This window comes from Cloeon dipterum, chromosome 4 (assembly GCF_949628265.1).
Source record: "Cloeon dipterum chromosome 4, ieCloDipt1.1, whole genome shotgun sequence".
Lineage (NCBI taxonomy): Eukaryota > Metazoa > Arthropoda > Insecta > Ephemeroptera > Baetidae > Cloeon > Cloeon dipterum.
In genome coordinates this window covers 33669888-33814066 of record NC_088789.1, presented here as the reverse complement: position 1 = coordinate 33814066, position 144179 = coordinate 33669888, and the positions used below count along the sequence as shown (strand labels likewise).

Here is a 144179-nt window from a genome sequence, read left to right as displayed (position 1 = left end):
AACGTCTTTGATGCAGAGCTCTGGGCAGTCGACGGAATACTGGCAGATGAAGGGCAGGGCGTCGTCACACTTTCTGTGCACCAGGCCCTGTTTCGAGGATACCGTGGAAATAGAAACAGCCAAACATCGTTCCGTGGGAGAAATGCTGGTGTTGTTGGTTGGCAACCACAGTTTTTGCGAATTGATCACGTTTCCCGACATGTTAAATCCCGTCGAGCACCAAGCGTACTTTTTTTCCACATTGCAATTTTCATCTTCGTTTGAACCACTCGTCCAGAAAGTGTTTGCTTAATTTAGAGTATTAACATAGATTATGTAGCCAGTGTGAGTTAAAACCTCCAAAATTGTTCAGGCATTCCGTCCCCTCGAGAGAGGTCACGGCCAATAGGATCATATTTAGCGCCTTGCATCGCAGTGCTGCTTCGTTTCTCGTTGCCTAATTTTTTATTTAAATGTTTACCAGAAATAAAATTGAAAAAATCTCACAGTAGAGGTAGAAACAAAATACTCCATGCCACAATTTGATTTTTTCTTCGTTCCATTGGCTGATTTTATCAAAAATTATATATCGTTTGTAATTTCGTAAATTTCAAACCTACTTTGCAGTGTTCCTGAGGTTGGATTATTCTACATCGAACAAATAAATTAAGTTAGGATTTTTATGGTGGAGGTTCTGAATAATTTGGTAAGGAAGCCGGTTCAATCGGGACGAAATTTCAACTTTAACATTCCAAAAAATACGCGGGAATGTAATTGCAGTTTATTTTTTATCTTCAACTAGCGTAATTAACACCACTCGCGCAATCTTGTTCTTTGATTGGCAATGGCAGCGCAATGTTGCCAGCCTTGTCACTTAATAATAATTAAACTATATGAATATCGCTTTGTCGCAATGCCATCTCCACACTTTGTCGGGGTAAAATCTGCTATCGATTTTTTATGTTTCGTAATAACAATAAGTAAATTGGCCACTTAACATTATTTTCGATCCTCAGGATTCGATTGTTGATGGCATAAAACACGAATTTAGAATATTCATACCGCTAGAAAACTGTTGTACTCTGCACAAGATAAACTGCACGGAAGTGTCTGTAATTTTTTATACTTAAATTTGCATAGAATTTTAATAAATTTATAAACGGACTGTGGTGGTGGTGGTTGTTGTTGTAGACGTTGTGGTTGTCGTAGTTGTTGTTACCGTAGGCTTACTTGTTGTAGATGTTGATGTTATTGTAGGAGTTCCAACTTTTGATGAAATCGCATCGATTGCAGTTGTCGTGTCTTGGACAACCTGCGTGGATGGATCGGTCGAAGGAGACGGCGATTCGGTGCCATCTTGCACCGTTTCGGTCGCTTTGGTCGTGACGTCAGTTTTAAGGTCAGTTATGACCTCAGTTGGAACAACTGTCACATCGAGGGGGCGTGGACTGGAATCGTGACCTGATTTTTCGTGCGCTGAGCATCGATTTTTATTCGAATTTTTATTTTACTCGGTATAGTGCTGGCTTCCGTTGGTGCTGCTGATGATGATTCACCAGCAGCGCTTCCTGTCATCATGGCTGCCGTCGTGTCCGGTGGCAACGAGGACGGTCGTGCTGTTAGAATGCTATTGGTCTGCTTTAAAACATATTAACTTTGATTTCGAAATTTCCTTTGATGCCTATACCGTGCTGGTTGGAGCAGTCTTTTTTGCCGTGGCATTTGCAGTTGCCAGACATTTTTTAAAGCCGCAGCACAAAATTATATGTTTTCTTCGCACGTTGTTTTGCACACGAATTTTGGGGATTTGTAACGGACCTGATTGAAATTAAATTTTCACTTACATTTTTAATCAAAAACCTACCAGATATCTGTTTGGTTATTGTGATTTTGATGGATTTAATTTTGTTTCCCTGTAAGTCATTTTTGAGTAAAAATGTCACCACAGAAACTTATGTAAGAATGTACTTACTTGATTTTGTGCATTCCCAATTGTCTGAAGACTAACACTCACAAGCAAAGTCCAGAAGCCGAAATTCATTGCTATCCGCAATGATGGCTTTTGCTGGACTAGAATGCGAATAATATTGTGGCTGAGCAGTGTGCGATCATACCTATCCGCATCAGCTCGAGTGACGTCCTTTCCTGTTTCCTCTTTCCAATAAATAATATTTCGCTCTCTAACTCTTCATATTTGAAAATGTTGATTTTTCGATTTTCAGCGCAGTGCGTCGTCAACTTTTTCAGCACTGCCATTAAATATTGTGCAGTTTGCGCATATTATTTCGTACTTGAAACAGTTTTTGAGTAAAGCATCTTTATAAATTGCTATCATCTTTGCAGAGCTAAAATGCGGTTCCGTTTGCCATTTCGCTCTACTTCCGGGTTGTCTGCCAGTGGGAAATGGTGGTTTTCGAGCTGCCGCAGCGCGACAAAGCCTCCCCAAACTCACCCCTTGTGCCCACGAGCATCAACGTGGACGAAAAAAGGGTGTTCGTGGGCCTCGTGAACGCCGGAAGAGTCTATATAGATATACAATTTTTAAGGCTCTCTACTCTGCCACCAAAATAACTTTACACTAACATAAAAATTGTTTTGTACTTTTTATTAATTTATTTGTTCAAAATGAAGTGACTACAACGTAGATTAACTTTTTGAAAGATTAAAATATGGCAATTTGAATAGCCAAAATGAAATACTGCAATCTAAAACTCACTGCATTCACAAAAAGAATAACAATCTAAATTGATCAACCAAAAAGAAAGAAAATTGTGCTCATCTTGACCATTTGTTAGATTCCATTTTTGCTAAAGTAACTCGCAGACATAACGCTCTGTATCCACTTCCACTTTAGAAGCTACAGGGTACACGTCTCCTTCGACAGGAACGATGCTATATTGTTTGGGATCAAATATATACAGTCGTGCGATATAAATTGAATAAAGATAGAATCTGACGTAGGTCGGACCGCATTGGTATCTGGTACTCGCATCATAAAAGGCTTCCATTAAAAGGGTGCGGCTGCGACACCACACCTCGTGTGTCTGGTTGATGAATTCTGTGTCGCCCCCCATCATTGCAGAATAGTCACCTGCACAAATTTAAATAAGTTTAGATTCCTTATCAGCATCGTGCGTGCGTTATTTTCATTTTTGAAATAAAATATATTTTATTATATTTGTGTTGATCTTCCTGGACTGATAAGTTTAAAATTATACGTAAAAACGAGATTATTTGTCAACGCTAATTTAAAGACCGTCTTATATGCGAAGTTTCTAAGCAAACCAATCGATTCTTGAGCTAAAACAGACGTTTTTCAGTCCAAAAAGTGCAGCGCGACGTGCGGAATGTTTCTCCCGAAAAAACACTAAATTAATGCGAGACGTGCGCATGCGTCAGAACTGGCTGGATCTGACATTTTCGTTCAGGTGGTCTCTCTGCAAGGGGTCAAACCACAGCTCTAACGCGTGCGCACTTCTCGCGCATTCAAATTGTTTTGGCGGGAAAAAAAGTTCGCAGGTCGCGCAAGACTGTTTGGCCTGCAAAAATATCCCCTTTACCTGATTCGAGCCTCAAGAATGGATTGGTGCAATCAGAAACTTCGTTGAAGGTGGTTTTTAATTTAATTTTAAAGGAAATAACAATGAATATCGCATACCAAAGTTATCGTAAAGTAATTGATAATCAGCAACCGTCTGAGGTTCTACGAGACGCATTCCAAGTTCGCAGCAACGAGTGTAGGCTTGATACGGAGTCTTAAATTGCATGACCGTATATTTCAATTCCTAAATATGGCGAAAATATTTACCGGTTTTATGCCTCCATCAGATACATAAAATGTCCTGTTGCGTACAATCTTAAAGAATCCCGATTGGTCTATATTGTTGATTTGTAAAATGAGAATTATTTCATAAGATTAATTTGCCACTAAAAACTCATTTTTTGTGTACCAAACGATTCCTAAGGACCAAAATAGGGGCATTAAGAATTCTCCCGGTCAAAAAATTTGTTGTGACTACGAGCAGAGATGCAAAGAAAAATTCACTTTGTCTTTTGCACGCACAATCAATTTTTTTTATCGGAAAAGATAATATTTATGCCATCTATTTTGACCACAAGGAAACGAAATTTTAATTTAAGTGGATTTTAAAAGGATAAATTACATTTCACTGTGTAATTCTTGGTCAAGTCGATTGCGGTTTGCTACAATTTACGGAAAATCTTGAATGATATGTCCACAAACAAACGGTTAAATTTACGTTTTTTACGCAAGGAACAGTGTTTGAAAGCCAACAAGTTCGGGGCACCGGAACACAAGGAATTGGTGGTATCAGCTTTTAGGAGCAATAATTAAAATCCTTCGATAAACCAATTTAAATCAAACCATTGTCTTGTTATCGAAGTTGTTGGTGATGATTTTTGAGACCAAATCAGGCGCTTTTTGCTGGCCGCACTTGTAAGTTTCGTAGGCAATCACACACTCGTCGTCAGATTCTGTTTTACAAATGAATTTCTGGCAATTATTTAAAATTAAGAAAATTAAATATACTGATGTCACTGCATTGATCATAAGCCACAAATCCCGTCTCCAATTTCGCGGGTTCCTCCTGAGACACGAGTTCTATCTGTCGCAGAGTTGCTATGGCGTCCAATCCACCTATGCCAAACTTAAGAAAAATAATTCTTTAGAATAAGTTTTATTCATAGGCGATCGGTGGATTTGGATACACCTCAAGTGGCAGTGGCCCATATCGTGGAAAAAACCATATAAACCGTAAATGGTATACAACAACCTCCCAACCAAATTGTAAAGCCAAAGTACATAGTATATTACAATTTAACTATTTTAGTTTTGTTAATATTTTATAAGGTAAAAGTTATTTCTTTATTCCAGATCCAAAAATAGATAGTATAAGAGCGCACAAATTTTATTATTGGAGATCTACTTTTAGACTTAAATAGTAAAATATTCACTTTGTAACTCACTCACTTTTATAAAATAATAGCTCAGCAAATAAAATCAAATTTAATTTTTGTCACAATTAATTAATCAATTGGAGAGCAAAAATTTGGGTGTTTGTCGAGCGCGGTGCGCATTTTAAACTCGATGACCACGGCAATTTCCCTAACCAAAATGTCTTTGTGCACCATATTTTTATAATATTCAATTCAGCATTTTGACAGACGTGCTTGTTTTGTTTATTCTCAATCAGCAATCAGCTTTTCCAATCAACGATTGTACCAAAACAAGTAAAAAATTGAAGTCGCTGTCACATTCACGTGCTCTCCCACCACTTTTAAGTGACTTTGGCTACCACTTGCTGCTTATGGGATTTTACGTGTTAAATTTGGAGGTCGCTGATTGGTCCCAATTTCCCATTTGATTTAACCCGTGGATTCGTGTGGCACTAGCCTAGCACACGGGTCGCTAGTACGCATGCGCTCGTGTGCTTGCGCTCTAGAGTGAGCAGGCGGCAAGCCTGCAGACTGAAATATATAGCAAACAAAGAGAAATTTGGCCAGGAAAATTGAAATTTAGGAATTTTTCCTTCCTGCCTCCTTTAGACACCTCAAGTGACCCTTGACCCACTTACATGCACCGATCGCCTATGGTTTTATTTTGAACGAAAATTCAACAATTCAGTGCATTGAAAAATATGTGAGATTTTCTGTTCAGTACGATTACCATTCCAATTTCCACACCGACGCATTTCAAGAAGCACTAAAAGTACGAGATCAATTGTAGAATCAAATGGTAGAAATATAGATTCCCGACCAACCTTCAAATTAAGCGATACAGTTGCCGTGAGAAAAGCGCTCACTTGCATTAACAGATCGATTTGGTCTGCATGAAATTTTCTTTCCATTTAGACACTCACAAAGGAATGATTTGCGGGCGTTTACCAATTGTGATGTCCCAAGTTTCTGCACATTCGGTCTGCATGGCCCTTCCGAAGGTACCCTTCTTTCTCACTTCGCAGAGGAAACTCTTGTTTTGGGCGCAGTCATCGGTGGCCAGCAGCACGGATTCTTTCTTTACTTCGAGATAAACGCAGTCCAGACCGGGTTTCGGGTGTCCCTCCTTCCAAGTGAGCTCAGGGTGGACGAAGTCCCGGCTCAGGGTGCACCAACGGAAGTTTGAATCACACCCCAGATCAGTGCCGGAGACCCAGAAGTCACCATAGGTCGCCGGAGAATATTCTTGAGTTGTTTAGTAAATATTAAACTTTATTTCGTCACTCTTTAAATTTTAATTAGTACTTGAGACTATTCTGGAAAAGCAACTCGACTTCCCCGCCGATTCCATTGAGGCCAGAGTCAAACCAATGTCACAGCAACTGTCACGGGCTGCTGTCCAGTTTGACTATATTAATCAATTTTTTTGTAGAACCTTTTGTATAAGTCAGTGAAAATTAATTTTATGTCTCACCAATTTTGAGGTGTAAGTCAGGAAATTGCGGCCACATCCGTCGTACCAGTTTCCATAAGAGAAAAAGTCTGGACAATAGTACATACCATTAAAATCTATTTTAACATAAAAACTATTTGCAAACCCCGTAAAGATTTCTTGTTTGTTTCAAAGAGTTTGTTCTAGAATTCATATATTAATTAATGCATCATTTATTTATTCATCATTAACATAAGATTTTACATTTATTTCACAGCTCTTTGTTGGGCAGGATGCAACGCAAGGTTTTGGGGTGGTTTGCAATGCACTCTGAAATTTAATATCCGTATTATTGGTTCCTCAAGAAATTTCATGCTCTACCTTGCACGCGAATATATATTTATTTGCGCAGTTGCGGTCCGTCATAATTGTTCCCGTGGAATTCAAAGTAAAGCGGAAATGCACGCAGCTCTCGTTCCCTCCTTTATTGTCAGGCTGGAGGTTTTCCCAAACAAGACCCTTCGCGAAAACTGTGGGTCCTTCGGGCTCGCACCACAACCATTGTTTTACAGGCGCCCCCTTCCACGTGCCACTGGTCCAGTAGTTAAAATTCGCGGTCCAGTTGTCTGAAATTTAAAAATGGAACTTGAGACTGTTTCTTAATTCATGAGCAAACAACCTTTGTTTGCCTTGGCCAGGGTAGTGAGGCCCAATTGCTCGGCTGCGTTGTCGATATTCAGCGCCTCCATTCCCAATGCACAGCACTGGTGGTAATTGTTTAACCACGTCATCTGTCAAGCAAAAATATCAGACTTTGGAGCTATGCAAGACTCGGATACAAACTGGTTTGTTGCCCAAGAGATAGGTGTAGGTGCCGATGTCAAACCAAATTCCGTAGGATTTTTTATCTTCATATGTATAATGAGAGATTCAAGTTATGAATGAATGAATTTATTATTAAACGCATATATGCGTGCGACACTAATCCTATACAATCAATTCTTACAAGTCTTCGCTGCTGTTCTTAAACTAATTCTTTTTACTACACATTTCAAAATATGGTATTTTTCACACTGTTCTCCACAAAATCTACATTTACAAATCTCCTGAGGTTCATAATGGTACATCTGAGTTGCACAGAACAAATAGTGATATCCATGGCATGCAAATCGAGTAAATACATGTCTATCTTCAAAATTCGGCACCCTCCAATTCCCATTCATCATTGTTTGAGTTTCATAAAATGCATCACAAATCAAGCGTCTATTTATAATCTTTATGTTAACAAACTTCTTATAATTATCAGTTTCAGGGAGATCATATTTCATTTTAAGATCTGTAGCAAAAAAGTTTAAGTCTTTGGCCACTAGTTCATAGACGTATCGCGATCTATTGTATTTAGAGATCCCCAGCACTTTCTTTAGGTAACGGGTTTTGACTCGCTCTAATGTTTCAAAATCATTAATTGTAAGATAAGGCCAAATAACTTCTATGCCATAAGAGGCAGTAGGAGAAACTTTTAGGTCAAAAAGTTTAACTGCCGTTTCAATGGAAGGTTTATGCAAGTTTTTAATACTATAAGTTGCCATAAGGGCTGCCCTTGCTCGCTTCTCCACATGCCTACCAAAGGATAATCCTGATACTTGAAACATAACACCCAAATAACATAACTCTGGGACGAACTCCACATTCACACCTTTTCATTATATTTTCTCATTCAGTGCATAACGACCTCGTCCCTTATTTCTAAATTTCATTCAAGTTATGAGATAACATTTTATAAATTTCCTAAATACCTTTCAAAAGTCCTGAGGAGTCAAATAGCGAGTCCTGAAATGGGATTAATATAAACTAAATGAATTTGTATGTTTTCTAGAACGAACGTTTCGGTTGCAGATCTTCGGGCAGTCGACGGAATACTGGCAGATGAAGGGCAGGGCGTCGTCGCATTTTCTGTGCACCAGGCCCTGTTTCGAGGAATTTGTGGAAATAGAAACGGCCAAACAACGCTCCGTGGCAGAAGGGATCGTGTTGTTGGTCGACAACCAGATTTTTTTCGATTCGATCAGATTTCCCGAAATATTGAAGCCAGTCGAGCACCAAGCGTACTTTTTTTCCACATTGCAATTTTCATCTTCGTTTGAACCACTCGTCCAGAAAGTGTTTGCTTAATTTAGAGTATTAATATGGATTATGTAGCCCGTATGAGAGTTAAAACCTCCAAAATTGTTCATGCATTCCAATCCCTCGAGAGAGGTCACGGCCAATAGGATCATATTTAGCGCCTTGCAACGCAGTGCTGCTTCGTTTCTCGTTGCCTAATTTTTTATTTAAATGTTTACCAGAAATAAAATTGAAAAAATCTCACAGTAGAGGTAGAAACAAAATACTCCATGCCACAATTTGATTTTTTCTTCGTTCCATTGGCTGATTTTATCAAAAATTAGATATCGTTTGTAATATCGTAAATTTCAAGCCTACTTTGCAGAGTTCCTGAGGTTGGATTATTCTAAATCGAACAAATAAATTAAGTTAGGATTTTTATGGTGGAGGTTCTGAATAATTTGGTAAGGAAGCCGGTTCAATCGGGACGAAATTTCGAAAAAATATGCGGGAATGTAATTGCAGTTTATTTTTTATCTTCAACTAGCGTAATTAACACCACTCGCGCAATCGTGTTCTTTGATTGGCAATTGCAGCGCAATGTTGCCAGCCTTGTCACTTAATAATAATTAAACTATATGAATATCGCTGTGTGTCGTAATGCCATCTAGAGGTAAGATCTGCTATCGATTTTTTATGTTTCGTCGTCATACCAATAAGTAAATTGGCCACTTTACATTATTTTCGATCCTCAGGAGTCGATTGTTCATGGCAAAAAATATGAATTAAGAATAAAACATACCGCAAGAATGCTGTTGTAAGCTGCACAAGATAAACTGCACGGAACCGGCTGTAATTTTCTTCTACTTAAATTTGCATAGAATTTTAATAAATTTATAAACGGACTGTGGTGGTGGTGGTTGTTGTTGTAGACGTTGTGGTTGTCGTACTTGTCGTAGTTGTTGTTACCGTAGGCTTACTTGTTGTAGATGTTGATGTTATTGTAGGAGTTCCAACTTTTGATGAAATCACATCGATTGCAGTTGTCGTGTCTTGGACAACCTGCGTGGATGGATCGGTCGAAGGAGACGGCGATTCGGTGCCATCTTGCACCGTTTCGGTCGCTTTGGTCGTGACGTCAGTTTTAAGGTCAGTTATGACCTCAGTTGGAACAACTGTCACATCAAGGGGGCGTGGACTGGAATCGTGACCTAAATTTTCGTCCGCTTGAGTATCGAATTTTATTCGAATTTTTGTTTTACTCGCTACAGTGTTGGCCTCAGTTGGTGCTGCTGATGATGATTCACCAGCAGCGCTTCCTGTCATCATGGCTGCCGTCGTGTCCGGTGGCAACGTTGACGGTGCTGTTAGAATGCTATTGGTCTGCTTTAAAACATATTAACTTTGATTTCGAAATTTCCTTTGATGCCTATACCGTGCTGGTTGGAGCATTCTTTTTTGCCGTGGCATTTGAAGTTGCTAGACATTTTTTAAAGCCGCAGCATAAAATTATATGTTTTCTTCGCACGTTGTTTTGCACACGAATTTTGGGGATTTGTAACGGACCTGATCGAAAGTAAATTTTCGCTTTCAATTTTAATCAAAAACCTACCAGATATCTGTTTGGTTATTGTGATTTTGATGGATTTAATTTTGTTTCCCTGTAAGTCATTTTTGAGTCAAAATGTTAGCTCGGAAATTAATATAAGAATGTACTTACTTGATTTTGTGCATTCCCAATTGTCTGAAGACTAACACTCACAAGCAGAGTCCAGAAACCGAAATTCATTGCTATCCGCAATGATGGCTTTTGCTGGACTAGAATGTGTATAATATTGTGGCTCAGCAGTGTGCGATCATGCCTCGCTGAACCAGTTTTTCAGTGACGTCCTTTCCTGCTTCCTGTTTCAAATAAATAACATCTATCCACTTCGCTCTCTAACTCTTCATATTTGAAAATGTGATGGTTGATTTTTTCGATTTTCAGCGCAGTGTTTCATCAACTTTTTCAGCACTGCCTTTAAATGTTGTGCAGTTTGTGCATATTATTTCGTGCTTTAAATAATTTTATAGTAAAGCATCTTTATAAATTGTTAACTTCTTATAAGAATAAGAAGAAAATTGCACGCAAATAATATTGTCTTCTTTCTTGACGTATAGTCTCAATTCTCATCCTGTTATTATATTAAATTTAGGCATATTTTTTGATAACAGTGAAAATTCTAGCTCTCTCTTTGCTACTGACATCCGTTGCCGAGGAACCGTCCCCGTGAGCAGTGCAGTGCTTTCCAGGCCGTTGGATTTACCGGAAAAAACAAAGGCCTCACTGGCGTATATTATTCCCGGAAAATTGTTTAGTTGCGGTTTGACGTCCTTAATGTAGTTTTCGTGTATTTTGGTGAAGAGGCACTTTTTCCAAATACACGCGCAGATCTTTCGAATTTTCTTTTACTATCCTCGCAAAATGTATAGAAATATAAATTAAATTAATGAAATGTCTGAATAAAACCTGAATTGTTTTACTGTGGTGTTTTATTTCTTGAAAAGCGATTCACAATTTCTGGATATTTAAGTTTAAAATATATAAAATATTTCCCAATTACCGCAATTTTGATAACAAGCGACTACCGTTCCTGGCACCGTGCTCACTGTTGCATTTCGAAAGCTATGCATGGTGACTTAAGGGTGGAGGGCAAACACCCCTCAACCCTTCGGTAACTCAGAAAAATTAAAAATGATTCAGTTTGCATATGTCAAAGTACTGCGCCACACAGATAAAACCGAATATTGCTTGTAATTCGATTAAAATTTTAAAAAGTGGTTAATTTTTATCACTCTTCAGACAGTCGTCACTCAGTCAAAACTGCTGCGCTTTTAACCCTCTCTAAACCTAAATACATTTTTCTGGATGATTAATCCGATTTCCCTGCTGTTTTGCGCGGTGCTAATGCGGTTCCGTTTGCCATTTCGCTCAGCTTCCGGGTCGTCTGCAAGTGGGAAGGGGTGGTTTTCGAGCTGCCGCAGCGCGACAAAGCCTCCCCAAACTCACCCCTTGTGCCCACGAGCATCGCTGTGCACGGAAAAAGGGTGTTCGTGGGCCTCGAGAACGCCGGCATGACACGCTGCCAGCCACCCTGGTCTCCTTCAACCTTCCCTCCGACCACGACGCAACCCCCACCTCGCCGCTGAACTTCAACCCCGTCCATCAACATCAAATATTTATACAAAATTAATGCTTTTTTATGAGATGTTTATGGAAAGATTAATTTATAACCTCACTATTTATGCAGTCCAACATGATTAGTGCGGAGCTGATAAGTATAAATTTTTATAAATATCATCACCATCCATTCTATTAAATGCGTGAAATAAGCCTAATTTAAAATCACGAGAGAGAGAGAAAAAAAGGAAAAGTTTCCTACTGACGCAATTAATTCATCAGAATACGACTGGAATTCTAGCTGTAACATAATCTGAGCAGATTTTAATGAAAATCACTTACGTAACTTTGCACCCTTTTCTCAAGGATAAAACACAGGAACGTAAAGAATTTTCAATAAATTTTGACTTGCTTAAGTCTTGCGAAAACTTTGGAAGTCTCTAGATATACAAGGCTGCCAAGAAATTTAACTATACTAAAATAAAAATGACATTAAAATACTTTTTTATTACTTTATTTGTTCAACCTATATCAACTCTTTGACAGCATAAAATCATAAAATATGGGATTTTTAAATCACCAAAATTAAATTAAACTCCCTGCATTCAAATCTCAAAAGTGGTGCCCAAAAAGAAAAACTTTAAAGAAAAAACAAAGTGCGAATCTTGAGTAATTTGTTAGATTCCATATTTGCTAAAGTTTCTCGCAGACATACCGCTGCACATTCACATCCACTTTGGAAGCGTCAGGGTACACTTCTCCAGTGCATTCTACTGGCATATTGGTCTTCGGATCTCTTATATACAGTTTTTCGGTGTAAAATAATCTATTGTGCAATCTGACGTACGACGGACCGCATAGGTATCTTGTATTCGCTTGATAATAAGCATCCGGCAAAAGCATTCGGGTGCGACACCAAACCTCGTGCGTCTGGTTGATGAATTCTGTATCGCCCACCAACATAACGCCATAGGAACCTATATACATCAAATACATGAATTTAAATTCATTTTATCAGCATTGTGCGTGCGTTATTTTTCTTTGTGAAATAAAATGTGGTTTATTATATTTGTGTTGATCTTCCTGGACTGATAAATTTACAGTTATGTGTACAAACGAGATTATTTGTCAAAGCTTATAATTTAAAGACCGTCTTATTTGGCGAAGTTTCTAAGCAAACCAATCGATTCCTGAGCTAAAACGGACGTTTTTCAGTCCAAAAATTGCAGCGCGACGTGCGAAATGTTTTTCCCGCTAAAACAATATTAATGCGAGACGTGCGCATGCGTCAGAACTGGCTGGATCTGACATTTTCGTCTCTCTGCAAGGGGTCAAACCGGCTCTCACGCATTCAAATTGTTTTCGCAGGTCGCGATGGACTTTTTGGTCGGAAAAAATGTCCACGTTACCTAATTCAAGCCTCAAAAATCGATTGGTGCAATCAGAACTTCGTTGATGGTTTTTTAATTTAATTTTAAAGGAAATAGCAATGAATATCGCATACCAAAGTTTTCGTAAAGTAATTGATAATCAGCAAGAGACTGAGGTTCTGCGAGACGCATTCCAAGTTCGCAGCAACGAGTGTAGGCTTGATACGGAGTCTAAATTTGCAAGAGAGTAAATTTCAATTGCCAAATTTGGCGAATATATTAACCGCATAGACGCCTCCATCAGATACATAAAATGTCCTGTTTTTAACTGTCAGAAAGCCTCCCGATTTGTCTATATTGTTGATATGTAAAATTTAAATTAATTCAGAAGAATAAGTTCCCACTGAAACCACATTTTTTATATTCCAATCAATTCTTGGTGTTTAAAATGGATGGGATAAAGAATTTTCCGAATTGATAAATTTGTTATGATGCACGAAGAAGGTGCAAAGCAAAATGCACTTTTTTGACGAAGTAACGCATATTTTGATCGGTAAATCTATTTAACCCATCTATATTTACCCTCAGGAACAGGGTTCACAAATTTTGCAATGCGCTAAAAACCAGTTGGAAATAAAAAAAATAAGAAATTTTTGAAAGTTACTGTTGATGTTACAATTTTTTGGTCTTTTTGTGGAACCAATTGCTTTTATACTGATATGTTTCAATCCCTATTTTTGGTCAACCATCATGAGAATTTTTTAATTGAAATAGAAAATGCATGCGCTTTGGAAAAATGCGCAAAACTGAAGAAAAACCCGTGCAAAATTGCCGAACTGGAGTGGATCTTCCCGAAAAAAATGCGGGCATTTCGTGAACCCTGCCATCAGGAATTGATTGGAATAATTGAAATTGTGGTTGCATTGAAATTTTAGAGGATAAATTACAATTGGCAGTATAATTTTTAGTCAAATCGATCGCTGATTGCTGCAATTTAGAGAAAATCTTTAATGATATGTCCTGAAAACCAACAATTATATAATATGTACAATTTTTACGCAAGGAATAGTGTTCGAAAGCCAACAAGTTCGGCGCACCGGAACACAAGGAGTTGGTGGTATCAGCTTTTCAGAGCAAAAATTAAAATCCTTCAATATAATATATGTTTAAATCAGACAATGGTCTGGTTATCGAAGTTGTTCGTGATGATTTTTGAGACCAAACCAGGTGCTTTTTGCTGGCCGCACTTGTAAGTTTCGTAGGCAATCACACACTCGTCGTCAGATTCTGTTTTACAAATGAAATTCTGGCAATTATTTAAAATTAAACATACTTATTCCGTTGCATTGATCATAAGCCACAAATCCCGTCTCCAATTTCGCGGGTTCCTCCTGAGACACGAGTTCTATCTGTCGCAGAGTTGCTATGGCGTCCAATCCACCTATGCCAAACTTAAGAAAAATAATTCTTTAGAACAAGTTTTATTATGAATGAAAATTCAACAATTGAGTGCATTAAAAAACATGTGAGATATGTTCAATTCAGTTTAATGATTACCATTCCAATTTCCACTCCGACGCATTTCAAAAAGCACTAAAAAGTACGAATTTTTTTTAATCAATTGGTAGAAATATAGATGCCTGACTAACCTTCAAATTTAGCGATATAGTTGCCGTGAGAAAAGCGCTCACGTTCATTAGAAGATCGATTTGTTCTGCATGGAATTTTCTTTCCATTAAGACACTCACAAAGGAATGAATTTGCGGGCGTTTACCAATTGTGATGTCCCAGGTTTCTGCACATTCGGTCTGCATGGCCCTTCCGAAGGTTCCCTTCTTCCTTACTTCGCAGAGAAAATTCTTGTTTTGGGCACAGTCATCGGTGGCCAGCAACAAGGATCCATTTCTCACTTCGAGATAAACGCAGTCCAGACCAGGCTTAGGGTGTCCCTCCTTCCAAGTGAGCTCAGGGTGGACGAAGTCTCGGCTCAGGGTGCACCAGTGGAAGTTTGAATCGCACCCCAGATCAGTCCCAGATAGCCAGTAGTCACCATAAGTTACCGGAGCATATTCTTGAGATGTTTAGTAAATATTAAACTTTATTTCGTCTTCTTTTAATTTTTATTAGTACTTGAGACTATTCTGGAAAAGCAACTTGACTTTCCTGCTGATTCCATTGAGGCCAGGGTCAGACCAATAGCACAGCAACGGTCACGGGCGACTGTCCAGCTCGACTTTTGATAATAATTATAGTAAAAATCAGTGACAAAAAGTTTGATTTCTTACCAATTTAGAGGTGTAAGTAAGAAAGTTCCGACCACACCCATCGTACCAGTTTCCATAAGAGAAATAATCTGGATAACGAAAAGTATAGTGTTCAAAAGTATTTTTCTAACCTAAATTATCAATACTCCGTAAAGTTTTCTCATTCGTATTCGAATTAAGTTCAAAGAGGGAGTTCTAAAGTTTAAATTAATGACACATTGATCGATTCATCTTTAACATAAGAATTTACATTCTTTACGCAGCTCGCTGTTGGGCAAGAAGCAACGCAAGGTTTTGGGGTGGTCTTCAATGCACTCTGGAATTTCAAATCAGCTAGTATTCGGGCCTAGATAAATTTTAGACAATACCTTGCACGCGTATATGTATTTATTCGTGCAGTTGCGGTCGGTTAAGATGGTGCCCGTGGAATTCAAAGTAAAGCGGAAATGCACGCATGTCTCGTTCCCTCCTTTGTTGTCGGGCTGGGAGGGTTCCCAAACAAGACCCTTTGCGAAAACTGTTGGTCCATTGGGCTCGCACCACGACCATTGGTTTACAGGCGCCCCCTTCCACGTGCCACTGGTCCAGTAATTGAAATTCGCAGTCCAGTTTGCTGAAATTTCAAAATGGAACTAAAGACTGCGTTTCTTAATTCATGAGCAAACAACCTTTGTTTGCCTTGGCCAGGGTAGTAAGGCCCAATTGCTCAGCTGCGTTGTCGATATTCAGCGCCTCCATTCCCAATGCACAGCACTGGTGGTAACTGTTTAGCCACGCCATCTGTCAAGCCAAAAGTTAGAATTTGGATTCATACGAGTGTCGGATACAAACTGGCTTGTTGCCCAAAAGATAGGTGTAGTGTCCGATGTCAACCCAAATTCCATACGATTTTTTATCTATAAAATACGATGTTAAGATTTGAACATCCTTCCAATATCCTATATATACCTTTCAAATTTCCTGAGGTGTCGAACAAGGAGTCCTAAAATGTGTTCAACTTAGTTTAATGATATGATTATTTTGTAATTCGAACGTCTCGGATGCAGATCTTTGGGCAGTCGACGGAATACTGGCAGATGAAGGGCAGGGCGTCGTCGCACTTTCTGTGCACCAGGCCCTGTTTCGAGGAATTTGTGGAAATAGAAACGGCCAAACATCGCTCCGTGGCAGAAGGGATCGCGTTTTTGGGCGGCAACCAAAGTTTTTGCGATTCGATTAGTTCTTTCGACATGTTGAAGCCCGTCGAGCACCAAGCGTACTTGTGTTCCAAATTGCAATTTTCATCTTCGTTCGAGCCACTCGTCCAGAAAGTTTTGGCTTAATCAAAATGATTAAAGTGGATCACGTAACAAAAGCGAGTTAAAACCTTCAAAATTGTTCATGCATTCCATTCCCTCGGGAGAGGTCACGGTCACAAGGGTCATGTTTAGCGCCTTGCATCGAAATGCTGCTTCATTTCTCGTTGCCTTCATCATTGAATGATTTAATTTTTTTCGGAATAAGGATAAGCAGAATAAACTTACATTAGAGCTAGAAACAAAATACTCCATGCCACAGGTTGATTTCTTCTTCATCCCTTTGGCTGAATTGAACACGAGAAATATACAAACTTAATTATTTGTAATTTCTTAATTAAAAAAACTCCTACTTTCTTGGGATCCTGAAGCTGGGTTATTCTAAATTAAAAAGTATTAACTTTGATTATGATCTGTTGGAGATATAATTTTTTTAAGCAGCCTGCTTATCTACGAAACTTCGATTTAACGTTACGAAAATACGCAGAAACGTAAAAACGGATCCTTTTTGGACTGAAATGAACGTGTTGTGCACTGATTGGCTCTCTAAATAACGGAATAATTATGTTAGTGAACCATGCAGCAGATAGCCTTTTCCATTAATTGCTCAGTCTATCGCTGTGTCTATTTGCTATATCGATTTAGCACCGCTTTTGATAGATGTTTTTATATCAAAATAAACTAGTGAATATTTTTAAAATCCGCTTGTCGAGTAATTCTGCAAAACCTAACCTAATTCTATCCTCAGCAGGAGTTATTGATGGCACAGGCACAAACATAACAATAAATCATACCGCAAGAAAACTGTTGTACTCTGCACAAGATAAACTGCACGGCATAGGCTGTAATTTTCATCAAGTTAACTCTGTTGGTTTTTACTTAAATTCATATACGGACTGTGGTTGTTGTTGTTTTTGTTGTTGTTGTCGTCGTCCTTGGCGTAGTTGTTGTAATCCTGGGCGTAGTTGTTGTCGTCTTAGGCTTAATTGTGGTAGATGTTGGTGTTGTTGAAGTAATTACAACATTTGATGAGACCACATCGATTGCAGTTGTTGTCGTGTCTTGGACAACCTGCGTGGATGGATCGGTCGAAGGAGATGGCGATTCGGTGCCATCTTGCACCGTTTCAGTCACTTTGACCGTGACGTCAGTTCTAAGGTCAGTAATGGCCTCCCGCGGAACGTCAGTTGGAACTTCTGTCCCATCAAGGGGGCTTGTACTGGAAACCTGACCTGATTTTTCGCCCGCTGAGCATCGATTTTTATTCGCAATATTATTAATTTTACTCGGTATAGTGATGGCATCCGTTGGAGCTGCTGATGATGACTCACCAGCAGAGCTTCCTGTCATCATGGCTGCCGTCGTTGCCGTTTGCAACCCTGACGTAGTTGTTAGGAGGCTAGTGGTCTGTTTTAAAACGTATTTGAATATGATTCCAAATTTTTCTAAAATTTATATACCATGCTGGTTGGAGTAGTCTTTTTTACCGTTACATTTGCGGGTGGCAGACACTTTTGAAATCCGCAACACTTGATGATATGGTTTCTCCGCACATTGTTTTGCACACGAATTTTGGGGATTTTGATCAGACCTGTGATATAACTTAAAATTGTTTCTCTTATTTCTCGAACAAGACTTACCAGGATTTTGGTTGTTAATTGTGATTTTGATGGATTTAATTTTTTTTCCCTGTAAGTCATTTTAATCAAATCTTGAGTATCGTCAATTTATATAAAAATACTCAATAGGGTGCTGTGAAAATAAGTCGATTATTTTAAAATTGTTATTTGGTGCAAAATAGTCGTGCAAAGAGACACAATTTTCCCCAATTTTGGATCTTTTCAATGTTATGGCCTAAATGTTATATTATTCGTGTCATTTTCAGGACGAGCAGGATGCTCCAAAAGCAAAAAAAAAATAAGAAGAAAATTATAGCGACTCGAAATAGACAGTTAATGTTGTGCTAAATTATTCCGTGGGACTCGAACGCGGTTTTTTACTGTCGTGACACTTCTTCATTAACTTGCATGATTCGTGATTCCCCCTCTTATTATGGACGGTCCCGCAACGATTGCAAGCTCAGAAAAAACAGTCGATCGCCTCATTTTCACAGCCCTCAAAATCATTTTCTCTACCTACTTGATTTTGTGCCTGCCCTAATGTCTGAAGAACGACAATCACGAGCAATGCCCAGTAACCGAAATTCATTTTGCTTCTATCTGCATTGGTGCTTTTTCCGAACTGAAATCAATATAATATTTTAGCTCGGCAGTGAGTGCGTCCATGCCTTTCGAAATCAGTTGCAGTGACGTCCCATCCTGTTTCCTCCTTTTAATTAATATTTTCATCATTTTCGTTCTATAACTCCTCATATTTGAAAACGAGAGATGGTTGATTTTTCGATATTCAGCGCAGTAACATTTTTCTGCACTAAATTGCCCGTTTTAAAGCGTCTACATATGTAACGTCTCATCCTTTCAATAAATCTAAAAAAATGCATCTTTCTCGATATATTTTTAACATCTTTTATCAATAGTATTAACATTAACACCTAAACATTGCATTTTAATTTTACATGGCTTTAGTTTACAACCTGCGATTTACAATTAAAAATTGGGCATAATTTTCATTATAATTATACTGAATATTCTGCTAGCTTGCTCTTTCTCTCTGGTGCTGACATCCGTTGCCGAAGAGAACCGTCCCCGTCAGCTGCGCGCAGTGCTTTCAGGGCCGTGTTGGTTATACCGGAAAAAACAAAGGCCTCTCGCTGACGTTTACAACTCTCGGAAAATTTTATAGTTGCTGTTTGACGTCGTCCTGCGACGGGTTTCGCATTTTTGGTCTTCATTTGTTTCCAAATATGAACGTGGTTCTTTCAAATTCTCATTTTTAAATTGGTAAGAATGTAAAACTCCCAATAAAACCTAAATAGTAGTTTTTCTCTAACCGTGACAGTGGTAATTTATTCGGACACTAAATTAAAATCCATACAGTGCATCAGGTTGGATCGATTTAGCGTTACTCACATCTTAATTTACCTGAATGTTTTTTTTCCAACAGTAAAATCAGAAAATGTGCACATATATATAAGCGTTTTATTAATTCTGATGAAAAGTGTTTGTAACGAGAGGCATTGGGTATGCAAGTGGTCCGACTCTAATGAAGCGCAGGTTGCATAGTCTAGCTTTATTAAACCACAAACCAGGCCCAAACAGAAACAGAGCTAAACGTTTCGAATAAAATAAGCAGAGTAAATAATATTTACAAATTTGAAGCCTCCACCACCAAATTTACCATTTTATTCTCATCATATTGATACATATTGGTTCAAAAATGAAATTCCTACATTGAGAAACAGAAAAAACATAGAATTATGAATTTAATTTGGTAAGATGATGATTGAAATATTTTCAAACGAAGCAAATTGCATTTTTAAACAATGAAAACTCGCACGAAATTAAAAATTAAGTGGTCGCACCCAAAACGAAAAACATTTCAACGTGCTCGCATCTTGATTGCTTTTTTAGAATCAACATTTGCTAAGGTTTCTCGCAGATATATTGTAAATACGTAATCAGTCCTGAAGGGCCAGGGTACTCATCTCCAGTGACTAATAAATTATGCAATCATCTACTTACAGTTCACCGACCAAAAGTGTGCATGGACTTAAATCTGACAAGGCGAGGTACGTCGGAATGCATCTTGATGTACTCTTATCGAACATGTCATCTGCCAAAACGGTGCGGCTGCATGCGATACCAAACCTCGTGCGTCTGGTTGATGGATTCTGTGTCGCCCGCCAACATTCTTTTTGTTAGAATCCGATATTTGGAGGTGCAAAAAACCATACAAGTCAAAATATGTCATTTTTATAGTTTTCGCAGAAAATTTCCTGAAATATAAAAATAGCTCCACTTGAGATGATCAGCTTTTTTGCCGCGGGTACACTTTTACATTGTCCACTAACAGCTGTTAATTAATGAAGCATCTTTTGTTTTGTCTTCCTTGAAGACTGGGCGATGTTGTAGTGTTCCCATGCAAATTAATGTTGTTTATCAGCGGGGCCAGATTCGTGCGACGCGCAGACACGGCGTCCGGTGGAGTGTGGCGCGAAAAAACGGTCAAGTGGAAAAGCAAGTTTTCGTCAATAGTGTGACGTAAAATTTGCATTACTTGTACTAATGGTGTCTTTTGGATCGTAAAATCAAACTCTTGACACTCGTACGGCAATCCAAAGAGAGCTTTTTATTTCCCACATTCAAGATGCCATCTTGAATCTGCGCAGTGGGAACCAATTTCCATCGCTCATCTAGCCCCCGCTGTTATTTATTAATGCTAATTTTATGTTTTTCTTGTGGAAAAATGAAATAGGAGGTATACCATAAAGGTATATTTCTTTTTTAAAAAAATGCTGCTTATTTGCGCATTGTAAATTTTGCTGTTCGAGATTTGCGTTTTTTCGCGATTCCTCCACAACCGAATAGTGCTCACCAGTGCATGCAGGTGAATTTTCCAACTCTAAAAATGAATTATCCCGCCTTAATAATTGCATTATGCCAGAGCCCAGCCCGCTGCCTGTCCGCACAACTCTTTATTTTTATACGTTTCTAACTTTTCCGCTAATATGCTACGAGTCCAACAGTGTTTAATTTTTTTAAATTCTTATGGCTAGAATCCAAGGTTTGGAGGGACAAATTTAACGAAATGTGAAAAATGTGCTACTTTCCGAGTTTTTTATGTATTGATTTAACCGCCAAATCTCGGAACAAAACCACTCACCTAAGCAAATTTCCAAAACTACCCACCGCTATAGAGGCTTGTCTCGGTCTCCACTTTTGAAGCCGAATACCTGACCAGTGAGTTTAATTAACTTGACTTAATCTTCATTCGTTTATTTGCGTCAATTTTATTCACGAGGAAAAAACTTTCGTCTGATTAATTTTGACTTGCTGCCAGCAAAATTGACGGATATCAACGTATAAAAAGTCTAAAGAAGGTTTGGAAAAATAAATCAATAAAACATAAATAGCAATTTCAAGCCTACACCATGAATTCAACTATTTATTCTCATCATATTATTGATACATATATATCAGTGTTCAAAAACGATGTTTGTTAAATGTGAAAACTCTTTGACAGGGCAAAATAAAGCATATATGAAATATGCTGTCAAATAAATTGATGCTTTCATGTTACAAACCAAACAGATTGCATTCAAAAAAAGCAAAATCAATCAAAAGTAATCAAACATTTGAAGAAAAAACAACGTGTGCATCTTGATTGCATCTTAGATTCAATTTTTGCTAAGGTTTCTCGCAGATATACCGCGCAACCGTCCCAATAATATCTGTAAAAGCAGGGTACACTCCTCCAGTGGCTGCTACTAGTTGATTGGTCATCGGATCAGTTACGTAGATTCCTGTGGGTTCCAAATAATACGCATTTGGATTTGGAACAACATTGATGTGTGATGGATAGCATTGGTATCTATTTGTGCCCGTGTGGTACATGTCATCTGTCAAAAGAGTGCGGCTGCGACACCAAACCTCGTGCGTCTGGTTGATGAATTCGGTATCGCCCACCATTATAACCGACCAGCGAACTGCACAAACCAAAGGTAGTTCATATGAGTATTTGTGTTAAACTTTATAACGAAATTTTAAGAAAAAATTGATACAATTAAGTACAGATAATATTTTTGTGTCATATAATTTTTTAGTATTTTTAAGGTAATATCATACAAACCATACCAGTATTCTGTACTATGAAGATAATATCAGCCATGCTCTGAGGTTCCATGAGATACATTCCAATTTCGCAGCAGTGGGTATAGGCATCATGTGGAAGCTAAAATTACATAAGCGTAAATTTCAATTATTGGCAAACATGGCGAATATTTACTGTATTAACGTCTTTATTGGTTACATAGATTGTCCTGTTTTCAGCTTGCACAATGCATCCGTAAATATCTATATTTAATGTTGATTTATTTGTAAATTATATTTTTTCTAAAGCTTAAAGAAACATATTGAATCCCATTTTTATTTAAGATCCAATCGATTCCTGAGGATCGAAATAATTGGGGTAAACAAATCCACTATTTCGACCCTCAGGAATTTAAAAAATGGGATATTTCAGTGAGATATAAGACAATTAATTACCGCAGCCATCATCATATAGTAAGTCGATAGCGGTTTGCTACAATTAATTTAAAATCTTTAATTAAATGTCCTACCATCCAATGACTGGATTTACATTTTTTACGCAAGGAAGATTATTCGAAAGCCAACAAGATCGGCGGAAATAAACACAAGGAGTTGGTGGGTACAGCTTTAAGAAGGAAAATTTAAACCTTAAATAAAAAGATTTTAAATCTGACCATTGAATTGTTATCGTAATTGTTGGTGATGATTTGTGAGACCAAATCAGGTGCTTTTTCCTGGCCGCACTTGAAGGTTTCGTGGGCAATCACACACTCATCGTCTGATTCTACTTAAAAAATTTATTTTTTGCTGCAAATTAAAAATAAAATACTGATGCCGCTGCATTGATCGTAAGCCACAAATCCCGTCTCCAATTTCGCGGGTTCCTCCTGGGACACAAGTTCTATCTGTCGCAGCGATGCTATGGCGTCCAATCCCCCAACACCAAACTAAAGAACAATAATGATTTAAAGTCAGTTTTATACCAATTAAAATCCAACAAGGGAGTGCTTTAAAAAAAAACATAAAAGACATTCAACTCTGTTTGGTTACCATTCCGATTTCTACTCCGACGCATTTCAAGAAGCACTAAAAATGCGTATATTTGTTAATGAAATGGAAGGCAATTTAAATTCTTGACCGACCTTCAAATTTAGCGATATGGTTGCCGTGAGAAAAGCGCTCACGTTCATAAGCAGATCAATTTGGTCTGAAAGACATAGACTTTCCGATTAGCAACTCTAACCAGAATTATTGGCGGGCGTTTACCAACGGTGATGTCCCATATTTCCGCACATTCGGTCTGCATTGCCCTTTGGGAGGTGCCCTTCTTTCTCACTTCGCAGAGAAAACTCTTGTTTTGGGCGCAGTCATCGGTGGCCAGCAACAAGGAACCATTCCTCACTTCGAGATAAACGCAGTCCAGGCCGGGTTTAGGGTGTCCCACCTTCCACTTGACCTCAGGGTCGACGAAGTCCCGGCTCAGGGTGCACCAGCGGAAGTTTGAATCACACCCAAGATCAGTGCCGGAGAGCCAGTAGTCTCCAAAGGTCGCCGGAGCGAATTCTTGAGTTGTTCGTATATTTTAAGTCTTTGTTTCGTCGGTATCAAATTTTATTCGTACTCGAGACTATTCTGGAAAAGCAACTCGACTTCCCAACTGATTCCATGGAGGCCAGGGTCAGACCAATATCACAGCAACTCTTACGGGCGACTGTCCAGTTTGACTGTTGGGCGTTTTTAGGTTTCTTTGGTACTCAATGATTTTTTTATGTATTACTAATATTGAGGTGTAAGTCAAAAAATTGCGGCCACATCCATCGTACCAGTTTCCATAAGAGAAAAAGTCTGGACAACAGTACAGAATATTAAAATCTATTTTTACATAAAAACTATTTACAAACCCCGTAAAGTTTTCTCGTTAGTATTCCAGTTTGTATCAAAGAGAGAGTTCTAGAATTTAAATTAATTTGACATATATCGATTCTTGTTTAACTTATGATTATACATCTTTTTCACAGCTCTCTGCTGTGCAGGATGCAACGCAAGGTTTTGGGGTGGTTTGCAATGCACTCTGAAATATAATAACCATAGTTGTCTCCTCAAGAAATGTCAAGCTATACCTTGCACGCGAAAATATATTTGTTTGCGCAGTTGCGGTCTGTCATGATGGTGCCCGTGGAATTCAAAGTAAAGCGGAAATGAACGCAGCTCTCGTTGCCTCCGTTATTGTCAGGCTGAGGGTATTCCCAAACAAGTCCGTTTGCGAAAACTGTAGGTCCATTTGGCTCGCACCACGACCACTGCTTCTTCGGCGCCCCTTTCCACGTGCCACTGGTCCAGTAGTTGAAATTCGCAGTCCAGTTGGCTGAAATTTCAAAATATTACTTTCAGACTGTTTTAAATTCATTACCAAATAATAACCTTTATTTGAATCGGCCAGGGTAGTTAGCCCCAATTGCTCTGCTTCACTGTCAATGTTGAGAGCATCCATTCCCAAAGCGCAACACTGCCGGTAACTGTTTATCCACGTCATCTGTTAAGCCGAAAAATTAGACTCTGGTGTCTTGCTAGTCTCGGATACAAACCGGCTTGTTGCCCAAGAGATAGGTGTAAGAACCGACTTCAAACCAAACACCGTAGGATTTTTTATCTTCATATGTAATTAGTTTTAACTATTGATCATTCTTTCTATTTCTTATTACCTTTCAAAAGTCCGGAGGAGTCAAATAAGGAGTCCTGAGATGGGATAGACATAATTCAATGAATATTAATGGATTAAAAATCGAACATTTCGGTTGCAGAGCTTCGGGCAGTCGACGGAATACTGGCAGATGAAAGGCAGTGCGTCGTCGCATTTTCTGTGCACCAGACCCTGTTTCGAGGGAACTGTGGAAATAGAAACGGCCAAACATCGTTCCGTGGCAGAAGGGATCGCGTTTTTGGGTGGCAACCACAGTTCCTTCGATTCGATAACTTCTTTCGACATATTGAAACCCGTGGAGCACCAAGCGTACTTTTTTTCCACATTGCAATTATCATCTTCGTTCGAGCCGCTCGTCCAGAACGTTTTGGCTTTAATTAGAGTATTAATACGGATAAGGAGGCACGATTGAGCTAAAACCTTCAAAATTGTTCATGCATTCCAATCCGTTGAGAGAGGTCACCGTCAAAAGGGTCATGTTCAGCGCCTTGCATCGCAAACCTGCTTCGTTCCTCGTTGCCTGATATCACAATTATAAAATATTTCCAGAATTCGAATTACTAGTTCTTACTGTAGAGGTGGAAACAAAATACTCCAGGCTACAATTTGATGTTTTCTTCGTGCCTTTGGCTGAGTTGATTTTAAAATTTTTAGTGTTTGCAATTAAAAAAACCTACTTTGCACTGCTCCGAGGATTGGGTTACTCTAAATTTTATACAATAAATATAAATTAAAATAGCATATATGTTACTGGAGGCTCAAATTTTGTAGGGCAGCCGATTGAAACCAGAAGAAATTTTACCTTCCTCACAGAAAATCCGCGGAATTTAAATGACAGTTACTTTTTGATCTGAATAAAATAGTGAATTTAACCCCAGTGACGCAATCAGAGGTTACGTGGTTTTGCTAGGTTTAGACCAAAATGCACTATGTATAACAGTTTTCATCTTTCGGCATGTCGATTAAATCGGCGTCCTAACTTAATTCGAACCTTAGGAGTCGATGGTTAATGAAATAAATCATACCGCAAGAAAACTGTTGTAAGCTGCACAAGATAAACTGCACGGAATGGGCTGTAATTTGCTGAGAGTTAAATATCCACATGGTTTTAAAAAATTTAAACAGACTGTGGTTGTTGTTGTGGTCGTGGATGTAGTTGTTTTCGTCGTAGTGGGTGTAGTAATTGTTGTCACCGCGGGCATAGTTGTTGTCATCCTGGGCGTTGTTGTTGTAGTTATAGCGGCAGTATTTGTTTCCGACATCGTGGATGTAGTTATAGCCATTATAGAGGGCGTGGTTGTTAAAATTTTGGGTGTTGTTATCGTCCTCATCGTGGGCGTGGTTGTTGCCATCGCTTGCGAAGTTATTGATGATAGTGAAGAAGTTCCAACTTTAGAGGAAATGGCGTCGATTGCAGTTGTCTTCTGGAAAACCTGCGTTGATGGAAAGGCCGCCTCGGTCGTAGGATTTGGTAACTTGGGGCCATCTTGCACCGTTAATATCACTTTGTTCGTGACGTCAGTTTTAAGGTCAGTAATGGCCTCATTTGGAACGTCAGTTGGAACAACTGTCACATCAAGGGAGAAAGGACTGGAATCGTGACCTGATTTTTGGACCGCTATGGGCATGAATTTTTATTCGAATTTTTGTTTTACTCGCTGCAGTGTTTTCCTCAGTTGGTTCTGATGCTGATGATTCACCAGCGGAGCTTCCTGTCATGGCTGCCGTTTTTAACGAGGACGGTGCTGTTAGCATGCTAGTGGTCTTTGTAAAACGCAATAAAATTACAATTCCCAGTTTTCAATTTAAAGCGTATTTTACCTTATTACTGGTTGGAGTAGTCTTTTTTACCGTTGCATTCGCAGTTGCCTGACATTTTTTAAATCCGCAGCACGTGATGATGTATTTTCTTCGGAATTTGTTTTGCAGAAGATATTTTGGGATTTTAATAGGACCTGATTGAAATTAAAGGTAATTTTTTTCTTTTGCAAACCAAAACCTACCAGGATTCTGTTTGTTAAATGTGATTTTGAAGGTTTTAATTTTGTTTCCCTGTAATAAGACATTTTAATCAAAACTTGAAGCAGGCAGTTAATTTAAGAATGTAAACTTACTTGTTTTTTTGCATGCCCGATGTTCTGAAGAGCAACAATCACAAGCAACGTCCAGAAACCGAAATTCATTTGCCTTTCTGCGATGATAGTTTTTACCTAACTAAAATATATTTAATATTTTAGCACAGCAGTGTGCGACCATATGCCTCTCCGAACCAGTTCCAGTGACGTCCTATCCTGTTTCCTGTTTCAAATAAACAAAATTTCATCATTTTCGCTCTATAATGCTTCATATTTGAAAATGTGATGGTAGATTTTTCTGATTTATGCGCAGTTATTCTGCCTTTGAATTTATTATGCAGTTTCTTTTAAATTTTAAATTCTACTTCCTCCAGTTAATATTAAATGAATGCATTTTTGATTGATAATTGTTAACATCATTTAAAATTATGCACTCAATCAGCCATTTCTACTTTATTGCCATGGCTTCAGTTCTCTAGCTGCGACTTACAATACCGATTAGGCATGGTTTTCTAACTATACAGAAAGTTGTAGCTGTTTCTCTGTTGGTGACTTCCGTTCGCGAAGAACCGTCCCCGCGGCAGCAGTGCAGTGCAGCTCTGGGTCCCGGTCCGAAATATGGTTACACCGGAAAAAACAAATGCCTCGCTCGCGTATATTATTATTCTCGGAAAATTGTTTGGATGCGGTTTGACGTCATCCTCGTAGCGTTCGCGTTTTGGGCAAAAGGGAGCTCTCGTGAATTTGTTTCCAAAGGCATGCGTGGTTCTATCGATTTTTCTCTTTATTACCTCCCCTGGGGGCTGGGTTTCGATCTGTGTTGGTTCCCGCCGGTCAGAAGGCAATATCTTGTCGAAATTTATAACTGTTTGAATATTCACCCATTTCGAAGCTGCGCAGTAAACTTGTGCGCATCTCAAGCATGCGCAGTATATTTAGATCGCTTGTTAAATTCACAGGGAGGCTGAAACTAATTACTGCGCATGCGTGACGTAAATCAAAACCTTCTGCGCAGACGTAATTCCCAACGGGATCCAGGTTGCGATCTGCTTTTGGTTCCCGCCGGTCAGAAGTTAATAATGGTGGCCAATCAGGATACAGTCCAGCGGCCAATCAGAAGCGTCGAAAAAGAGGCGTGCCGTCCTAATAATTTCATTTCCGCGTATTGTGTTAAATTTCCATCACCCTGATGTGCCATGTAACGGTCTAATCGCCAATTACTGGGCTAATCGGATGTTTGAAAAAAAATTACAACAAAAATATAGTTTCCTGAACCGCTACATAATAGGTTTCCTCTACTGACTCTACCCCCTTAAAAAATCTGGAAACGTTAACACACTCTTCTGCTAATACGCAGTAATCTGAGCAGACATTAATGAAAAGAGCTTACGACGTATCATGTCCACCCTTTTCTCAATGATAGAACAGAACATGAAGTAATTTCAACAAAGTCAATTAGTTTAGACTTGTCAAAGAGTGGGAAAACAAATATGCAAAGTCTCAAAAAATTTAGAAGGCTACATATACAAGTTTTAAACCTTTTTCTGCCAGGAAATTTACTAAAGGAAAATGAAACTAATATGAATTAGTTTATTGTATTATTTTATTTGTTCAAAATCAAGTTTCCATGATGAAGATCAACACGTATAATATTTTAAATATCCAGTTAAATAAAACCCAGTGCATTCACAACAAGTAAACTCCAAAGTGGTCACCCAAAAATGAAAAATTAATAAACAACGTTTTCATCTTGAATATTTTTGGATTCCATTTTTGCTAAAGTTTCTCGCAGACATACCGGAGTACATTGGTAGAAGCTTTAGAAGGGTCAGGGTACACAGGTCCAGTGAGAGGAACCGTGCTATTCTTTACATGAAGTGGTTCGCCGAAAATTTTTCTATTATAGATTTTGAGGAACGACGGACCGCATTGGTATCTGGTACTCGCATCATACAATTCCTCCATTAAAAGGGTGCGGCTGCGACACCAAACCTCGTGTGTCTGGTTGATGAATTCTGTCTCGCCCACCATCATAGGAGTCCAGTCATCTGCACAAATTACATGAATCCTTATCAGCATCGTGTGCAAAAAAGATGGTTTGTATTTTTTGCACTGATAATCTTCCTGGACAGTTTAGTTTGAAATATTTGAATCATATATGTGTACAAATTGGTATACTTGCAAAGGTAAATAACAATAAATATCGCATACCAAAGTTTTCATGAATCAATGTAAAATCATAAAGATTCTGAGGTTCTACGAGATACATCCCAAGTTCGCAGCAACGAATGTAGGCTTGTAACGGAGTCTAAATTTGCAAGAGCGTAAATTTCAATTTTATAGACAAACCACGGTGAAAATATTTACCGCATATATGTTTGCAGCATTAGTTACATAAAATGTTTTGCCGTTCGAAATCCGAAAATATCCAATATCGTCTATATTGTAGATTTGTAAAATTAGAATTATTCATAAGAGTCTATAACCACAAATTTTATGTTCCAATCTTTCCACCTAAGGGTCAAAATAGGTCGACCTAAGTACTTTCCAAATCGAAAAACATGTTGCAAAGAAAAATGCACGTTTCTTCGGCACGCATAACGTATTTTATGAATGGAAAAGTTAATTTATCAACTTTATTTTGACCATCAGGATTCAGGAATGGATTAGAACCATCGAAATTGTGGTTTAGGTGGATTTTCAAAGGATTAATTACATCCAACCGAATTGGCAAGCTGGTTGATTAAAGTTTGCTACAATTGAAAGAAAATCTTTATTAATATGTCCTAAAAATCAACGATTAAATTTACGTTTTTTACGCAAGGAACATTGTTCGAAAGCCAACAAGTTCGGCGCACCGGAACACAAGGAGTTGGTGGGTACAGCTTTAAGAAGGAAAATTAAAAACTTAAATATTAACGTTTTTAAATGAGACCATGGTCTGGTTATCGAAGTTGTTCGTGATGATTTTTGAGACCAAATCAGGCGCTTTTTCCTGGCCACACTTGTAGGTTTCGTAGGCAATCACACACTCATCATCCGATTCTAATTTAAAATTGAATATCTGAAAAGTAGTTAATAAAAACACAAACTAATGCCGCTGCATTGATCGTAAGCAACAAATCCCGTCTCCAATTTCGCGGGTTCCTCCTGAGACACGAGTTCTATTTGTCTCAGCGATGCTATGGCGTCCAATCCCCCAATGCCAAGCTAAAGAAAAATAATTATTTTGCATATTTTTTATATAGAATAAAATCCAACGGGAGTTGGCATTAAAAATTAACATGTGTAATTTTCAATTCTGTTTTGATTACCATTCCAATTTCCATTCCGACGCATTTCAAGAAGCACTATACATGCGCATGTTTATTAATGAATTTAAATTATTAGAAATACCAGAACAACCTTCAAATTAAGTGAAACAGTCGCCGTGAGAAAAGCGCTGACGTTCATTAGAAGATCGATTTGTTCTGCAAGAAATGGACTTTTCGTTAATTCACTCTGAAAGGAATTTTTCCAAGCCTTACCAATGGTGATGTCCCAGATATCTGCACATTCGGTCTGCATTGCCCTTTGGTAGGTAGCCTTCTTCCTCACTTCACAGAGAAAAGTCTTGTTTTGGGCGCAATCATCGGTGGCCAGCAACACGGATCCATTCCTCACTTCGAGATAAACGCAGTCCAGGCCGGGTTTCGGGTGTCCCACCTTCCACTTCACCTCAGGGTCGACGAAGTCCCGGCTCAGGGTGCACCAGCGGAAGTTAGCATCACACCCTAGATCAGTGCCGGATAGCCAGTAGTCTCCATAGGTCTCCGGAGCAAATTCTTGAGTAGTTTTTACATAATTACACTCTCTTTCGGATATGTCAAGGTTTATTTTGATACTTGAAACTATTTTGGAAAAACAACTCGACTTCCCCGCTGATTCCATTGAGGCGAGAGTCAGGCCAATCGCACAGCAACTGTTACGGGCGGCTTTCCAGTTTAACTGGTCATTTTTTAAGTATAATTTGTTAATCTCAATGGAAAATCTTCTTACCAGTTTTGAGGTGTAGGCCAAAAAGTTCCTTCCACATCCATCGTACCAGTTCCCATAGGAGAAATAGCCTGGACAATAGTATTGAAGGTCAAAATGTATTTTAACATAAAAGCCATTTTACACACCCCGTAAAGATTTCTCATTAGTATTCGACGTATCAAAGAGGGCGTCCTATAAGTCATGTTAATGGCACACATTCATCGATTCATCTTTAACATAAATAATTACATTTTTTTCACAGCTTTCTGTTGGGCAGGATGCAACGCAAGGTTTTGGGGTGGTTTGCAATGCACTCTGAAATGTAATATCCGTATAGTTCGTTTCTTAAGAAATATCATGCTCTACCTTGCATGCGAATATATATTTATTGGCGCAGTTTCGGTCCGTCATAATTGTTCCCGTCGAATTCAAAGTAAAGCGGTAATGCACGCAGTTCTCGTTCCCTCCTTTATTATCGGGTTGGAGGTTTTCCCAAACAAGACCCTTCGCGAAAACTGTGGGTCCATTTGGCTCGCACCACGACCACTGCTTCTCAGGTGCACCTTTCCACGTGCCACTGGTCCAGTAGTTAAAATTCGCGGTCCAGTTGTCTGAAATTTAAAAATGGAACTAAAGATAAAGACTGTTTCTTAATTCATGAGCAAACAACCTTTGTTTGCCTTGGCCAGGGTAGTAAGGCCCAACTGCTCCGCTGCGTTGTCAATGTTGAGCGCCTCCATTCCCAATGAACAACACAGCCGGTAACTGTCCAGCCACGCCATCTATGAAGACAAGAATTAGACTTTGCAGCCATGTGAGTCTGGATACAAACCGGCTTGTTGCCCAAGAGATAGGTGTAGGCACCGACGTCAAACCAAATTCCGAAGGATTTTTTATCTTTATTGAAAAATGAAACTTCCAATCATGTCTTTCAATTTTTTCCATACCTTTCAAAAGTCCCGAGGAGTCGAATAAGGAGTCCTGAAATGAGATAGACTGTACGTCTCATGAATAGTTGTATTAATAAATCAAACGTTTCGGATGCAGATCTTTGGGCAGTCGACGGAATACTGGCAGATGAAGGGCAGGGCGTCGTCGCATTTTTTGTGCACCAGGCCCTGTTTCGAGGATTCTGAGGATAAAGAAACGGCCAAGCAACGTTCCGTGGCAGAAGGGATTGTGTTTTTGGGCGGCAACCAGATTTTTTCCGATTCGATTAGTTCTTTCGACATGTTGAAGCCCGTCGAGCACCAAGCGTACTTTTTTTCTAAATTGCAATTTTCATCTTCGTTCGAGCCGCTCGTCCAGTATGTTTTGGCTTAATTAAGAGAATTATAGTGGATCACGTTACAAAATCAAAAGCTACAACCTTCAAAATTGTTCATGCATTCCAATCCCTCGAGAGAGGTCACGGTCAAAAGGATCATGTTTAATGCCTTGCATTGTAGAGCTGCTTCGTTTCTCGTTGCCTTATGATTATATAACATTTTAATTTTTTCCTGATATAGAGTTAAAAAATCCTACTGTAGAGGTAGAAACAAAATACTCCAGGCTACAATTTGATGTTATCTTCGTGCCTTTGTCTGAGTTGAATTTAAAATTATATAACTTTTTAAATTTTGTAATAAATCCTACTTTGCAGTGCTCCCGGGGATGGATTATTCTATATAAAAATGATTAATTTCAGCAAAAAATATTATGCGGGAGGTTCAAATACGGTAATGTAGCCGATCTAATCTATTTGCACATAACGGTTTTTTAAAATTTTGCATGTCGATTGAATCGGCTACTTTTAACCTAATTACTGTGGTGTCGAAATTGGATGGCACAAAACACGAATTTTTAATATTCATACCGCAAGAAAACTGTTGTAAGCTGCACAAGATAAACTGCACGGAATTGGCTGTAATTTTCTTGTAGTTACATTTCCATATGGTCTAAAAAACACATACACGTACCGTGGTTATTTTTGTTGTAGTTATTGCGGTCGTCGTCGTCGTGGATGTTGTTTCCAGCGTCGTAGGTGTGGTAATTGTCGTCACTAGGGTTGGCAATATCAATATCGATATATCAAAAAAATTTGATATGTCAAATATCATATCAGTTATCATGGCTGATATTTGATATATCATATCAGGCTGATATTGATATCTAAGTCGGATATCAAGGTTGATATTAGTTGACATTTTTGACCGACAGATGGCATTTTTCATGCCGGTTTTCGCATAAAAGTTTAGGATCAAACTGTACTTTCCGTCCCCAAACATGGGCGTAACCGATATTGAAGTTTTCGCAATGCACAAAGGCGCGAAAAATGTCTCAGCTGATCGATCACAGATGATCTCTCAGCTGTGGTCAGCTTATAGTAGCTTTTGTGTTGAATGAAAATTAAATTAAATTGTTTGTAAACAATGGTCAGCAACGTCAGGTAGGTCAGGTAAAACCCTGACAACAATAAAGGCCACCCACGCCAGCTGATCGGTCACAGATGACCTCTGTCAGCTGGCAGTACCACATTTATTTTACTTGTTGAATTAAAATGATAATATGTAACAAATTGTTTGTAAACAATGATTTTAGATTTCAATGGTGAATAATTAAGAACTTATTGTAACTAATCCAATCAAAATGTGTACAAATAGCGCAAATAATATTGCGAAAATTGCTCTGATGATGGCATAGCCCCAAATTAAAAATTGAAATACTTAATACAAAACAGCTGCTACGGTTTAAAGTAATTTCATTCTGATTTCTCTTATGTGTATCTATTAAACTCAATTATTTATTACCAGATAAAGGTTGAAAAGCACATTATGATGTGGAGAAAAACACCCCAATATTTTAATTTGAAGAAAAATTGACGCTCTCACATTATCAGCTGATATTGTAAACATCAAACTCAAAAATTAATTTTAAATGGCACAATTAAATTATAATATTTTATTTATTACCTAATAATAGCTATTAATTAATTAATTAGACACCCATGTGGCGGGTAGGGGGGAAGGGAAAGCAGCCAGATGCAAATTTTGGCGCCATATGGTGGGATCCGACACACCCCCTTCTCAAACATCTGTTTTAAAGGCGCGCAAAATTTAAATTATTTGAATACTCATCCCATATGCCTGCGGAAAACCGCCATTTTTCAAATGTTTTCTTATTTAACCGATATATATGATAAAACCGGTGAAAAATGCTTAAAAAATCGGTTTTTAAGCCTTAAAAATAGCCATAACCGGTTTCGGTTCATCCGGCAGCCATTTTTTGATCATCTGGAAATATCATCGTTGATATATCAAATTTTGATATTTTTTCGCTGATATATCAGTGATATTGATATTTCAAATATCATATCAAATATCGATAATTGATATTGTTTTTTTCACAAAGTCACAACCCTAGTCGTCACCGCGGGCATAGTTGTTGTTAAACTGGGCGTTGTTTTTGTGATCATAGAGGGCGTAGTAATTGTCGTGATAGAGGGCGCGGTGGTTGTCATCGTTCGCAAAGATGTTGATGATGTTATAGCAGTTGCAAATTTTGATGAAATCGCGTCGATTGCAGTTGTCTTCTGGAAAACCTGCGTGGATGGAAAGGCCGCATCGGGTGAAGGAGTAAGTAATTTGGTGCCACCTTGCACCGAGAAGGTCACTTTGGTCGTGACGTCAGTTTTAAGGTCAGTTGTGGCCTCATTCGGAACGTCAGTTGGAACATTTGTCTCATCAAGGGGGCTAGGACTGGAATCGTGGCCTGATTTTTCGTCCGCTTGAGCATAAATTTTAATTCGCAATATGCATTTTACTCGGAATTGTGATGGCTTCCGTTGGTGCTGCTGATGGTGACTCTCCGTCAGAGCTTCCTGCTGCTATGGCCGCCGATTGCAATGTGGGCGTTTCTGTGAGTTCGCTAGTGGTCTTTGTTCAAACGCAATTTAATTACGATACCAAGTTAAAAATTTAATGCATATAATACCATGCTACTGATTGTTGTATTCTTTTTTCCATTTGCCAAACATTTCTTAAATCCGCAGCACGTAACGATATAATTTCTTCGATATTTGTTTTGAAGAAGATATTTTGGGATTTTAATAGGACCTATACTTGAAATTAAATTTGCTCTTTCTTTTTTATTAAAACCTACCATAGCCCTGTTTGTTATATGTGATTTTGATGGTTTTAATTTTGTTTCCCTATCAGAGGCCATTTAAATCAAAAATCTATACGAATCAATAATTATGCAATGTACTTACTTGTTTTTTTACATGCCCGAGTGTTTGAAGAGCCAAAATCGCGAGCAACGTCCAGAAACCCAAATTCATTGCTATTGCCGCTTTGGTGGCTTTTTCTAAACTAAATTATAGTGAGTTGTGGCTCGGCAGAGAGAAACCAGGCCCATAGTGACGTCAATCCTGTTTCCTCTTTCAAATAAATATTTTACCATTATTGGGTGATTTTTCGATTTTCAGCGCAGTTGTCAGTATATCTTTTTCTGCAACATATATTGCGCCTTTTAATTTTTTATGCAGTTTCTATAGTATTTATATTTCTTACAATACATTCAATAACATAAAACTAAAATGCACTTTTAATGAATAATTGTTACCATCTTGTAAAAATATACACTCAGTCAGCCATGTCTACTTAATTGACATGGATTTAGTTCTCAACTTGCGATTTACAACATCAATGATTGGGCATGATTTTACAATGATACAGAAAGTTCTAGCTGCTTCTCTGCGCTGCTGACATCCGTTGGCGAAGGACCGTCCCCGGTCTGCAATATGGTTATACCGGAAAATGAGGCCTCGCTGGCGTAAATTATTTTTCTCGGAAAATTGTTCGGATACTCTGTTTGACGTCAATATATATTGCCACAGATTTCGCATTTTTGTACTAGTGGTTGGGCACTAAATTTTCATATCAAATTTTAATGAGTGGACGGGGTGGTTATTTTGAAAGAGCTTTTAGATATTTTGAATCCCAGTGGAAGCATAATGATTTTTTTCATAATTTAACAATGAGGTTGAAAGGTGATGGGGGTAAGCACCCCCTAAAAACTTTAGCTGGTTAGTCGAGATCAAGACAAGTCTCACGGTGGGTAGTTTTTATTTGCAGTTCTGTTAGTTAAAACCTATGAGATATGGTTGAGCTAAAAACAAAAATGTAAAATGTCATTTCATTTATTTTTCGAAGAAAATTTCACGAAATTTTAAAATAACGCCACTTGAGACACTTTCAATTTATCCACTAACAGCTGTTATGCGCACTGAATTTATTGTACATCCATTCTTTTGTCTTCCTTGAAAACTTTGACGATGTTGGCATGCAAATTTATATTGTTATTTTAGTGCTAATTTTAACAATTCTGAACTTTTGTGCATTGCATTGCATAAATTAGCAATACAAAAACATTCACATTGAATTAGGAAAATTTTGTTTTTCGAGATTTGCGGCTTTTTGGGAATCTACCGCAACCACACATTGCTCTACACAATCATTCTTCCTACCGGCCCGCTGTCCGCGCCGCTACATGTTTATCCACTTTAGCAAATGGTATGCAACCTGCGCATCTTCTGTGAACATGAACACATGCTTGCATAAGTTTTTCAAATTATTTCAAATGACATTTTAAGAAAAATTGTGTCGTTCTTTTTAAATAAAATAGTTTTATGTGTCGCACTTCAAGCACGAGAATTTTTATTTTTAATTTAATCGTCATAAAGGTAGGACTTTGCTCCGATCGCTGCCCTGACTAATTTGAAGTCCTTGTCCTCCTTCACCAGCAACCAGAGGTTTTCCAACTTGTCAAACGAAAACGTGATGTACGGGAAATTGCTTAGGTTTTTGTTCTTAAAAATAAAGGAAGATAAATAAAATTATTTTAAAAGAAACCATAAAACCACCTGGTAAACTGGGTTTTCCCTGAAGGAGAACGCATCATTCAACGAGTCCCAGGAGTCGACAACCGTTTTAGCGCGCAGATGGAAGTACGTGATTCCCTTGCTGTCCACGGCCATTCTCCACACGCTTGATGGAAATTTGCTAATTTCTGTCACTGTCAAATTTTCGCTTTTAGACCGCAGCTCGGACACAGGCACTGCCAGAAATTCCTAAAAATAATATTTTTGTGATAAAGTCCGTCATTGACAAGGTTTCTGAGCCCACCAATCGATTCCTGAGGGTCGAATTAGGTTAATTTGATATTTTTTCCGTTAAAAAGGTGCAGCGTGACGTGCGAATTTTATTTCCCGCCAAAACAATATAAATGCGAGAAGTGCGCATGCGTCAGAGCTGGCTGGATCTGACGAAGAAGTCATTCGCACAGGCGGTTTCTCTGCAATGGCTCAAACCAGCTCTAGCGCATGCACAGTTCTCGCAAGTAGATTCATATTGTTTTGGCGGGAAACACGTTAGCACGCCATGGTCGGAAAAAAATCCAATTTAACTAATTCGACCCTCAAGAATCGATTAGTATGCTCAGAAAATTCGTCAAAGACGGTCTTTTTTCGATTTGATGGTTAATTTTCGTGTACTTTAAGTTTTGGCGGGAAATTTTTAAATTTAACGACCGCCAAACACTTACTTTGGAGCTTCTCCTGCTGAAATAGAGCAAATTTCTTTTGCGACGCGGCGAGAGGGCGAGCGTAGTGACGCCATCTGCCGAGAACATGTTGGAGGCGCTCATGGCCTGGTGCTGGACCCGCCACGCCCTGTTTTTGATCGCACTCAAGACGATGAGGGCGCCGGACGCGTCGGCCACGTACACAAGCAGGTCGTCGGGTGTCCTGTCGAGCACCATGTCCGCCAGGAAGCTGAAGCCACCCTTCCAGACCGAGTCGGGGAACTCGTAGGTGAACGATTGGTCGTTCCTCAGGTTGAACACCAGCACCTTTCCCCTGGCGTTTTCAGGGTCGTCCCACCTGCCGCTGTCCAGCACCCAAAGGCAGCAGAGCGTGTCCACCTGCAGCGCCTGGACGTTTTTCAGGGCCTTCCTCGATTCACCCTGATAAATTAATTAATTTTAATTAGGTTCCATGATGAAAATTCATAATTAACACATTTAAAAAATTAACCTGCATTTCCATGGAGGGATAGGGTTGAAGTTTGGGTGCGGTGGGGGTGGTGTCACTGGCGTCGTGGTCGTAGGGGAGGTTGAAGGTGACGAGGGTGGCTGGCACGGTCATGCCAGCGTTCTCGAGGCCCATGAACACCCTTTCCCCGTCCACAGCGATGCTCGTGGGCACAAGGGGTGAGTTTGGGGAGGCTTCGTCGCCGTGCGGCAGCTCGAAAACCACCCTTTCCCACTTGCAGACGACCCGGAAGTCATGCGAAATGGCAAACGGCAGCATTAGCACCGCGCAAAATAGCAGTGAAAATTGATTCATCTTCCGGAAAAATTGGTTTAGGTTTAGAAAGGGTTAAAATAAATAATTATTTACCTTCTTTTGAACGCTCGTCAGTGCGACGACTGTCGGAAGAGTGATAAAAATTAAATGCTTCATGAAATCAAAAGCAAAATATTTGGTTTTATCTATGCTGCGCAGTGCTTTGACATACAAATTTAACCATTTAATTGATTACAAAATTCTGTTTAATTAATGTTTTCTTGAATTGTACTATTTTTAAGCTGTTGAAATTCAAATTATTTTTAATTAAGGCTTTAACGCTCGTCTGCAAGCGCCTGTGTATCGCAGCCAAGAAGAGAAAATAAAAGAAAAGCTGATAATTAACCAGACCTGATTGCGTGACTCTTTTCTAGCTACAAATTTTTTATTATTTATTTCTATAAATTCTAATTTGTGGATCGGCTTGTTGACTGGTGAGTAAAATAAATAGTCAGACACGGCAAAACGAGAGCAGGATGTTGATGACGGATTATTAGAGCTTTTGTTGTGGCAGAAGCGCTGATTTAGCGATGACCTTGCGCCGCGAGTTACTTAAAAAAATGCATTCATCATTGGAGAGTGTGTGTTTGTAGGTGAAGGTCAATGAAACAATTAAAAAGATTTTATTTGTTAATTTACATCCACTGAAATTTACGAAAGAATTTACGAGAGAATACACACTGCGTTTTAATTTGAATAAATCATCGACATTAAAAAACAAATTCAGAAAAAAAATCAAGAATTATCTCAAAGAATCGCCACGGATCATCAGGGTTGTGCTATAATTTCAACTATAAAATTTTAAAGCAGGATTTTTTATTAATAAAAATTATCTAAATTTTGTTGTTGCGCTTGGCTTGTATTCACCTGGGAGAAGAAAAAAGTTTTAATTTTAAAATTGATGACACCTTTTTATGAATATTTTCAGTTGTGTCGTTTCGGAGTGACTGTGCGGAGAGAAGCCGCAGTGACTGAACAAATCGGCCAGAGCGAAGGCTCTCAAGATAAAAATGCGCAGTTAAAATTAAAAACTTTGCCCCCAATTTGTTGACGGAGAGCTTTTCTCATGCAAAAATGCCAGAAGTTTATTATAACTTTCATTTGAGGCTCACCTGATAGGAAAGTTATTAAATAATTGACAAATGTCTCCTGTTTTCCATAAAAATATTAAAAAAACATGAATATTTGAAATATTTTAACTTAAAATAATCAGAAATTTTTTGTGAGTTGCATATAATCTTAGTATGTATAAATTAATGGTAAAATAAATCAAAATTTAGGTTTTATTCAGAGTTATTTAATTTAATTACTATTATGTACACATTTTGGCAAGGAAATTAAAAGAAAATTCGAAAGATCCACACACGTAATTGGAAAAAGCGCCTCTTCACCAAAATACGAAAGCTACATTAAGGATGACGTCAAACAGCAACTGAACAATTTCCCGAGAATAATGTACGCCAGCGAGGCCTTTGTTTTTCCTGGTAAAACGAACGCGGGCTGGAAAGCGCTCTGCACTGCTCACGGGGACGGTTCCTCGGCAACGGATGTCAGTAGCAAAGAGAGAGCTAGAAATTTCTGTATTATAAAAAAATATCCGAAATTAATTTAGTTGAGAACTGAGACTATGTCAAGAAAGAAGACAATATGTATACTTTTTGTGTAATTTTCATTTATTCTTAAAAGATGATGCTTTACTCATAAACTGTTTCAAGTACGAAATAATATGTACAAACTGCACAACATTTAATGGCAGTGCTGAAAATTTTGACGACGTACTGCGCTGAAAATCGAAAAATCAACCATCGCATTTTCAAATGTGAAGAGTTATAGAGCGAAATTAATAAAATTATTTATTTTTCAGGGGAAACAGGATAGGACGTCACTGAATTCGAAAAAGTATGGTCGCACTCACTGCCGAGCAAAAATATTATAACGATTTCAGTTCGGAAAAAACCTTCAATGCGCGGAGAGCAACATGAATTTCTGTTTCTGGACGTTGCTTGTGATTGTGATTCTTCAGACAATAGGGCATGCACAAAATCGAGTGAGTACATAATTATTTCCGTGGTTAAGTTTCGACTGAAATGACTTATATAGGGACACAAAATAAAATCCATCAAGATCACAATTAACAATCAGAATTATGGTAAATTAAGTTTTGAAAAAGAATAAATGCAATTTCTATTTGAATCAGGTCCGAAGAATATCCCCAAAATTCATGTACAAAACAATTTGCGAAGAAAACATATAATTCTGTGTTGCGGCTTTAAAAAATGTCTGCCACCCGCAAATGTAACTGTAAAAAAGACAAATCCTACCAGCATGGTATATGCTTTAAAGTAGAAACTTGAAATCATAATTTAATTACGTTTTATAAAAGACCACTAGCAAGCTAACAACTACGTCAGCGTTGCCAACGGCAACGACGGCAGCCATGATGACAGGAAGCGCTGCTGGTGAATCATCATCAGCAGCACCAACGGAAGCCATCACTATTCCGAGTAAAATAAAAATTCGAATAAAAATTCATGCCCATAGCGGTCCAAAAATCAGGTCACGATTCCAGTCCTAGCTCCCTTGATGTGATAAATGTTCCACCTGACGTTCCAAATGAGGCCACAACTGACCTTAAAACTGACGTCACGACCAAAGCGACCGAAATGCCGGTTGTGCAAGATGGCCCCAAATTACCGAATCCTACGACCGATGCGGCCTTTCCCTCTTCGCAGGTCTCCCAGAAGACGACTGCAATCGATGCAATTTCATCAAAAGTTGTAACTTTAATATCATCGACAATTTCGCAAACGATGACAACAACTACACCCACGGTGACGACGAAAACTACACCCACGACGACGACAACAGAAAAAACAACAACCACAGTCCGTTTTCAAATTTATTCAAACTGTAGGGTACCTACATTCCGTCAAACAATGACCATTCTGCAACACACAAATTCACACAACAGACAAATCACATTGTTTGACGAGCATATATAAACCGACGCGACTCAATTCAAAAGAGAGAGAATTCCTGCAGCAGCCTAGACGACCGGACCAACCCTGAGGACAAACTGGACGAGGACCCTGTAAGACGTAAAGATCGCCATCGCAGCAGGACGATGTAGCTTCCGTCCCCGATGTTGTTGATCGCACGCCTGGGCTTAAGCGGTACCACACTTCGGATGCTGCGCCACGCTTCACCGAAGTCCCTGACGAACCCACTCGGACGCGTCCCGAGTCTTTAATCCGTCCCACTCTCCGAGCCTCATTACCACTACACATTCAGCCACGCAGCCCAGTCTACACATTTCCGATGTCGTCCCATCTACCACAAGTCGCAGTCCACACACGCAGCCCACAACTACAGCTTTAATAAAATTCTTAATATAGGAAAATACTGCGCATCGTAATTGCTTCCTATAAAACCATTAACGGAAATTTATTTAACTTGAATATTACAGCCAATTCCATGCCGTTTATCTTGTGAAGCATACAACAGTTTTCTCGCGGCATGTTATATTCTTTATTCGTGTTTTGTGCCGTCAAAAATCCACTCCTGAGGATCGATTAGGTTAAGTGGCTGATTTACTCGACATGACGAATCATAAAATTCATTACTGCACGGAGATTTTTGGTCTCAACGCAGCTATTATGCTACTAAGTCGAGATGGCAGCGACACAGCGATAGATATAGATAGATACATTTTTAAGTGTATTTTTAGTGTGTTGCTGCCATTTCCAATCAAAGCACAAGATTGCGTGAGTGGTGTTAATTACGCTAGTTATAAAGATAAAAAAGTAACTGTAATTAATACTCTCGCGTATTTTTGGAAAGTTAAGATGAAATTTCGTCCCGATTGAATTGACTTCCTTACCAAATTTGAACCTCACCACCATGAAAAATGTTAACTTTAATTTATTTCTTTAATTTAGAATAATCCAACCCCAGGAACAACGCAAAGTAAGAATTTTTAGCAAATTACAAACGAAGTATAATTATTAATAAAATTTAGCCAATGGAACGAAGAAAAAGTCAAATTGTGGCTTGGACTATTTTGTTTCTTACTCTACAGTAAGATTTTGTAGTTAAAAATCTGGAAAATATTGAAATATTAAATAGGCTACGAGAAACGAAGCAGCATTGCGATGCAAGGCGCTAAATATGATTCTTCTGACAGTGACCTCTACCGAGGGATTGGAATGCATGAATAATTTTGAAGGTTTTAACTCAAACTTTTGTTGTGTACTTAAACAATATTAATACTCTTAATCAAGCCAAAACGTACTGGACGAGCGGCTCAAACGAAGATGAAAATTGCAATGTGGAGAAAAAGTACGCTTGGTGCTCCACGGGTTTCAATATGTCGGAAAAACTGATAGAATCGGAAAAAATGTGGTTGCCGCCTAAAAACGCGATCCCTTCTGCCACGGAACGATGTTTGGCCGTTTCTATATCCACAAATTCCTCGAAACAGGGCCTGGTGCACAGAAAGTGCGATGACGCCCTGCCGTTCATCTGCCAGTATTCCGTCGACTGTTCAAAGCTCTGCATCCGAGACGTTCGAATAATTATAAATCTATGTTCACTAAATTAAGACCAAACCAATTCAGGAAACCTTGTTCGATTCCTCAGGAAAATTGAAAGGTATCTATTTAATTAGAAGGATGATAAAATGCGAAAATTTAATTATTTAGATAAAAAATCGTATGGATTTTGGGTTGACATCGGCAACTACACGTATCTCTTGGGGAACAAGCCACAGTTTGTATCCGAAACTCGCAACATACCAGAGCATAATTCTTTTGCTACCCAGATGGCGTGGATGGACACTTACCGGCAGTGTTGCTCTTTGGGAATGGAGGCGCTGAATATCGACAACGCAGCCGAGCAATTGGGCCTTACTGCCTTGGCCAGCACAAATAAAGGTTGTTGGTCACTTTTAATTAAAAAATGAACTATATGGAACATTAAATTTCAGCTAACTGGACTGCGAATTTCAACTACTGGACCAGTGGCACGTGGAAGGGTGCGCCTGAGAACCAGTGGTCGTGGTGCGAGCCAAATGGACCAACAGTTTTCGCAAAGGGTTTGTTTGGGAAAACCGCCAGCCGGACAACAATGGAGGGAATGAGAACTGCGTGCATTTCCGCTTTACTTTGAATAGAACGGGCACCATCTTAACCGACCGCAATTGCGCAAATAAATATATATTCGCGTGCAAGGTACAGCTTTAATTTTAAAAGATCACAACCATATGATTTGGAATTTTAGAGTGCATTGAAAACCACCGCGAAGCCTTGCGTTGCTTCCTGCCCCATGGAGATCTGCAAAAGAAAAGTAAATTCTAATTTAGAGATGAATAATCGACATAATTATGTGACATGTTATTTAAAACCTAGGACTACCTCTTTGATACCGACTCTATGTTACGGAGTATATAATTCGCTTTTCAGGCAAAACAAAAAAACAAAAAAAATTATTTTCCAGACTTTTTCTCATATGGAAATTGGTACGATGGATGTGGACGCAACTTTCTGACGTACACATTAAAATTGGTAAGATGTCGAACAAACTTTTCATCGATTTTTAATAAAAATGATAAAAAGTCAAACTGGACAGTCGCCCGTGACAGTTGCTGCGATATTGGTCTGACTCTGGCCTCAATGGAATCGGTTGGGAAGACGAGTTGCTTTTCCAAAATTGTCTCAAGTACGATTTAGACATGACGAGAGTGACGAAATAAAGTTTAATTAAATATCAACTCAAGTGTATGCTCCGGAGACCTTTGGAGACTACTGGCTCTCCGGCACCGATCTGGGGTGCGATTCAAACTTCCGCTGGTGCACCCTGAGCCTGGACTTCGTCCACCCTGAGGTCAAGTGGAAGGAGGGACACCCGAAACCCGGTCTGGACTGCGTTTATCTCGAAGTGAGGAATGGATCCGTGTTGCTGGCCACCGATGACTGTGCCCAAAAGAAGAGTTTCCTCTGCGAAGTGAGGAAGAAGGCTACCTTCCGAAGGGCCATGCAGACCGAATGTGCAGAAATCTGGGATATCACAATTGGTAAACTCCCTAAAAAACATGATGCTGAGAATGACTAAACGGAAATAAAATTTCGTTCAGAACAAATCGATCTTCTAATGAACGTGAGCTCTTTCCTTAAGGCAACTATATCGCAAAATTTGAAGGTTGGTTGGAAATTCATATATTTCTTACATTTCATGATATGTAAAATATGCATTTTAGTGCTTCTTGAAATGTGTTGGAGTGGAAATAGGAATGGTATTATAAGTCATAATAATTTAAAGAAAAAAGTTTACACAAATTTCTTCCCTTTTTTAATTAAAATCAACATTTAAATTTTAATAAAAAAAAAAACAGACTCAAAATCATTATTGTTCTTGTAAGTTTGGCATTGGAGGATTGGACGCCATAGCAACGCTTCGACAAATAGAACTCGTGTCCCAGGAGGAACCCACGAAATTGGAGACGGGATTTGCGGCCTATGATCAATGCAGTGGAATAGGTATGTTTTTTTTCAATTACTTGCCAGAAATTCATTTTTAAAATAGAATCTGACGACGAGTGTGTGATTGCTCACGAAACTTACAAGTGTGGCCAGGAAAAAGCACCTGATTTGGTCTCAAAAATCATAAAAAATAACTACGATAACTCTACAATGGTTTGATTTAAAAATCGTAATTGAAGGATTTTAATTCTTTCTCCTAAAAGCTGTACCCACCGACTCCTTGTGTTTATTTCCGCCGAACCTGTTGGCTTTCGAACTCTCTTCCGTGCGTTAAAAACGTAAATTTATCTGTTGGTTTCGTCAGTGCATGCGTAATTATGATTTTCTGTAAATTTTAGCAAACTCTAATCGACCTATTGAATATAAATGGGACAGGTAATTTATCTTTAAAGATCAACTGACACTACAATTTCGTGTATTCCAATTGATTCCTGAGGTTTTCCCATCGAAAAATGTTTAGCGACGTATGCCAGCAGAAAGGCAAAGCAAAGCATAAAATTTTGGTTGCTGCTGCGCAAGCGTCAACCCTTTTATTTCATCGTGCGTGCCTTTGCGCCTCGCTCTGCTCAGTCTGCTCGCACTTCACAAAACATTTTTGATTGGAAAAATTACTAACTTATTTCGGTTCTCAGTTATATAAATAAATGGGGTTTTAATGGGGAAAAATAATTTTTTACTTATCACAAATATAGACTCAGTTGGGAGCTTTGCGACTGTTGGAAAGAGGAAATTTTTTGGATCCCATATAGCCTCAAATCCAGTATATACATATATTCAGCATATTCGGCAGATGAATTTAATTCTGTTGCAATATTAGACTGCGTCTCAAGCCTACACTGGTTGCTGCGAACGTGGAATGCATCTCGTAGAACCTCAGACAAGTGCTGATCTCCGACTTCTTACCAATTACTATGGTACACGTTTTCAATTGTTATATATTTCTTTAAAATTTAAATAAAAGAATAAAGAGGCACCATTATTAGTGTTTCTACTGATTTTAAATTTTTGCTTCGCGTTAAATAGTTGAACCATCTTTGATTTGACAAAGAAAAAAACTAAATGCATGAATTTTCGCAGGTGGCACCCCTAGTATGTTCGTGGGCGAAACAGAATTCATCAACCAAACGCACGAGGTTTGGTGTCGCAGCCGTACCGTTTTGACAAATGATATGTATAATTCTGCCGATGAAAAACACAAATGCACTCCGACGTATTTAAGGTCACATAATTTTATTTTGGCCTATGATTTTTATATAATTGATGCCAAGACCAACGTCAGGAGAAAAGTCGCAGCTGGAGAAGGGTACCCTGATTTTTCAGAAGATGTTACGAGCGTAGCGCGGTTTATCTGCGAGTAACATTAGCAAAAATGGAATTTAAAATCAATCTAGATGAGCACGTGTTTTTTTCTTGAAATGTTTTCAATTTTTAGTGTTTTCTTTTTGTGAATTCAACTAGATTGGTATGCAACTCTATATTTTGTCCTGTTAAAGAGTTTTTGACTATGTAGAAACTTCATTTGTGACCAAATAAAATGATAAAAACTAATAGGATGATGTCAAATTTTCGCTTTTTGAGCGCAGCTTGAACACAGGCACTGCCAGAAATCCTAAAAATATTTATTTTTGTGATCAAGTCCATCTTTGACGAAGTTTCTAAGCTCACCAATCGATTCTCGAGGGTCGAATTAGGCAAAGTGGATGTTTTAACCGACCAAAAAGTGCAGGGCAACATGCGAACTTTTTCCCGCCAAAACAAAATATGAGAATGTGAGAAGTGCGCATGCGTGAGAGCTGGTTTGAGCACTTTCAGAGAGACCGCAGCTGTACGGATGACTTCTTTGTCAACATCCAGCAAGCTCTGAGACGCATACGCACTTCTCGCATTCATATTGTTTTGGCGGGAAAAAAGTTCGCACGTTGCGCTGGACTTTTTGGTCGGAAAAAATATCCAATTTAACTAATTCGACCCTCAAGAATCGATTGGTGAGCTCAGAAACTTCGTCAAAGACTGTCTTTTTCGAACAGATTGTTAATTTTCGGGTATTATTAAGTTTTGGCGGGAAATTTTTAAATTTAACGACCGCAAAACACTTACTTTGGAGCTTCTCTCCTACTGAAACAGAGCGAATTCCTGTTGCGACGCGGCGAGAGGGCGAGCGTAGTGACGCCATCTGCCGAGAACATGTTGGAGGCGCTCATGGCCTGGTGCTGGACGCGCCACGCCCTGTTTTTGATCGCACTCAAGACGATGAGGGCGCCGGACGCGTCGGCCACGTACACGAGCAGGTCGTCGGACGTCCTGTCGAGCACCATGTCCGCCAGGAAGCTGAAGCCACCCTTCCAGACCGAGTCGGGGAACTCGTAGGTGAACAAGTAGTGGTCGTTCCTCAGGTCGAACACCAGCACCTTTGCCCTGCGTATAAATGGAAAGCCTCTATAATGCGGCGGGAAAAAGAAAATTTACGCAACCTGCGTTGCAAAGAAGTCGAACCGGTTGCATAGTCTCAAGGTTAGAATCAGAGTGAACGAGCGGCTCATTGCTTCCTCTCGCTCTTTATTCCGCCGTCATTGCTCCAACAATATTTAATAAGGTTCACACTTTGGCGAACCATCCCTTCCTTCCCCAAAAGTAAGTCTACTTCCCAGGGGTTTTCAAAGGGATCCCGAAATTAAACGCTTTCCTATCTTCCAGTGTAAAAATTTCGCCAAAACGTGAATTTCGGGCGATTTTTTTCAGTTCAGGTTTGCCCATTTTCGGTACTCACGGCTTCTGGGGCCTTGAAACTCGAGATTCGGTTAGTGATTGTCGAGATGAAGCCAACGGTGTGTGGAAATTTAAATTTGAGCCCATAGGGCCGGATGTATTAATTGGGAAGTTTGCCCATACTCCGCCCTTAGAACCTTTCTTCGAGGATGGCGTCGTCCCTGGGCAAATATTAAAAATAAGGACCAAGTTCATCGATGCGCAATTTATCTGGCAACATTTTAAGACCAAATTCAAGGCGATAGGTAAAAAATCAGGTGGAAATAAATTTCGAACCTGGAAAAACATGATTTTTTCGTTATCTCGTACTGGTAATTTTGGGATTTAATTAGTTAATAATTTATTTCGGCCACGATTACTAAACTATCCGCTTGCAATTGACGAAAAATGACAGGATACCGAGTTTGAGGTTTTTACAGTCCATAGGCGAATTACGGCGGATTTTTAAAAAGTCGGCTTTTGCTTTTGCGGTGACGGCCGGCGCAAACGGCGGCAATGCATGGGCGTGGCCGACCCCCTGGGCCATTTCTTCCCATTTCGGCGATTGATTCACACCGGGGGCGTTGAAACAGACTCAGATCTCGAGTTTAATCATTGCGACTGTGCAAAAAATTTATTTTAAGAGTTTTTTCCGTTTTTTTCCATATTTGCACGCGCGGTGTTGCAAAAATGGTTTTATTTTTGTCAAAATTCAGCCGCTCATCCGATCGTCGACCACGACCCCTCGTTGGATAGGTCTTTTTATCGACTTTTACCTTACAACCTTTTTCAGGGTACCCCGCCCTGAGATCCTTTCCCAGTCCGAATTTTATTTTTATTTTTTTTCGGCGGTTTCGAGCTTTTTTGACAATACCAGCGACAGTTTTTCACCCTTTTTTGCCGGCGGATTTGGCATTCGCGGCAACTTTTTCTCATTTTCGCGATTTCTTCCGTGCCGCATCGCATCGATGCAGCCGAGCTCCGGCGTCGACGTTTTTGCTCTTTGGACAAGCGAAATTATCCGTGTTCTACAAGCACACGGGGGTGTTCCGCGGCGCCCTTACAATTTTCTTTGCTTTTAGAATTGTCTGGGGAAAAGGTTTCAAATCGATCCATAGAAAAATTAAAACTGCTTTTTGCGGTTTCGCCAGCAGCGCTGTCGGTTTGCAATTCTCTTTTTTTGACTATATTTTGCCACCGCGGAGAGCTGCAACGAGCGCACGGATGCGGTGCGGCGCTTCATCGGCTTTTTTTCTCCTATCGCAAATTAATTTTTTCCAATTTTTTTTATGGTCACAGAGCCACCTTCCTCGTAGTCATTATTTGCAGGGTGCAGCGTTACAAAAAAGCACATCAAGTGAGTGTCGGTCGGTCGGTCGGTGTGTCGGTCGGTTCCTTCTTCTGCTCATTTGCGTTGCATTACAAAAATTAAATGCTCTCTGTTGATCTTTAATTGGTTTTTTATGATGGCACAGCGCTCGTTTATCAACAGATTCACAAATAAAGGTTATTAAAAAATCTTGAGAATATTTTTAACAAGCAAAAAATGGAAAAAAGAAGTTAATTAATAGATTTACCTTGTTCTAAAATAATATTATGAGTATGCACGGAATATGTGCGTGCGTGTATGGCAATTCTATCTTTTTGTCTCGCTTTCAGGCTGCGCGGCGTCCGCGTGCGTGACTTTAAAAGAACAAAAATTATGCAAAAATGTTGAGAATGTTTTAAACTTGCTAGAACACGAGAAATATACGTTGCAGAGGAAAAGGGTTAATTCTTAAATGAAAAAAATCAGGTATGGACGGCCTGCTCTCAGCGCTTGAATGCTCACTTTATATTTTTTCGTTGCCGCCGCAGCGACCGCGCCAGCGAGCTACTGCTTTTGGTGCGATAAAAGGCGTCGCTTGACCCTGCCAGACACATTTTACGCTTTATTTTAAATAATATTTAAGCAAATTTGCGGTTTTAAAGGCGAGAACCGATTTTCCCGCAGATTTTGGAGCGTCCATTGAACGCAGAACATTTTTGTTGCTGACCACAATCGCCGGTTCCGTGTGTAAGAAACCATTTTATTCTACCAATTGGTTTTATTTAAAATTAAAAATATTGTTAAATATAATAAAATAGGGAAATTGAGGAGTTTGAAGCGGAGGATCACGCTGTAGATGCGTGAATTTGACGAGAGCTCGCTAACAAAAAATCCCAAGACCGCGAAAATCTATTTTTTTCTGCTATCAAAAAGCCAGTGCGGTGTACGCGACAAAAAGCAGCGAATTTGCGTGTGTGACACACGCTATCAGCTTTTGTGCGGCGGCGGCGGCGGCCATGCGTCTTATTTTTCCTCAACCTCAGCTGACAATTTTGTAAAAGCATTTTTTATGTGCCCATCTGACCGGAAATTTTTAATTACAAATTAAATCGGATCATGAAGCGAAAAAAATCCTATTTAACAATTTTGAGGTACTATTTAAGCTGTAAAAATGATAAAAATAAAATAATGTCCTCATGTATTATTAACGAAGTTTAAACTTTTTTAAATCCGATGTTTATTTGTTGTGTTACACCCTGAAACAAAACCATATTAATTTTTGTTCTAAATGCGCTCTATAATATAAAATCAGTCAAATTCACTTCATCAAGCACAGTTTTGTTTGCACCGTTGGATTAGGGATCGCTAACTCCAAAATATAAATCTCAATTTTTGGTTTTTGTGACTGTCAAAAACATAAAATAGTCGAAAAAAAGTCTAATCAATTCTTTATTAATTCTGCAAGCTGTAAAAAATACAATAATCCGTCTGCTTAAATTAGGAAGATTTTATAAATAAATAACTGGCTGTTGCTCTAGTGCTCACCGCGATGCGCAGTGTAAAATTAATTCTTTCCCGGGAAAGCCAGGGAAAAGTGGGTCCGTGCGATGCGCCTCGCTGTAAATTTGATAAGGCCTGGTGTGTCGCTGTTCAACTCACACACTCACTCGCAAAAAGACTAGTTTTCTTAATCCATTTTTTTTTCTTAATTCACCAATAGGCTGGATCGAGGTTTAGGTTTCAAGACAAACCGAGAGGCGTCGATTGGCCGCGTTTCCAGCCAAAATTGGTTTAGTCGCGGGGCCCATAAGAAAAATTCGTTTCCCTTTAACCCAAAATCTGTTTTTTCATGCATGTGGCACAAAAACTGTGACTTTCCGCCTCTTCAAAAGTAGAAACCGCACGTGTGCTGCTATCTGACCTGACACGAGCAGGTCATTGCTCCTCGAACATTTCCATTTAATTGCTTTCTTGGTGGAAGTGATAAAAAGGTTTTTATCGTCCTCCTGCACGAAAAATGAGGACAGTGGAAATAGTTGCCTCGCTTTTTTATCGATGGCCACTCGCACGCGCGCTGAAATTTCCACAACGCAGTTTTATACCTCGGCACTCAAGCAGTTGCCTTTTTAATTGCTTTTTTCCTATCTGTTTATTGATAACAACCCTCGCATTTTAACATAAAATAAGAGGCAGAACTGCGTTTCAACTTTTACGACGGAAACAGACATTAAATAATTTCTGATGAAAACTGTGGTGGAATTTCAATTTTCTAGAAAATTAAAAAAAATATGTTTTTTGCAGCTCCAAATCTCAGGTTCTAACCATCAGAATTTCAAAAACTACCCACCTTTAGACTCGCCTTGACCTCCACTAATCAGCCAAAGTATTTAGGGGTGCTTATCCCCACCCCCATTCATCCCCATAGCTAGTATTTTGATTATAAGCAACCGCGCCTTAACTGGCACCGCGATCTCTGTTGAATTTTTCAAGTCAAATCTGGGGTTACTCTCCAAATTGCCTCTGTCACGACGATGAGAAAACAATTAACAAATATTTAGGTTCCATTTAAAGTAATTCAAAATCACTCGTTCTACAAATTTTGATGAACAAAATAAAAGAGAATACGAAATGACCACGCATGCCTTTGGAAACAAATTATAAGAGCCCTCTTTGGCCCAAAATGCGAAAGCTGCAAGGATGACGTCAAAAACAGCAAATTAAGCAATTTTCCGAGAATAATAACATACGCCAGCGAGGCCTCATTTTCCGGTGTAACCATATTGCAGACCGGGGACGGTTCTTCACCAACGGAAGTCAGCAGCAGAGAAACAGCTAGAACTTTCTGTATAATTGTAAAATCATGCCCAATTGATATTGTAAATCGCAGCTATTGAGAACTGAAGCCATGTCAAAATTAAGTAGACATGCGGCTGATTGATTGAATAGATTTAAATGACGATAACATTTATTAATTAAAATGCATTCATTTAATAATATTAAAGGAAGTAAAGCAAGAAATTTAATAGAAACTGCGCATAATGGAATAAAAGGCGCAAAATATAGGTAATGTGCGCAGCAAATCGAAAAATCTACCATGACATTTTCCAATATGAAGAGTTAGAGAGAGCGAAATTGATAAAATTATTAATTTGAAAGAGGAAGCAGGATAGGACGTCACTCGAACTGATTTCGAAAGGTATGGTCGCACACACTGCCGAGCCACAATATTATGTGGATTTTAGTTCGGAGTAAGCAATCATTGTGCATAGAAATGAATTTTGGTTTCTGGACGTTGCTTGCGATTTTTGCTCTTCAAACAATCGGGCATGCTAAAAAACAAGTAAGTACATTCCTTAATAAATTATCGGGATCAGGTTTTGATTTAAATTAATTATAGGGAAACAGAATTAAAACCATCAAAATCACATTTAACAAATATAATTATGGTATAATAGGTTTTGGTTTGAAAAAGAAAAAAGTAACTTTAATTTCAATCAGGTCCCATTAAAATTCCAAAATCTCTTCTGCAAAACAAATTCCGAAGAAATTACATCATCACGTGCTGCGGATTTAAAAAATGTCTGCCAACTGCAAATTTAACGGTAAAAAAGACCACTCCAACCAGCAAGGTATGTAATGCTTTAAATTAGAAATTTCGAATCATCATAAAATTGCGTTTTATAACGAAGACCAATAGCCAACTAACAGCAACGTCAACGTTGGCATCGGCAGCCATAGCAGGAAGTGCTGATGGTGAATCATCATTCACAGAACCAATTGATGCCATCACATTACCGGAGTAATATAAAATTGCGATTAAAAATCTCAATGCTCAAGCGGTCGAAAAATCAGGTCACGATTCCGGTCCTAGCCCCCTTGATGTGACAGCTGTTGCAACTGACGTTCCAAATGAGGTCATAACTGACCTTAAAAATGACGTCACAACAAAAGCGACAGAAACGGTGCAAGATGGCACCAAATTACCGACTCCTGAAACCGATGCGGTCTTTCCATCCACGCAGGTGTACCAGAAGACAACCATTATTTCATCAAAAGTTGTATTAACTTCTTCAATATCTTCAACAACTACGCAATCGACGACGACGACGACAACAACAACCACAGTCCGTTTATAACTATTTTTAAAACCACTGGAAATTTATCCAGATGAAAATTACAGCCAATTCCATGCAGTTTATCTTGTGCGGCTTACAACAATTTTCTTGCGGTAATCTATAATTTTTGTTCGTGTTTGTGCCATCAACAATCAACTCTTCTAAATTAGGATCAGTTTCCGATTTACTCGATATGCCGATACATAAAAACCGGGAACTCGGGTGTTATAGTTATAAGCTATAAATTCAGATAAAAAAGCAACTGTTTTTTCCACGGCACGCGGTAGGTCAATTTTTCGCCCGGACTTGATCGGTTACTTTGCCAAATTTCATCCTCTGGAGCATATTTATATATTCGTAGCTTAATTTATTTCTTTAATTTAGAACAATCCAACCCCTGGAGAGCTGGAAAGTAGGTTTTTTACGAACTAACTAACGATACATAATTTTAAATTCAACTCATCAGCCAAAGGCACGAAGAAAACATCAAACTGTGAAACGGAGTATTTTGTTTCAAGCTCTACAGTAAGATTTTTTAATTCTAGCCATGGAAGAATTTTTAATTATTAACTCAGGCAACGAGAAATGAAGCAGCACTGCGATGCAAGGCATTAAACATGACCCTTTTGGCAGTGACCTCTCTCAAGGAAATTGAATGCATGAACAATTTCGAAGGTTTTAATTCACACATGCTAAATAATAATCCATATATTTATGCACCAAATTAAGCCAACAATTTCTGGACAAGTGGATCAAACGAAGATAATAATTGCAATGTGGAGAAAAAGTACGCTTGGTGCTCGACGGGTATCAACATGTCCGAAAATTTGATCGAAACGGAAAAACTCTGGTTGCCACCCAACAACGCGATCCCTTCTACCGCGGAGCGATGTTTGGCCGTTTCTATTTCCAAAGATTCCTCGAAGCAGGGCCTGGTGCACAGAAAGTGTGACGACGCCCTGCCCTTCATCTGCCAGTATTCCGTCGACTGCCCAAAGAGCTGCATCAAAGACGTTCAAATTACAATACATCAATATTCATTAAATTAAGTCAATTCAATTTCAGGACTCTTTGTTCGATTCCTCAGGAAATTTGAAAGGTATATAGGAATTTTATTGAACGTTCAAAAGATAAATTTTATTTTATATCAAGATAAAAAATCTTACGGAATATGGTTTGACGTCGGTTCTTACACCTATCTCTTGGGCAACAAGCCGGTTTGTATCCGAGATTAGCGAGAGTCCAAAGTCTATTTGTATGGCCTAACAGATCACGTGGTTAAACAGTTACCGTCAGTGTTGCGCTTTGGGAATGGAGACGCTGAATATCGACAACGCTGCTGAGCAATTGGGCCTTACTGCCCTGGCTAAGGCAAATAAAGGTTGCTTGGTCATGAATTAAGAAATACAGTCTTAAGTTCCATTTTTAAATTTCAGCTAACTGGACCGCGAATTTCAACTACTGGACGAGTGGCACGGGTAAGGGTGCACCTGAGAAGCAGTGGTCGTGGTGCAAGCCCAATGGACCGACAGTCTTCGCAAAGGGTCTTGTTTGGGAAAAACTCCAACCCGATAATAAAGGAGACAACGAGAGCTGCGTGCATTTCCGCTTTATTTTGAATTCTACGGGAACCATCATGACAGACCGCAATTGCGCAAATAAATATATATTTGCGTGCAAGGTATAGTGTTAAAACTTATTTTGGGCCAAGTTATGATTTTAAATTTCAGAGTGATCTAAAAACTACCCCAAAACCTTGCGTTGCTTCCTGCCCAACAGAGGACTGCAAAAGAAATGTAAAAAATTTATCTATTAAAGATGAATGGATAAATGTGGCATTAATTTAAAATCTAGCCTTCCCTATTTGGCTACGACAGTTTGACTAGTCAGAACTTTTTACGGAGTATAATTCCCTTCTATGTAGTTAAAAAATAATTTTGTATTTTTGCATTGGTATGACCAGATTATTTCTCTTATGGAAACTGGTATGATGGATGTGGTCGGAACTTTCTGACTTACAACTCAAAATTGGTGAGACGTCAAACAATCATTTATAGTTTTACGAAAGTTATCACATAATGATCAATAGTCAAATTGGAAAGACGCCCGCGACCAGTGCTGTTATATAGGCCTGACTCTGGCCTCAATGGAATCAGCGGGAAAGTCGAGTTGCTTTTCCAAAATTGTGTCAAGTACTAATAAAATCTGAGAGCGACGAAATATAGTTAAATATACAAAACAATTCAAGAATATGCTCCGGAGACCTTTGGAGACTTTTGGCTCTCCGGCACTGATCTTGGGTGCGACTCAAACTTCCGTTGGTGCACCCTGAGCCGGGACTTCGTCCACCCTGAGCTCACTTGGAAGGAGGGACACCCGAAACCCGACCTGGACTGCGTTTATCTCGAAGTGAGGAATGAATCCGTGTTGCTGGCCACCGACGACTGCGCCCATAACAAGAGTTTTCTCTGCGAAGTGAGAAAGAAGGCTACCTTCGGAAGGGCCATGCAGACCGAATGTGCAGAAACTTGGGACATCACTGTTGGTAAGCACCCGTAAATTATTTTGTTGAGAGGGGCTAAATGGAAAGTTAAATTCATGCAGAACAAATCGATCTTCTAATGAACGTCACGGCTTTTCTCGCGGCAACAATTTCGCTAAATTTGAAGGTTGATCAGGAATTAATAATAATTATAAATCATAAATAAAAATACGCATTTATAGTGCTTCTTGAAATGCGTCGGAGTGGAAGTTGGAATGGTATTTGAACATAAATTTAAAAAATAGATTTATCAAGTCTCTTTAATGCTTTTTTAATAATATGCTCTTGCCTTATTTAAATTTTAAATTATACACATAATAATTATTGTTCTATAGTTTGGCATTGGGGGATTGGACGCCTTAGCAACGCTGCGACAAATAGAACTCGTGTCCCAGGAGGATCCCGTGGAATTGGAGACGGGATTTGTCGCTTACGATCAATGCAGCGGCATCAGTTTGTGTTTATATTAACTTCATTTCAGATATTCAATTTTAAATTAGAATCAGATGATGAGTGTGTGATTGCATACGAAACTTACAAGTGCGGCCAGGAAAAAGCGCCTAATTTGGTCTCAAAAATCATCACTAACGACTTTGATAACCAGACAATGGTTTTTGATTAAAAATTCTTTTATTTAAGATTTTAATTTTTTGTCTTCTTAAAGCTGTACGCACCAACTCCTTGTGTTTCGGTGCGCCGAACTTGTTGGCTAACGAACACTTTGCCTTGCGTTAAAAACGTAAATTATTGTTGGTTTGCAGGACATATTGTTAAGGAATTTCTGTAAATTGTAGCAAACCGTAATCGACTTGACTAACAACTATACTGGGGCTTGTAATTAATTCTTTAAAAATCCGCTGAAACTATAATTTCGTCAGTTCCAATCCATTCTTGAATAGATCGGATCAAAAAATTCTTGCCACCTAATTTGATCCTTAAGGAATGGATTGGAATTATAAAAAAATTTGGTTTTAGTCGGAATTTAATCTTGTACATAATTATGATTAATTCTACTTCTACAAATCAACAATATAGACAAATTTTCTGACTGTTGGCAACAGGATATTTTACTATGCATTTGAAAACGCAATCGTTGTAAATAATTTCGTTTTGTTTTTCAATTGAAATTTACTCTCTTGCAAATTTAGACTCCGTATCAAGCCTACACTCGTTGCTGCGAACTTGGAATGCGTCTCGTAGAACCTCAGACACTTGCTGATTATCAATTACTTCACACAAAATTTGGTTTGCCATATTCATTAATAATTCCTTTAAATTTAAATTAAATATACCGATTTGTACACATATTTTAACTCCCTCCACGTCCACCACTACGAAGGTATGATAAAAGCCCTTTTTTCCCCAGTCAATAAACACATCTACTTGACCGGGGAAAAAAGGGCTTTTATCATACCTTCGTAGTGGTGGACGTGGAGGGAGTTAATCAAGGAACCAAGCCGCTACAAAATGTAGGGCGAAGCGATTGTTGTGATTTAATTTGAACCGTTGGTCCCCTAGTTAGCCCCCCCCCCCCCTTATACCCTCGCCCCCCAGTATCGACGCTCTCGCAGGCCTCCTTCTAAAATCCCGGCTCCTCTCTCTCTGACAAGCCTCTCCTTCCAGCGCCCGCGCCCTTGTTCCTCATCAAATTATTTTATACTCAACTGTCGAGGAAGTTTTATGTGTGACCAACAAAAAAAAACACTCCCGATGCTGACAAGGAATTATTAAATTATTGTATATATTTTGTGCAGGTGTCAAATCTATTATGACGTTGGGCGACACTGAATTCATCAACCAGACGCACGAGGTGTGGTGTCGCAGCCGCACCCTTTTGCCGGATGCCTTGTATCAAGCGAGTTCCAGATACCAATGCGGTCCGACGTACCTCAAAACGTTAAATAGTGTAATTTATGGCTGCCCACTGGAAATAAATGATACCAAGAGCGCCTTTGGTAAGTCAGCAGTCACTGGAAAAGTGTACCCTGAACCTTCTAAAGTGGTTTCCGATGTACAGACGTATGTCTGCGAGAAACCTTAGAAAAAAATGGAATCAAAAAAAAATAATTAAGAAGAGCACGTTGTTTTTTCGTTGTTTCCTTTTTGGGTGACCACTTTAAAGTTTTCTTATTGTGATTGCAGAGAGTTCTATTTAAAATTTCATATTTTTTCTATCAAAGATCAACATTGCAGAAACTTGTTTTTGGACAAATAAATTAATAAAAAGAAGTACGTAATATTTTTATCTTAGAATAGTTAATTTTGGGGGTAGAAAGAGGCTTAAAACTTAGATATCTAAAGACTTCCGGCGTTCACGAGGCCCAAGAACACCCTTTTTCCGTCCACAGCGATGCTCGTAGGCACAAGGGGTGAGTTTGGGGAGGCTTTGTCACCCTGCGACAGCTTGAAAACCACCCTTTCCCGATTGCGGAAAAACCGGAAGTCGAGCTAAATGGCAAATGGCAGCATTAGCACCGCGCAAAACAGCAGGGAAAACGGATTCGTCTTGCAGAAAAATTTGTTCAGGTCTAGAAAGGGTTAAAAAATATTTAATTGCGTTCTTTTGAACGCTCGGCAGTGACGACTGTCAGCAGAAGAGTGATAAAAATTAAATGTTTCATGAAATGAAAAGCAATATTTGTTTTTTATCTCTGTGCGGTGCAGGTGCAGTGCTGTGACGTATTAATTTAATCATTTATTCAATTAAAAAATTCTGTTCCATTAATATTTTCTTGAATTTTACTATTTTAAGCTGTTGAAATTCAAATTATTTTTAATTGGAGCTTTAAAGCTCGTCTGCAAGCTTCTGTGTATCGCAGCCAAGAGGAGAAAATAAAATAAAACCGCTGATAATTAACCTGAACTGATTACGTGACTATTTTCTAGGAGGAATTTTCTAATTTATTTTATTTAAAAAACTAACATTGTTGTTTGAGGTTGAATTGTGCTCGCCTTTGAGAAGAAGAAGGACAAAAGGACTTCGAATTAGTCAGGGCAGCGATCGGAGCAAAGTCATGCATGAATCACGATTAAATTATTAGAAAATAGAAATTCCCATAATTTCAGTGCGAGAAATAAAACTTGATCATTTAGAAATAATTCAATAATTTTTTAATAAAATGTCTTTAACAATATTATGAAAAACTTATGCAAACACGTGTTCATAGGAGACGTGCAGGTTGCATACCTTTTGCTAAAAGGAATAAATAATATAGTATGGCGCGGACAGGCAGTGAGCTGTGGCCCTACACGCTGCTTTTTAGACCTCTATTCAATTATTAATTCATGTTTAGAGACGGAAAATTGACCAGCAGAGCATTGTGCGGTTGCGGTTTTGGTCCAAAAACCGCAAAATCCACAAAATTTACCATATTAAATGCGACTGTTTCTTTAAAAAAAATGATATTTTTCGACTTCTTTGGTTTTTAGCACCTCCAAATCTTAGGTTCTAACCAACAGAATTGCAAACAATACCCATCGTTAGACTCGCCTCGACCTCCGCTAAACAGCCAAAGTGTTTAGGGGGTGCTTACCCTCATCCCCTTTCATCCCCATAGCTACAATTTTGATAGTAAACGAGCGCCTTTCCTCTGCCACTGCTCTCTGTTACATTGTTCAAGCTGTAAGCCAACTTAGGGGTTTTTCCCACAGTCAGGATAGGAAAACTACAAATTTTTAGGTTTTATTCAGAGTAATTTACAAATTTTGACGAGAAAAATAAAAAAATGACAAAACCACGCATGTATTTGAAAAAAAATTGACAATTTAAAAGAAATAAAATGCAAATTAAAATACCGCTGATATTAAAATGCATTAAATGTAAAAAAGGCCTTGAATATCTGGTCCAGCAGGCGCGCTCAAGCAATCAGATGAGTTTAAAAATCGGGTTCCACTCGGGCAGCAAAAATTGTGCCCGATGAACGCACTAGTGCCTAGCAACCACTAGAGCAAAAAGGCAAAACTACAGCGGATGACGTCAAACAGCAGCTAAACAAATTTCCGAGAATATTGAATGCGTCAGTCAGCAGGCCTTTGTTTTCCGGTGAAACCGACGCGGCCTAGAAAGCATACAGCGCTGCTGCTGACGCAAATGGTTCTTCGACAACGGATGTCAGCGACAGAAAAATCAAAGCCGCTGAAAACGAGAACAGAAAAGCGTCGTAAAAAATAACAATTTATTAATTCTTAAATGATGTTGACAACTTATAAAGATGCATTAATTTAAATTTAAAAAAAGTACAAGACTAAGAAATGATGTACAAGCTGCAATAATACGGATTATTTAAAGGCAGTGCAAAAATTGGAGCAGAAAATGATGATATTGATGCGCTGAATATCTTTAAAATCGTCCACCACAGTTAAAAAATGTACAGCAAGAGTTGACGATATTCGTTTTTTGAAATAGGAAACAGGATGCGACGTCAATGAAACAGACTCGAAAATCGTATAGCCATACTCTACGCAGAGTGAAAATTTTAGTTTGCAAAAAGTGATCAATGCGGCAGAAGCAATGAATTTCGGCTTCTGGACGTTGCTAGTGATTGTAATTGTTCAGACAACAGGGCATGCAAAAAAACCAGTAAGTACACTCCTTAATTAATATTTGGTATCGATTTTTGCCTAAAATGAGAGTTATATATAGGGAAGCAAAATCAAAACCATCAAAATCACATTTAACAAACAAGATTCTGGTAGGTTTTAAGTTGAAAAAGAATTTAAGTAACCTAAATTTCAAACAGGTCCTATTAAAATCCCAAAATCTCTTCTGCAAAACAAATTTCGGAGAAAATACATCATCAAGTGTTGCGGATTTAAAAAATGTCATGGAAACGCAAATGCTACAGTAAAAAAGACCACTCCAACCAGCACGGTATACGCATTAAAGGAAAATTTGAAATCAAGTTAAATTGTGTTTTAAAGCAGACCGACAGCATTCTGACAGCAACGTTCGCGTTGCCAACGGCAACGATGGCAGCCATGATGACAGGAAGCTCTGACGGTGAACCATCGTCAGCGGCACAAACGGATGCCATCACGGCAGCGAGTAAAATAAAAATGCGAATAAAATTCGATGCTCAAGCGGACGAAAATTTAGGTCACGATTCCACTCCTAGCCCCCTTGATGGGACAGATGTTGCACCTGACGGGCCGGTTGAGGCCACAAACGACCTTAAAACTGACGTCACGATGAAAGCGACCGAAATGGCGCAAGATGGCACCAAATCGACGACTCCTTTGATCGATGCGGACTTTTCATCAACGCAGGTTTTCCAGAAGACAACTGCAATTGATGCGATTTCATCAAAAGATGGAATTATTTCACTATCATCAACATCATCCCAAAGGATGACAACAACCACGCCCACTATGAGGACAACAACAACAACAACAGTGCCCAGAATGGCAGCAACTACGCCTACGACGACAACTACGCTAAGGACAACAACAACAACAACCACAGTCCGTTTATAATCTCTTTCTTAAAACCAAAAGGAAAATTTAACAGAAGAAAATTCCAGCCAATTCCGTGCAGTTTATCTTGTGCAGAGTACAAAAATTTTCTTGCGGTATGTTATATATTCTTTATTCTTGATTTGAGCCATCAATTAAATCCTGAAGGAACGAAAAGGGTTAGTTGGCCGATTTACTCAACATGCCGAAACGTAAAAACCGTTACCATGCATATAATATAGTGCCTTTTGGTATAAACCTTAGCAAAGAGTGCTATAATATAAATCGAGATAGGAGATGGGAGCGACACAGCGATAGATAGAAAAATTAATAAGAGACAAGGTTGGAAAATGTGGCACTGTAAAAACAACATAATGAACGGTGTTAATTACGCTCCCGCAGTCGAACGCGAACGGTCCAAAAATTGCCAGACACCAGAGGACCAGATTGGACATTTTTTCCGACCGTAGTTGACGAGAATAAAGTCAGTCCGCGACTTGGGATTAGGAGCGGGCGAATGGTTTCCTTCATGGACCATTTTTGCCATTCTGTCTCGGACTCTTCGAACCTACACAGAAACAATTTATCGGTCCCTTCATAGAGTGATTTTGCTCGCCGCCAAAATCGGTGCTTTGAATTTTTAAATTTTAAAGTAGATTTCGATGGCTAAGGATCAGACAGAAAAGATATTTTATTCAATTTCTGGCTTGAAGATTAAAAAGTAACTGTTTTCCACGGCACGCGGTAGGCCAAATTTTCATCCGTATGAAATCGGCTACTATTCCACATTTCAATCTCCATACAGCAGCAAATATCCTAGCTTAATTCATTTCTTATATTTAGAATAATCCAACCCCAGGAGAGCCGGAAAGTAGTTTTTTTTTACAAAATAACAAATCACATCTAATCTTAAAATAAACGCAGCAAAAGGCACGAAGAAAACATCAAATTGTGAATTGGAGTATTTTGTTTCAAGCTCTACAGTAAGATTTTTTATTCTAATTCGCGATGATTTTTAAATACAAAATCAGGCAACGAGAAATGAAGCAGCATTGCGATGCAAGGCGCTAAGCATGACTCTTTTGACCGTCACATCTCTCGAGGGATTGGAATGCATGAACAATTTTGAAGGTTTTAAATCTATAGCCTTTGGTACGTGAACATTATTAATACTCTCAATGAAGCCAAAACGTACTGGACGAGCGGCTCAAACGAAGATGAAAACTGCAATGTGGAAAAAAAGTACGCTTGGTGCTCGACGGGCTTCGATATGTCGAAAGAACTAATCGAATCGGAAAAACTTTGGTTGCCGCCCAAAAACACGATCCCTTCTGCCACGGAGCGATGTCTGGCCGTTTCTTTATCCTCAGAATCCTCGAAACAGGGCCTGGTGCACAAAAAGTGCGACGACGCCCTGCCCTTCATCTGCCAGTATTCCGTCGACTGCCCAAAGATCTGCAACCGAAACGTTCGGTTTACAAAACATAAACACATATTCATTTAGTTAAGTCTGTTCCATTTCAGAACTCCTTATTTGACTCCTCAGGAAATTTAAAAGGTATAAAAGCATTTTTAAGAGTGATCAAAAGATAATTTAATTAAATATGGAGACAAAAAATCCTACGGAATTTGGGTTGACATCGGCAACTACACCTATCTCTTGGGGAACAAACCAGTTTGTATCCGAGTCTCGCATTGCTCCAAAGTCTGATTTTTTTGCTTGACAGATGACGTGGTTAAACAGTTACCACCAATGTTGCGCTTTGGGAATGGAGACGCTAAATATCGACAACGCAGCTGAGCAATTGGGCCTTACTGCCATGACCGTGGCAAATAAAGGTTAGACCTTTAATTTAATACATGGTCCATGAAAATATTTTGGAATTTCAGACAACTGGACTGCGAATTTCAACTACTGGACCAGTGGCACGTGGAAGGGGGCGCCTGTTAAGCAGTGGTCGTGGTGCGAGCCCAATGGACCAAAGGTTTTCGCAAAGGGTCTTGTTTGGGAACCCTCTCAGCCCGACAACAAAGGAGGCAACGAGAGCTGCGTGCATTTCCGCTTTAACTTGCCTACTAGAGGGGCCTTCATGACAGACCGCAGCTGTTCCAATAAATTAATTTTCGCGTGCAAGGTAAAGACTTGAAATTAATTTCGGCCCAAGAAATTAGGATTTAAAATTTCAGAGCGCTCTAAAAACCACCCCAAAACCTTGCGTTTCTTCCTGCCCAACAGATAAGTGCAAAAGAAATGTAGAAACTATATCTTTAAAAGATGAATGGATAAACTTAGCATTAAATTAAAATCTAGGATGTCCTATTTAGCCCGGACTCTTCGAATCGGCCAATTTTAAAGGGTATATAGTTTACTTCCTGTTGTTAAAAATAAACCTTGTAATTCTGTATTGATATCAAGACTATTTCTCTTATGGATTCTGGTACGATGGATGTGGTCGGAACTTTCTGATTTACAATTCTAAATTTGTGAGACATCAAATAATTTTTAATAGTTGAAAAATTATAAAAAAATGACAACAGTCAAACTGGACAAACGCCCGTAACAGTTGCTGTGAAATTGGCCTTACTCTGACCTCAATGGAATCGGCGGGAAAGTCGAGTTGCTTTTCCAGAATAGTCTCAAGTAAGAAAGAAATCTAAAAGCGTGACGAAATAAGGTTTAATATAAAAACCACTCAAGAATTCGCTCCGGCGACCTTTGGAGACTACTGGCTCTCCGGCACTGATCTGGGGTGTGACTCAAACTTCCGCTGGTGCACCCTGAGCCGGGACTTCGTCCACCCTGAGCTCAATTGGAAGGAGGGACACCCGAAACCCGGCCTGGACTGCGTTTATCTCGAAGTGAGGAATGGATCCACGTTGCTGGCCACCGATAACTGCGCCCAAAACAAGAGCTTTCTCTGTGAAGTGAGGAAGAAGGGTACCTTCGGAAGGGCCATGCAGACCGAATGTGCAGAAACTTGGGACATCACAATTGGTAAATGCCCGAAAATCATTTTGTTTAGAATGGCTAAACGGGAAGTTAATTTCATGCAGAACAAATCGATCTTCTTATGAACGTGAGCGCTTTTCTCGCGGCAACTATTTCGCAAAATTTGAAGGTTGGACAGAAATTAGTGAACATTTCAATCCATTAATAAAAATATGCATTTTTAGTGCTTCTTGAAATGCGTCGGAGTGGAAATTGGAATGGTATTAAAATATATCTTTCGTATTTTTAATACGCTCTTGCTTTACTGAAAATAACAGTTTTAAATCATATTTGTATAACAGGCTCGTAATAATTATTATCCTTTAGTTCGGCATTGGGGGATTGGAAGCCTTAGCAACGCTGCGACAAATAGAACTCGTGTCCCAGGAGGACCCCGTGGAATTGGAAACAGGATTTGTGGCTTACGATCAATGCAGCGGCATCAGTATGTCTATTTTCAAATAATTAAATGCCAGAAATTAATTTTTAAAACAGAATCAGACGACGAGTGTGTGATTGCCCACGAAACTTACAAGTGTGGCCAGGAAAAAGCGCCAAATTTGGTCTCAAAAATCATCACCTACAACTTCGATAACCAGACAATGGTTTGATTTAAAAATTAATTAGTATTCTTGTTTCAACAGCATTATTCTTGCAATAGTCAATAAAATAAATACACATTGAATGGAAATTTTAAAAGCAAGAAATGGCGAACAGTACTAGCAAAATAAAGCTAAAACGATCCTTTGCAAAGTAATATCACGCCGTACTGAGCCGCAAATTAAAATTTTATCACTGATCACTATCACTATACACTTGCCACAAGAATTGAAGGATTGAAATTTTTTCTTCTTAAAGCTGATACCACCAACTCCTTGTGTTCCGGTGCGCCGAACTTGTTGGCTTTCGAACACTTTACCTTGCGTAAAAAATGTAAATTCATTTATTAGTTTTCAGGTCATATCATTTATGATTTTCTTTAAATTGTAGCAAACCTTGATCGACTTGACCAATTATACTGGGGCTTGTAATTAATTCTTTGAAATTCTACTGAAACTATAATTTCGTCTGCTCCAATCCATATTCCTCAGGGTCAAAATAGATATGATAATATAGAACATTAGTGCGCGCCAGAAAAACGTGCGTTTCGCTTTTTGCGCCTCTGGCAGGTCTGCTCTCGCGTCACCATACCACACCCATTTTGACCCTTAGTAATAGATTGGAATAAAAAATGTGGTTTCTAGTGGGAATGAATAATTCTAATTCTACAAATCAACAATTTAGACAAACCGGGAAATTTCAAGACGGTTGACAACAGGATATTTTATTTTGCATATGATCCGAACGCAATTCTTGTAAATAATATTTTCACCATATTTGGCTGTTGAACTTTACGCTCTTGCAATTTTAGACTCCATATATTGCCTACACTCGTTGCTGCGAACTTGGAATGAATCTCGTAGAACCTCAGACGCTTGCAGATTATGTATTACTCACAGCAAACTTTGGTATTCCATGTTATTTTCTTAAAAATTAAATTAACTTTTACAAATATAACGATTTTTCACATATTTGTTTCAAATATTTTAAACTTCACTGTCCAGGAAGATCAACACAAAAATTATAAACCTTCTTTTGTTTCACAAATTGACGCACACGATGTTGATAAGGAATTTAAATTCATGTATTTGGTGCAGCTGGCTATTCTAAAATGATGTTGGGCGAGACAGAATTCATCAACCAGACGCACGAGGTGTGGTGTCGCAGCCGCACCCTTTTGCCGGATGCCTTGTATGAAGCGGCTTCAAGATACCAATGCGGTCCGACGTACCTCAGAACGATACATAGCATAATTTATACCTACCCAGTGGAAATAAATGACCCCAAGACCTCTGCTAAGACCGTAGTCACCGGAGCAGTGTACCCTGACCCTTCTAAAGTGGTTTCCGATGTGCAGACGTATATCTGCGAGAAACCCTAGAAAAAAATTTGTCAAGATGAGCACTATTTTTTTCTTTTTGGGTGACCACTTTTGAGTTTTCTTTTTGTGAAAGCAGAGAGTGTCAGTTTGCAATATTGAATTTTGGCTATTTAAAATTCTATATTTTATTCTGTCAAAGAGTTGATCTACCTTCATTTTGAACAAATAAATTAATAAAAAGTAATATATATGTTTTTTTTATTTTAGTATAGTTAATTTCGTGGCAGAAAGAGGTGCATACAATTTTTATATCTAGACCTTTTTACACTTTGCATATGCGCACACTTTAACAAGTCAAAACTAATTGAATCTCTTGAGATTAACTTCACGTTCTGTTTTATTCGTGTAAATTTCTAATATTTTTAATTCCAAAATTTTTCTGCCTGTTTACTGTTTACTGGCGAGTAAAATAAATCGTCAGACACGGCGAAACGAGAGCAGGCTGTTGACGAATTAGAGCGTTTGTTGAGGCGGCGGCGGCAGCGCTGATAGTGAGAAAGAGCGACGACCTTGTGCCGCGAGAGATTTTTTTATAAAGGCATTCATCCTCAGAGAGAGTGTGTTGGTAGGTTAAGGTCAAGCAAACGATTAAAAAATCTGTTATTTAATATTTATGTCCACTGAAATATATGTTATATTTAAGAAAGAAAAACTCTCAAGTTTCCCATTAACTGTGTTTTAATTTGAAAAAAAAACCAACATAAAAAACGAAAACCATTATGAAAATCAAGAATTATATCAAATACAGCCAGGAGAATCGCAATGGATCATCAAGGTTGTGCTATTTGTTGTTTGCCTAATTGTTTGCGCTTGACTTGTATTCGCCTTTGAGAAGAAAAACGCGGCTGCTTGCGTCGTGCGAGAGCAGCCAAAGGTTATCAGCACGGTCCAGGGCAAAATTAATCGAGTCCACGTCCGTCTCGAACTGAAACATCGATTCGTATTTTATATTTAAACCATTTTTAAGGGTGTTTACCTTGTGCAGTAACTCCTCCTTGAACGGACCTTTCGCGTCCCAAGCGGTAACCCTTTTCTCCGTCTCGTGGACAAAGTACAAAACTCCCTTGCTGTCGATGAGCATCCCTTTCGATTCGGAAGACAAAGTGCCAATTTTTGTGACGGTGGTTGGCGTCGTGGAATCGTCAGCGAGAAAAACTTCCCGGCACTGGAAGCTGCACGCGTAACCAAACAGACCTTTCTGCGGCGAAATGAGTATCCAAGCCAGGTCCTTGATTCCCTGACCCTGATACGAAGGGTCAGTCATCGGATCAGAGGACGGTACCGTCTTGTTTTCATTTAAAACAAAATAGAAAAATTTTCCAGTCCATTCCGAGACGACGGCCACTTTGTCGCCAAACACATCAGCAATCGTGACTATATTCCTCGGGTTTCCCGCCAGAGGGTGCACGAGCAAAAGGGAGTCGTTGTTTTTCAGGTCGAAAATCCGAAAGGTCAGTGGGCAGTTTCGAGAACCTCCGTCCAGCACCCACAGCCGGCCCAATTCGTCCGTTTTTAGGTCAATCACGCTCTGCACTGCGTCGCAATTTTCACCAATCTGCGGAAATAAAAATTAAACAACAGGAAATTTTGAATTAAAATCATTCCACCTCCTCCTGAAGAGGGTGAAATCGAGGGGAAGGGTTGCTCTTGTCACCGCCAGGCAGCCGCGCGAAAGTCAAACGAGCTTTAGTTCCGCTTGAACTATTGTTCGGAAAGCCGAAGAAAATCCTGTCGCCGTAAAGAACCATGCTGGAAGGCGCTTCTTTGGAAAATTGGGTTTCGTTCCACTCGTAGACTCGAGAGAAGGCCGCGGACATGCCGAACAGCAGCGTCCCGATTATTAAGGAGGACAAATTCATTTCCAGAGACGGAAAATCGACCTGCAAAAATATTTGCGGTTTTAAAAAAAAGATTTAAGGAACAAATAAAAATACGGGTTTAAAAATTGTACGTGTAAATTTGATAAATCGGTACGAACAAATTTGAATAGATTTACCTTTGAAATGTATTTATTTCAAGTTGTGCTGGCGTTTCGGAGCAACTGTGAAGAGAGCGAGAGAGCCGCAGTGACTGCGAATGATGCTGATTGATACGTAACGATTATCGGCTTCTTTTTGCGTAGTTAAATTTTTGAACTTTGCCCCAAGTAGAGAGACTCGCGCGATATCAAAGATTTTTTGTGACAGCGATACTTTTGCCGCCTTTTGTAACAAAAAAGTGGTATATAACACAAGCAAAAGTAAATGTTCTAAAAAAATATCTATTTTTTTCGCAAGAAATTATTGAACTAATAACGGCAGATTTTTTACTTTCAAATATATCCTTCAATTCGCGTTATTTGAAACTTTGCAACTCTTTATCTCGGCTTCTAAGCATCCCAGTTGCAAAAACTAACCTCCGTTGGACTCGTCTCAATCTCGTCTGAGCAGCTGAAGGGTTCAGGGGGTGCACACACCCCTCTAATTTCACCCTCTTTGCTGCTATTTTGATAATAAGCGACTACCGTCTGGCACCGCTCACTATTGCATCTTTACAGCTTAACGGCAACTTAGGGGTTGAACGCAAACACCCCTTAACCTTTCAGCTACTCAGAGCTGGTTGAGACGAGTCTAACGGGGGGTGATTTTTGTAATTCTGATGCTGAAAACCCAAGATTAGGATTCACAAAAATCACAAAAATTGACATTTTTTTGCGTTTTTTGAATTTTTTAAACTATATCTCGGGTTCAAAGCATCTCAATTTCAAAAACTACCCACCGTTAGACTCGTCTCAATTAGTTCTGAGTAGCTGAAAGGTTAAGGGGTGTTTGCTCTCAACCCCTATGTTGCCATACACCTTTAAAGTTGCAACACTGAGCGTGGCGACAGGAATGATAATCGCTTTTATCAAAATTGCAGCAATGGGGATGAAATTAGAGGGGTGTATTCACCCCCTTAACACTTAAGCTGCTCAGAGTGGGTGTAGAAGATTGAAACGGTTGGTAGTTTCTGCAATTGAAATGCTCAGAACCTGAGATCTAGAGTTGCAAAGTTTCAAAAAACGCAAAATTAAGGAATTTTTCACTTTGAAATTTTTGTTAATTTTAAATGAGAGTTTTAACTATCAGAATTCAAAAACTACCCCCCGGTTATACCCTAAATATATGATTATCAGGCCTGGAACTGATTCACTTACACAATATAACAAAAAACATTTTTTTTATTTAGTTTTTTAATTAGCACACAGGATAAAATATTGTCAAGAAGCTAAAATCATTTTATCAGGACGATTTCATCACTTTCCTTGACGTGCAACTTGAGAAACTCAGTTCGTGCCATTTCCAACTGAAATTTATAAAGAATCAGAATTACCGCGTGTTTTTTTTAAGTATTCATTTTATTTAAAATAATTACAATCGGTGCTGTTTGAGCCTCGATGAAGGAAGAAGTGGCTGCTGGCGTCGTGCGAGAGCAGCCAAAGGTTATCAGCACCGTCCAGCGCGTAAATAATCGAGTCCACGTCAGGCTCGAACTAAAACAAAAATTATAAATATTTTCCTGTAAATGATAGACACGAAACTATTTTACCTTGTGAAGCATTTCCTCGTTGAACGGAATTTTCGTGTCCCAAGCGGTGACGCATTTCTCCTTCTCGTGGACAAAGTACAAGACTCCATTTTTGTCCATGAGCATCCCTTTCGAGTCGGAAGACAAAGTGCCGATCGGCGTGACGGAGATCGGCTTCTTGGTGTCGTCGACGAAAAATATTTCGCGGCATTGGAAGCTGCACGCGTAGCCGAGCAGATTGTTCAGCGGCGAAACGATCATCCAAGCGGCGTCCTTGACCCCGCCCTGACCCTTAGAGAACGGGCCAGTCTTCCGGTCGATGGTCCTCGCCTTGTTTGCTTTAAGGGCGAAAACGAAAAACTCGCCGGACCACTCGGAAACGAGCGAAAACGTGTCGTTTATTTTGGCAACTAGATGAGCGCAATGTGCAATGCAGAGATCTCATTGGAAATAAAATAGTATACGCTTTAATTTTTAGAAATAGAAAGCCTATATATAAAATCAAGAATGTTAGACTTCCGTTCGAGAAGCCGCGTTATGGTGCGCTGCCAGTACGGATTAAATCTCGTTTCCCTCGAAACGGTTGAAGAACTGAAGTGCATAGTAGATGCACTGTTGGGTGATTTTATAAAAAAAATATCATTCAATACCACTCTTTTTGTTTTAATTTCAATAAGGAGGGATGTAAACAGGCCGATGGGACTTTGGCTGTCCGGAAGCAGGAAAGGAACGGCGTGCGATGGCTCTCGTTGGTGCACATCGAACGCCGAATTCAATATTTCGCAGTGGGCTTGGTTCGGAATCTTTTAGTATCCGTTCCTCTCCATCTTTTATTATCGTCAATTTATTAACCATGAGGTATGAACTTCCATAAAAATCCAATTAATTTTGACTTTTGCTTCTAGCAAAAGTGTGCAAAGTTAAAAAAGTTTGGAAAACGAAATCAAGAAAAAATTTAGCAATTTTAAGCCGCCACCACGAAATTAACTATTTATTCTCTTCATATTATTGATACATATATATATCAGTTTTCAAAACTGCAGTTTGTACAATTTTTAAAGAACAAAACATAGCATATGAAATGTGCGATCATATAAATTGATTATTTCATGTTACAAACCAAACAATTTGCATTCAAAATAAGAAAAATCAATCAAAAGTAATCAAACATTTTAAGAACAAGCAACGTGCGCATCTTGATTGCTTTCAAGATTCAATTTTTGCTAAGGTTTCTCGCAGATATACCGCTGAACATCATTAACAACTTTTGAAACGTCAGGGTACACATCTCCAGTGACTTCTTTCGATATGCTCTTGGGATCAGCTATATAAAGTCCTATAGATAACAAATCATACGCCCATGTATTTGGATCAATTCTGAGGTGTGATGGATTGCAGTAGTATCTTTGTTTCGGATCGTACATGTCATCTGCCAAAACAGTGCGGCTGCGACACCAAACCTCGTGCGTCTGGTTGATGAATTCTGTATCGCCAACCATCATTAAAGAGTAATAACCTGCACAAATCAAAGGTGGTTTATAATTATTTTCGTGTTTGGCTTTATGACATGATGTTTTTGTGCCGTATATAATTGTTATTATTATTTTTAAGGAAATAAAACATATAGAAACCATACCAGTAGTTAATGTTATAAATTCAATATCAGCTTTTGTCTGAGGTTCTATGAGATACATTCCAAGTTCGCAGCAATGAGTGTACGCATCATACGGAGTCTAAATTTGCAAGAGAGTGTTTAAATTTCAATTGGCAAACATATGGCGAATATTTACCGTTTTTGCATTTTGTTTGGTCACATAAAATGTCCTGTTTGATCCACCAGGTCTCGCAATGGTTCCAAATCGGTCTATATTTAATGCTGATTTGTAAAACCAAATTTTTCAAATCAAGTGTCACTAAAACCACATTTTTGTAAGATACGATCGATTCCTGAGGATCGAAATAATTAAAAAAAAAAGATTTCACAACTCAGGAATCTCGAGAGGAATTTATCAAACGCGATTTCAGTGCATTTGTAAAGAATTAATTACCTTCATCATTTTTATACAATAAGTCTATTGCCGTTTGCTACAAATTAACATTAAATTTTTAATAATACGTCCTGCAAACCAATGAGTGAATTTACGTTTTTTACGCAAGGAAGAGTGCTCGAAAGCCAACAGGTTCGGCGCACCGGAACGCAAGGAGTAGGTGGGTACAGCTTTCAGAAGACAAAAAATTCAGATATTATATCAATTACACTTTTTATCAAACCATTGTATTATTATCGTAGTTGTTCGTGATGATTTTTGAGACCAAATCAGGCGCTTTTTGCTGGCCGCACTTGTAAGTTTCATAGGCAATCACACACTCGTCGTCTGTTTCTATTTTAAAAATGAATTCCTGCCATTTATTTGAAAATAGACATACTAATGCCGCTGCATTGATCATAAGCCACAAATCCCCTCTCCAATTTCGTGGGTTCCTCCTGGGACACGAGTTCTATCTGTCGCAGCGTTGCTAAAGCGTCCAATCCTCCAATGCCAAACTGAAGAAAAATAATTGTTTATAATCTGTTTTATATGAATTAAAATCCAACAGGAGATTGGATTAAAAATGAACATGTGCAATTTTCAATTTTGTTTTCAATACCATTCCAATTTCCACTCCGACGCATTTCAAGAAACACTAAAAAGCGTATTTTTATTTATGATATCTATGACGAGAGTTAATTTTTAACCAACCTTCAAATTCAGCGATATAGTTGCCGTGAGAAAAGTGGTCACGTTCATTAGAAGATCGATTTGGTCTGCATATAATTGGTTTTCCATTCAGAATTTCTCAAAGGAATGAATTCCGGGCCTTACCAACGGTGATGTCCCAGGTTTCTGCACATTCTGTCTGCATGGCCCTTTGGAAGGTAGCCTTCTTCCTCACTTCGCAGAGAAAACTCTTGTTTTGGGCGCAGTTATCGGTGGCCAGCAACGCGGATCCATTCCTCAGTTCGAGATAAACGCAGTCCAGACCGGGTTTCGGGTGTCCCTCCTTCCATTTGACCTCAGGGTCGACGAAGTCCCGGCTCAGGGTGCACCAGCGGAAGTTTGAATCACACCCCAGATCTGTGCCGGAAAGCCAGAAGTCTCCAAAGGTTGCCGGAGCAAATTCTTTAATTTTTGTGTATTTTAAACTTTTATTATTTCGTCACTCTCAGATTTTGTTCGTACTTGAGACTATTCTGGAAAAGCAACTCGACTTGCCCGCTGATTCCATTGAGGCAAGAGTCAGACCAATAGCACAGCAACGGTTACGGGCGGCTATCCAGTTCGACTTTTGATAATAATTAGAGTAAATCAATGACAATAAATTTGATGTCTTACCAATTTAGAGGTGTAAGTCAGAAAGTTCCGACCACACCCATCGTACCAGTTTCCATAAGAGAAATAATCTGGATAACGAAAAGTACAGTATTCAAAAAGGTTTTTTCTAACCTAAATTATCAATACTCCGTAAAGTTTTCTCATTCGTATTTAAGTTTGTGTCAAAGAGAGAATCCTAGAGTTATGATTGATGCTACATTTATAGATTAATTTTAATTAATATATATTTTACATCTTTTTCGCATTTTCCTATAGGGCAGGAAGCAACGCAAGGTTTTGGGGTGGTCCTTAATGCACTCTGAAAATTAAATTCATAGTTTTAGGGCCTATATAAATTTCAAGCAATACCTTGCACGCGAATATATATTTATTGGCGCAGTTGCGGTCCGTCATGATGGTGCCAGTTGTGTTCAAAGTAAAGCGGAAATGCACGCAGCTCTCGTTGCCTCCTTTATTATCCGGTTGGAGGTTTTCCCAAACAAGACCCTTTGCGAAAACAGTTGGTCCATTTGGCTCGCACCACGACCACTGCTTCTCAGGCGCACCCTTCCACGTGCCACTGGTCCAGTAATTGAAATTCGCAGTCCAGTTGGCTGAAACATAAAAAGTAACACTATGATGTTTTGTGAAACATATCCAAAAACCTTTATTTGCCCTGGTCAGGGCAGTGAGGCCCAATTGCTCAGATTTGTTGTCAATGTTGAGCGCCTCCATTCCCAAAGCGCAACACTGGCGGTAACTGTCCAACCACGTCATCTATCAGGCCAAAAATTAGACTTTGGAGCCATGCTAGTCTCGGATACAAACTGGCTTGTTCCCCAAGAGATACGTGTAGGCTCCGATGTCAACCCAAAAACCGTATGATTTTATATCTACATTTTACGGTTACACTTTTAAAAATACTTTAAATTTCCTTTTATACTTTTTAACAGTCCTGAGGAGTCAAACAAGGAGTCCTGAAATGGGATAGATTTAATTTAATGATTTGAATAAGTTATTTAAGTCAAACGTCTCGGATGCAGATCTTTGGGCAGTCGACGGAATACTGGCAGATAAAGGGCAGGGCGTCGTCGCACTTTCTGTGCACCAGACCCTGTTTCGTGGATACTGTGGATAAGGAAACGGCCAAACAACGCTCCGTGGCAGAAGGGATCGTGTTTTTGGGCGGCAACCACATTTTTTCTGATTCGATTAGTTCTTTCGACATATCGAAGCCCGTCGAGCACCAAGCGTACTTTTTTGCCAAATGGCATTGATCGTCTTCGTTCGAGCCGCTCGTCCAGAAAGTGTTGGCTTTAATTAAGAAAAATAAAATATGGATCTCACAGCACGTGTGATCTAATAAAACCTCCAAAATTGTTCATGCATTCCAATCCCTCGAGAGAGGTCACGGTCAAAAGGGTCATGTTCAGCGCCTTGCATCGCATTGCTGCTTCGTTTCGCGTTGCCTACGCTTGTATGTTTTATCCTTGTTCCGAATTATAATTAAAAAATCTTACTGTTGAGGTAGAAACAAAATACTCCATGTCACAATTCGATTTCTTCTTCGTTCCTTTTGCTGAGTTTATTTTAAAATTATATATCCTTTAAAATTTCACAAAACACCTACTTTGCTGTGTTCCTGAGGTTGGATTATTCTAAAATGAGAAAAATATATTTTAGATCGGGATTTTTTGTTGGAGATTCAAGTTTGGAAAGGTAGCCGATTCAATCGGGTTGAAAATTAGACATAAAACATGCCTAAAATACGCGGAATCACAAAAACAGTAACATTCTGGTCTGATACTATAAAAATTAACACCATTTGACGCAACCAGAGATGTGCTCTGATTGGCTCTCTGACGTAGCACCAATGGCTGCGACGCAGCAGATAGCCTTGTCACTTTTAATTGCTCTAACTATCCCCGTGTCGCTATGCAATCTCTTTACTAGAAATTTAGACCAAAATTCGATTTGTATTTTTTTTACTTTCGGCATATGTCAAAAGTTATTCGGCAAAACCAAACCTAATTCGATCCTCGGGAGTCGATTGATGAGGCACAAGACATGAATAAAAATTACCGCAAGAAAACTGTTGTAATCTGCGCAAGATAAACTGCAAGGAATAGGCTGTAATTTTCATCTAGTTAAATTTCCATAAGGTTTTAATAAAAATTCATTAACGGACTGTGGTGGTAGTTGTAGTTGTAGTTGTTGTTGTTGTTGTTGTGGTCGTCGTCGACGTCGTCGTTCTTAGCATAGTTGTTGTAATGCTGGTCGTAGTTGTTGTCGCCGTGGGCTTACTTGTTGTAGGTGTTGATGATATTGTTGTAGGTGTTACAACTTTTGATGAAATCTTATCGATTGCAGTTGTCGTGTCTTGGACAACCTGCGTGGATGGATCAGAGGCCGCATCGGTCGAAGGATTCGGCAATTTGGTTCCATCTGGCACCGCTTTGGTCGTGACGTCAGTTTTAAGGTCAGTTGTGGCCTCATTTGGAGCGTCAGTTGGAACAACTGTCACATCAAGCGAGCTAGGACTGGAATCGTGACCTGATTTTTGGACCGCTATGGGCATGAATTTTTATTCGAATTTTTATTTTACTCGGCATAGTGATGGCATCCGTTGGTGCTGCCGATGATGACTCACCATCAGAGCTTCCTGTCATCATGGCTGCCGTCGTTGCCGTTGGCAACGTTGACGTTGCTGTTAGAATGCTAGTGGTCTGTTTTAAAACACATTTTTACTCTGATTTCAAAATTTCCATTAATGTATATATACCGAGCTGGTTGGAGTTGTCTTTTTCACCGTTGCATTCGCAGTTGCCAGACATTTTTTAAATCCGCAACAAGTGATGATATACTTTCTCCGAAGTTTGTTTTGTAGAAGAGATTTTGGGATTTTAATTGGACCTGCGATTGAAATTAAAATCGCTTTTCTTTAAAAATAAAAAACCCTACCATAACCCTGTTTGTTATATGTGATTTTGATGGTTTTAATTTTGTTTCTCTGAAAGTCATTTTAATCAATTTATGTGGAAATTCTTTGGGCTGTGAAATTAGAACATTTTTCTGGTTATTGCATCCCCCCCCCCCAATTGCAAGCTCAGAAGAAACAGTCGATTTAAATTTCACAGCCAGAAAAATCGTTATCTCTACTTACATGTTTTTGTGCATGCCCAATTGTCTGAAGAACAACAATCACGAGCAATGTCCATAAACCGAAATTCATGTTGCTTTTCACAGTGATGGCTTTTTCCGAACTAAATTTCAGAGAGTTTTGGCTCTGCAGAGTGGAGTCAGGCACAGTGACGTCCTTTCCTGTTTCCTCTTGAATATTCATAATTTTATCATATTCGCTCTATATAACTCTTCATATTTGAAAACGTGTTGGTTGATTTTTCAGCATTCAGCGCAGTATCATTAAAGTTTTCTGCACTTATGCCTTTAAATAAGCTGTTTTAAAGTGTCTATATATACGTTACGTCTCATCCTTTCGACAAATGAAAAATGCATGCATTTCTTTATGAATATTTAACATATTTTAACTATTTGAAAATAACACACGCAAACATTGTCATTTAATTATTTTACAACCTGCGAATTAGAATTACAATTTGGGCATGCTTTTCTTTTTAGTAATTATTACAGAAAATTCTATTCTCTCTGCTGCGCTGACATCCGTTGCCGAAGAACCATCCTCGTCAGCTGCGCAGTGCTTTCCATGGCCGTTGGTTACACCGGAAAAAACAAAGGCCCCGCTGGCGTATATTATTATTCTCGGAAAATTTATTAGCTGCTGTTCGACGTTGGCATGACAGTGTTCGCATTTTATGGTCAGAGAGAGAGCTTTCAATATGTTTCAAAGATGAATCGATTAATATGCGGCATATATTTACGCTTTGCACATACGTTTATCCCCACACTTTAGCAAGTCAAAACTAATTGAATCTTCACGACCTGTTTTATTCGTAAAAATTTATAGTATTTTTAACTCCAAAATTTTCTGCCTGTTTACTGGCGAATAAAATAAATCGTCAGCACGCCGAAAGAGCAGGCTGTTTACGAATTAGAGCGTTTGTTGAGGCGGCGGCGGCCGCGCTGATAGTGAGAAAGAGCGATGACCTTGTTCCGCGAGATATTTTTATAAAGGCAATCATCCTCAGAGAGTGTGTGTTGGTAGGTGAAGGTCAAGCAAACGATTAAAAAATCTGTTATTTAATATTTACATCCACTGAAAAATATGTTATATATAGGAAAGAAAAACTCTCAAGTTTCCCATAAACTGTGTTTTAATTTGAAAAAACCAATATAAAAGTCGAATACCAGTATGAAAATCAAGAATTATATCAAATACAGCCAGGAGAATCGCAATGGATCATCAAGGTTGTGCTATTTGTTGTTTGCGCTTGACTTGTATTCGCCTTTGAGAAGAAAAAAGCGGCTGCTTGCGTCGTGCGAGAGCAGCCAAAGGTTATCAGCGCCGTCCAGCGCAAAGTTAATCGAGTCCACGTCCGTCTCGAACTGAAACATCGACTCGTATTTTATATTTAAACCATTTTTTAAAGATTTTACCTTGTGCAGCAACTCCTCCTTGAACGGGCCTTTCGTGTCCCAAGCGGTAACCCTTTTCTCCTTCTCCTGGACAAAGTACAAAACTCCCTTGCTGTCCATGAGCATCCCTTTCGAGTCGGAAGATAAAGCGCCAATTAGCGTGAGAGTGGTTGGCGCCGTGGAATCGTCACCGAGAAAAATTTCCCGGCAATGGAAGCTGCACGCGTATAACCAGTCTGATTTTTCTGCGGCGAAAAGCGCAGCCAAGCGAGGTCTTTGACCCATTGAGCTACGCAACCGACTTAAGACGCGTGTCCGGCGGAAAGAAAAAAACAACGAGATTGGCAGGCGCAAAAGAGATAAAATATAATTCTATCAGACTCTTTTTGGGACGAGGGTTGGGTTTTTTCTCTCGCTATAGTCACGCAGCTAATCGATAAACAGGATGAATGAATTTTCCTTGCGTGTGTGATTGACGCGCTAAAACTAAAAAAATAACGGGGATTGAATTTCACAGCAGCCAAAGAGGGTGCAGAAGCCAGACACTGATTGTCGCTCTTGGGCCAGCGGCTAATGCACGAAATATTTATGGTACCACCTGTACTTTCCCCTGCATTCTACTCCTCAGCCGCTAACTAACTAACCAACTTAACTTTGTTACGCTTTCCTTGTCCTTGTACCTGAAATGGTGAAGCTGCTCTTTTGGGACGTGAAGCACATATTATGCCAGCTGCTAAGCAACTCTTTTTCTGATGGAAACTTCCAACTATCGTCACCTTAGAGATACATTGAAAAAAGCAGGGAATTTTATAGAGTAAAATGATAAATTTGTTTACTTGCATCGTGCGATCAAAGTTGTTGTTAATTTTTCTAAATAAAATGGATATTGGTATATATAAATTTTTAATCAATTAATTACCGAGAATATATCTCTGCCGAGCTAGAATTTCCGGTCGCCAAGGATGATTTATTGATGTTTTTTTAATTATTTTAGTGCCCATCGGCTGGAGCAATATCGGCAGGTCACTTTTAAAAGCTGCTTGTTGCCCAAAAAAGCAAGCTTTTCCCCCAAATTTGTTTGCTTTTGCTAATTCTTGCTCAAAAGCAAGAATTTTCAATTTTTCTCGCTCTAGCCCTAGCCGCTTTTGCCTAATTGTAAAGGTTGCGCGTGCATTGCTTGTTTTTCTACCCAATTTTTTTGCTATTCTTTGCTTTAACCCATTTAATTAATTTATAAGAAGCGAGATATATATGAATATATTCATTAATTTTACGGTCGGATCGCGGTAGAAGTTTTAAAATTTTCTGAAGATAATACAAACTAATAGGTAAATATGTTGTGCATTAATTGCTGCGACAATTTTTAAAATTTTCATCCTTTGCCGTAAAAATATTATCGTGCGCCTAATTTTCTCGCAGGAAATTCACGAGTTGGAGAATCAAAAGGTGTCATTTTTACGTATATATCGGCTGAAAATTAATATTACTTTGTGAATTTAAATAGTCCCTATTGCATTTAGCTTAATTCGCGATCCTTTCGATGGTTTAGTTTATTCAGCGATAAATTTCCTTGCCTTTGTAATATTTGTAAGATTCTTCGAAGGTTAGGGTTGTCATTGTCAGAGCTTGTTTTGGTGTTGAATCGCGGGACCTATACTGTTCGACCCTTTATCCTTCTCCACGCTTGCATGCAAAGCGGCAGCTGCTTCTTTAGCACGAGAAGGGCATTATGCGAATTACACCAGCCAACCCTTTTTCTGGAAACTTCAACTCTTGCAACAAAACTGCCACCTTAAAAGATCGATTGAAAATAGAATAAAATAAATTTGGGATCAAGATTGCACGATAGGTTGATTTTCACCCTCGAACCCTGCTTTTGCGTACCCTTCAGGTCAAAGAAGACCGAGAGAACAAGCAAGAAATCGAACCCTGACAGTGTTAAAAAGGGTTTAAATGCAGTGCAGTGGTAAAAACGGGGGTTTTCAACTTTTGCCAGTTTGCTGCAGGCCTTGGTTAAAAATTTTTTAATTTTTTTAATGTACTAATCCCCTTTAAACTGTGATAAAAGCTCTGTAATTGATGTGAAAAGTGAGAACGCCTGGAAATTTAAATTTATATATTAATGTCTGCATGCCACTTTCGAGACAAATAAATATTTCATTTGTTTCAATCTTCGGATCCACGTGGATTGTGCTTGGCGTGATTTGTTTTCCCGCGCTTCGTTCAACTTGCTTGGGCTACACCTGCGAGAGACCTGCGAGAGGAGAGAATCAAAGATTGACCAATAAGAGAGCGCGTCGGCCACGCTACAAAGAGGGGGAAGCTAGAGAAGGGAGAAGGATTCGTTTCAGTATTCGGATCGCTGTCGAACGGGGTGGTTGTGTCTAACAGAGCGCGCCAGCCTTGCCCGAGAAATCGTGGCTTCGATAAAAAAAGGCGAAAAAAAGGCGAGAATTAAATCTTCGACTTTATATATTTTTCTTTAATCCATGATGAATATCTGGTTCGCGCTGAAATGTTATTGCTCAGAAGACTAAAGACATGAAACGGACTGTGATAATCATTGAAACTAATTCTAGTAGTTTTTACGAGTTAATTTTCTTATTATGTTGACGCTCAATGCACGAATAGCACAAATTTTTAACGCGGTTTTTTGATGCAGTTTTTACCTCTTTTCCCCAAACTCAACGTTTTTATTAACGTTTCTTTTTTGTTGATTTTTTTCTTTGTTGTTAGTTATTCATTAATTTATATACATATAATTTCAATAGACGTATTTTAAAAATTTTCTCAATTCGAAATTACCGAGAGCATTTTACTTCTTTGTTACCATGTTATTATTTATTTGTTAAGTTATATTTATGTACTGTTTTGACGAGACTTTTTAAACTAGATTGTAAGGAAAATGCATTAATATATTGAGCAAATAAAGCCACGACGAGCAACAAATCTAAGACAACCATTATTTTTTCACTAATTTTTTTCTTTCAAACTGTGCAGTGTTAATAATCTTATTTTCTACTCTCTTGTTGCATATTCAGGACGCGGAACCGTGGACTTTCCGATTGAAAATTCTTTGTTGATCACCAGCAGCCTGACCAGCAGAGAATTCAGCGTGCGTTTATTGCTTTTCATTGACTGAGAGTCTGATTGGGTTACGAGAGTTTTTGATCTTCTACAACCCATTCAGTCTCATTTGATGCGCTTTGCAAATATTTCAACACAGAAACAACATCGACAAATACATACTCGAAGGAAAATCTCCAGCTGGAAGTGTTTTTTATGTCATTTTGTGCTTTTTGTGTCAAACTCTTGTGTATGTTTACGTTCTGATTCAAATTACCACAGAAATTGACTTGTTGCTCTGATTTATGTAATTGAAAAGAAAATCTTCTTTCCAGATACATGCGAGGTCCTTTCATTTCCAGTATACTCTTTCAATAATTTCAAAATGCTTGGGAAAATAGATTTTGGACCTGGCACTGCGCATTTTCCGCTATCTCCAGCCTCAACAGATTGGACCATTCTTCGACTAAAATCACTTCAAAATAGTCATCGCCAAATGTTTTTGAAAATCGATATTTATCGATATGTACCATCTGAAAAATATCGATGGTAAAATATTAACGTCCTATATAACCAATGTAAAGCTACAAAATTTATCGATATTAAGAATCGATTTTTACTTTGAGCATGACTACTTCAAAATATCCTCGTCACTTTCTAGAAATTAATCAAGTGTTCTCTGGATTTTCTAAAATTATTCTATTTAAAACGATTTTAAGGGTAAATCTGATCGTTTATTATCAAAATAATTAAAGACGCAAAAATATATTTATTATCCTTCAATCACCCCCTTTTAAGTTAGCAAAAACACTGATAAATATATGCGCCAGAGAGCAGATAATGATGGGATGAAGGCTTTGCCACTTTGCTCCGTTTTCGAGGGGATGAGAGACGGGAAAAATACAGCACCCTCTTTTTAAAAGGCGGATGCGAGTGGTCCAGATGTCTTTCAATTCAGTAGCAGAGGTTGATTGGAGAAAAATTCTCTATTGGCTCTTTTAGAATTTTCTCTTTATTGAAAGATGACAAGAATTTCCGAATCTTTTGTTTCTAATACAAAACCTTCCAAATAATTAATATAAAAAACAGGCACATAACTTTTTTATTGTTTCCTAATTCTGTGCCCTGATATCTCAGCCAGTGTTTTCATTCGAATCTCTGTATTTACAATCAGTATCCTCTACTAATGTGATATCAGTGAATAAAAGATTATAGATAAACGCAAAACAGGAATTCAGTAACACTCTCTGATAAATTTACTCAGCAATCTGAGCAGATTTGTATGAAAATTGTTTATCGTACTAAATTGCACCCATTTTTAAAAATAAAAAACCACGCGGACAAGGATAAAAAAGCGGAACATGCAGTAATTTCAATAAAATCAATTAGATTTGACTTGATAGCGATATTTTGCGAAAAACTTTATGGAATTAAGCTATCACAAATCATTTAGAAAAAGTCAATACATACAAATTGGGCCTCCACCATGAAATTAATTACATGTAGTCTTCATATTTCTACCATGTGAAAAAACCAAGCACATTGCGCATTCACAAAAAATAAACTCAGTAGTGGTCGCCCCCAGAAAGAAAAACGATAATTTAAGAACAACGTGCTCATCCTGATTGTTTTTCGGAATCTATAATTTTTGCTAAGGTTTCTCGCAAACATAACGCTGTATACCTGAAACCACTTTAGAAGGGGCAGGGTACACTTTTCCAATGACATTGACTTTCAATCCGGCCTTGGTATCCATTATTTCCAGCAATTCACTAAATAGTGTAGCCTGACTTGGTGTCATTCTGATGTACGACGGATTGCATTGGTATCTCCTCTTCGGATCGAACATGTTATCCGGCAAAACGGTGCGGCTGCGACACCAAATCTCGTGCGTCTGGTTGATGAACTCTGTGTCGCCAACCATTGTAGTAAAATCGTTACCTGCAAAAAAATACGTTAGTTTAATTCCTTATATCAGCATGTACTGTTTTTCAGATCAAAGGTAGTGGAAATTTTTAATGTTAAACTGTATAACGTTAATCTTCCCAGACGGTTACGTTTAAAAAATATTGAGTCAATTGTACGCAGAGGCCATTATTATTATCATACCTATGACTGATGCAATAAATTTAGAATCATTCCAATTCTGAGGTTCAATAAGGTGCATTCCAAGTTCGCAGCAATGAGTGTAGGCATCATACGCATACTAAAATATTGCAAGAGAATAAATTTCATTTGTCTAACATGGCGAATATATACTGGAGATGTCCCTGAATTAGACACATAAAATGTCCTGTTTCCAGATGTCAGAATGGCTCCGTATTTGTCTATATTTAATGTTGATTTGTAGAACATAATTTTTCAAAAGGTTAAAGATTCACTAACCCTTTTTCCCAGCAGGATTATTATAAATCAAGTCAATTGCTGTTTGCTACAATTCACATCTTTAAAAATCTATCCTAACAACCAACAACAAAATTTACGTTTTTTACGCAAGGAAGAACGTTCGAAAGCCAACAAATTCGGCGCAACGGAACACACGGAGTTGGTGGGAGCAGCTATCGGAAAAAATTAGAAATCTTAAATAATATGATTTTTAAATCAGACCATTGTTCCGTTATCGAAGTTGTTGGTGATGATTTTTGAGACCAAACCAGGCGCTTTTTGCTGGCCGCACTTGTAAGTTTCGTGGGCAATCACACATTCGTCGTCAGATTCTATTTTAAAAATGATTTTTTGCGGAAAGTAAGTAAAAAGAACACAGACTGATGCCGCTGCATTGATCGTAAGCAACAAATCCGGTCTCCAATTTCACGGGATCCTCTTGGGACACGAGTTCAATTTGTCGCAGCGATGCTATGGCATCCAATCCCCCAATGCCAAGCTTCAGATTAATAAATTAATAATGAGAGTTGATTCAGCTTTAATCTTTCAATAAATATGTTTAAATACCATTCCGATTTCCACTCCGACGCATTTCAAGAAGCACTAAAAATACGAATTTTAATTTATAAATCTTAACTGATCAGAAATTCCAGACCAACCTTCAAATTAAGCGATATAGTTGCCGTGAGAATTGCACTCACGTTCAATAGTAGATCGATTTGTTCTGCAAGAAATTAACTTTTCTTTTAGTCATTCTCAACGGAATTATTTTGGGCCTTACCAACGGTGATGTCCCAGGTTTCCGCACATTCGGTCTGCATGGCCCTTCGAAAGGTTGCCCTCTTTCGCACTTCACAAAGAAAATTCTTCTTTTGGGCGCAGTCATCGGTGGCCAGCAACACAGATTCATTCCTCGCTTCGAGATAAACGCAGTCCAGGTTGGGTTTAGGGTGTCCCTCCTTCCAAGTGAGCTCAGGGTGGACGAAGTCCCGGCCCAGGGTGCACCAGCGGAAGTTTGTGTCACACCCCAGATCAGTTCCAGAGAGCCAGAAGTCACCATAAGTCACCGGAGCATATTCTTGAGTTGTTTTGTATATTAAACTTTATATCGTCACTCTTTGAGATTTTGTTCGTACTTGAGACTATTCTGGAAAAGCAACTCGTCTTCCCAACCGATTCCATTGAGGCCAGAGTCAGACCAATTTCACAGCAACTGTTACGGGCGGCTGTCCAGTTTGACTAATCACCACCATTTTTTAAACTATGATTTAAAACAGTTTGATATCTCTCACCATTTTTAAGTTGTAAGTGAGAAAGTTTCGGCCACATCCATCGTACCAGTTCCCATAAGAGAAATAGTCTGGATAACGGTACTCAATTACAAGATCTATTTTTTAACCAAAGTTACTGATTATACCCCGCAAAACTTTCTCCGTGGTAGCAGTGTTGGTGTCAAAGAGGAAATCCTAGATTTTAGTTTAATCCTACATATATATAAATTCATCTTTAATATAGATCTTACATTTCTTTTGCAAATCTCCATTGGGCAGGACACAACGCAAGGTTTTGGGGTGGTTTTCAATGCACTCTAAAATTTAAAATAAAAATTGGTTCCTCTTTTAAATTCAAGCTATACCTTGCAAGCGAATATATATTTGTTTGCACAATTGCGGTCCGTCAAGATGGTGCCCGTTCTATTCAAAGTAAAGCGGAAATGCACGCAGCTCTCGTTTCCTCCTTTATTGTCGGGCTGATAGGATTCCCAAACAAGACCCTTTGCGAAAACTTTAGGTCCATTGGGATCGCACCACGACCACTGCTTCACAGGCGCCCCTTTCCACGTGCCACTGGTCCAGTAATTGAAATTCGCAGTCCAGTTGGCTGAAATTTAAATAATGTTCCATATAGTTCATTTTTTAATTAAACGTGACCAATAACCTTTATTTGTGCTGGCCAGGGCAGTAAGGCCCAATTGCTCAGCTGCGTTGTCGATGTTGAGCGTCTCCATTCCCAAAGCGCAACACTGGCGGTAGCTGTCCAACCACGCCATCTGTCAAGCCAAAAAAATTAGGCTTTGATGTTATTCAAAACTCGGATACAAACTGGCTTGTTTCCCAAGAGATAGGTGTAGGTGCCGATGTCAAACCAAATTCCGTAGGATTTTTTCTCTTCATTTTAAGATTTAGCATTTTATCATTCTCTCAGTTTTCTATATACCTTTCAAATTTCCTGAGGAGTCGAATAAGGAGTCCTGAAATGTGTTAGACTTAGTTGATTGATATGAATATGTTATGTGATCCAAACGTCTTTGATGCAGAGCTTTGGGCAGTCGACGGAATACTGGCAGATGAAGGGCAGGGCGTCGTCGCACTTTCTGTGCACCAGGCCCTGTTTCGAGGAATTAGTGGATAGAGAAACAGCCAAACAACGTTCCGTGGCAGAAGGGATGGTTTTGTTGGTCGGCAACCAGATTTTTCCCGATTCGATTAGTTTTGTCGACATATTGAAGCCCGTCGAGCACCAAGCGTATTCTTTTGCTAAATGGCATTGATCATCTTCGTTCGAGCCGCTTGTCCAGAAAGTGTTGGCTTAATTAAGATAATTAAATTGGATCACAACACGGGAGAATTAAAACCTTCAAAATTGTTCATGCATTCCATTCCCTCGAGAGAGGTCACGGTCAAAAGGATCATGTTTAGCACCTTGCATCGCATTGCTGCTTCGTTTCTCGACACCTGTTTTTACATTAAAATTTTGTTTGGAGTACGAAGAAACCTTACTCTAAGGCTAGAAACAAAGTACTCCATGCCACAATGTGACGTCTTCTTCGTTCCATTGCCTTCGTTTTATTTAAAATTAGAATTATTTTTTCTGAATACATAATCGAATATTTTTAAACATAAGTGAACATTGGACGGTTTATTAAGTGATTTCATTTACAGATTTCAAAAACATGTACGTATATATTATATAAATTAGATGATTGATTATAATTATGTACGAAAATCACCTACTCTTTAGTGTTCCTGAGGGTGGATTATTCTAAAATAAAGTAAGATATTATATTAGTTTTGATTTTTGATGCTGAAAGGCTCAAATTTGGTTAGGTAGCCGAATTAATCCGACATATAACGTGCTTAAGATACGTTCCTTTTTGGTCTAAAACTAGCAAAATTAACTCTAGTGACGCAATCAGAGTTGTGTGGCAAGCGCCACAGCAGATAGCCTTTGTCACTTATTATTATTTGCTCAGTCTATCGCTGTCTCGGTTTACGACTTTTTGCTAGGTTTAGACTTAAAATCTCCCTGTAGTTATAGTTTTTCCATTTCGGAATGTCTAGTGATTCGGCCACCTAACCTAATTCGATCCTCGGGAGTCGATTGATGGCACAACACATGAATAAAACATACCGCAAGAAAACTGTTGTAATCTGCACAAGACAAACTGCACGGAAAAGGCTGTGATTTTCTTCTAGTTAAGTTTCTACACGATTTTAATTAAAATTCATAAACATACTGTGGTTGTGGTTGTTGTTGTTGTTGTCGTCGTCGTTGAGGGTGTGGTTGTTGTAGTCCTAGGCGTGGTTTTTGTCGTCGTGGGCGTTGCTGTTGAAGATGCTGAAGTAGCTTCAGCTTTTGAAGAAATCGCATCGATTGCAGTTGTCGTGTCTTGGACAACCTGCGTGGATAGAGAGTTCCCATCGGTCAGAGGAGTCGGCGATTCGGTGCCATCTTGCACCGTTTCGGTCGCTTTGGTCGTGACGTCAGTTTTAAGGTCAGTTATGACCTCAGTTGGAACAACTGTCACATCAAGGGGGCTAGGACTGGAATCGTGACCTGAATTTCCTTGTCCGCTGAGCATTGATTTTCATTTTCAATATTTTCATTTTACTCGGAATAGTGATGGCATCCGTTGGAGCTGCTGTTGATGATTCACCAGCAGAGCTTCCTGTCATCATGGCTGCCGTCGTGGCCGTTGCCAACGTTGACGTTGTTGTTAGCTTGCTAGTGGTCTTTTATAAAACGCAATTAATGGTAATAATGATTTCAAGTTTTCTTTAAAGCGCAATTACCGGGCTAGTCTTTTTTGGAGTAGTCTTTTTCACCGTTACATTTGTGGGTGGCAGACACTTTTGAAATCCGCAACACATAATTATATGTTTTCTTCGCAAATTGTTTTGCACACGAATTTTGGGGATATTGAGCGGACCTGATTGAAATTTAAATTACCTGATTTATTTTCAAACTAAAACCTACCAGAATTCTGATTGTTAATTGTGATTTTGATGGATTTAATTTTGTTTCCCTGTAAATTATTTAATTAAAAATTGATCCCGATAATTTATAAAGGATGTACTTACTTGATTTTGTGCATGCCCAATTGTCTGAAGAATAACAATCAGAAGTAACGTCCACAAACAGAAATTCATTATGCTGCTATATTCGCATTGATGGCTTTTCCGAACTGAAATCAATAAAATATTTTTGCTCGGCAGTGTGTGCGACCATGCCTTTCGAAATCAGTTCCAGTGACGTCCTATCCTGTTTCCTTTTTAAAATTAATAATTTTATCATTTCTGCTCTATAATTTTTCATATTTGAAAATTCGACGGTTGATAGTTTCTGTTCGACGTCGTGCTGACATGCAGGTTTCGCATTTTTGGCCAAAGAGGGCTTATTTTGTTTCCAATATTTTTATTTTGTGAGTAATTGAGTATGCAACCGGTCCGACTCATACGAAATGCAGGTTGCATATAGTTTTGCTTTTTAGACCTGGTCCGAGCGGAAACAGAGCTACGACTATTGCAGCCAAAAAATCTCATTCTTCTATCCTCAAATTGGAGCCACTGCAATGCAAAATACTCACAAATTTCCTAACAAGTAGGCGGGCTAAAAATAAATTATTACTTTTTTGATTTTTTGATAAACTGCTCTGAGATCAAATTACATGAGCCAGAAGAATTATTTTTTTAAATTTTTGAAGCTCATAATTCACTCTCATTTGATGGCTCAAGCTCAATAGAAAATAAATAATTGATATTTCTTCAAATTTTAATCTTAAATTCGCATAAATTGTTGCGAAAAGTAGCAGTCATGCTCCTTGATATTAAATACTGTCAACTGCTCGAATTTTTTTCCTTTGCTTTACCGAGCTGCTGGCCTACTTTTGCCGCGAGTGTTCGCGGTTAAACTTCCGTCGCTCTTATCGATAAATTTCCTGTTTCGATATCCCCAATTAAAATACGAACGGTGTAAATTTTTTCCAATTCGCCACAGCAATTAATTTTTTTCGACAAAGCACCGATGAAAAAGCCACAATGTTCATTAAATTAATTTTTAGAAAAAGAAAAGTCTAAGAGCTCTCTTCACATGATCCTGAGGGTTGCACTTTTCAATTTCTCTGGCTCTCCTGATTTTTACAAGGGTATTTAGGATGTGCATTGTGTGCACTGCGCGCCGGCATCCGTGCCGCCGTGTTTTACTCGCCGCGGGATGAACAGATTAGTGCTTGTATGGACCTGGCACCGCGCTTTTTCCGCTCTCCGCAGCAGCCTCAACAGACAGAGAAAATTAATAAAGCGGGTTTTTCTAATTTTCATAATTTATTCAATCTGACACGCGATATTTCTGATTTCTTCTGTGCGCGTTTCGAATATAATTGATTAAAAACATAAAAAAATAGTTATTTATTTTCTCACTCCTTCTTTTAAGTGAGCAAACACGCCGTGAAATAGGCGCAAGAGAGCAGATAATGAAGGTCAAAGAAAGACCTTTGACACTTTTGCTCCGTTATCGAGTGGAGAGACGGGAAAAATACAAACACACTCTTTTAAGAAGCGGATGCGAGCGGTCGAGATGTAATAGAGGTTTATTGGAGCAAAAAATCTCTTCCAACTGTTTATTTTATTGCTAGAATAAAATTTGAATCTTTTATTATGAATACAATTGAACCAAATCCAAAATAGGCAAAATCCGGCATTGTACAGGAGAAAAATACAATAAATGACGTTCCTTTTTATTGTTTTCGAATTCAGTGCCAGCCATTTTTAAATTAATGTCGTTTCTGGGCGCCCTGATGGCTCCAAAAGAGTCACAATTGCACATATTCTTGGCCGTTTCAGCGGTGTACCGACTTATCAGGGACTTTTAAGTAGCTACAAAGCGGAAATTAATAAAAATTTAAATTAAAAATTTTAAATTTAAACAGCAATTTAAATCATTATTCAAATCAAAAGTTGTTTTAACGCTCATTTTTGCTCCATTTATCGAATATTCGAGCATTCAAAAATATTTTCTACTTAGTCATGATTTTTTGCTGTCAATCGTCTAACGTTTGAATGAGAGATTATGTCTGTTTCTTTATTCATGAACATTAAAATTAAATTACATGAACAATGGCAAAAAGTGTGTGGTAATTATCAGAATAATTTGTGCTAAATTTTAATTCTGTTTTCCTGTAAAAACAAATCAAAAAGACACTCGGATTCCGAACCATTCGTTTTAATTTCTGCTTGACTGACAATGAAAATTTACTAATTCACTCGAATTTATGGTATTCACCGTGAACCGCAACAGCTAGAGCATGCCTTTGTCAATTTCCCATCCGCCGAGATCCACCTCCTATGAAGCGGAGGCTATTATTTTTTTTGTGTTACGCTCATCTGTTCTTCCTGCGGCGAGTAAATCACTCTCACCGCGCGGCGGCACGGATGCCGGCCGGCCGCGTGTGTCGGCGCGAAGAGCTCATATTCTAAATTCCCTTGTAAAAATCAGGAGAGCCAGAGAAAAGCAAACAGCAACAAGCAGCGGCGCGACAGATCTCCTAGTTTTGAAAATAAAATTGCAGACGTTCTCGACTTCAAGAAGACCAACTTCCTGGCGTCGGCGCCTCAGTTTTTTTCCTCCTTCGTCAGGGGGAGGAGCTCTAAATTCGGCGCGAGGTCCGCGATTAAAAAAACTAGTTTATATAAAATGAAAAAAGGAACGAATTTGTCTGGTCAGGGTGCACCTGACGCTTGATTTTGGTGGTTCCTGCCCTGTGGAGAAGAGGAAACGCCTTCATCCCATCCATTCTTCGTGTGAAGTCATTTCATTTCTATAATAATCGAATTAATGACAATTTTGGATTATATGTATTTGTCGGTGCTGCTTCGGCGAAAAAGCATTCTAGTTTTCGACGTGATATATAGAAAAAATTTACACCGTTCGTGCATTTGAATCGGATAAATTTAGATAACATGAAATATCGAAACAGGAAATTTATCGATAAGAGCGACGGAAGTTTAACCGCAAACACATGCGACAAAAGCAGGCCAGCAGCTCTGTAAAGCAAAGCAAATAAAGAATTCGAGCAGCAAGTTGGTTTTTGCTAAAAATATTAATTTCAACACGTTTGAAGGTGCGTGCAATTGCTAATTTCCAAAATAATATGATAGAAATCGAGATAAAAATTAAATAAAGACTTGCAAGACCGCGATTCTTTTTTTGTGAGAGTTGCGATGATGCTTAAACAATCGAATAAGACTGAAATATGAGTTTCAAGCTATTTTAAAATCAATTATTTCCTTGAAAACTCATTAATCGTTAAGATTCGTATATTTTAACAAATAAAAATGGTTTTTAAGTGTTTGAAAGCGTTCAAAACGATACTACGTTTGTTAAAAACCACTGAAATTTAAGCAATGTGCACTTACAAATTTTTAAAATTTCGAAAACCGATGATTTGATTCTTAATCGACTAAAAAATATAATATTTTGGGTGATGGAAACAAAATGTAATGAAGTAGCACTATTTTCTGGTAAAAAATATGCTCTAAATGCACCGATTTAAATTCAAAACAATATTAAGGAGAAAAATTCCTTTTTTGGCGGATTGATGGGTATTTTTTATGAGAGTTTTGAATGGTTTTTTCCTTTTTTTTTTAACAACACGCGCGTCATAAACTGCAGCACGCGTGTAATCTGTTTTCCCTTTGGTCTGGCGCGACTTGCGCGGCGGTGCCTCATTGGTTTGAGATTTATTATCGCCGTCTGCGTCTCGCCTTTATCAAATTCCGCTGCCTTCCACAAGCTGCACTGCACTTTGAGCCGCTGATTGTGATACAACGATCTCTCCACTGAGGTTAGTTAGTAATAATATTTATTTTTTCGTTTATTCCGGTGGTATTTTAATACTTCAATTAACGTTAAAGGTAATTTAGAAAGAATATTAACGAAAATTTGATGATTTAAAAGTATTTTGGGATGTTTTACTTCATTTTCCAAGTCCCCGTGGGTCTTAGGGGTAGTTTTTGGGATTTTATTAAAATTAAAACGATATTAGCACTCTTGGTTTCCATTTCTAAACTAAAAATGACCTCAAATCCGAGGATCTCATGAAGGAAACATGGAAATTTATATAATTAACGAAATTAAAATTAAATTTTAAATTAAAGACCCGTTGAAATCACATTCCTAAGGGTTGAAATAGGTGGGGTAAAGAATTGGTCCGGTCAAAATTAATTTTGTGACGTGCGAGCGGAAGCGCAAAGCAACACGCACGTTGCTTTGAACCTCGCGGCCCTTATCGCGCATGAGTCATCCCGGTGACGTCACAGCCGTGCTTCATGCTTGGCGGCTGTGACGTCATGCAGAGGTTCATGCGTTGCGTGTTGGACTTTTGAATTAAATTCAATAATTAACTTGATTATTATTTTCAGTTCTGGATCTGCTGCACCATGGCCATTTTCTTGAATGCCGTCGTTTCTTGGGTGAACGAGAAAAGGCTAAACTTCCCCAAGTCTCCGACGCCTCCATGATTTTAGGTTAAACGCGATGATGTGTGTTTCAAACCACGGCGCGATGTAGGCATTCCATCCGGTCCGGCGTTTCGTCGAGTACTAAGTCGTGCGGTGAAAATAGCGACAAGAAAACCGATGCACGAGTTCGAGTTTATCGTTGTTTGTCAAGTCGAAAGTCCATAATTTGGCCTCAATCCCTTCCATCGCGGACCAACCCGGCTAGAAATTGCAGGATGTCCGAATTTCTGGCTGGGAACATTAGTTTTTCTTGCTTCAAAATTGATTTTTCCGCAACTGCCACGCCCCTTTTTAAAAATAGAACTGAATTTTGCGATGGAGATAGGGCCAAACTGTCGATTCTCGACATGCCAAAGAACGATAAACGCGAACTCGTGTAGCAGTTGTGTTTTTGCCATCAAAAACTGCACGACCTAGTACTAAACAAAACACCCGACGGGTGGAATGCCTACATCACGTCGCGGAATGAAAAAAAAAACACCATCACGTTTGACCTAAAATACAAAATGGGGCGCCAATAAATTGCCCTTTGAAGGAGGAAACCTCAAAGACGGGCTAATTGTAAGTTGTCTCTGCTTCCCTTTTCGTTGCAAGAAGTATAATTAAAAAAATTACGATTTTTTTAGGTTGAAGAACTCGGTTAGATAAGAATAACCCGAGGCACGGGCTTCTTGAACAGGTAATTTGCCCGTAATTTGTTGAATTGTACTAATTTTGGGCATGGTTTGAATTTCTAGGTGGCGATGGAAATATTGGACGGCGAAGAATCGAGACTGAAAATCTTGACGAAACACTCGGCTGTACAATTAATCATTTTTGTCTCTTTTTGCGATGAATATCTCCCTCAGGCTCGTGTAATTTGATCTCAAAGCGTTTAATAAAAAAAAACTGAAGGAAAAATCGCAAAATCTACGCACGAAAAATGGTTTATTTTCAAAATAAAGTTGAATTTCCAATAAACCTGCTTATTTTTAGAAGGTTGGTAACACCGGGGTCGGGATCAGTGTTGGTTCCCGCCGGTCAGAAGTCAATATGGCGTCGAAATAATGGAGGCCAATCAGGAGAAAGTCCAGCGGCCAATCAGAAGCATCAGAAAGGGGCGTGCCAACCTAATCATTTCATTCCCGCGTATTTTTTTTTGCTACATTTCCATCAGCCTGATGTGCCGATCAATATAGCTGTCGCTCTCTTACTGGCCTGGTTAGTATATTTATAGTTTAAAAAGGCAAAACTATGCAACTTGCGCTTCATTGGAGTCAAACCAGTTGCATACTAAATCAGTCTCTTTTTTTCTGCTCACAATCAGCACATCCCGTGGGCTTTGAGCTCACCGGGCAGCAGAGGAGATTTTGGGCCCAGCCGTGGCCATATTTTCAGCTCCCCACGCACCGAGTTCTTTTATTGAAACGCCAAGGACATTCATTTGTCCCTCAAGGCGCTGGAAAGGTGCCAAAAATTAGCAGGTGCCTCCTTCCAGCCCGTTGATATGGATATTTAGTATTTTTATTCAACAAAATTACATCTGTAAGGTATTATTTTGAATATTTTAATATTTTAACCATCAGTTTTGACAAGGAGAATTTAAAAGGGAAATTGATAGAACCACTCTAGTACTGGAAAATATTAAGCATATGACAACTAGAACCACATGGATGACGTCAAACATCACTAAACAATTTTCCGAGAAAAATATACGCCAGCGAGGCCTCTGTTTTTCCGGTGTAGCCAGCGGCCTGGAAAGCTCTGCACTGCTGACGCGGGGACGGTTCTTCGACAACGGATGTCAGCAACAGAATTTTCTTTATTAATTAAAAATTCAAGCCCAATTCGCAGGCTTAAAATGAGAACTGAAGCCATGTTAAAAAAAAGAAGTGTGGTTTTCCTATTCTTAGAAGAGGTTAACAATTTATCAAGATGCATTCCTTTGAAATTATAAAAATATAGAAAGAATCAGAGTTATAAATAATTTAAAAGCTGCAAAACATCTTGTGCAAAGGCTGAACGATTTGATGAAACTGCAAAGAAAATTTAAAAATCAACCATCGAATTTTCAAGTATGAAAAATTATAAAGCAGAAATGATGATTTTATTTATTTGAAAGAGGAAACAGGATAGGACGTCACTCGAGCTGATGCGGATAGGTATGATCGCACACTGCTGAGCCACAATATTATACAAAATTTAGTCCGGCAAAAGCCATCATTGTGGATAGCAATGAATTTCGGTTTCTGGACTTTGCTCTTGATTGTTAGTCTTCAGACAATTGGGCATGCGAAAAATCATGTAAGTTTACATTCTTTTTAAAGAATTATCGGGATCTCCCAAGTTTTGATTTAAATTTAATATAGGGAAACAAAATTAAAACCATCAAAATCACATATAACAAACAGGGTTATGGTAGGTTCTTGTAACACAAAGAAAAGCGATTTTAATTTGAATCAGGTCCAATTAAAATCCCAAAATCTCTTCTGCAAAACAAATTTCGGAGAAAGTATATCATCAAGTGTTGCGGATTTAAAAAGTGTCTGGCAAATGTAACGGTAAAAAAGACTTCTACAACCAGCTCGGTATATAATATGCATTAAAGGAAAAATTGAAATCAAAGTTAAATTGTGCTATGAAACAGACCAATAGCATTCTAACAGCACGACCGTCCTCGTTGCCAACGGCAACGACGGCAGCCATGATGACAGGAAGCGCTGCTGGTGAATCATCATCAGCAGCACCAACGGATGCCATCACTATACCGAGTAAAATAAAAATTCGAATAAAATTCGATGCTCAAGCGGACGAAAATTTAGGTCACGATTCCAGTCCTAGCCCTCTTGATGAGACAGATGTTCCACCTGACGGGCCAGTTGAGGCCACAACTGACCTTAAAACTGAGGTCTCGACAAAAGTGACCGAAACGGTGCAAGATAGCACCAAATTTACAACCCCTTCCACCACTGCGGCCTATCTGTCAACTCAGGTTTTCCAGAAGACAACTACAATTGATGCGATTTCATCAAATGTTGTAACTACTAAAATACCATCACCAATACCTACAACTACGCCCATGACGACAACAACTACGACCACAACAGCAACGTCCACGACGACGATTACAACCTCAACAACCACGACGACAAAAACAACAACCACAGTACATCAAAAATTTTTTAGAACCATAAATAGATATTAAACTAGGAGAAAATAATTACAGCCTATTCCGTGCAGTTTATCTTGTGCAGAGTACAACAGTTTTCTTGCGGTATGTTTAACTCATGTTTAGTGCAATCAATCAACTCCTAAAGATAGAAACAGGTTAGGTGGCTGATTTACTCAGCATGCCAAATCATGAAAACAGTCACCGCATAGCGATTTTTGGTTATAAACCTAGGAAAAATATAAAACTTACGTCACTGGTGCAATAATTCCGCTTAATCTCAAATCGCCTACCGCACTAATTACCATTTTTGAACTTCCATTCAGAATCAAATATACTAACTAAACTTATATATTTAATTTAGAACAATCTGACCCCAGGATCAGAGCAAAGTAGTTTTTTTTATCGATATTACAAACGATTAATAATTTTACGTTCAAATCAGCTAAAGGCACGAAGAAGACATCTAATTGTGCCATGGAGTATTTTGTTTCTACCTCTACAGTAAGATTTCTTCCATTTTATATATGGTAAACATTTAAATATAAAATTAGGCAACGAGAAACGAGGCAGCACTGCGATGCAAGGCGCAAAATATGATTCTTTTGACCGTTACCTCTATCGAAGGATTGGAATGCATGAACAATTTTGAAGGTTGTAGCTTTTACTTCTGTAACGTGATCCACTATAATTCTCTTAATTAAGCCAAAACGTACTGGACGAGCGGCTCAAACGAAGATGAAAATTGCAATGCGGAAAAAAAGTACGCTTGGTGCTCGACGGGCTTCAATATGACGGGAAATTTTATCGAATCGGAAAAAATGTGGTTGCCACCCAACAACGCAATCCCTTCTGCCACGAACCGTTGTTTGGCCGTTTCTTTATCCACAGTACCCACGAAACAGGGTCTGGTGCACAGAAAGTGCGACGACGCCCTGCCCTTCATCTGCCAGTATTCCGTCGACTGCCCAAAGATCTGCAACCGAAATGTTCGGTCTTGAAAACATACAAATTCATTTAGTTTATATTAATCCCATTTCAGGACTCCTTATTTGACTACTCAGGACTTTTGAAAGGTATATGGGAATTTAAAGAATGATCAAAAGTTAAATCTAATTATATATGAAGATAAAAAATCGTACGGAATTTGGTTTGACATCGGCGACTACACCTATCTCTTAGGCAACAAGCCGGTTTGTATCTGAGAATAGTGAGAGTATAAAGTCATCTATTTTTTTTTTGGCTAAACGTAGATGACGTGGATAAACAGTTACCGTCAGTGTTGCGCTTTGGGAATGGAGTCGCTCAATATCGACAACGCAGCAGAGCAATTGGGCCTTACTGCCATGACCGTGGCAAATAAAGGTTAGACCTTTAATTTAATACATAGTCCATGAAAATATTCTGAAATTTCAGCCAACTGGACTGCGAATTTCAATTACTGGACCAGTGGCACGTGGAAGGGGGCACCTGAGAAGCAGTGGTCGTGGTGCGAGCTAAATGGACCCACAGTGTTCGCAAAAGGACTTGTTTGGGAAAACCGGCAGCCCGACAACAAAGGAGGCAACGAGAGCTGCGTGCATTTCCGCTTTACTTTGAATTTCACAGGCACCATCATGACCGATAGGAACTGCGCAAATAAATATATATTCGCGTGCAAAGTATAGCTTTGAATTTCTTTAAGAACCAACAATGGTTATTAAATTTCAGAGTGCATTGAAAACCACCCCAAAACCTTGCGTTGCTTCCTGCCCAATAGAGAGCTGCGAACGAAATGTAAAATCTATACTTAAGAGTTGAATTGGTAAATGGTGCATTAAAATATGTTTCTAGAGTACTCTATTTGGCACCGACGCAACTACTCAGCAAGCAGTTTTACACGGTATAGTTAATAGCTATTTTTTAAATTAATTTTTGTTATTTTTTATACTGTGGTCTAGATTTTTTCTCTTATGGCAACTGGTACGATGGATGTGGCCGGAACTTTCTGACTTACACCTCAAAATTGGTGAGACGTCAAAAAGGTTTACTCGTAGTGTTTCAGAAGAAACCTAATGATCAATAGTCAAAGTGGAAAGACGCCCGTGACCGTTGCTGCGATATTGGTCTGACTCTAGCCTCAATGGAATCGGTTGGGAAGACGAGTTGCTTTTCCAGAATAGTCTCAAGTATATGAAAAAACCTGAGAGGGGCGAAAGAAATTTTAATTTATACAAAACAACTCAAGAATTTGCTCCAACGACCTATGGAGACTACTGGCTCTCCGGAACTGATCTGGGGTGTGATTCAAACTTCCGCTGGTGCACCCTGAGCCGGGACTTCGTCAACCCTGAGGTGAAGTGGAAGGAGGGACACCCGAAACCCGGCCTGGACTGCGTTTATCTCGAAGTGAGGAATGGATCCGTGTTGCTGGCCACCGATGACTGTGCCCAAAACAAGAGCTTTCTCTGCGAAGTGAGAAAGAAGGGTACTTTTGGGAAGGCCATGCAGACCGAATGTGCAGAAACCTGGGACATTACAATTGGTATAATGAACAAAAATCATTCCGGTGATAGTTGCTAAACGGAAATTTCATTTTATGCAGACCAAATTGATCTGCTTATGAACGTGAGCGCTTTTCTCACGGCAACTATTTCGCTAAATTTGAAGGTGGGGCCGAGAATTTATAATCACTACATTTTATTAACAAAAGTGCACGTTTTTAGTGCTTCTTGAAATGCGTCGGAGTGGAAATCGGAATGGTATAGAAAGATTTTTTAAAATTCATCTTCATATGATAAAATATATCTTGACAATTATTGTTCTTTAGTTTGGCATTGGAGGATTGGACGCCTTAGCTACGCTGCGACAGATAGAACTCGTGTCCCAGGAGGAACCCGCGAAATTGGAGACGGGATTTGTGGCTTATGATCAATGCAGCGGCATCAGTTTGTTTTTCCTTTTTTAATTTCTTGCCAGAAATTCATTTTTAAAATAGAATCAGACGACGAGTGTGTGATTCCCCACGAAACATACAAGTGCGGCCAAGAAAAAGCACCTGATTTGGTTTCAAAAATCATCACGAACAACTACGGCAATGCTACAATGGTCTGAGAGTTATATATCTTTAATTTAAAGTTGTTGTATTTTTTTTCTCGCGAAAGCTGATACCACCAACTCCATGTGTTCCTGTTCGCCGTTCTTGCTGGCTTTCAAGCTCTCTACCCTGCGTAAAAAACGTTGATTTACTGTACTATTAAGTTTGTCGGGACAATTATTAAAGGAACTTATTTAAATTTTTCAGCAAACTCTAATCGACGCCTTAAATGCAAATGGGAGAGGTAATTTGTATATCCTTTCAAGACCTACTGAATCCATATATTACTGTCGAATGTTTCAATCGATATACATTTACATTCAAGGGTCAAAATAGGTTGGGTTAATAATAATTCCGGTCAAAAATCTGTATTTTTACGTAAGAGCAGAGGTTTAAAGCAAAGTGCATGGGTGCTCTCGTGCACGTGTCAAACAGCCAAACGTCACGACTATGACGTCACAGCTGCCAAGCACGAAGCATAGCTGTGACGTTAGTGGGATGGCGCATGCGCTGTAGGGACCAAGAGACTCATGCGTTTTGCTTAGCACCTCTGTTTGGAAGTCACAAAAATAATAGATCAGAACATGTATTGTGTGCCCAATTAGGAATCGATTGGAATATAGTTAAATTGTGGATTTAGTGGGTATTGAAGCCTTAGGAAAAACATTATTTTACTAATAAACGATACATAGACGATATCGGATACATTGTGGAGACAGTTAACAGGACATTTTATACACAATACAGTAATCGTCCTTCATATCCAATAGTAAATAGTCGACATGTTTTCCAATTGCATTTTGTACGCTCTTGTCGTAATTTTAGACTGTGAAAGAAGCCTACACCAGATGCTGCGAACGTGGGATGCATCTCTTAGAACCTCAGAGCCGTGATGATTTGAAATATATTTTGGACACTATGGGTATGCAGTTTTCTCTATTATTTTCATAAAAATTAAACAAATCAGCTTGTTTTAACATTTTTGAAAACCACATTTATGTTAAAAAGTTTAAAACGTAAAAATATTAAACCAGTTTTCATTTGACAAAAGAAAGCAACGCACATGACGCAGATAAGGAAACTAAATTCACGTATTTTTTGCAGGAAAGTTTACTTATATTATGGTGGGTGACACAGAGTCCATCAACCAGACGCACGAGGTTTGGTGTCGCAGCCGCACCGTTTTGCCAGATGACATGTTTGATCCGGAAAAAAGATACTTCTGCAATCCGTCCTACCTCAAAATTAATATCAATCCTTACTGCCTTTTTGCCGAAGAAGGACTGGCCATAAATGGTTCCGGAAGCAATAACCCACAAGTAGTCACAGGAGACGTTTACCCTGACCCTTCTAAAGTGGTTACGGATGTGGGATGGTATAACTGCGAAAAATATAAGTAAAAATGTTGAAATTAAAAAAAACGATCAAGTTGCGCACGTTTTTTCTTCTTGAAATGTTTTTCTTTTCGGTTGACCACTTTTTTTGAATGCAATTTGTTTGGCTTGCAAGATTTAATTAATTACGTGACCGCATTTTAAAATTGCATAATATTTTGGCCTGTTAAAGAGTTTGTTTGCACTTTGCATAAATCTAATTTTCGTACAAATAAACTGATAAATACTAATATATGTATTAATATGATTTGAATAAATGGTTAATTTCGTGGCTGAGGCCTAAAATTTTTAATGTAATCGTTTTAATAAAAACCTGATAACTTTTTAAAGGGGTGGAGAGTATTCTGCATGGCTGTGGCAGCCATTTGGAAGAGAATTATGAGAATTTTAGGTTCCGAACAACATACCTGCCACTCTGTTTCTGTTTCTGGCCTGGTTCGTAGTTTAAAAAGGTAAAACTATGCAGCCTGTGCTTCATTGGAGTCGAACCTGTTGCATGCTAAATCAGTCTCTTTTTTCTGCTCACAATCAGCACATCCCGTGGGCTTTGAGCTCACCGGGCAGCAGAGGAGATTTTGGGCCCAGCCGTGGCCATATTTTCAGCTCCCCACGCACCGAGTTCTTTTATTGAAACGCCAAGGACATTCATTTGTCCCTAAAGGCGCTGGAAAGGTGCCAAAAATTAGCAGGTGCCTCCTTCCAGCCCGTTGATATGGATATTTAGTATTTTTATTCAACAAAATTACATCTGTAAGGTATTATTTTGAATATTTTAATATTTTAACCATCAGTTTTGACAAGGAGAATTTAAAAGGGAAATTATGATAGAGCCACTCTTGTGCTGGAAAATATTAAGCGCCCGGCCACTAGAACCACAAGGATGACGTCAAACATCACTAAACAAATTTCCGAGAAAAATATACGCCAGCGAGGCCTCTGTTTTTCCGGTGTAGCCAGCGGCCTGGAAAGCTCTGCAATGCTGACGCGGGGACGGTTCTTCAACAACGGATGTCAGCAACAGAATTTTCGTTATTAATTAAAAATTCAAGCCCAATTCGCATAGGCTTAAAATGAGAACTGAAGCCATGTTAAAAAAAGAAGAAGTGTGGTTTTCCTATTCTTAGAAGAGGTTAACAATTTATCAAGATGCATTCCTTTGAAATTATAGAAAGAAGGAGAGTGAGAAATAATGTATTTAAGATGCAGAACAGCTTGTTTAAGGCTTAAAAGTCCCCAGATTTTATGAAACTGCGCAGAAAATGTTCAAAATCAACCATCGAATTTATGAAAATCGAATATGAAAAATCATAAAGCAGAAATGATGATTTTATTTATTTGAAAGAGGAAACAGGATAGGACGTCACTCGAACTCGGAAAGGTATGCTCGCACACTGCCGAGCCACAAAATTATATAGATTTTAGTTCGGAATGAGCCATCAAGCAATGCGAATAGAAGCAGAATGAATTTCTGTTTCTGGACATTGCTTGTGATTGTGATTCTTCAGACGATAGGCCATGCGAAAAATCATGTAAGTACATTCTTTAATAAATTATGGGGATCGCATGATTTGATTAAAATGACTTTCAGGGAAACAAAATTAAAACCATCAAAATCACATATAACAAACAGGGCTATGGTAGGTTCTTATAACAAAAAGAAAAGCGATTTTAATTTTAATCAGGTCCAATTAAAATCCCAAAATCTCTTCTGCAAAACAAATTTCGGAGAAAGTATATCATCAAGTGTTGCGGATTTAAAAAATGTCTGGCAAATGCAAATGTAACGGTAAAAAGGACTACTCCAGCCAGCTCGGTATCTGCTTTAATCAAGAAATTTGGAATCATAAATCTCAATAATTGATTTTTATCAAAGACCACTAGCATTCGAACAGCAACGTCTACATTGCCAATAGCAACGACGGCAGCCATTACAGGAAGCTCTGCTGGTGAATCATCATCAGCAGCACCAACGGAAGCCATCACTATACCGAGTAAAATAAAAATGCGAATAAAAATCGATGCTCAAGCGGACGAAAATTTAGGTCACGATTCCAGTCCGAGCCCCCTTGATGAGACAGATGTTCCACCTGACGGGCCAGTTGAGGCCACAACTGACCTTAAAACTGACGTCACGACCAAAGTGATATTAACGGTGCAAGATGGCACCAAATCGACAACCCCTTCGACTGCGGCCTCTACATCCACTCAGGTTTTCCAGAAGACAACTACAATCGATGTGATTTCATCAAATGGTGTAACTACTAAAATACCAACATCTACAACAAATACGCCCACAACAACAACGTCCACGACGACGATTACAACAACAACCACGACGACGACGACAACAACTACAACCACAGTGCGTTTATTAAATTTTTGTAAAACCATATAGATATTTAACTATAGGAGAAAATTGCAGCCTGTGCCGTGCAGTTTATCTTGCGCAGATTACAACAGTTTTCTTGCGGTATGTCAAATTCATGTTTTGTGCCATCAATGAACTCCTGAAGGTCGAATCAGGTTAGGTGGTCGATTTACTCAACATGCCAAATCATAAAAACCGTTAACACATAGTGATTTTTGGTCTAAACCTAGCAAAAAATCCTAAACCTATAAAGCGTCACCGGGGTTCATTTCGATCAAAATCAAATCGGCTACCGCTTTACCACATTTGAACTTCCAGCATCAAAAATCCTAACTAAACTAAATTTTTTCAATTTAGAACAATCCAACCCCAGGAACAGAGCAAAGTAGGTTTTTTTTATCAGTATTACAAACGATTAATAATTTTACGTTCAAATCAGCTAAAGGCACGAAGAAAACATCAAATTGTGGCATGGAGTATTTTGTTTCTACCTCTACAGTAAGATTAATTGATGCTGATTCTGGAAAAATTTGAAACAAAAAAAAAACAGGCAACAAGAAACGAAGCAGCATTACGGTGCAAAGCGTTAAACATGACCCTTTTGGCAGTCAACTCTCTCGAGGGATTGGAATGCATGAACAATTTTGGAGGTTTTAACTCTCACAGAGGCTACATAATCCATGCTAATACTCTTAATTAAGCCAACACTTTCTGGACGAGCGGCTCGAACGAAGATGAAAATTGTAATTTGGAAAAAAAGTACGCTTGGTGCTCGACGGGCTTCAACATGTCGGGAAATCTGATCGAATCGGATAAACTTTGGTTGGCGAACAACAACACCAGTAGCCCTTCTGCCACGGAGCGTTGTTTGGCCGTTTCTTTATCCACAGTACCCACGAAACAGGGTCTCATGCACCGAAAATGCGACGACGCCCTGCCCTTCATCTGCCAGTATTCCGTCGACTGCCCAAAGATCTGCATTCGAGACGTTTGAATTATATAAATTATTCAAATCATTAAATTAAGTCTCTCCCGTTTTAGGACTCCTTATTTGACTCCTCAGGACTTTTGAAAGGTCCAATTTGAAATAAGCAAAATTTTAAGTATGATAAAAACATACATTTTATTAAATATTTAGATAAAAAATCCTACGGAATATGGGTTGACATCGGTACCTACACATATCTCTTGGGGAACAAGCCAGTATGTATCTGAGAGTAGCGAGACACCAGAGTACAATTTTTCGGCTTAACAGATGACGTGGATAAACAGTTACCGGCAGTGTTGCGCGTTGGGAATGGAGACGCTGAATATCGACAACGCAGCTGAGCAATTGGGCCTTACAGCCCTAACCAGGACAAATAAAGGTTATTTGGTCATGAATGAAATACAGTCTAGTGACATTTTGAAATAACAGACAACTGGACTGCGAATTTCAACTACTGGACCAGTGGCACGTGGAAGGGGGCACCTTTGAACCAATGGTCGTGGTGCGAGCCAAATGGACCTACAGTTTTCGCAAAGGGTCTTGTTTGGGAATCTTCCCAGCCGGACAACAAAGGAGGCAACGAGAGCTGCGTGCATTTCCGCTTTACTTTGAATTCGACGGGCACCATCATGACGGACCGCAACTGCGCCAATAAATATATATTCGCGTGCAAGGTAAAGCTATGAAATTTGTAGAGGGCGCTTTACAATGATATCAAAATTTCAGAGCGCATTGAAAACCACCCCAAAACCTTGCGTTGCTTCCTGCCCAATAAAGAGCTGCGAACGAAATGTAAAATCTATATAAAGTTGAATCGATAAAAGACACATTAATATATAATATAGAGTACTCTTTTTAACACTGACGAATATACTCAACAAAAAGTTTTACGCGGTATAATATTAGTTTCAAATTAAAATTATTTTAGCAATTTTTCACTGTGTTCTAGACTTTTTCTCTTATGGCAACTGGTACGATGGATGTGGAAGGAACTTTCTGACTAACACCGCAAATTTAGTGAGACATCAAACAATTTCATTGAGTCTTATGGAAGAATATTTACAAAAAATTATCATAGTCAGCCTGGTCAGTCGCCCGTGACCGTTGCTGCGATATTGGTCTCACTCTGGCATCAATGGAATCAGCAGGGAAGGCGAGTTGCTTTTCCAGAATAGTCTCAAGTATTTGAATAAAATCTGAGAGTTACGACAAAAATTAAGTCAAATATAATAAAAAACTAAAGAATTCGCTCCGGCGACCTATGGAGACTTCTGGCTCTCCGGCACTGATCTGGGGTGTGATTCAAACTTCCGCTGGTGCACCCTGAGTCGGGACTTCGTCCACCCTGAGCTCACTTGGAAGGAGGGACACCCGAAACCCGGTCTGGACTGCGTTTATCTCGAAGTTAGGAAGGAATCCGTGTTGCTGGCCACCGATGACTGCGCCCAAAAGAAGAGTTTTCTCTGCGAAGTGAGAAAGAAGGCAACCTTCGGAAGGGCCATGCAGACCGAATGTGCAGAAACCTGGGACATCACCGTTGGTAAACGCCCACCAATCATTCTGATGATTGTTGCTAAACGGAAATTTCATTTTATGCAGACCAAATTGATCTTCTATTGAACGTCAGCGCTTTTCTCACGGCAACTATATCGCTAAATTTGAAAGTTGGTCGATACTTAAAATTGCATTCCCTTTCGTTAACAAAAATACACATTTTTAGTGCTTCTTGAAATGCGTCGGAGTGGAAATCGGAATGGTATATATAAAGATTTTCAAAATTCATCTTCATATGATATAATCTTGACAATTATTTTTCTTTAGTTTGGTGTTGGGGGATTGGACGCCTTAGCTACGCTGCGACAGATAGAACTCGTGTCCCAGGAGGATCCTGTGAAACTGGAAACAGGATTTGTGGCTTACGATCAATGCAGCGGCATCAGTTTGTTTTTCCTTTTTTAATTTCTTGCCAGAAATTCATTTTTAAAATAGAATCAGACGACGAGTGTGTGATTGCCTATGAAACATACAAGTGCGGCCAGGAAAAAGCACCTGATTTGGTTTCAAAAATCATCACGAACAACTACGGCAACGCTACAATGGTCTGAGTTATATCTTTACTTCAAAGTTTTTTAATATTTTTTCTCTTAAAAGCTGATACCACCAACTCCTTGTGTTCCTGTTCGCCGTTCCTGTTGGCTTTCGAGCTCTCTTCCCTGCGTAAAAAACGTTAATTTACAACAACGTTTTACAGGATATATATTAATGGATTCCCTTTAAAATTTATAGCAAACTTTAATCGACATTTTGAATGCATCTAGGAAGGGTAATTTCAAGACCTACTGAATCCATGTTGTTCAATGTTTCAATCAATACATTCGAGGGTCGAAATAATTTTTCTCATCAACAATTGTTTTGTGACGTAAGAGCCAAATTCATGGTGCTTTTGTGCCCGTGACGAACAGCCAAGCGTCACCACTTTGACGTCACAGCTGCCAAGCACGAAGCATAGCTGTGACGTTAGAGGGATGGCGCATGCGCTGTAGCGACCAAAAGATTCATGCAATGCACCTCTGTTGGAAAGTCTCGAAAATTTTAGATCAGAATATTGTTTACCCACGGTTATCGATTGGAATAGAAATAAATTGTGGATTTAGTGGGTATTAGGAAAAATAATGTTTTACTAATGAACGACACAGACGATTTCGGATACATTGTGGAGACAGTTAACAGGACATTTTATTTATCCAATGTTCCGGCAATTATAGTAAAAAGTCTTCTTTTCATGTTTGGCAATTGAAAATTTTGCGCTCTTGTAATTTTAGACTGCGCCTCAAGCCTACACTCGATGCTGCGAACTTGGGATGTATCTCTTAGAACCTCAGTCACGTGATGATTTGCTATATATTATGAACACCGTGGCGGGTATGCAATTTTCTCTGTTATTTTCTTGAAAATTAAATCAATTAATAGCTTCTTTTAAAATTTTTGAAACTCATTCATGCTAGAAAGTTTTAATCGAAAAAATATTAAACTGTTTTTTATTTAAAAAAGAAAGCAACGTACATGACGCAGATAAGGAATCTAAATTCACGTATTTTGTGCAGGAACGAGTTTTTCTATAATGGTGGGCGACACAGAATTCATCAACCAGACGCACGAGGTTTGGTGTCGCAGCCGCACCGTTTTGACAGATGACATGATCGATCCGAAAAAGAGATTCCTCTGCTATCCGTCGTTCTTCAGAATTAATAAAGATTTTATGTACCTTTGGGCTGAAGTACTGAGCGTTTTTGATCCCAACATCAGAGACACAAAAGTAGTCACTGGAGAGGTTTACCCGGACCCTTTGAAAGTGGTTTCGAATGTGCAACGGTATGTGTGCGAGAAATACAAGTAAAAGGTAGAAATTTAAAAAAAAACAATCAAGAAGCGCACATTTTTCTTTTTGGGTGATCACTATTTTTTGAATGCAATTTGTTTGGTTTGCAATATATGTAATTAATTACGTGACCGCATTTAAAATTTTATATTTTGGCCTGTCAAACAGTTTACACTTTGTAGAAATCTAATTTTCGAACAAATAAACTAACTAATACTAATATGTATGTATTAATATGATTTGAATAAATGGTTAATTTCGTGGTGGAGGATTAAAATTTTTAATGTAATCGTTTTATTAAAAATAAGTTACGAAAATACCTTTAGGAGAAAATTGTTTTGTAATAAATTTTATTTTCTATTTTACCTGATAACTTTTAAAAGGATGGTGAGTATTTTGCATTGCAGTGGCTTCCATTTGGGAAAGAAATATGAGATTTTTAGGTTTCGATCAATAATGTCACTGCTCTCTGTTTCTGTTTGGGCCTGCGCGGATAGAAGTTTAAAAGTAAAAACTATGAAACCTGCGTTTCATAGGAGTCAGACCAGTTGCATGCTCAATGCCTCGTTATATCAATCTCTGGAAGAATTAATAAAAAGCAGATGTACTCATTCTGATTTCGCTGTTGGAAAAATTGAAATTGTGGAAAATAAAAGGTGAGTAACACCATTGAAACCAAACTGAGATGTAATACGCATTGCAATTAAATCCAAATCTATTAATCAAGGTTAGAGGAACAACTTCATTCTTACTAATTTTGACAAGGAAAAGAGAATTCGAAAGAACCGCTCATTGATTTGGAAAGAGAATAAGAGCCCTCTTTGACCAAAAATGTGAAAACTGTTAGGATGACGTCGAACAGCAACTAATAAATTTTCCGAGAATTATAAACGCTAGCGATGCCTTTGTTTTTTCCGGTGTAACCAACGGCCCTGAATTCCCTGTGCGCAGCTGACGAGGGGACGGTTCTTCGGCAACGGATGTCACCAGCAGAGAGCGAGAGAATAGAATTTTCTGTATATTATTAAAAAGAAAATCACGAACAAATTAAAATCGTAAATCACAGGCTGTAAACTAAAGCCGTGTAAAAAGACAATTAGACATTGTTTTTGTGAAATTTTCCATTTTCAGAAGATGTTAAAAATTTATCAAGATGATGCATTTATTTAGATTTAATTAAAATAATGGATGAGATATGACATGTAACGCAGCTAATTTAAAGGCAAATGCAGAAAAATTTAATGATACTGCGCTGAAAATCGAAAAATCAACCATCAATATGAAGAGTTATAGAGCAAAAATGATAAAAATTATTATTTTGAAAGAGGAAACAGGAAAGGACGTCACTGGGCATGGTTTCTCTCTGCCGAGCCAAACCTTACTAAAATTTAGTTCGGAAAAAGCCATCAATGCGATAGCAACATAATGAATTTCGGTTTCTGGACGTTGCTTGTGATTGTTATTCTTCAAACGATCGGGCATGCACAAATTCAAGTAAGTAAAGAATGGAACTTTTAGGGCTGTGAAATTGAGACGATCGACTATTTGTTCTGAGCTTCCAATCATTGCGGGAACATCAAATGAGCAGGAAAAGCACGAATCCTGCACTTTTAAGACAAGATCAGGCCGACAGTCTTAAACCACTTCTAAATTGACTCAAAATCTGTAGATAAGAGCTTTGCTAGTAGAAATTTTCGCCAGTTTCGATTTTTCTTGCGGAGAAAGTAAAAATTAAGCTTTCTTCGTCACCGTTTAATTCAGACGTCCCTTCAATCGCCGCTCACCACCCCTTCAACAATATTCCCATCTTTAACTAAAATATTAAATACTGCAACATAAAATTTTCAATACAATCGATTGGAATAACTTTTTGCTTGAGTGTCTCCGAGTAAAGGGTAAATTATCCACTGTAGATTTATAGATAAACATTTTCTATTTGAAGTCGCGAGTTTTATGCTTTTGGAGCATCTTTGCTCCTCAAGAAAATGAAATTTGTAATATCATTTAGGCAAGAACATCGGTAAAATTCAAAGTTGTTAATTGGGCAAAAATCATATCTTAAAAACCAGTCTTTAAACGATTATTTTGCTCCGATTAACAGTCTTAAGATAATCAACTATTTCAAAAAAAAAATCTAATTTACAGTCCTAGAAATATTTCTATATAAATTAATTAATATGAATTACAGGGAAACAAAATTAAATCTATCAAAATCACAATTAACAATCAAAATTTTGGTAAGTCTTTTGTTGGAAAAAAAGAAATATTTCAAAATTAAATTATAGGTCCGTTACAAATCCCCAAAATTCTTGTGCAGAACAATGTGCGAAGAAAACATATCATCATGTGTTGCGGATTTAAAAAATGTCTGCCACCCGCAAATGTAACGGTAAAAAAGACTACTCCTACCAGCGTGGTATATGAATTTTAGAAAAATTTGGAATCATATTTAAATTGTGTTTTAAAACAGACCACTAGCCTCCTAACTACGTCAACGTTGCCAACGGCAACGACGGCAGCCATGATGACAGGAAGCTCTGCTGGTGAGTCATCATCAGCAGCACCAACGGAAGCCATCACTATTCCGAGTAAAATAAATAATATTGCGAATAATAAAAATCGATGCTCAGCGGGCGAAAAATCAGGTCACGATTCCAGTCCTAGCCCCCTTGATGTGACAATTGTTCCAACTACTGACCTTAAAACTGACGTCACGACAAAAGCGACAGAAACGGTGCAAGATGGCACCGAATCACTTACTCCTTCAACTGATGTGGCCTCTCCATTTTATACAGAGGTTGTAACTTCTTCATTGACATCATCAACATCTACAACAAGTAAGCCCACGACAACAACAACTATACCCAGGACTACAACAACTACGACAACTACAACGTCTACAACAACAACAACCACCACAGTCCGTTTAAGAATTTTTATTTAAACTGCATAAAAATTAACTTGAAGAAAATCACAGCCTATTCCGTGCAGTTTATCTTGTGCAGAGTACAACAGTTTTCTTGCGGTAATTTTATTCGAGTTTTTGTGCCAAGTACCAATTATCAATTCCTAAGAATAGAATTAGAGGTTTAGGTGGAAAATACTTATATTATATTTATCATATTTATTTTATTAATTTAGAAAATGCCAACCTCAGGAATACAAGAGTGTAGGTTTCTTAATATCGAAAATGAAAAACAATTTTAAATCTTATAATTTTATGTTCAACTCAGCCAAAGGAATTAAGAAGATATCGAACTGTGACATGGAGTATTTTGTTTCTACCTCGACAGTGAGATTTTAAGATTAGAATTTGGAACAGAGATAGAACACATACAAGCAGGGAACGAGAAACGAAGCAGCAATTCGATGCAAGGCGCTAAACATGACCCTTGTGACCGTGACCTCTCTCGAGGGATTGGAATGCATGAACAATTTTGAAGGTTGTAGCTTACTTTTGTAACGTGATGCACTATAATTCTTTTAATTAAGCCAAAACATTCTGGACGAGCGGCTCGAACGAAGATGAAAATTGCAATATTGAAAAAAGATACGCTTGGTGTTCAACTGGCTTCAACATGTCGAGAAAACTGATCGAATCGGAAAAACTCTGGTTGCCGCCAAAAAACGCGATCCCATCTGCCACGGAGCGTTGTTTGGCCGTTTCCATTTCCACAAATACCTCGAAACAGGGCCTGGTGCACAGAAAGTGCGACGACGCCCTGCCCTTCATCTGCCAGTATTCCGTCGACTGTCCAAAGCTCTGCATCCAAGACGTTTGAATTACAGAATAATCATATCATTAAACTAATTTGAACACATTTTAGGAATCTTTATTTGACTCCTCAGGAAATTTGAAAGGTATACAGGATATTTAAAGAATTATCAAAAGTTTAATGTTATAATATAAAGATAAGAAATCCTACGGATTTTGGGTTGACATCGGTGCCTACACCTATCTCTTGGGCAACAAGCCAGTACGTATCCAGACTCACATAGCTCCAAAGTCTAATTTTTGGTTTGACAGATGACGTGGTTGGACAGTTTCCGCCAGTGTTGCGCTTTGGGAATGGAGGCGCTCAACATCGACAACGCAGCTGAGCAATTGGGCCTTACTGCCCTGGCAAAGACAAATAAAGGTTATTGGTCATGATGATGTTTAGAAAGGAACCATGCAAAACAATTTTAATTTCAGCCAACTGGAAGGCAAATTTCAACTACTGGACCAGTGGAACGTGGAAGGGTGCACCTGAGAAGCAGTGGTCGTGGTGCGAGCCCGAAGGACCCACAGTTTTCGCAAAGGGTCTTGTTTGGGAAAACTACCAGCCCGACAATAAAGGAGGGAACGAGAGCTGCGTTCATTTCCGCTTTACTTTGAACACAACGGGCACCATCATGACCGATAGGAACTGCGCCAGTAAATATATATTTGCGTGCAAGGTAAGTAGCTATTGAAAAGTAAATAGGCCTCTATTAAAATGATTTGAAATTACAGAGTGCATTGAAAACCACCCCAAAACCTTGTGTTGCTTCCTGCCCAACAGAGAAGTGTGAAATTGAGGTAGCATCTTATGTTAAAGATGAAAAGATATATGTTGTGGCATTAATTTAATATAGACTTCCCTCTTTGACACTGTCTATACTACACCTACTACATCAGTTTTACGGAGTTAAATAATAGGATAGAGTTGAAATTTGTTTTTTCATTCTTCTGTATTTGTTATCTAGACTATTTCTCTTATGGAAACTGGTACGATGGATGTGGCCGGAATTTTCTTACTTACACCACAAAATTGGTGAGACGTCAAATAGATTATCAATTATTATATTAAGAATTACAAACGACACCTAAAAAATAATCAATAGTCAAACTGGACAATTGCCCGTGACCGTTGCTGTGATATTGGCCTGACTTTAGCCTCAATGGAATCATTGGGGAAGTCGAGCTGCTTTTCTAGAATAGTCTCAAGTACGAATTAAATTTGAAAGGGACAAAATAAAGTTTAATATAAAAATCCACTCAAGAATTTGCTCCAACGACCTATGGAGATTACTGGCTCTCTGGAACTGATCTGGGGTGTGACACAAACTTCCGCTGGTGCACCCTGGGCCGGGACTTCGTTGACCCTGAGCTCACTTGGAAGGAGGGACACCCGAAACCCGGTCTGGATTGCGTTTATCTCGAAGTGAGGAATGAATCCGTGTTGCTGGCCACCGATGACTGCGCCCAAAACAAGAGTTTTCTTTGCGAAGTGAGAAAGAAGGGAACCTTCCAAAGGGCAATGCAGACCGAATGCGCAGAAACTTGGGACATCACCGTTGGTAAACGCCCGGAAATAATTCCTTTGAAAATGACTAGACGGAAAGTCCATTTCTTGCAGAACAAATCGATCTACTTATGAACGTTACTGCTTTTCTTACGGCAACTATTTCGCTAAATTTGAAGGTCGTTTCGGAAATTTTAATCCTGAATTCCTTATAATAGAAAGAAAATTACGTTTCTTAGTGCTTCTTGAAATGTGTTGGAGTGGAAATTGGAATGGTATTTGAAAGACAAAAGTTACAAAAATCTCCCTTCTGTTTAATTTATATAAAAAATAATATTTCACACAAAAACAAACAGACTCAAATTAATTATTGTTCTGAAGCTTGGCATTGGGGGATTGGACGCCTTAGCAACGCTGCGACAGATAGAACTCGTGTCCCAGGAGGATCCTGTGAAATTGGAGACGGGATTTGTGGCTTATGATCAATGCAGCGGCATCAGTTTGTGTTTTTTTTAAATTGGTTGCCAGAAATTCATTTTTAAAATAGAAACAGACGACGAGTGTGTGATTGCCCACGAAACCTTCAAATGCGGCCAGGAAAAAGCACCTGGTTTGGTCTCAAAAATCATCACAAACAACTACGATAACGGCACAATGGTCTGCTTTGAAAATCTTTTATTGAAGGTTTTAATTTTCCTTCTTAAAGCTGTACCCACCTACTCCTTGTGTTCCAGTGCGCCGAACTTGTTGGCTTTCGAACTCTCTTCCTTGCGTAAAAAATGTAAATTCACTTATTGGTTGGCAGGACGTATTATTAAAGATCTCATGTTCAATGTAGCAAACCGCAATCGACTTAATGTTCAAAAACTACTACGGTAATTTTTTTAAATCCCACTGAAATCACATTTTATTTAAAGTCTTATATCGAGATTCCAGATGGTCGAAATAGTTGGGGTAAATGATTTTACAGTTGGGAAAATCACTTAACCCATTTATCTCGATCATCAAGAATCGATTGGTACGTTACAAAAAGGTTACAGTGGGTCTTTAGTTTTTAATCTTAGTGAGGCGGATTACGGCACTGTTTTTTAACTTGACCTTGAAACATTGTACAATGCTATCCTCATGCCCAGCGTTGCCATTTTCTTTCAAGGTTGCGTTGCCGTAATCCGCCCCAATGTAAAATATCTATTACACAATTCATTGATATAGATGAATTCGGACTCATGATAAAAGCTGGAAACAGGACATTCTATTATACTACTAAAAATGTAGCTTATGTAAAAATTCACCACGTTTGCAAAGTGAAAATTACGCTCTTGCATTTTTAGACACACTATGAGGCCTACACTCATTGCTGCGAACTTGGAATGTATCTCATAGAACCTCAGACAAAAGCTGATATTGAATTTATAACATTAGCTACTGGTATGGTTATTGTATGTTTTATTTCCTTAAAAATAATAATTACAATAATACGGCACAAACATCATGTCATAAAGTCAAACACGAAAATAATTATAAACCACCTTTGATTTGTGTAGGTTACGCTGCTACAATGATGGTGGGCGATACAGAGTTCATCAACCAGACGCATGAGGTTTGGTGTCGCAGCCGCACCGTTTTGACAGATAACATGTATAATCCGAAACAAAGATACTACTGCAATCCATCGTACCTCAAAATTGATCCAAATAGAGATGCCTATTATTTTTTTTCCTTAGGACTTGACGTACCTGATCCCAAGACCAAATTACGAGTAGAAATCACTGGAGAAGTGTTCCCTGAACCCTCTAAAGTGATTTCGAATGTACAGCGGTATATCTGCGAGCTACTCTAGCAAAAAATGGTTTAAAAAAATCAATCAAGATAAGCACATTGTTTTTCTTTCTGGGTGACTACTTATGACCGAGTTTTCTTTTTTTGAATGCAATTTGTTTGATTTTTAATAATTTTTATAATCAATTTATTTGACCGCACATTTCATATGTTATATTTTGTCCTGTCAAAGAGTTTTCAAATTGTATGAACTGCATATTTGATGATGTATCAATAATATGATGAGAATAAATATATTTCGTGGTGGAGGCTTAAAGTTTTTATATTTTTATTGATTGCTTTTTCCAAACGTTGATGTCCGTACACTTTTGCTGGTAGCAATTCAAAATTAATTGTCCTCATGATTAAAATTGACGCCAATAAGAGAATAAAGAATGAGTTCAGTTAATTGAACAAACCAGTCAGGTCTACGAAGATCGAGATTAGTCTCACGGTGGGTTTGCAATTGATGAGATTTTGGCGGTGCAAAGATTACAAACTCTTGAGTAATAGCAGATTTTTCACATTGCGTTAATATCGCAACTCCAGATCTCGGTTTTTTACCATCGGAATTGCTAAAACTAACCACCGTTGGACTCGTTCAGATCTCCCTTGACCTCCTGAAGGGTTGTTTGGAGATTAGTGCAATTTATTTATTATTTTACGATCTGTTACCGTGGCATATATAGGACCTTCACAATTCCTAAACCATGCACAGCAAAGAATCAGAATAAAAAATCTAGCCCATTATTGTGACGTCTCTAAACTCTATTTAAATTCCATTAAACATGCTTACTTTTTACTAGGTTATGATGAGTATTTTCCATCGCTTCCATTTAGGAGAGAAGCATAGATAGATAAATTCTTACCCTCGTAGTCTGGGTCTGACAAGAAATGTCCGCGCACGAAATCTCTATCCCAGTTTTTACCAGCCTTACGCTTAGGGGTTGCTTTACTTTACTAGGGATGTCGGTGGTCTAGGGGGAGAAACTATTCGCTTGGGAGGAAACAACTAATCGTGGCACTAAACAATTAATGAGAACACAGGTAATAATCAAGTAATATAACCCACAAATTTGTGCAGTGGGAAGGACAACTTATAGTCAGACTTGGATTTATTGAACTTAAGAACTTTGAACATACTTGGATAACTTATTTGACTCTTTAAATATTTAATCTACAGCTTGATTAACAATTTCAGACTTTTACGTTAACTTATAATTCTCACCACTTTTTTGTACTCAAATCTCAGACTTAAGGATTACACCTATGATTATTCTTAAACAAATTAACAAAGCAATTCAATTCAAATACAACTTCTCAACTCTGAACTCTCGGCCTCAAAATCGGCGTGCTTGGTCAGACACTTTGACTCCATGCACCCAAATTAAGCACATAAATACCACAGACTTATCTTCTATTTGCTTAAACACCAATTCCTCTGCCTTAACAGCCTTGCCAGCCACTGCTTTCGCCACCAGAAGCACTTCAAAACCGCAGCCGAGCTCACACACGTCTGCTCGCGTCCGGAATCCTAGAGAGAGCGAGCGGCGGCGTCACTGACGCTACCGCCTAACGGTCTCTTTGAAAAGCCCGCCGCTCTCTAATTGGCCGGCTCTGGTGGGCCAACTCACAAGCCTTTTGGCGTCACCGGCCGCCATCTTGGATTGGGTCACATATTTAACCTTTGCAATGTAATTATTCCGCATTTGGACCCTTTCGGGAGCCCAGACCCTTTTTTACACATGACAACTCAAATAAAACGCATCTATTAAACATAATGTATGTTGTCCGGCCGCCGCCGCACCTCAACATAACAAATCACAAATAAATAAGCGGGGATCTGTCTTCCCGTGCACCATGCGGCCAACTTACCGAACTTTAGGTGCACTTGAGCGGGTTTTTGGGGCATGAAATGGGGGTGGCGGGTGTTCCCGGTGTTTCTTTATCTGTTACCTGTAATTGTGCCGGCATTCGGTCTGTTGGTGCCGTCATTTTCCACCTTTTTGCTGCTCTTCTTGAAACACAACCCACTCACAGTCTATCAAAACGCTGGTTCTGTGTGGGTGGGGGTGCAGCAAAGGTGCGCTTCACCTTTGCACTGCCACCTGGCGATACAAACTATAGTTACTAGGACAGTTGTGGCGGAAAGGCGCCACCACAACAAAAAATGAACAAATATATATAGATTTTATTAGGAGCTTCGTAAAACGCAAAATAAAGGCATTTTTTCACTTTTCGTGAATTTTGTGAATCCTTATCTCGGGTTTTAAATATCAGAAGTGCAATAATTAACCCCCGTTAGATTCGTCTCAACCTCCTCTGACGGACAGAAGGGTTTTTGATACGCACTTTCTTATGACTTTTCTCTTATTTCTCTTTTAAATGCAAAAGTTGCGAAAATAAGTTATTTTTTGACACTTTCTAAACCCACGTTATTTGATTTGAAAAAAAATTGTTTCCTCTTACGATTAAAAGAGCATTTTTACAATCTCTAACAAATTATACAATATATTTTTGAAAATTAAAATAGGTTAAACAGCAAAAATTTGCAGATTGCAATTAACAGAATATTCAGTTCAAAATTTGTGAATTATTTTAAAGAAAATAAGGAACGATTTCACTCTGTCGCTCTGTCTGGATGAAAAATCCAACAAAGGATATGAAGAGCAATTCCTGGGAACGGAGGGAGCGGTGAAAATGCGCGATGACAGGAAGTTTGATGATGAAAGCTCGGTCGGCTCTGTCTGCAATGCGCTCATCTAGTTGCGAAGTGAAATTAACTCTCAATACGACTGGGAATATATTATGCGCTTTCCTTTCTGCAGCTCCTTATTGAATGAGGCAATGAGTTTTCACTTTATGAAAGAGAATTAGGAAAAAATCTGTCGTTAAATGAGTTTATTGTGAAAGTAAAAATCGCTTTGTTGGAACATGTAATGTGCTGTGGTGTTATTATTTAGCTTCGCTTTCACACAAAAATCGTTGATATCGCGCAAGTCTCTCTACTTGGGGCAAAGTTCAAAAATTCCATTGCGCAAAAATATTACGTTATCAATATCATTTGCAGTCACTGCGGCTCTCTCGCTCTCTTCACAGTCGCTCCGAAACGCCACGACTGGAAATATATAATAAACATTTCAAAGGTAAATCCGTTAATATTTGTTTGTACCGCTTAATAGAATTAAAAAAAATAATAAAAATAAAATATTAATAATAATAAAAATTCTTTTTTAACATCGCAAATATTTTTTCCAGTGCGAAGGTCGATTTTCCGTCTCTGGAAATGAATTTGTCCTCCTTGATAATCGGGACGCTGCTGTTCGGCGTGTCCACGACCTTCTCTCGAGTCTACGAGTGGAACGAAACTGAATTTTCCAAAGAAGCGCCTTCCAGCATGGTTGTTTACGGCGACAGGATTTTCTTCGGCTTTCCGAACAATAGCTCAAGCGGAACTAAAGCTCGTCTGACTTTCGCGTGGCTGCCTGGCGGTAACAACAGCAACCCTTCACCTCGATTGCACCCTCTTCAGGAACAGGTAAAATTATTATATTTAAAAATTTCCTGTAGTTTAATTTTTATTTCCGCAGATTGGTGAAAATTGCGACGGTGTGCAGAGCGTGATTGACCTAAAAACGGACGAATTGGGCCGGCTGTGGGTGCTGGACGGAGGTTCTCGAAACTGCCCGCCGACCTTTCGGATTTTCGACCTGAAAAACAACGACTCCCTTTTGCTCGTCCACCCTCTGTGCGGGAAATCCGAGGAATATAGTCGCGATTGCCGATGTTGTGGGCGACAAAGTGGCCGTCGTCTCGGAATGGACTGGAAAATATTTCTGTTTTGCGTTGAATGAAAATAAAACGATGCCCTCTGATCCGATGACTGGCAATTCGTATCAGGGTCAGTGGGTCAAAGACCTCGCTTGGCTGCGCTTTTCGCCGCAGAAAAATCAGACTGGTTACGCGTGCAGCTACCAGTGCCGCTGACGATTCCACGGCGCCAACCACCCTCACGCTAATTGGCGCTTTGTCTTCCGAATCGAAAGGGATGCTCATCGACAGCAAGGGAGTTTTGTACTTTGTCCACGAGACGGAGAAAAGGGTTACCGCTTGGGACACGAAATGCCCGTTCAAGGAAGAGTTGCTGCACAAGGTAAAATCTTAAAAAAATGGTTTAAATATAAAATACGAGTCGATGTTTCAGTTCGAGACGGACGTGGACTCGATTAACTTTGCTCTGGACGGCGCTGATAACCTTTGGCTGCTCTCGCACGACGCAAGCAGCCGCTTTTTTCTTCTCAAAGGCGAATACAAGTCAAGCGCAAACCACAAATAGCACAACCTTGATGATCCATTGCGATTCTCCTGGCTGTATTTGATATAATTCTTGATTTTCATACTGGTATTCGACTTTTATATTGGTTTTTTCAAATTAAAACACAGTTTATGGGAAACTTGAGAGTTTTTCTTTCCTATAAATATATAACATATTTTTCAGTGGATGTAAATATTAAATAACAGATTTTTTAATCGTTTGCTTCACCTTCACCTACCAACACACACTCTCTGAGGATGAATGCCTTTATAAAAATATCTCTCGCGGCACAAGGTCGTCGCTCTTTCTCACTATCAGCGCTGCCGCCGCCGCCTCAACAAACGCTCTAATTCGTCAACAGCCTGCTCTCGTTTCGCCGTGTCTGACGATTTATTTTACTCGCCAGTAAACAGGTAGAAAAATTTTGGAATTAAAAATAATATAAATTTACACGAATAAAACAGAACGTGAAGTTAATCTCAAGAGATTCAATTAGTTTTGACTTGCTAAAGTGTGGGGATAAACATATGTGCAAAGCGTAAAATTATTGCCGCATATTAATCGATTCATCTTTGAAACATATTTGGAAACAAATTGAAAGCTCTCTCTCTCTCTCTCTCACACTCTCTCTCTCTCTCTCTCTCTCTCTCTCTCTCTCTCTCTCTCTCTCTCTCTCTCTCTCTCTCTCTCTCTCTCTCTCCGACCATAAAATGCGAACACTGTCAGGCCAACGTCGAACAGCAGCTAATAAATTTTCCGAGAATAATAATATACGCCAGCGAGCTAGGCCTTTGTTTTTTCCGGTGTAACCAACGGCATGGAAAGCACTGCGCAGCTGACGAGGATGGTTCTTCGGCAACGGATGTCAGCGCAGCAGAGAGAATAGAATTTTCTGTAATAATTAATAAAAAGAAAAGCATGCCCAAATTGTAATTCTAATTCGCAGGTTGTAAAATAATTAAATATGACAATGTTTGCGTGTGTTATTTTCAAATAGTTAAAATATGTTAAATATTCATAAAGAAATGCATGCATTTTTTATTTGTCGAAAGGATGAGACGTAACGTATATATAGACACTTTAAAACAGCTTATTTAAAGGCATAAGTGCAGAAAACTTTAATGATACTGCGCTGAATGCTGAAAAATCAACCAGCACGTTTTCAAATATGAAGAGTGATATAGAGCGAATATGATAAAATTATGAATTTTCAAGAGGAAACAGGAAAGGACGTCACTGGGCCTGACTCCACTCTCTGCAGAGCCAAAACTTTCCGAAATTTAGTTCGGAAAAAGCCATCAATGTGAAAAGCAACATGAATTTCGGTTTATGGACATTGCTCGTGATTGGCGTTCTTCAGACAATTGGGCATGCACAAAAACATGTAAGTAGAGAAAACGATTTTTCTGGCTGTGATATTTAAATCGACTGTTTCTTCTGAGCTTGCAATTGGGGGGGGGGGGGGGGGGCATGCAATAAGCAGAAAAATGTTCTAATTTCACAGCCCAAAGAATTTCCACATAAATTGATTAAAATGATTTTCAGAGAAACAAAATTAAAACCATCAAAATCACATATAACAAACAGGGCTATGGTAGGGGTTTTTTTTTAAAAAAGTAAAGCGATTTTAATTTCAATCGCAGGTCCAATTAAAATCCCAAAATCTCTTCTGCAAAACAAATATCGGAGAAGGTATATCATCACGTGTTGCGGATTTAAAAAATGTCAGGCAACTGCGAATGCAACGGTTAAAAAGACAACTCCAACCAGCACGGTATATATGCATTGATGGAAAACTTGAAATCAGAGTTAAATTGTGTTTTAAAACAGACCACTAGCATTCTAACAGCAACGTCAACGTTGCCAACGGCAACGACGGCAGCCATGATGACAGGAAGCTCTGCTGGTGAGTCATCATCAGCAGCACCAACGGATGCCATCACAATTCCGAGTAAAATAAAAATGCGAATAAAATTCGATGCTGAAGCGTTCGAAAAATCAGGTCACGATTCCAGTCCTAGCTCGCTTGATGTGACAGTTGTTCCAACTACTGGCGTTCCAAGTGAGTCCGTAACTGACTTCACGACCAAAGCGGTGTCAGATGGAACCAAATCGCCGAATCCTTCGACCGATGCGGCCTCTGATCCATCCACGCAGGTTGTCCAAGACACGACAACTGCAATCGATGGGATTTCATCAAAAGTTGTAACTCCTACAATAACACCAACATCTACAACAAGTAAGCCCACGGCGACAACAACTACGACCATCATTACAACAACTACGCTAAGAACGACGACGACGACGACGACGACGACAACAACAACAACAACAACAACAACAACTACCACCACCACCACCACCACTGTCCGTTAATGAATTTTTATTAAAACCCTAGAGAAATTTAACTAGAAGAAAATTACAGCCTATTCCATGCAGTTTATCTTGCGCAGATTACAACAATTTTCTTGCGGTATGTTTAATTTCATGTCTTGTGCCTCATCAATCGACTCCCGAGGATCGAATTAGGTTTGGTTTTGCCGAATAACTTTTGACGTATGCCGAAAGTAAAAAAAATACAAATCGAATTTTGGTCTAAATTTCTAGTAAAGAGATTGCATAGCGACACGGGGATAGTTAGAGCAATTAAAAGTGACAAGGCTATCTGCTGTGTCGCAGCCATTGGTGCTACGTCAGAGAGCCAATCAGAGCACATCTCTGGTTGCGTCAACTGGTGTTAATTTTTATAGCATCAGTCCAGAATGTTACTGTTCTTGTTTTTCCGCGTATTTTCGGCATGTTTTATGTATAATTTTCAACCCGATTGAATCGGCTACCTTTCCAAATTTTAATCTCCAACATAAAAATCCCGATCTAAAATATATTTTTCTCATTTCAGAACAATCCAACCTCAGGAACACAGCAAGGTAGGTATTTTGTGAAATTTAAAAGGATATATAATTTTAAAATAAACTCAGCAAAAGGAACGAAGAAGAAATCGAATTGTGACACGGAGTATTTTGTTTCTACCTCAACAGTACGATATTTTTATTATAATTCGGAACAAAGATAAAACATACAAGCATAGGCAACGCGAAACGAAGCAGCAATGCGATGCAAGGCGCTGAACATGATCCTTTTGACCGTGACCTCTCCCGAGGGATTGGAATGCATGAACAATTTTGGAGGTTTAAAATCACACGTGCTGTGAGATCTATATTATTTATCTTAATTTAAGCCAACACTTTCTGGACGAGCGGCTCGAACGAAGACGATCAATGCCATTTAGTAAAAAAATACGCTTGGTGCTCGACGGGCTTCAATGTGTCGAGGAATCTGATCGAATCGGAAAAACTGTGGTTGCCGCCCAAAAACACGATCGCTTCTACCACGGAGCGTTGTTTGGCCGTTTCCTTATCCACAGAATCCTCGAAACAGGGCCTGGTGCACAGAAAGTGCGACGACGCCCTGCCCTTCATCTGCCAGTATTCCGTCGACTGCCCAAAGATCTGCATTCGAGACGTTTGAATTAAATAACTTATTCAAATCATTAAATTAAGTCTATCCCATTTCAGGACTCCTTGTTTGACTCCTCAGGACTGTTAAAAGGTATAATAGGAAATTTAAAGAATGATCAAAAGTGTAACCTTAAAATGTAGATAAAAAATCATACGGTTTTTGGGTTGACATCGACAGCTACACATATCTCTTGGGGAACAAGCCAGTTTGTATCCGAGACTAGCATGGCTCCAAAGTCTAATCTTTGGCCTGATAGATGACGTGGTTGGACAGTTACCGCCAGTGTTGCGCTTTGGGAATGGAGGCGCTCAACATTGACAACGCAGCTGAGCAATTGGGCCTTACTGCCCTGGCCAGCACAAATAAAGGTTATTTGGCCATGAATTAAAAACAGTCTAAAGTGACATTTTGAAATTACAGACAACTGGACTGCGAATTTCAACTACTGGACCAGTGGCACTTGGAAGGGGGCGCCTGAGAAGCAGTGGTCGTGGTGCGAGCCAAACGGACCGACAGTTTTCGCAAACGGACTTGTTTGGGAATACCCTCAGCCCGACAATAAGGGTGGGAACGAGAGCTGCGTGCACTTCCGCTTTACTTTGAATTCCACGGGCACCATCATGACAGACCGCAACTGCGCAAATAAATATATTTTCGCGTGCAAAGTATAGCTTGAAATTTAAATCGGTCTGAAACTATGAATTTAATTTTCAGAGTGCATTAAGGACCACCCCAAAACCTTGCGTTGCTTCCTGCCCTATAGGAAAATGCGAAAAAGATGTAAAATCTATATCTTTATATATTAATTAAAAATGAATCTATAAATATGGCATCAATCAAAACTCTAGGATACTCTCTTTGACACAAACTTAAATACGAATGAGAAAACTTTACGGAGTATGGATATTAATTTAGGTTACAAAAATTTTGATTTCTGTACTTTGTCATCCAGATTATTTCTCTTATGGCAACTGGTACGATGGATGTGGCCGCAACTTTCTGACTTACACCTATAAAATGGTAAAATATGGAATTAACTGTCACTGACTTTTTCAAAAGTTACTAAATATATTATCATTAGTCAAACTGGACAGTCGCCCGTGACAGTTGCTGTGCTATTGGTCTGACTCTTGCCTCCATGGAATCGGTGGGGAAGTCGAGTTGCTTTTCCAGAATAGTCTCAAGTACTATAATTAAATCCGAGAGGGATAAAGTAAAGTTAAATAATTTAAGAATTTGCTCCGACAACCTTTGGAGACTTCTGGCTTTCCGGCACTGATCTGGGGTGCGACTCAAACTTCCGCTGGTGCACCCTGAGCCGGGACTTCGTCGACCCTGAGGTGAAGTGGAAGGTGGGACACCCGAAACCCGGTCTGGACTGCGTTTATCTCGAAGTGAGGAATGGATCCGCGTTGCTGGCCTCCGATAACTGCGCCCAAAACAAGAGTTTTCTCTGCGAAGTGAGAAAAAAAGGTACCTTCCAAAGGGCCATGCAGACAGAATGTGCGGAAACCTGGGACATCACCGTTGGTAAGGCCCGGAATTCATTCCTTTGAAATTGAATGGAAAACCAATTATATGCAGACCAAATCGATCTTCTAATGAACGTGAGCACTTTTCTCACGGCAACTATATCGCTTAATTTGAAGGTTGGTTAAAAATTAACGCTCGTCATACATATCATAAATAAAAATACGCATTTTAGTGCTTCTTGAAATGCATCGGAGTGGAAATTGGAATGGTATTGAAAACAAATTTGAAAATTGCAACATGTTCTTTTTTAATCCAATCTCCTGTTGGATTTTAATTCATGTAAAACAGATTCTAAACAATTATTTTTCTTTAGTTTGGCATTGGGGGTTTGGACGCTTTAGCAACGCTGCGACAAATAGAACTCGTGTCCCAGGAGGAGCCCGAGAAATTGGAGACGGGATTTGTGGCTTACGATCAATGCAGTGGCATCAGTTTGAGTTTTCTCTTTTTAATTTCTTGCCAGATATTAATTTTTAAAATAGAATCAGACGACGAGTGTGTGATTGCCCACGAAACTTTCAAGTGCGGCCAAGAAAAAGCACCTGATTTGGTTTCAAAAATCATCACCAACAACTTCGATAACCAGACAATGGTCTGATTTAAATATATTTCAATCAAGATTTTGATTATTTTCTTAAAGCTGTACCCACCAACTCCTTGTGTTCCGGTGCGCCGAACCTGTTGGCTTTCGAGCACTCTTCCTTGCGTAAAAAACGTAAATTCACTCATTGGTTTGCAGGACGTATTATTAAAGATCTCATGTTCATTGTAGCAAACCGCAATCGACTTATTGTATAAAGATGGTGGAGGTAATTAATTCTTTACAAACGCACTGAAATCGCGTTTTATAAATTCCTCTCGAGATTCCTGAGGTGCGAAATAGGTGAGAAATCTTTTTCTTCAATTATTTCGATCCTCAGGAATCGATCGGATCTTACAAAAATGTGGTTTTAGTGACACTTGATTTGAAAAATTTGGTTTTACAAATCAACATTAAATATAGACCAATTTGGAACCATTGCGAGACCTGGTGGATCAAACAGGACATTTTATGTGACCAAACAAAATGCAAATCCGGTAAATATTCGCCACATGTTTGCCAATTGAAATTTAAACACTCTTGCAAATTTAGACTCCGTATGATGCGTACACTCATTGCTGCGAACTTGGAATGTATCTCATAGAACCTCAGACAAAAGCTGATATTGAATTTATAACATTAGCTACTGGTATGGTTTGTTTGTTTTATATCCTTAAAAATAATAATAACAATTATACGGCACAAACATCATGTCATATAAAGTCAAACACGAAAATAATTATAAACCACCTTTGATTTGTGCAGGTTATTACTCTTTAATGATGGTTGGCGATACAGAATTCATCAACCAGACGCACGAGGTTTGGTGTCGCAGCCGCACTGTTTTGGCAGATGACATGTACGATCCGCTATACAGATACTACTGCAATCCATCACACCTCAGAATTGATCCAAATGCATGGGCGTATAATTTGTTATCTGAAGGACTTCGTATAGCTGATCCCAAGAACATATACATCCCGAAAGAAGTCACTGGAGATGTGTACCCTGTCGTTTCAAAAGTTGTTACGAATGTTCAGCGGTATATCTGCGAGAAACCTTAGCAAAAATTGAATCTTGAAAGCAATCAAGATGCGCACATTGCTTGTTCTTAAAATATGTTTGATTACTTTTGATTGATTTTTCTTATTTTGAATGCAAATTGTTTGGTTTGTAACATGAAATAATCAATTTATATGATCGCACATTTCATATGCTATGTTTTGTTCTTTAAAAATTGTACAAACTGCAGTTTTGAAAACTGATATATATATGTATCAATAATATGAAGAGAATAAATAGTTAATTTCGTGGTGGAGGCTTAAAATTGCTAAATTTTTTTCTTGATTTCGTTTTCCAAACTTTTTTTAACTTTGCAAACATTGGTATCCGCACACTTTTGCTAGAAAGCAAGTCAAAATAAATTGGATATTTATGGAAGTTCATCCCTCAAGGTTAATAAATTGACGATAGTAAAAAAGACGGAGAGGAAGGGATAATAAAATTGATTCCGAACCAAGCCCACTGCGAAATATTGAATTCGATCGGCGTTCGACGTGCACCAACGAGAGCCATTGTTCGCCGTTCCTTTTCTGCTTCCTGAAAGCCAAAGTCCCATCGGCCTGTATACATCCCTCCTTATTGAAATTAAAACAAAAAGAGTGGCATTGAATGATTTTTTTTTATAAAATCACCCAACAGTGCATCTACTATGCACTTCAGTTCTTCAACCGTTTCGAGGGAAACGAGATTTAATCCGTACTGGCAGCGCACCAAGACGCGGCTTCTCGAACGAAAGTCCAAAATTCTTGATTTCATATAGGCTTTCTATTTCTAAAAATTAAAGCGTACACTATTTTATTTCCAATGAGATAGCGTTCCACAAATTTCCGCAATCAAGTCTCCGTCTGTAGTTGCTATTAAATAAATTGACCCAATTTTATTTATTAATTCTAAAACAAATTTAATTTAATACGCCCATTCGTGCGAAAATTGGTTTAATCTTGATGTCAAATTTTGTGCTGTTGAAAATGTTGTCCTGCTCGACTTTTGGTTTAAAAAATTGTAGTTAATTAAATTAATAATATCAATATGGATAAACATATCGAAATGTTGAAATTCGCAGCACACTCGTCTTTCAAAGCTCTTCCGTGGGTTGACGCGTTTAAAGTGTCCCTAGCCTGATTTAAAATTTAATTAATTTAATTTAAAAAAATGTCCCATAAAACACTTTGCAAATAAATTGTAAATTTTTATCGCAAAACTCTGTGGAAAGCGTGGCGTTGGCTCCACTGGCGTCGATAGTCAAGCATTTCCAAACGAGCCAAAACGCTTCCCTATTTTCCCGTGTAAAAAAATGGCTCAAAACGCAAAAAATATCGACACGAAACCCAACCAACCGACGCCTCTCGGTTCGAAACGAAGTGTCGATATGCAGTCAAAATCAGCCCCCGGGCCCAAAGATGAATTAAAATAAAAATCAAAAGAAAATATGTGTCTTTTAGCGCGGGTTTTCAGGGCTTAGGGGGTGGCGGGGGTGAACGGTAACCACTTAAAGGGGTCATTTGATGCAGAATTTTATAGCAAGTCTAAAAATCATTATTTATAGCCTCTGAAACCAATAGAAGCCGATTCATTATTTTTTAAAGCTGAAAAAACATGATATGGTACATAAGAAAGTTTTCGTTTTTGGGGCCCAGCTGGGGCCCTGTGGGCCGTAGGGTGATTATTCTGGCACCAGTCGATGTCCCTTGGTAGGGCACGTCCGCTCGTGTGCAGATTTTCAAAATTGGACCATTTTTCGAATTACTACGATTTTTGAAATGGCTGGTTTTTGGTAAAAGTCGATATTTTCATACTTTTATTTTTTCCGGTAATGCCTCCTCTAGCCATCTGAGCTAATGGGTTCCCACCTGTTCCACCTTACGTGGAGGACCAATGCCGGTCTTCAAGATTTTTCAAGCAGCCAACATAAAAATTAAAATTAATTTTTTTCGGGATTTTCGCCTTATGACTCAGAATGTGCACAGGCGAAAATGGTTTTATTTTTATTTAATTCCTACAGCTCGTCCAATCCTCAACCTCGACCCCTCATCAGATAGGTATTTGGTTCGGCTTTAATGGGAAATACCCTGGCGACCTTTTTCAGGGAACCCCGACCTGAGATCATCTCCGCAGCTTTTCTGCAGTTTCGAGCACATTTGGCCATGCTTTTGTAAATGTTCGTCCGTTCGTTGGACAGTTCACGGAAATAAAGCTTTAACCTGGCATACCCTGACGACCTTTTTCAGGGTAGTTGACCAGAGATCCACTGTTGAGTCTGCTTTTGATGATTTTTCAGCAACATCGAGCACACATTATATATTACTCAGCCAAAATGTATGCATCTCGCCCTTCACCGACCTTCGTCAGGTCACGCCACCTGACGTGTGACACGATTGGTGGCTGCAAGAAAGCTTGGAACTCATTTAACGGCAGAATTTTAATCGCAAAAGAGCGAAAACTACACGGACGACGTCAAACAGCAACTGAACAACTTTCCGAGCATAATATACGTCAGGACGGACATTTTTGGTTCCGGTAAAACCATATAATGGCCTGGAAAGCACTGCACTACTGCTGACGGGGACCGTTCTTCGGCAACGGATGCTATAGCAGCAGAGAGCGAGCTAGAATATTCTGTATTATTATTTGAAAAAAAAAACCCTGCCCGTCTTGGCACAGTAAATCGCACGCTGAGTACTGAACCTAGGTCGAAAAAGTAGACAATTTAATCTGTGTGTATTATTGATTCAAGTGTGTCAAATTTAAGAAGATGTTAACTATTTATCAAGATGCATTCATTTAATTTAATGAATGTATGAGACTAATATTATAGAGAATGCAAAACAGTTAATATAATAATAAGGCTTGAAAATTTTAATGAAATTGCGCTGAAAAATACCATCACATTTTCAAATATGAAGAATTTTAGAGCATATAATGACGCATTTGTCACATTCAAAGAGGAAACAGGATAGGACGTCACTATAAAACAGATTCGCAAAGGTATAGTCACTCTGCAGAGCAAAATGCTATTTAAATTTTAGTTCGCAAAAAGCCATCAATGCGGATAGCAGCAAAATGAATTTCGGTTTCTGGACATTGCTTGTGATTGTTGTTCTTCAGACAATAGGGCATGCAAAAAATCGAGTGAGTAAATTGTTATATAAATTCCCGGGAGAGAGTTTTGATTATAATGTCATAATATAGGGACGCAAAATAAATTCCATCAAATTCATAATTAGCAACCAGAATTATGGTAAGTTTTAGTTTGAAAAAGAAAAAGCATAACTTAAATTTCAATCAGGTCCAAATGTAATCCCCAAAATTCGACTGCAAAACAATTTTCGGAGATTTCATATCATCAAGTGTTGCGGATTTAAAAAGTGTCTGCCATCTGTAAATGAAACGGTAAAAAAGACCAATCCAACCAGCTCGGTATATGCTTTAAACTATAGAAACTTGGCATCGTTGTAACATTTCGATTTAACACAGACCACAAGCATCCGAACAGTCACGTACTCGTTGGCATCGGCAGCCATGACAGGAAGCTCTTCTGCTAGTGAAGCATCGGCACCATCGGATGCCATCACTATACCGAGTAAAATAAAATTTCAGAAAAATTATTGACGCTCACAGCGGTCGAAAAATCAGGTCACGTTGATGAGACTGAAACAGCGACGGAGCAAGATGGAATTAAATCGCTTATTAATCATCCTTCTCCATCGACGCAGGTTGTCCACAAGATTTCATCAAAAGTTGTAACTACTACCTCAAAATCATCAACAAACACTACACCTACGACGAAAACATCAACAACCACAGTCTGCATATGAATTTTTATTAAAACCGTTTAGGTATTAATAAATAGTTTAAAATTACAGCCGATTCCGTGCAGTTTATCTTGTACAGATTACAACAGTTTTCTTGCGGTATGTTTATTTTACTCATGTTTTGTGCCATCAATTGACTTCTGAGGGTCGAATTAGTTCAAGTGGCTGAATCACTAGACAAGCTGAAATGTGAAAGCGTTAACTACTTCTCTAGTGATTATTTTGGTATAATTAACTAAATAGCAAAGAGTCCCTGCAAGAAAAAAAATATCACTGTGACGTCATATTGATGTCACATGATATCACCCGGGTGACGTCATATTGACGTCACTTAATGTCCGTCACAATTGGATCATATTGATATCATTATGATATCACGACCAAAAAATTTTCCCCAAATGCTATTATTTTAATAGCATTTTCAAAACTGACAGTTTTTGGATCCGTATTCCGAGCTCCAACCTGGAGTGACGTCAATATGACGTCATATTGACGTCACTTGAGGTGATATCTTGACCAAAAAATTTTCCCCAGAAAATTTTCTTTAAATCATTTTAATAGCATTTTCAACCTCAAGTTTTAAAAATGCAATAAAAATAATTTTCTGGGAAAAATTTTTTGGTCGTGATATCATAATGATGTCAATATGATCCCATTGTGACGGACATTTAGTGACGTCAATTTGACGTCACCCTGGTGATATCAATATGACATCACAGTTATATTTTTTCCTGGAAAATTCAATTAATTTTTTGATTAGGAACGAAGAACACGCATATGAATTATTTTTTATTGTCACATACATCGCATACAATATAATTCTGAGTGTAAGGAATCTCCACCGTTATGAGCGTCAGCGGAAAAAGTAGCCCCGTCACGCTTGCCACTTTTATTTTAATAATCTTAATCTCCCAGCCATCGCAAATTATTTGCGTTTCCAACCAATCGAAAACATCGAGTTTTTTCCATTTTATAAAATAAAAATATTTACTGATTTCCTTATTCAAGCATTAAATTTTCCATCCCTGCAATGACGTCACTGTGACATCACTTTGATATCACTCGCGTCACAATTGCACTTAAGTGCAAGAAAAATGATGTCAGTGACGTGAAAATGACGAAAAATTTTGTATTTCCAAAAGGCTTTAAATTTTTATTTTAAACAACTAAAAACAAGTTTTGTTGGTTTTCCATTGAATTTTGAGCAAATTTGGAAAATTTCCCATTCCTTCAATGACGTCACTGTGACATCATTGTGATATCACTCACGTCACGATTTTTATTTTAACAACTAAAAACAAGTTTTGTTGGTTTTCCATTGAATGTTGAGCAAATTTGGAAAATTTCCCATTCCCTCAATGACGTCACTGTGACGTCACTGTGACGTCACTGTGACGTCACTGTGATATCACTCACGTCACGATTTTTATTTTAACAACTAAAAACAAGTTTTGTTGGTTTTCCATTGAATGTTGAGCAAATTTGGAAAATTTCCCATTCCCTCAATGACGTCACTGTGACGTCACTGTGATATCACTCACGTCACGATGTTTTTTTAACAACTGAAAACAAGTTTTGTTGGTTTTCCATTGAATTTTGAGCAAATTTGGAAAATTTCCTCATCCTTTCAATGACGTCACTGAGACATCACTGTGATATCACTCACGTCACGATTGCACTTCCGAAGAGACGAGGAATGAAAATGATGTCAAAATGATATCATATTGACATACCCACGGTGACCAAACGTTTTAATATTTTTTCGTTGATATACCAAAGAAATCAATATAATATCTCTAAAATTTTCCAATTTTGGAAAAATTCAAAAAATTAAAAAAATCAAAAAAATATTTTTTGTCATTTTTTCATACTTTTTTAAATTATATTATTGCAAATGGGGCCTACAATTCAGGTGTGCCGGGTCACGATTCGATGTGATGTCAAAGTGATATCAATATGACATGCTCAGCGTGATGATTTTTTGAAATTCTGGGGATGCGCTAGATATCAATGTGACATCAATGTGATGTCCCAAAAGAATTTGAAACAAAAAAATTATGAAATTAATTAATTAATTTCAATGTTAATGATCAGCAAAGATTTCAAATTTTTTTGTTTCAAATTCTTTTGGGACATCACATTGATGTCACATTGATATCACGCGCATCCCCAGAATTTCAAAAAATCATCACGCTGAGCATGTCATATTGATATCACTTTGACGTCACTTTGACGTCACTTTGACATCACTTTGACATCACTTTGACATCACATCGAATCGTGACCCGGCACACCTGAATTGTAGGCCCCATTTGCAATAATATAATTTAAAAAAGTATGAAAAAATGACAAAAAATATTTTTTTGATTTTTAAATTTTTTGAATTTTTTCCAAAATTGGAAAATTTTAGAGATATTATATTGATTTCTTTGGTATATCAACGGAAAAATATTAAAACGTTTGGTCACCGTGGGTATGTCAATATGATATCATTTTGACATCATTTTCATTCCTCGTCTCTACGGGAGTGCAACCGTGACGTGAGTGATATCACAGTGATGTCTCAGTGACGTCATTGAAGGAATGTGAAAATTTTCCAAATTTGCTCAAAATTCAATGGAAAACCAACAAAACTTGTTTTTAGTTGTTCAAAATCAAAATTTAAAGCCTTTTGAAAATACAAAATTTTTCGTCATTTTCACGTCACTGACATCATTTTTCTTGCAGGGGTGCTATATCGAGATGACTGTGACACAGCATAATAGACAAGGAACTATGTGGCCGTTGCTACTACGTTAAAAAGCCAATCAGAGAACCACACACCTCTGATTGCGTCACTCGTGTTTATATTGCTAGGTTATTACGACCAAAAAAAACTGTTTTTACTCTTCCTAGTATTTTTGGCACGTTATTTAAGTCGAATTTTCAATTGGAGTGATTCAGCAGCCGAACCAAATTTCGAGCCTCCAGGCATCAAAAATCCAAACTTATAAGATATGTATTTTTAATCTAGAATAATCCAACCTCAGGATCACAGGAGAGTAGGTGTTTTCTTTTTACGAAATTAGGATACATTAAGTAATTTCATTTTAACTCAGTCCAAGGCATGAAGCAGACTTCTGATTGTGGTATGGAGTATTTTGTTTCAAGCTCTACAGTAAGATTATTTTTATTCTAACTCTGAGCAAATTTAAATCAATAAATCATTAGGCCACGAGAAACGAAGCAGCAATTCGATGCAAGGCACTAAACATGACACTTTTGACCGTCAACTCTCTCGAAAGATTGGAATGCATGAACAATTTTGAAGGTTTAAACTCACACTTTTTTGCTAAACGATAAATATTGATACTCTTAATTAAGCCAAAACCTTCTGGACAAGCGGCTCGAACGAAGATGCTAATTGCAATTTGGAAAAAAAGTACGTTTGGTGCTCGACTGGCTTCAAGATGTCGGAAAAACTGATCGAATCGGAAAAGCTGTGGTTGCCGACCAATAACGCGAACCTGTCCTCCACAGAACGTTGTTTGGCAGTTTCTCTATCCACAGTATCCACGAAACAGGGCCTGGTGCACAGAAAGTGCGACGACGCCCTGCCCTTCATCTGCCAGCATTCCGTCGACTGCCCAAAGCTCTGCAACCGAAACGTTCGAATTATAATAAATCGGTACTCGTTAAATTAAGTTTCATCCATTCCAGGACTCCTTATTTGACTCCTCAGGAAATTTAAAAGGTGTGTATATAAAAGAAATTGAAAAAATGATCAAAACTTTAATCTTATTAAATATTAAGATAAAAAGTCCTACGGATTTTGGGTTGATATCGGCATCTACACCTACCTCTTGGGGAACAAACCGGTTTGTAACCGACACTCGCATGGGACAAAAGTCTGATTTTTTGGCATGATAGATGACGTGGTTGGATAGTAACAGGCAGTGTTGCGCTTTGGGAATGGAGACGCTCAACATCGACAACGCAGCTGAGCAATTGGCCCTTACTGCCCTGGTTGGAGCAAATAAAGGTCGTGTCATAAAAATAAAATAGTTTCCTAGGAAATATTTTAAAATTTCAGACAACTGGACTGCCAATTTCAACTACTGGACCAGTGGCACGTGGAAAGGGGCGCCAGTGAAGCAATGGTCGTGGTGCAGGCCCGATGGACCTAAAGTTTTCGCAAAGGGTCTTGTTTGGGAAAACCTCCAGCCTGACAATAACGGAGGGAACGAGAGCTGCGTGCATTTCCGCTTTACCTTAAATACAACCGGCACCATCATTACGGACCGCAACTGTTCCAATAAATATATATTCGCGTGCAAAGTAAAGATTTGTTAATTTTTAGGCAACAACTATGATATAAAAATTTCAGAGTGCATTGATAACCACCCGAAAACCATGCGTTGCTTCCTGCCCAATAGAGAGCTTCGAAAAAAATGTAAAATGTGTATTTCAGATGAATCGATAAATGTGGCATTAATTTAAAATAAAGCTTTCCCTCTTTGACACCATCTCTAATGAGAAAGTCTTACGGGGTATAATTTACTCCCATTTTTAAATAATACGTAATTATGTATTGTTATCCAGACTTTTTCTTTTATGGGAATTGGTACGACGGGTGTGGCCGGAACTTTCTGACTTACACCTCAAAATTGGTGAGACGTGAACCAATTTTTCATTCAGTTTTACAAAAGAACTAAAAAATGATCAATAAAGTCAACCTGGACAGCCGCCCGTAAGAGTTGTTGTGAAATTGGGCTGACTCTGGCCTCAATGGAATCAGCGGGAAAGTCGAGTTGCTTTTCCAGAATTGTCTCAAGTACGATTTAAACCTGAGAGACTAAATTAATTTTAACAAAATCAACTGAAGAATTTGCACCGACGATCTTTGGTGACTACTGGCTTTCCGGCACGGATATGGGGTGCGACTCAAACTTCCGCTGGTGCACCCTAAGCCGGGACTTCGTCCACCCTGAGCTTACTTGGAAGGAGGGACACCCGAAACCCGGTTTGGACTGCGTTTATCTCGAAGTGAGAAATGGATCCGTGTTGCTGGCCACCGACGACTGTGCCCAAAACAAGAGTTTTCTCTGCGAAGTGAGAAAGAAGGGTACCTTTGGAAGAGCCATGCAGACCGAATGTGCAGAAACCTGGGACATCACCGTTGGTAAATGCCCGGAAATAATTCCTTTGAAAATGACAAGACGGAAAGTCCATTTCTTGCAGAACAAATCGATCTTCTAATGAACGTTAGCGCTTTTCTCACCGCAACAATTTCGCTAAATTTGAAGGTAAGTCGGGAATTTGTAATCCTTCCATTTCATAAACAAAATGCGTATTTTAGTGCTTCTTGAAATGCATTGGAGTGGAAATTGGAATGGTATTTAAACAGAATTTAAAGATTTAAGTTAGATCAATTTTTTCTCGTGGATATTTTAATACTCGATCCTGTTTAATGTAAATTCCGTAGTTTGGCATTGGGGGATTGGACGCAATAGCAACGCTGCGACAAATAGAACTCGTGTCCCAGGAGGAACCCGCGAAATTGGAGACGGGATTTGTGGCTTACGATCAATGCAGTGACATCAGTATGTTTAATTTTAAATAATTGCCAGAAATTAATTTTTAAAATAGAATCCAACGACGAGTGTGTGATTGCCTACGAAACTTACAAGTGTGGCCAGCAAAAAGCACCTGATTTCGTCTCAAAAATCATCACGAACTACTACGATAACAATTCAATGGTATGCTTTAAAAATCATTAATATAAAATGAGTGACTTTTTTCTTTTGAAAGCTGATACCTCCTACTCCTTGTGTTCCGGTGCGCCGAACTTGTTGGCTTTCGAACACTGTTCCTTGCGTAAAAAACGTAAATTTAGTCTTTGGTGTTCAGGACATGTTAATTAAGATTTTATGTGAATTGTAGCAAACGGCAATCGACTTATTGAATATAAACGGGACAGGTAATTTTTATCTAAACACCCGCTGAATCCAAATTTTCGTTTGTTTCAATCGATTCCTATTGGTCGTAAATATTTTTTCCGATGAAATATTTTGTTATGTGCGAGTATTGGTTTCAATTCCAATCACAAATCACGGCTGTGACGTCAGAGGGGTGACGCTTGCACAGACGTCGCTACCAACATTTCCATATGCATTGCAAATATATCTAAAACAACATGCATTATTAAAATTTGGGTTTGCGCCTCTGCTCGCAGGTCGCAAAACATTTTATTAGATTAGAAAAAGCATTTACCCCATCAATTTCGACCCACAGGGATCGATTAGAACATACGAAAATGTATATTAAGTGGACCTTAAAGCTATAAAAAATGATGTATCACAAATCAACAATATAATAGACGAATTCGGATTCATCAAGAAAGTTGGAAATAGAACATTTTATATTACCGGCAATTCAACAGCTCCAGTAAATAATCAACAAGTTTGGAAATTATGAAATTAACGCTCTAGCAATTTTAGACTCCGTATGAAGCCTACACTCGTTGCTGCGAACTTGGAATGTATCTCATAGAACCTCAGACACTTGAAGATTCTAAATTTATTATTTCAACCGTGGGTATGCACTTTTCAATGTTGTATATCTCCTTAAAAATTTAACCAAAAACCATTAAGCTTATGCAAATATTGACATTTGTTGATTTGTTGATTGAAATTAATTATTCTTAACCGATCGGGAAGATAAACCTTTTTTAATTTGACAAAGATTTCATCGCACATGATGCGCACATGAGGAATCGAAAGTCATGTATTATTTTTTGCAGGTGGTAGATATTACATGTTGTTGGGCGAGACAGAGTTCATCAACCAGTCGCACGAGGTTTGGTGTCGCAGCCGCACCCTTTTGGCAGATGACATGTTCGCTCCGAATACAAGATACCAATGCTATCCGTCCTATTTCAGATTGAATGTCTATCAGAGTACTCTCTTGGTCGAAAAAATGTTCGTAATTGATCCCAAGACGAATAATAAGACAGAAGTCACTGGACCAGTGTACCCTGTCGCCTCTAAAGTGGTTACGGATGTAGAGCGGTTTGTCTGCGAAAAACCTTAGAAAAAATATAATGGAATTTTAATAACAATCAGGATAAGCGCACGTTTGTCTCCTAAAAATTGTTTCTTTCTGGGTTATCAAATTTGAGTTTTCATGTTTTGCTTATGCAGAGTGTGTGTTTAGTGTGGCCATTTAAAATTATATTCATAATATTCAACCATAGAGTTGTTACACGGAGCAGAAACCTCATTTTTGAATATATAAACTGATAAAAACTACTTCAGAATCAGTGTGGTGAGCTTTGCAAAGAATTTTATTTAAATAAAAAATATATTTTACTGGCAAGCTGGTTGTATTCTTTGTTCCAGTATTCTCAAGAACATAATTATATTATTCCAATGAAAAAACCAAAAATAATTAATGGAAACGTATACATGTTCTGACTATTTATATTTCTGTAAACTGTCTAGCCCTTCTGTGCAACAGAAGAGGTCGAGACAAGTCCAACGGGGGGTAGTTTTGGCAATTCTGACAGTTAACACCCGAGATTAAGATTTGCAAAAATCTCGAAAAGTGAAAAAAATTGTTCTCCTTCCGCGTTTTTCAAAAATTTGCCACTCTATATCTCGGGTACTGAGCATCACAATTGCAAGAACTACCCCCCTTAAACTTGTCTTAACCTCTTCTTAGCAGCTGAATGATTTATAGGGGGTGAAGTTGAGCAAAGACACAACACGTGTTATTTGATATTAATTATTTATAACATCAATTTCAAAGAGTCACATGCAAGTAAATAATTTAAATTGTACCAATCTACTTTTTATTTTTACGTTAATGTTTCTTATACATTGCATTCATTTTCTGGTGAATTTTTCTTCCGTCATATTGTTTGTTTGATTTTTTTTTTTAATTCTGGAATCAGCTTACCTATTTTTGTAAGTTGGGGCTGCAAACGCGCAGCAGGCGGAGTAGATATATTTTTGGAGCACGAGAAAAAATAAAATTTTCACTCATTCTCCCGCGCAGTTGCATTCTAAGGGAAATACACAAAAGAGTTTGGAATGCGTGGAGTGTCTTTGTCTCGCGTTCACCCTGACAGAGGGTTGAGCTGGTAAATGTTTGATACAGGCAGGCTCATAATTCAATGCCCGCTACTTGTGTGGCTGGCCGGGAACAGACCCCCTTGTTTTAGTCTTAAAATAAACCAGGAAAAATTATTGGAACCAAACCATTTAAAATTTAACAATGCTCTCGTTGATGTGATATTATATTTTTCTCTCCGGAAATTTTCCGTATAGCAATAATTGCTGCTACTTATAAATCGACATTTTGTTTGTCAGGAACTCATCATAATGACTTTTAATAAATTTTTTATGAATTTACTTAATCGATTTAAATCACTGCCGTGCCAAAAGGTGTTTTCGGCCTTCCAGCGTGGCACCCTTAGACCAAGAAAAACACCAAAAATATCAAACAACGCGGGCTTATTGACCGACTAAAATTAATGATTATTCTTGCTGTAAGGCGATATTCACGATTTTAAAACTGTTTTCATCGAAAAGACGAGATAAGAACCAAAGTTTTCTCGAGAGAGCATAAAAATTTGATCTCGACCACACGTGAAGTATTTTTCAAGAGGTGAAAGAGTCAAAGTATCTTGAACAAAGAGGACGTGTTGTTGGTAGCGTGGGAATAGGCTGTGATTTCTCACGAAGTCACGAGAGAGCAGCTGCTGCATGAACAAAGGTGCAAGAGTGGAGAAGAATAAAGGGTCGAACAGCACAGGTCCCGCGATTCAACACCCAAACAAGCTCTGACAATGACAACCCTAACCTTCGAAGAATCTTACAAATATTACAAATTATTTTCTCGCTGACGATTCCACGGCGCCAACCACCCTCACGCTAATTGGCGCTTTGTCTTCCGAATCGAAAGGGATGCTAATGGACACGAAGGGAGTTTTGTACTTTGTCCAGGAGAAGGAGAAAAGGGTTACCGCTTGGGACACGAAAAGCCTGTTCAAGGAGGAGTTACTGCACAAGGTAAAACCTTAAAAAATGGTTGAAATATAAAATACGAGTCGATGTTTCAGTTCGATTCGGACGTGGACTCGATTAACTTTGACCTGGACCGTGCTGATAACCTTTGGCTGCTCTCGCACGACGCAAGCAGCCGCTTTTTTCTTCTCAAAGGCGAATACAAGTCAAGTGCAAACAACAAATAAGTAATTTTTATTAATAAAATAAATTAAATAATTCCTGTTTTAAACATTTTTAGTTGAAAAATAACTCAACCCTGACGATCTATGGCAATTCTCCTGAAGCTTTTGGCTCTATTTGATATAATTCTTGATTTTTTATACTGGTTTTCGTTTTTAATGTTGGTTTGTTCAAATTAAAACACAGTTTATGGGAACTTGAGAGTTTTTCTTTCCTATATATAACAAAAATATTTCAGTGGATATAAATATTAAATTTTTAATCGTTTGCTTGACCTTCACCCACAGCCACGCACACTCTCTGATGATGAATGCCTTTTTTTAAAAATATCTCGCGGCAAGAGGTCGCACGTCGCTCTTTCTCGCCATCAGCGCTGCCGCCGCCACAACAAACGCTCTACTAATTCGTCAACAGCCTGCTCTCGTTTCGTCGTGTCCGACGATTTATTTTACTCGCCAGTAAACAGGCAGAAAAATTTTGAAATTAAAAATATTAGAAATTTACACGAATAAAACAGAACGTGAAGTTAATCTCAAGAGATTCAATTAGTTTTGACTTGTTAAAGTGTGCGTATATGCAAAGTGTAAAAAGTTCTAGATATAAAAATTGTATGCGCCTCTTTCTGCCACGAAATTAGCTATACTAAAATAAAAATAACATATATTACTTTTTATTCATTTATTTGTTCAAAATACAACGTAGATCAACTCCTTGACAGAATAAAATATAGAATTTTAAATAGCCAAAATTCAATATTGCAAACTGACACTCTCTGCTTTCACAAAAAGAAAACTCAAAAGTGGTCACCCAAAAAGAAAAAAATGGTGCTCATCTTGACAAATTTTTTTCTAGGGTTTCTCGCAGATATACGTCTGCACATCGGAAACCACTTTGGAAGGGTCAGGGTACACTGCTCCGGTGACTACGGTCTTAGCAGAGGTCTTGGGGTCATTTATTTCCACTGGGTAGGTATAAATTATGCTATGTATCGTTCTGAGGTACGTCGGACCGCATTGGTATCTTGAAGCCGCTTCATACAAGGCATCCGGCAAAAGGGTGCGGCTGCGACACCACACCTCGTGCGTCTGGTTGATGAATTCTGTCTCGCCCAACATCATTTGAGAATAGCCAGCTGCACCAAATACATGAATTTAGATTCCTTATCAACATCGTGTGCGTCAATTTGTGAAACAAAAGAAGGTTTATTATTTTTGTGTGGACCTTCCTGGACAGTGAAGTTTAAAATATTTGAATCAAATATGTGAAAAATCGTTATATTTGTAATGGTTAATTTAATTTTAAAGAAAATAACATGGAATACCAAAGTTTGCTGTGAGTAATACATAATCTGCAAGCGTCTGAGGTTCTACGAGATTCATTCCGAGTTCGCAGCAACGAGTGTAGGCAATATATGGAGTCTAAAATTGCAAGAGCGTAGAGTTCAACAGCCAAATATGGTGAAAATATTATTTACAAGAATTGCGTTCGGATCATATGCAAAATAAAATATCCTGTTGTCAACCGTCTTGAAATTTCCCGGTTTGTCTAAATTGTTGATTTGTAGAATTAGAATTATTCATGAGATTCAATTCCCACTAGAAACCACATTTTTTATTCCAATCTATTACTAAGGGTCACTAGATATTCTTTTCATGGCTATCATTTCCTCGTCTCTGTTCACATAAATGTTTTCATCTCGAAGTCACCGCTAATTGTAAATGTATTTATTGTGATTCTTTGCTTTCTAGTATGTACCATTTACTAGACTGTGTCAAAAAACCTTTAACTTTATCACAAGCATTCCGTTATAATAAATAAATTTGTAATTGACTTTAGTTGTACACCGATGGTGTCCAATAAAATGAATAATAATAATAATGAATAATAATTACTAAGGGTCAAAATGGGTGTGGTGGTGACGCGAGAGCAGACCTGCCAGAGGCGCAAAAAGCAAAACGAACGTTTTTCCGGTGCGCACAACGAATTTTTCGATCCTAAATGTTATTGATTATCATATCTATTTTGACCCTGAGGAATATGGATTGGAGCAGATGAAATTATAGTTTCAGTAGATTTGTAAAGAATTAATTACAAGCCCCAGTATAATTGGTCAGGTCGATCAAGGTTTGCTACAATTTAAAGAAAATCATAAATGATATGACCTGAAAACTAATAAATGAATTTACATTTTTTACGCAAGGTAAAGTGTTCGAAAGCCAACAAGTTCGGCGCACCGGAACACAAGGAGTTGGTGGTATCAGCTTTAAGAAGAAAAAATTTCAATCCTTCAATTCTGGTGGCAAGTGTAAAGTGATAGTGATCAGTGATAAAATTTTAATTTGCGGCTCAGTACGGCGTGATATTACTTTGCAAAGAATCGTTTTAGCTTTATTTTGCTAGTACTGTTCGCCATTTCGTGCTTTTAAAATTTCCATTCAATGTGTATTTATTGTATTGACTATTGCAAGAATAATGCTGTTGAAACAAGAATACTAATTAATTTTTAAATCAAACCATTGTCTGGTTATCGAAGTTGTTGGTGATGATTTTTGAGACCAAATTTGGCGCTTTTTCCTGGCCACACTTGTAAGTTTCGTGGGCAATCACACACTCGTCGTCGGATTCTGTTTTAAAAATTAATTTCTGGCAATATGTTACAAAAAGAAAACACAGACTGATGCCGCTGCATTGATCGTAAGCCACAAATCCTGTTTCCAATTCCACGGGGTCCTCCTGGGACACGAGTTCTATTTGTCGCAGCGTTGCTAAGGCTTCCAATCCCCCAATGCCGAACTAAAGGATAACAATTATTATGAGGCTGTCATATATGATTTAAAATTTTAATTTTCAATAAAGCAAAAGCGTATTAAAAACCATGAAAAAGAGATTTATATTTTGTCGTTCAATTATGTTTTAATACCATTCCAATTTCCACTCCGACGCATTTCAAGAAGCACTGAAAATGCATATTTTAATTAATGGATTGAAATGTTCACAAATTTCTGTCCAACCTTCAAATTGTGCGAAATAGTTGCCACGAGAAAAGCGCTCACGTTCATAAGAAGATCGATTTGTTCTGCATGAAATTAACTTCCCGTTTAGCCATTCTAAACAAAATGATTTTCGGGCATTTACCAACGGTGATGTCCCAGGTTTCTGCACATTCGGTCTGCATGGCCCTTCCGAAGGTACCCTTCTTCCTCACTTCACAGAGAAAATTCTTGTTTTGGGCGCAGTCATCGGTGGCCAGCAACAAGGATCCATTTCTCACTTCGAGATAAACGCAGTCCAGGCCAGGCTTAGGGTGTCCCTCCTTCCATTTGACCTCAGGGTCGACGAAGTCCCGGCTCAGGGTGCACCAGTGGAACTTTGAATCGCACCCCAGATCTGTACCGGAGAGCCAGAAGTCTCCATAGGTCGCCGGAGCAAATTCTTGAGTGGTTTTGTATATTAAACTTTATTTTGTCACTCTTTTAATTTTTATTAGTACTTGAGACTATTCTGGAAAAGCAACTCGACTTGCCCGCTGATTCCATTGAGGTCAGAGTGAGGCCAATTTCACAGCAACTGTTACGGGCGTTTGTCCAGTTCGACTGTTGATCATTTTTTTAATATTTTTTTAACTATTAAAAATTATTTGATGTCTCACAAATTTAGAATTGTAAATCAGAAAGTTCCGACCACATCCATCGTACCAGAATCCATAAGAGAAATAGTCTTGATATCAATACAGAATTACAAGGTTTATTTTTAACAACAGGAAGTTAACTATATACCCTTTAAAATTGGCCGATTCGAAGAGTCCGGGCTAAATAGGTCATCCTAGATTTTAATTTAATGCTAAGTTTATCCATTCATCTTTTAAAGATATAGTTTCTACATTTCTATTGCACTTCTCAGTTGGGCAGGAAGAAACGCAAGGTTTTGGGGTGGTTTTTAGAACGCTCTGAAATTTTAAATCCTAACTTGGGCCGAAATTAATTTCAAGTCTTTATACCTTGCACGCGAAAATTAATTTATTGGAACAGCTGCGGTCTGTCATGAAGGCCCCTCTAGTAGGCAAGTTAAAGCGGAAATGCACGCAGCTCTCGTTGCCTCCTTTGTTGTCGGGCTGAGAGGGTTCCCAAACAAGACCTTTTGGGAAAACCTTTGGTCCATTTGGCTCGCACCACGACCACTGCTTAACAGGCGCCCCATTCCACGTGCCGCTAGTCCAGTAGTTGAAATTCGCAGTCCAGTTGTCTGAAATTCCAAAATATTTCTATGGACTGATTATTAAATTAAAGGTCTAACCTTTATTTGCCACGGTCATGGCAGTAAGGCCCAATTGCTCGGCTACGTTGTCAATGTTGAGCGCCTCCATTCCCAAAGCGCAACATTGGTGGTAACTGTTTATCCACGTCATCTGTCAAGCAAAAAATCAAACTTTGCAGTTATGTTAGACTCGGATACAAACTGGTTTGTTCCCCAAGAGATAGGTGTAGTTGCCGATGTCAACCCAAATTCCGAAGGATTTTTTGTCTCCATATTTACTTAAATTATCTTTTGATCACTCTTAAAAATGCTTTTATACCTTTTAAATTTCCTGAGGAGTCAAATAAGGAGTTCTGAAATGGAATTGACTTAACTAAATGAATTTGTATGTTTTCAAGACCGAACGTTTCGGTTGCAGATCTTTGGGCAGTCGACGGAATACTGGCAGATGAAGGGCAGGGCGTCGTCGCACTTTTTGTGCACCAAACCCTGTTTCGAGGATTCTGTGGATAAAGAAACGGCCAAACATCGCTCCGTGGCAGAAGGGATCGTGTTGTTGGTCGCCAACCAAAGTTTTTCCGATTCGATTAGTTCTTTCGACATATCGAAGCCCGTCGAGCACCAAGCGTACTTTTTTTCCACATTGCAGTTTTCGTCTTCGTTTGAGCCGCTCGTCGAGTACGTTTTGGCTTGATTAAGAGTATTAATAATGTTCACGTAACAAAAGCTATCGAGTTAAAACCATCAAAATTGTTCATGCATTCCAATCCCTCGACAGATGTGACGGTCAAAAGGGTCATGTTTAGCGCCTTGCATCGCAATGCTGCTTCATTTCTCGTTGCCTGATTTTGTATTTAAAAATCATCCTGAATTAGAATAAAAAATCTCACTGTAGAGCTTGAAACAAAATACTCCAATTCACAATTTGATGTTTTCTTCGTGCCTTTTGCTGCGTTTAATTTAAGATTAGACGTAATTTGTTATTTTGTTAAACAAAACCTACTTTCTGGCTCTCCTGGGGTTGGATTATTCTAAATTAAAGAAATGAATAAAGTTACGATTATTAATTGTTGCTGTATGGGAGGTTCAAATGTGGAATAGGAGCCGATTTCATACGGATGAAAATTTGACCTATCGCGTGCCTTGGAAAACAGTTACTTTTTAACCTTCAAGCCAGAAATAGAATAAAATATAATTTTAGCCATCGAAATCTACTTTAAAATTGAAAAATTCAAAGCACCGATTTTGGCGGCGAGCAAAATCACTCTTTGAAGGGACCGATAAATTTTGTTTCTGTGTAGATCGAACAATCCGAGACAGTATGGCAAAAATGGTCCATGAAGGGGATCATTCGGTCCGAAACCTCGCGTCGCGCGCTCCTAATCCCAAGTCGCGCGCGGACAGACTAATTCTCGTCAACTACGGTCGGAAAAAATGTCCAATCTGGTCCTCTGGCAGTCTGGCAATTTTTGGACCGTTCGCGTTCGACTGGGAGCGTAATTAACACCGTTCATTATGTTGTTCTTACAGTGCCGCATTTGCCAGCCTTGTCTCTTATTAATTTTTCTATCTATCGCTGCGTCGCTCCCATCTCCTAGCTCGATTTATAGCACTATTTGCTAAGGTTTAGACAAAAAGGCACTGTGGTAACGGTTTTTACGTTTCGGCATGTTGAGTAAATCGGCCAACTAACCCTTTTCGTTCCTTCAGGATTTAATTGATGGCTCAAATCAAGAATAAAGAATATATAACATACCGCAAGAAAATTTTTAGACTCTGCACAAGATAAACTGCACGGAATTGGCTGGAATTTTCTTCTGTTAAATTTCCTTATGATTTTAGAAAAATTATAAACGGACTGTGGTTGTTGTTGTTGTTGTCCTTAGCGTAGTTGTCGTCGTAGGCGTAGTTGCTGCCATTCTGGGCACTGTTGTTGTTGTCCTTATAGTGGGCGTGGTTGTTGTCATCCTTTGCGATGTTGTTGATGATAGTGAAATAATTCCATCTTTTGATGAAATCGCATCGATTGCAGTTGTCTTCTGGAAAACCTGCGTTGATGGAAAGTCCGCATCGATCAAAGGAGTCGGCAATTTTGTGCCATCTTGCGCCATTTCGGTCGCTTTCATCGTGACGTCAGTTTTAAGGTCGTTTGTGGCCTCAACCGGCCCGTCAGGTGCAACATCTGTCTCATCAAGGGGGCTAGGAGTGGAATCGTGACCTGATTTTTCGAACGCTTGAGCATCGAATTTTATTCGAATTTTTATTTTACTCGCTGCCGTGATGGCATCCGTTTGTGCCGCTGACGATGGTTCACCGTCAGAGTTTCCGGTTATGGCTGCCATCGTTGCCGTTGGCAACGCGAAAGTTGCTGTCAGAATGCTGTCGGTCTGCTTTAAAACACAATTTAACTTGATTTCAAATTTTCCTTTAATGCATATACCGTGCTGGTCGGAGTGGTCTTTTTTACCGTAGCATTTGCCAGACATTTTTTAAATCCGCAACACTTGATTATATGTTTTCTTCGAAATTTGTTTTGCAGAAGAGATTTTGGGATTTTAATAGGACCTGTTTGAAATTAAAGTTACTTATTCTTTTTCAACTTAAAACCTACCAGAATCATGT

The 144179-nt window shown here is 38.7% G+C and overlaps 10 protein-coding genes and 1 long non-coding RNA gene across 11 annotated transcripts; 5 read left to right on the top strand and 6 right to left on the bottom strand.

The window, feature by feature from the left end:
• Positions 1-14536: 14536 nt before the first annotated feature.
• LOC135943869 (uncharacterized) lies at positions 14537-15228 on the bottom strand. The gene is made up of 4 exons (XM_065490535.1): positions 15131-15228; positions 14775-15071; positions 14650-14714; positions 14537-14593 (listed from the first exon to the last, which is right to left on the bottom strand). Exons 1-4 carry the CDS (start codon positions 15174-15176, stop codon positions 14537-14539), a joined length of 465 nt encoding a protein of 154 aa, XP_065346607.1. The 5' UTR covers positions 15177-15228.
• A 53-nt stretch (positions 15229-15281) lies between these two features.
• Positions 15282-16688, bottom strand: LOC135943868 (uncharacterized). Its single transcript, XM_065490533.1, has 5 exons — positions 16631-16688; positions 16298-16581; positions 15933-16044; positions 15633-15877; positions 15282-15353 (listed from the first exon to the last, which is right to left on the bottom strand). Exons 1-5 carry the CDS (start codon positions 16686-16688, stop codon positions 15282-15284), a joined length of 771 nt encoding a protein of 256 aa, XP_065346605.1.
• Positions 16689-17418: 730 nt separating this feature from the next.
• On the bottom strand, positions 17419-25446 carry LOC135943867 (uncharacterized). Its single transcript, XM_065490532.1, has 16 exons — positions 25389-25446; positions 25056-25339; positions 24689-24800; positions 24388-24632; positions 24284-24338; positions 24045-24112; positions 23889-23991; positions 23534-23830; positions 23410-23474; positions 23097-23214; positions 22942-23051; positions 22313-22409; positions 21896-22164; positions 17891-17966; positions 17580-17806; positions 17419-17514 (listed from the first exon to the last, which is right to left on the bottom strand). Exons 1-16 carry the CDS (start codon positions 25444-25446, stop codon positions 17419-17421), a joined length of 2280 nt encoding a protein of 759 aa, XP_065346604.1.
• Positions 25447-53766: 28320 nt separating this feature from the next.
• LOC135943866 (uncharacterized) lies at positions 53767-57732 on the top strand. Its single transcript, XM_065490531.1, has 8 exons — positions 53767-53824; positions 53879-54162; positions 54419-54530; positions 54586-54830; positions 54880-54945; positions 55004-55052; positions 55398-55694; positions 57446-57732. The coding sequence occupies exons 1-8, from the start codon at positions 53767-53769 to the stop codon at positions 57730-57732; spliced, it is 1398 nt and encodes a 465-aa protein (XP_065346603.1).
• Positions 57733-63680: 5948 nt separating this feature from the next.
• LOC135941945 (uncharacterized) lies at positions 63681-64252 on the top strand. Its single transcript, XR_010575033.1, has 3 exons — positions 63681-63783; positions 63841-64137; positions 64197-64252. It is a non-coding gene; the product is annotated as an uncharacterized LOC135941945 (long non-coding RNA).
• A 2526-nt stretch (positions 64253-66778) lies between these two features.
• On the bottom strand, positions 66779-68195 carry LOC135943058 (uncharacterized). Its single transcript, XM_065489451.1, has 4 exons — positions 68109-68195; positions 67720-67992; positions 67089-67667; positions 66779-67037 (listed from the first exon to the last, which is right to left on the bottom strand). Exons 2-4 carry the CDS (start codon positions 67969-67971, stop codon positions 66909-66911), a joined length of 960 nt encoding a protein of 319 aa, XP_065345523.1. The 5' UTR covers positions 67972-67992; positions 68109-68195; the 3' UTR covers positions 66779-66908.
• A 1278-nt stretch (positions 68196-69473) lies between these two features.
• Positions 69474-73073, bottom strand: LOC135943864 (uncharacterized). Its single transcript, XM_065490530.1, has 6 exons — positions 73070-73073; positions 72523-72819; positions 72400-72464; positions 72086-72203; positions 69680-70068; positions 69474-69623 (listed from the first exon to the last, which is right to left on the bottom strand). Exons 1-6 carry the CDS (start codon positions 73071-73073, stop codon positions 69489-69491), a joined length of 1008 nt encoding a protein of 335 aa, XP_065346602.1. The 3' UTR covers positions 69474-69488.
• Positions 73074-84646: 11573 nt separating this feature from the next.
• On the bottom strand, positions 84647-86878 carry LOC135943863 (uncharacterized). The gene is made up of 6 exons (XM_065490529.1): positions 86534-86878; positions 85321-85404; positions 85234-85267; positions 85120-85184; positions 84955-85066; positions 84647-84897 (listed from the first exon to the last, which is right to left on the bottom strand). The coding sequence occupies exons 1-6, from the start codon at positions 86876-86878 to the stop codon at positions 84647-84649; spliced, it is 891 nt and encodes a 296-aa protein (XP_065346601.1).
• Positions 86879-95558: 8680 nt separating this feature from the next.
• Positions 95559-98055, top strand: LOC135943862 (uncharacterized). The gene is made up of 10 exons (XM_065490528.1): positions 95559-95616; positions 95668-95951; positions 96216-96327; positions 96379-96623; positions 96673-96738; positions 96796-96844; positions 97190-97486; positions 97547-97611; positions 97772-97889; positions 97940-98055. The coding sequence occupies exons 1-10, from the start codon at positions 95559-95561 to the stop codon at positions 98053-98055; spliced, it is 1410 nt and encodes a 469-aa protein (XP_065346600.1).
• Positions 98056-98956: 901 nt separating this feature from the next.
• Positions 98957-102794, top strand: LOC135943861 (integumentary mucin C.1-like). The gene is made up of 5 exons (XM_065490527.1): positions 98957-98960; positions 99143-99413; positions 101488-101794; positions 102158-102185; positions 102691-102794. Exons 1-5 carry the CDS (start codon positions 98957-98959, stop codon positions 102792-102794), a joined length of 714 nt encoding a protein of 237 aa, XP_065346599.1.
• A 6758-nt stretch (positions 102795-109552) lies between these two features.
• Positions 109553-113197, top strand: LOC135943860 (uncharacterized). The gene is made up of 9 exons (XM_065490526.1): positions 109553-109610; positions 109660-109943; positions 110195-110306; positions 110363-110607; positions 110663-110728; positions 110896-110917; positions 111193-111489; positions 112979-113034; positions 113159-113197. Exons 1-9 carry the CDS (start codon positions 109553-109555, stop codon positions 113195-113197), a joined length of 1179 nt encoding a protein of 392 aa, XP_065346598.1.
• The last annotated feature ends 30982 nt before the right edge of the window (positions 113198-144179 follow it).

Coding starts and splice junctions, on each gene's coding strand:
- LOC135943869 (XM_065490535.1), bottom strand. CDS start 15,176: ATGGAATCAGCAGGAAAGTCAAGTTGCTTTTCCAGAATAGTCTCAA. Junction 15,072..15,130: donor CTTTTCCAGAATAGTCTCAA/GTACTAATAAAA, acceptor AAACATCTCAAG/AATATGCTCCGGTAACTTAT. Junction 14,594..14,649: donor CTATATCGCTAAATTTGAAG/GTTAGTCAGGCA, acceptor CGTACTTTTTAG/TGCTTTTTGAAATGCGTCGG.
- LOC135943868 (XM_065490533.1), bottom strand. CDS start 16,688: ATGACCCTTGTGACCGTGACCTCTCCCGAGGGAATGGAATGCATGAAC. Junction 16,045..16,297: donor CAAAGATCTGCATCCGAGAC/GTTCGAATTACA, acceptor TTGGCTTGACAG/ATGGCGTGGCTAAACAGTTA. Junction 15,878..15,932: donor CCTGGCCAAGGCAAACAAAG/GTTGTTTGCTCA, acceptor TTGAAATTTCAG/CAAACTGGACTGCGAATTTC.
- LOC135943867 (XM_065490532.1), bottom strand. CDS start 25,446: ATGACCCTTTTGACGGTGACCTCTCTCAACGGATTGGAATGCATGAAC. Junction 23,992..24,044: donor TGACTTACACCTCAATATTA/GTAATACATAAA, acceptor AACGCCCAACAG/TCAAACTGGACAGTCGCCCG. Junction 17,967..21,895: donor TTACAGATATTATTGGGACG/GTTGCGCGGTAT, acceptor GTTTTAAAACAG/ACCACTAGCCTCCTAACAAC.
- LOC135943866 (XM_065490531.1), top strand. CDS start 53,767: ATGACCCTTTTGGCAGTGACCTCTCTCAAGGAAATTGAATGCATGAAC. Junction 54,831..54,879: donor AATATATATTTGCGTGCAAG/GTATAGTGTTAA, acceptor TTTAAATTTCAG/AGTGATCTAAAAACTACCCC. Junction 54,946..55,003: donor CAGAGGACTGCAAAAGAAAT/GTAAAAAATTTA, acceptor TTTAAAATCTAG/CCTTCCCTATTTGGCTACGA.
- LOC135943058 (XM_065489451.1), bottom strand. CDS start 67,971: ATGAATTTGTCCTCCTTAATAATCGGGACGCTGCTGTTCGGCATGTCC. Junction 67,668..67,719: donor TTCACCCTCTTCAGGAGGAG/GTGGAATGATTT, acceptor TTATTTCCGCAG/ATTGGTGAAAATTGCGACGC. Junction 67,038..67,088: donor AGGAGGAGTTACTGCACAAG/GTAAACACCCTT, acceptor TCGATGTTTCAG/TTCGAGACGGACGTGGACTC.
- LOC135943864 (XM_065490530.1), bottom strand. Junction 72,465..72,522: donor AACCTGGGACATCACCGTTG/GTAAGGCCCGGA, acceptor AATTATATGCAG/ACCAAATCGATCTTCTAATG. Junction 70,069..72,085: donor TGATCAATGCAGCGGCATTA/GTATGTCTATTT, acceptor GCGCTCATCTAG/TTGCCAAAATAAACGACACG.
- LOC135943863 (XM_065490529.1), bottom strand. CDS start 86,878: ATGCTCAGCGGACAAGGAAATTCAGGTCACGATTCCAGTCCTAGCCCC. Junction 85,067..85,119: donor ATCTCTTGGGAAACAAGCCA/GTTTGTATCCGA, acceptor TTGGCTTGACAG/ATGGCGTGGTTGGACAGCTA. Junction 84,898..84,954: donor CCTGGCCAGCACAAATAAAG/GTTATTGGTCAC, acceptor TTTAAATTTCAG/CCAACTGGACTGCGAATTTC.
- LOC135943862 (XM_065490528.1), top strand. CDS start 95,559: ATGATTCTTTTGACCGTTACCTCTATCGAAGGATTGGAATGCATGAAC. Junction 96,624..96,672: donor AATATATATTCGCGTGCAAA/GTATAGCTTTGA, acceptor ATTAAATTTCAG/AGTGCATTGAAAACCACCCC. Junction 96,739..96,795: donor TAGAGAGCTGCGAACGAAAT/GTAAAATCTATA, acceptor ATATGTTTCTAG/AGTACTCTATTTGGCACCGA.
- LOC135943861 (XM_065490527.1), top strand. Junction 101,795..102,157: donor CGACAACAACTACAACCACA/GTGCGTTTATTA, acceptor TTTTCAATTTAG/AACAATCCAACCCCAGGAAC. Junction 102,186..102,690: donor AACCCCAGGAACAGAGCAAA/GTAGGTTTTTTT, acceptor CTTTATCCACAG/TACCCACGAAACAGGGTCTC.
- LOC135943860 (XM_065490526.1), top strand. CDS start 109,553: ATGACCCTTGTGACCGTGACCTCTCTCGAGGGATTGGAATGCATGAAC. Junction 109,944..110,194: donor CAAAGCTCTGCATCCAAGAC/GTTTGAATTACA, acceptor TTGGTTTGACAG/ATGACGTGGTTGGACAGTTT. Junction 113,035..113,158: donor TCATCAACCAGACGCATGAG/GTTTGGTGTCGC, acceptor TTTTTTCCTTAG/GACTTGACGTACCTGATCCC.